Genomic DNA, 144,179 nt, shown 5'->3' on the forward strand with positions numbered 1-144,179 from the left:
GGGAAGGGGGGGGGTAGGGGGTGTGTGTGTATAATCTATCTATCTATATACACACATATATACATACACAAACAAATCTATCTGGACTCCCAAACATCTTACACATGTGCCCCACACTTCTGAAAGGCTCACTACTAGATTTTGGAACATGGGTGAGGGCATTTACATCCATTCAGCCACAAGAGCATTAGTGAGGTCTGGCATCAATTTTGGATGATAAAGCCTGGCTCATAATTGGCTTACCCGTTCAGGGTCCTGTGCAGGTCAGAAAAGTTCTTCTACAAACAATTCAGGTAAATAATTTTTTTGCTGGACATCACTTTGTGCACTGGGGCAACGTCATGCTATAACAGAATAGGGGCTATGTGCAAACTGATGTCACAAAGAGGAAGCGCACAATGGGCCATGTAATAGCCCACGCTTTGTGAGAGCAGGCATGATTCCAGTCAAGATGGAAATTAGATTCAAAGTGGCAATTAGAGTAATGGCAAAACCAAGCAACATTTGGCCCAATGTGTGCTGCTGTATATTTCCATTCCCTCAAACGAAGGTCCAGCCCAAACCATGAAAAACAGCCCCAGACCATTCTTCCTCCTCCACCACTCCACCGTACAGTTGGCAGTACACGTGTGTGCAGGTAAGTATATATATTACTTTAAATCATATATGACAGGGAGCATGGATCATACAGGTTGTTCTCACTGGTGAACACTAGTGTGACCTACAGCTTGTTGAGTTGGCACTGCTCCTGCAGCTGGAGTTATCCTGTCGGGATCTCTGCAACGGAACAGGAAAAGTGAACAAATGATGGTGCCACTAAGAGGGGGATGCGGCTGGCAAGTAGCTATGTTAAGGCTTTGGAACAAATAAGACAACTGTGCCAGGAGATTTAAGATTTAAAGAGGAATAAGAGGAAGGTCTGAGACCAAGGCAAGATGTTTTTCCCATTACATTATGTAGACACATACAGCCAGGAAGGCATGCAAAGTACAATACAGTATTACATACACTGCAGCTACCGGATAGTCAGATTAATCACATACTGCTTCTCCTTAGCCATGGCAATGTGCTTTTACTTCCCCAATAAGCAGTGATAAAAAGTTCCTATTATAATAAGGTTATGTAATATTTATAACTCTATATGAAACTACATGCAATAAAAATCAGTTGACTGGAACAAGTAAATTCTCCTTATCAATCGAATTTTCTGTTCTGCGTATAATATAAAATGATCTTAAACACAGTTCAAATGTATATGTATTACATCTATTCTCTCAACAGCAAGAGATCTAGTATGGTGGCACTGGAGTAATTTTCAGTGGCAACAAAACAGATTGTATATTTCAATATACATAATTAAGGGAGCCCACAAATCCATAGCTAGTGTGACATTTAAGCTGGCAGAAGACTGGATCACTCATACATTATCATCAGGCATCAGTTGTATATATTTATATTATTCAATATGGTAAAACAAGTGTAATGGGTAAATTCAATTAGACGTGAGTACAGCTATATGTGGCACCTACAGTACCACCGGACTCGCAGATTTCTGTTTGTCACTCAGTTTGTACAGGGGCCTCCAAATTGCCTCTTTTTCCTGCCAGTACAGGTACGGACTGTCTGACATGCCTACTTGGATGCTGTCACCGATGTAATCCTCCACCATTCTGTCAATGGTGACAGTATCATATGCAGTGACAGTAGACATGTCAGAAATTGTTGCCAGGTCCTTCAGTCCGGACCGGATGTCCAAACTTGGTCCTGCCTGCCCTGCATCACCGCCAGCTGGTTGCTTAGGATACCTAAGTTTTTTCCTGGCAGCCCCAGTTGCGGGAGAAAATGAAGGAGCTGTTGACGTGTCACGTTCCGCTTCAGCTGACAACGTTTTCACCAGCAGGTCTTTGCACCTCTGCAGGCTTGCGTCGGCCGGAGAGACACCACGTAGGCTTTAAACCTAGGATCGAGCACGGTGGCCAAAATGTAGTGGTCTGATTTCAACAGATTGACCACCCTGGATCCTGGCAAAGCGAATGAAGGGCTTCATCCACAAGTCCCACATGCCGAGCGGAATCGCTCCATCTTAGCTCCTCCTTCACTTTCTCCAGCTGCTTCTGCAAAAGCCTGATGAGGGGAATGACCTGACTCAAGCTGGCAGTGTCTGAACTGACTTCATGTGTGGCAAGTTCGAAGGGCTGGAGAATCTTGCACAACACGGAAATCATTCTCCACTGCGCTTGAGTCAGGTGCATACCCTCTCCTTTGCCTATGTCATAGGTGGATTTATAGGCTTGAATGACCTTTTGCTGCTCCTCCATCCTCTGAAGCATATAGAGGGTTGAGTTCCACCGCGTCACAACCTCTTGCTTAAGGTGATGGCGGGGCAGGTTCAAGAGTGTTTGCTGGTGCTCCAGTCTTCGGCACGCAGTCGCTGAATGGCGAAAGTGGCCAGAAATTTTTCGGGCCACCCAAAGAGTCTCCTGCACGCCCCTGTCGCTTTTCAGAAAATTCTGCACCACCAAGTTTATTGTGTGAGCAAAACATGGGACGTGCTGGAATTTGCCCAGATGTAATGCCCGCACAATATTGGTGGCGTTGTCAGATATCACAAATCCCTAGGAGAGTCTAAGTGGGGTAAGCCACTGGGCGATGATTTTCCTCAGTTTCTCTAAGAGGTTGTCGGCGGTGTGCCTCTTACTGAAACCGGTGATACACAGCGTAGCCTGCCTTGCAACGAGCTGGCGTTTCTGAGATACTGCTACTGGTGCGCTGCTGTTGTTGCTGCGTAAGGTGATACATCTACCCAGTGGGCTGTCACAGTCACATAGTCCTTAGTCTGCCCTGTTCCACTTGTCCACATGTCCGTGGTTAAGTGGACATTGGGTACAACCGCATTTTTCAGGACACTGAGGACACTTTTTCTGACGTTACAGTCTCGGTATCGCCTGCCTAGTGAAGTGGAATCTAGACGGGATTTGGAACCGGGGACACACTACCTCCAACAATTGTCTAAATCCCACTGCACTAATGGCGGATACCGGACGCACGTCTAACACCAACATAGCAGTCAAGGCCTCAGTTATACATTTTGCTTCAGGATGACTGCTGTCGTACTTCATCCTCCTCGCTAAGGACTGTTGGAGGGTCAATTGTTTAGTAAAAGTAGTGGTGTTCCTACTTCCTCTCTGGGATGATAAACGACTCCCAGCAGCAACAGCAGGCGTAGCAATGCAGGATCCTCCGGCGGAATCCCGGATAGGAGGGTCAGTCATGCCAGAGACATGGCCTGCAGGACTACTTCCGATCCGAAGGAGGAAATTGACGAGGAGGGAGTTGATGGTGTGGTTTGCAGGCGCTTGGATACAACAGGACAACGGGATTTAGGTGTCCCTGGACTGCTTACGGTCTTAGCCAAAGTTTCTGAACTTGACAGCAACTTTTTATGAACGCGCTGCAGGTGCCGTATAAGGGAGGATGTTCCTAGGTGGTTAACGTCCCTACCCCTACTTATTTCACCTTTACATATGGCAAGACAGTTGTTGTCCGGATTTGGATAGAAATATTGCCAGACCAAAGAGGTGGAATGTTTGGTCTTCTGCCCAGGCATGACCGTGATGGGCTTTTTCATCCCACGGACAACAACTGTCTCCCCCGGAGCCTGATTTAAACAAACCACATCACCATCAGAATCCTCCTCGCCAACTTCCTCCTCAGCACCAGCTACACCAGTATCCTCATCCTGTTGTACTTCAACAGTGATATCTTCAATTTGCATAATCAGCAAGTGGACTGTGGGTGCTCCTTTCAGCACTTGCAGGGGGCGTGCAAACGGTGGAAAGAGCCATCTCTTCCCGTCCAGTGCTGGGAAGGTCAGGCATCGCAACCACCACCACACTTGGACTCTCCTTGGGGATTTGTGATATCGTCTTAGAACGCACAGTTCTTCGCTGTGCTTTTGCCAGCTGAACTTGTTTGATTATTTTAGCGGGAGGAGGGCTTCCATCGTCATGTGAAGCAGAACCACTAGTCATGAACATAGGGAAAGACCTTAGCCGTTCCTTGCCACTCCGTGTCATAAATGGCATATTGGCAAGTTTACGTTTCTCTTCAGATGATTTCAAAAAAATTTTTAAGGTCATTTTCCTGAACTTTGTCATTTGGGATTGTATGTGCCCTCTACTATGACATTGGGCATCAGCCTTGGCAGACGACGTTGATGGCATGTTATCGTCTATGTCATGACTAGGTGCAGCAGCTTCAGCACTAGGAGGAAGTGGTTCTTGATCTTTCCCTATTTTATTTTTATCGGTGAAAGTTTGGTCCTCCATTTATGTTATATTGATTTGATATATACGTGCGGCTAAGGCGCACACAAACACAGAAAATATTTTTTTATTTTTGCTGGAGACTAGTGCACTTTGTGGGTTACACCACCCTTTAAGAAATGAGCCAGCTGGCCCTTTACTTATGGGACACAGGCACACGCTTGGCGCTGCTCCTTTGTTGATACACGTGCAGCCACAGTGCACACAATTCACAAACACAGAAAATATTTTTTTATTTTGTTTGGAGTGTACTTTGGGGGTTACAGCACCCTTTAACAGTCAAGCCAGCCGGCCCTTTACTTATGACACAGGCGCACGCTTGCCACTACTTTGTTGATGCACGTGCGGCTACTGCGCACACAATTCACAAACACAGAAAAAATATATTTTATTTTTTTTGCACTTGGGGGGGGGGGGGGGGAGCACCCCTGATGGACAGAGCACCCCCTGGACAACACTACAGCACCCCTTTAGGACTGAGACACTGCAGAGGACTTTGGAGTGGACACAGCACCTATGGACAACTGACTGCACAACACAGTCCAGCCAGCCCCTATGGACTTTGAAGTAGTGGACACAGCCCCTATGGACAACAGCAGCACAGCACTACACTCCGCTACACTAAACTACACAGCCCAGCCAGCCCTAACTCCCACCCTCCCTCTTCACTGTCCACAGCCGAGTGAGAAAATGGCGCCGACGCGGGTACCTTATATAGGATCCGAGACCCGCGTGACCCGGAAGGCGGGATGATGACGTTTTGCTTCTATTTCAGATCCGAGTCAGGCGAACCCGCACACCCCTAATAAAAACCAGTCACAATTCAGCAAATTAATTCAGTCCTTATAAGATCATCCAAGAGAGAGTGATCAATAACAAATATAATGACCAATAGGTGCTATAATGGAGGTTGCGAGGCCAGGAATCCAACAAGTACAGATGTGTCCTCCTACATCTAGCCTCAATACGCCATGCAGCACAATAAGCCTGGTGTGAGCCGTCAGGTGTCTTTTCTTTGATGAAAATGCACCTAGGTCGCAATGCGATTCGACTAGGACGCATCAGGAGACTGTGCGATTCATTTGATATGGGACACTTGTATATTTGTATGCTACAGAGGGATCTATTTACGAAGCCTTGTTTGGAGATAAGTGAACAGAGATAAAGCACCAGCCAATCAGCTCATTTCATTTGTCATACAGTCTGTGACATGGAAGTTAGGAGCCATTTGGCTAGTACTTTATCTACGTTCACTTTATCTCCATCCAAGGTTTAGTAACTAGACACCTTAGACTGTAAACAGAACTTGGTTGGAAAAAGGCTGTGGCTGCTGCATCAAAGCACTTCACATGCTGATTTGGAGACTAAAGCTGGATACACATTAGACGATAGGTCGTCCGATCCTGTGAATCGGGACGACATATCGGGTACATAGTCTAGTGTGTACCCATGGTATGCGCGCTCCCACGGGTTGCTGGCAACAACGCCTGTCGTCCCTACTGCAGGGCCGACGGGGGATGTCGCAAACAATGACATGATGCAGAATGCAGCATGACACATAGCGCCCCACAGTCGGAGTCGACATCGGTAATTGTGTATGCACTTGCTGCATGCAGGGTCCCGTCGCCAGCAATGTCATGCTGGGTACACATCGTTTAGTGTGTACCAACCTTAAGTGTCACATCAAATTAATCAGCACAGGCTCCTGGTGCGTCCTTGTCACATTGCGACAGACGCCTTTTCAGCAAAAAAGACAGCCATCGCTAGCAGTCTTACGGGACCAGGCACGCCAAAAGAGCGGTTTGATGCGACTGCAGCAAAGAAGAGCGAGTACAAATCTGTAACACTATCAGAATTAAAAGGAAATAACAAATCTAAAAAGATCAGAGCATCATTAGGCAGTACACAAATACTATACCATTGAGTATGCGGAAAGGATTCAAAAATTCACCTTTGAAAATCAGGAAATAAAAAGCGATATATAACTCTCCCATGTCTCAAAAAAACTTAGACATGAGTAGCTTTTTTCCCAGTGTGGTTTCTACCCAATTCACATTAACGATTCGAAAAGGTTTTTTTTCCATGAATCAGTTTCAACGTAGGGGGCGTTGTGTTTATCCATATCTGTAGTAAGGCTTTCCAAGCTGCTGCACTCATTATTAGCAAAAGTTTCCTGCAACCTTTTGTCACTCTTTGGGGGTCATTCAGACCCGGTCACAAGCACCGATGTGCTCGCAACCTGGCTGATGGGTAGCCCTGCGCACGCACAGAGGCCGCACTGCGCGTGCGCAAGCCCCAGAGCGAGAAACTCTCTCGTTCCGGAGCTCGCGGGCCGGGGGAGGGGGGGGGGGGGGGGGGAGTGGTTTCCAAAACGGAGGCATTCCTTACGCCTACCGTTTTGTGGGCGGCTGCACTGACATCATCAGTGATGTCAGTGGGGAGCTTCCTGCTCCATCAGAGCAGAAAGCTCCCTGGGGCTTGCGAGTGCCCAGACCCAACCTTAAGGTCTGGTCGCAAGCCCCGATGGTCGTGATGGTGATCACCATCGCGACCATCACCCTGGTCGCTAGCTAAGCTGTGGGTGGTAACCCACAGCTTAGCTTGCGACCAGGAGGCCGCACCAAAAAAAAAAAAAAAAAAAAAAAGAAGTGCCCGCCCTCATTCAGAGAGAGCGATCGCTTCTTGCGGCCGCCTCTGAATGAGGTTCTTTGTCCTTCCAAATATAGCCCATTCCTCGGTAACTGGAAGATAATTCACCAGCTGCTCTAGGGGGAACTTTCTCACCTGTAACTAGAATACTCTAAGAAGTGGGCAGTTTAAAATGTTGAGTTTCAGCTTCATTTTTTTGTGTGGTGCATTAAACTTCTAAAGACCCATACAGACCAGACGAGTTTTTTTGAATGGTTTGGCCGATTCCAACACGCCGGAACTACAAATTGCCAAGTGAGCACACATACATAGTGCTCCCGCGGAGTCATCCTTCGCATCTTCAGGTCATCCCTACATGCAGCTCACACGGACAATCTCATTAACGATTTCCCGCAAATCATGCAGTGTGTAAGCACTAACAGGCGATATGTTAACTCAGGGCTTGACAAATTTTCTAAAATCTAGGAGCCAGGATGAAAGTGTAGGAGTCAGACCACCGCCCCCCCCAAAAAAAAATTACAGGAGTGAGTAGCACAGTCTGTGTGTTATGCAACTGTTATACACACTATACTAGTCCACAAAATGGTCGCGGTTGAATGGATATAGTAACATGGAGGCCCCCTCACTGCTCTGCACAGCTGCCCTGCTCCACCCCCCAGTAATAACGGACCACATTTCACATAAAATAATGTTGCCAGAAAGTGCAACAGAACCCCCCTCCCCTCGTGGTCACACCACTATCCCTTTGAAGCTGCTCCACAATCCCTGACCACGCATAGACCCCATTACCAGGGAGCTCTATGCAGCCAGAGATGGGAGACAGTAGACAGCCAGGACATACAGGAGAATCAGCGTAGACTGAGACAGACAGCAGGGATCAGAGCAGGCCAGGATGGAGAGGAGTCGTCGGCGCAGGCTGTGATGGAGGAGGAGGAGTCAGCGCAGGATGGGACGGGCAGGAGGAGTCAGCGTAGGCTGGGATAGAGGAGGACTCATCGTGGGTAGGGACGGCCACAGGCACAGCAGTCACCGCAGACGACACTCCTGTGCATGAAATACTATAGGCACGAGTCTCTGCGGGAGCTGATGAGGATCTGCTTCCTCCCTCACTGCAAAATCTGGTAGCCATGGCGACCTGGCCCCTGGGATTTGTCAAGCCCTGTGTTAACTATATAATGTTAACGATCTAACCACCAGCCAATGCACGATATATCGTTTGGCAGATTGCACAGTGTGTATGCACTAAATAGTTTGTCCGGGAGTTCATGGGAAATCAAGATGACCATCGCATCGTTTGAAATTAGTCTAGTGAAGTAGTGGGCAATAAGCGGCTCCCCCAGCTGTTGTAGAACTACACATCCCAGCATGCCCTGCCACAGTTTTGCTCTTTGACCAATCAAAAACTGTTGCAATGCATGCTGGGATGTGTAGTTCAACAACAGCCGAAGGGCCGCTTATTGCCCACCCCTGGTCTAAAATATAAAATATATATATATATATATATATATATATATATATATATAGCGGGTAAAATAAGTATTGAACACAACAGTTTTCTCAGTAAACTATATTTGTAATGGGACTATTGCAATTAAATTTTCACCAAATGTCAGCAACAACCCATGCAAACCACACATGCAAAGAAATCAAACCATAGATGTCCATAAATTAAGTTATGTGTAATAAGTTATGTGTCCTGATGAAGGGGAGTGGACCCCGAAACGTTGATTAAAAGCACCTTATTTTTCCATCTTTGAGACCTGCCTTCTTTTCATTGATTGTATTAGGGGTGTGCCAGCCCCAGGGAGGCACCCAAGCAAGTCATCGCTAGATCAGAGTGCCGGATCTGTTGTGGGGGTCCTACAGGTTGGACTGTGAAGTTAGATTTTCAGATATACCCACGAGGCTACAGGCAGATTGGTTATCTGGTGGTGAGCATCTTTGAATGAACTTCAGCAGTGAATGTCGTTTGTAAATGGCCCACAAACTCCCGAACCTAACAGATCTACAATCTTTTGTATACATTTGAAACCTGTAAAATCTGCTTTACACAGAAGAAAAACAACCAACACCACATGCTTGTAAAAACAGGAGATTTTTAATTATAAAAACAATATTTTAAAAATTCTCCTAAATAAAAACATACAACTCCATAATAACATCATCCAGCTGTACACACTTCTCCTTATACGGCATTCCCTTAGCTTCCAGTTACAGCAAGCTTGTTGTGATGTCCTACAAAGCTTCAAAGCAAAGTCAGTCAATCACATTGTATCTTCTCATTTCAGTTAATAACGAATTGTGTCCAAACTAGATGAGGTCTTTGTGCGCTCCAGCAGTGGTGGGACTAGAGATCCGTCATGCAATGTCGTGCATGCTGGGACTTGCAGTCCCACAATAGATGAAAAGCCACAGATTACAATTACCTCATCTTGACTAAATGACCTTTAAATGTTTTTCCACTTCAAGTTACTAACTTATTGGCTTGTGTTAGCTGTTATGCAGCATTTACTATGTACAGTGTTTTTCACATTCTGGCTTCTTCTGTTCTTTTCATTAATTTCTGATAAAGTTAGATATCACTACTACTCTGGGTAGTGAAGGTCAATACGACAGTTCTGCTGTACTCAGCAATGGATACAATCAAAAATACACAGCACAAACTAATTATATAATAGAAGGCTACACAGCACATGAAGCTAGATAGGAAATGCACATTGCTTAGTAAAAGGTGCACGAGGGCCATGTACAAACAAGCCAATAAATGTAGGTCAGCTGAAGGTGAAAAAGATGCCTTTGCAGGAACTTAAAACTACATTTTCAAGACCCTGTTAATTGCTCACTGGCAAGACTTGGGGTACTATATATATTTTATTTTAACATTACACAGTGTCCAAAGAGTGTGGAATATGAGGCAGTGGTAATTTTTCTCATGTAGAAGCCTTTTTATATTATTTTTAGCTTTCAATTCAAGTGAATGGAGGGAAGATTAAAAAGCACACCTGGACGCCCCAAAAAATGAAGAATTTTCTTTTAAATTAACCAAATCTGTCAGGATATACCGTAAGGCAAACACTGTCAGCAAACTATTTATTCTCAAAAGTAAACAGTTCACAGTCAATGATAAAATACTTTCCGTGCAAAATAATGGCAGTTGTATCAGCGACGTCACTGTACAGGAATACAATCACATCTGTCCAAACGTATCTTAAAGCTACACATTTCCACACCCTCATACCCATTATGTACATGTTCAATAACAAGAATATCTTATGGACGATCCTGCTGGGAAAGAGTGAATAACTTGGTAATACTGAAATCATTTTCTCTTTCATTATATATATATATAAATATATATATATATATATATATATTTTTCCATTCAAAATAAAACTTAACAATGAAGAATAATTAAAAAAAAAAAAAGTTAACATTTGTCAAACCACACAATCACATTACAGAGACACAGATTATTATGCTGCAGAACATACCTTCTGTAAACCAGAAGTGGGGTATAAACTACATTACAGAGTCAGCAAGTGGACACACTTTAGCATTTAAACACATTAAATGGTTCCTAATGCAACCAGCAATCTCATGGGGATGATGGGAAATACATTTTATTTGCAGTATAATCTACAATAAACTTGATGGAAATATAAAAGTGGAAGCCTGGCTATTTTCATGTATTATCCCAGCACATCCCTTAGTGGTACCTGAGCAATAGATACTTTTTACTAAGGGCAAATATTTTGTACACATCCAAAACCAAGATTGCACATGGGAACTTCTCACATGGAGGTTTAACAGTTTATTATATAAACCAATCAGATGGGAATTAACATCAAACTAATTTACATCACCTGGAGGAGTTTCGGCCTGATCACAAAACATTCCATACGTCAGAATAAACCCACTACCATGTGTAAATTACTTTGATATTTATACTTAACTTCAATTAGCTAATATAATAAACACTGGAAGTTTTCGGGCAAGGTTACCATCTATACGATTCAAATCCACTATCACACACACAAACACTCTACAGACATTTTTGGTGCTGTTGTAAATGGTCTCTCAGACAATACACAGTCTATATTCCCCAATATTTGGTGTTGTGATAGATTTTAAATGAAGGTGTGAATGTGTGAATCAGTTTATTATATCGCCTTTGCCCCTTTCTCCAAAATGGATTCCACTATATAGTTGCAAGCTATTGCTTTCTATGACCATATTCTGCGAAAACTGCAGTGTCCTTTAATGGGATTAAGGACAGAATGTCTGCTGTAGTAACATAGGGCCTTGCAAATGTTTGTGAGTAAAAGAAAGCATGGCAGCTTCATGTTACATGGAAGGAAAATTCATCACATCACAAAAATCTCAGAAATTCCCTCAGGAGTGGTACTTAGAGATTTCTATAAGAATGTCCTGACTACAGTCACTAAGGAAGAGGAGTCCCAAATCCTGGTGTTTGCACTACTCTAATAACATTACCTATGTATATAGTTTTATTTTATTTTTTAAAAGGTTTAACAGAAAAATGGAAGTTATACAACATAATGTTGGTCAGGCCTGGAAGTGTGGAAATGGACATATGCCCAAGTCTAGGAAAGCCAACAGTCAGGGTGGCAGTTATGTGCACCAGCATGAAAGCCCATGGACCGCTGTGGTGTGTGTGCCTCTGTCTGTGAGCAAGTAAGGGCTCGGTAAGTATCTACTAATTAGCTGGCAAAGGTTTAGTAATTGCATACTGTAATCCTCCATAGCATTTTCATTTTATAGCAACTTTTAGAAAAGATTTAGTTTTTCCCTAAGAAACATCATATTATAGTAAATCATATGGCAACAACTGACATGCAAAAAAAAAAGGAAGAAAAGAAAAAAGACTTCGCTAGTACAATAAACTGAAATTAGCTGGTTCACTGGAGCCATAAAGTACTGCCTATCCCTACCGTGTCATTTCCTCAGGTAAATACTAATTTTCCCTTTAGTGATAGAAGATTTTCTTTGAGAATGATTAAAATAAATCATACACAAGTGAACGGTGATGGGAGTATACTCCACAGGGTACCCTCCATCTCAAATATATTGCAATAAAACAACTTGTGTACAGCTATAAAAATGAGAAAACTTGCAATTAATTTAGTGGACTGCAGCTCGCTGATCAATACATTACGTTAATGAAGTATCTAAATTACTGAGGGTATAACAAGAACTTGGGACATAGGCGGTCTTATTACTAATGAACATTGGTAACACTGTAATGTAAACTCTAGTATGTAGTAAGTTCCCAATTCCTGCAACCCAATGTCATGTGTTATACGCTTTCTACATACCAGCAACTATGCAGACAGATCAGATACAGGGATGCTACAAAATACTGCATATCTAATAACGTAAGAAAAACAATTGTGGAGCAACATAAGAATTATGTACAAAATGGATTTGCTACTAATCCTGCATTAGATTTAAGAGATATTCACCATAATAATACAAACACCCATGGAAAAACAAGACGCAGGAACAGACAGACACAGAAAACTCTGATAAAATTAGTGGAAGAGACAGAAGACAATCATACAAGGGACAGGAGAGCCTCTCAATTCTCTGGCTTTAATATGATGCTGGTATACAAAGACCAGCAGCACCCAATGAGATGGCAACAAAAGGCCCCGAAGGCTGGAGTGTAGTTCATGTAAACAAGCACAGGTAGAGTGGAGGGCACATACAAAAGCACTTGTTCTGAGATGATCTCCTTAGTGTAAAAAAAAAAAAAAAAAAGTCTTAAAAGGTTAATTGTATGAAATAAATGAACATTTAAGTATTTTGTTAAATAAAAGGTGATCCTTGAAATAATGATGGGGTTGCATGTATCCCATCAACACACAAACCCTTTAAAAAAATCTCAAACAAAAAGATTGTTAAAAAAAAATAAATAAAAAAAATTAAAAACCAAAAGACAAGTCTACCTCCATCCCTCTCCTACTCTTTAGCAGCAGAAAAAATATTCAAGCAATGGTTAGGGGTCCACTTTACCCCTTCAAAGGTTGGCTCAGTTTTTAGTGAATCATAGTTGCCTTCTGGAGATCTCCAGTCAGATCCTGAGTCAGCAAGACGATGCTTGACAACCTCATAACGTGTAGTGTCTGATCCAATGTTTCAGTAACAGGAGTCCAGTCAGGAGACTTCTTCACTTGCATCCTACTTACTAAAGCAACCTTCTGAAAAGATTGCCTGACCATCCATGGATTCAATGACCTGGATACCAGGTGCCCATCATGGTAGACGAAGACTCGCCTTGGAGGTAAATCAGACCTTCCCTTGACTACGTATTCGGGTCACGGACAAAGGTAATCTGTCCAGTCCTTAAAAAATAAAAAAACAAGAGTTGAACAGATGTCATGGTAATACTACATAAATTATACAGTGTTAATTGTGAATTCCAAAAGTATTAGATGGAAGAACAATGCTTTTGCATCTTAAAAAAGGTCTAAAATGGCTTAATTTCATATTTTAGTGATATTCTTACCAAATGCACGTATGAGCTCAGCTTGCATGGCCCAGGTAAACTTTTTCACTAGACAAAGTGTGGTGAGGCCAGCGAACATCACGTTATACAGGAAAATCAAATAGAAGTTCCCCAGCCAGTTAAAGCGCCCAAAGTCACCCAGAAGATCGAATCTTGTGATACCTGAATGTAAACCAACACAGCTCTAAGACACAGTAATCATAGACTTACTAAATAATTATAGATCTAATTGTAGTACATGTTACATATAGACAGCTGAAAGCACAAAAAGCAAACAGTCAGCCTACATACATTGCATACCTAACATATCAGTCTTCAGTTTGGGTACTTTAAAATAAACCCCAGTAACATTAGGTTACTAATTTTTGCTGTCATATAGTCTATTTAATCAAATTTCCATGTTATATGGACTCTTCATTATACAGATATATAAATAAAAGGAAACAAACCTCCTGAAGCATTTTTTTTTTTTATAATTCCCCCACAAATCCACATTTAGCTTAATTAGTTTTCTAAATGCACAGGTAAAAAAACACAACACAAGACCGCCCCCCCCCCCCCTGAATGCGACTTACTCTTGGCAGAGCCACAAGGGAATTACAGGTGTGACATCTTTAATCTGATTGGCTGTAGAGCTACTGACAAGGGTGCAAATCAAAACGTATTCTTATTTTTATTTCAAATGGGAGACAGGACAGACGAAAACTCCCTGTGAATTATGGTGACTCAAGAGGAAGTTTGGTAGTATTTTATTAATATTAGTATTCCTATTACTATTTATTTATATACTATTTCACATATTCCACCAGCCTGCAGTGGAATATGTGGTTTGAAGGTTTGAAGACCTGAAGAATGGTATCCTACAGCTCAGTCTTTACAGTAATACAAATATACCACACTGCCATTTCTTACATCATTATTCTTTTCGCAAACACCCCACAAGTGAAGTAACAAGACTCACCTAATGTTCTGGAGAAGACTGGAAGAGCAGAGCTGAGCACAAGAAGAGACACACAGTTTCCAATGATCTATTAGAGAAAGCAGAGAATAATAGCTGGTGGCACATAATCCAGTGAATCCAGGAGAAATGTGAACAAATGCCTTTGTATAAAGAATTGGTGCAATGTAGGTGGTACAGCAGCAACGCAGTTAGAGCAATTAAGGGTAACTTACAAAGCTGCAAAACTGCAGCCTGATGCACTAACACCATTGTGTTGTAATTTGCACACTCTTAAACAATTGCACCCATTTATACAGGTAAGTTCATAAATTAGAATATCCTATGTGATGGGAGGAGATGGGCAGATCATGGCATTTCTTAGCGATTTGGACTAGGCAGCCTGTTACTAGGAGGCACTGTACTGGAAATAGGTGAAGGCTCCTCCACCTTCCTATAACACAACTACTCCTCCTGCTTAGTAATAGACAACCAAAAGTGGTCTCTGCAGAGGTACCATCCAATTTGCTAAATTTGTCAAAATTATTCATGGATGACCAGGTGCCCATTCTACAATATTCTGCTGGAGCCTCATAATGTATTGTCCAAGAATGACTGACCACTTCCGTAGTCTACATCACTATCCCAGAGGTTCTGCCCTAAAAGAACTAGCTGGAACAACTGCCATCTGGGACCAGTGGACAAGTTATGGGGAGGTGGCATTGCATTCCTCCTGACCCTCATAAAGGACAAACAGGGCGCCCAAAGAAATTAACTCCTGAGTACTAGACAGGTATACTACTCCATGGAAATGTACCACATCCAAGTAGTGAAATGCCTCCTTGGTCGATAAGAGGGCAGGTGCATGAGAATGCAAGTAGTGTCCCTTGATTCATATAAAACTAAAGACTAGACTGGCAGGATGGGATCATATGAATGACCTCCTTGTTTTCATAGAATACTAGATATAAAGATCAGGAGGAGAAAAATGGTGCTCTACATCAGAAAACACAGAACAAAGGCTAAAATGTGCCGCCTGCAGGGCAACATCTGGGTTACAAAGTGAATAAGAAAGCCAAGGAATGGCTGCTGGTCATGGGCTGCTACTTATAAAAACACCAACATCTTGAAGTAGCTCCAGCTGGTGCTGAAAATCAGAGAGGGAGAAACGTGCACTCTGAGAAGTCACAAGGCTCTCTTTCTGATACCCTTGGAGTTAAAGCAGAAAATGACAAATGCAAAACGCTTAAGGCAGAAAACCCTGTTCTCTCTCATTTAAATAGAAGAGACAGGTTTTGTCAGCACTGCCCTAAACGTGTCATTTCCATTAACATCAAGGAGTGGCTACACCTATGTGAATGCTGCGTTTGTCAAATAGGGGGCATCCTTGGGAGAACAGTAGTCAGTCCTCGCCATCCTAAATCACAGATTGCCAATAGGTCATAGCAGTGTTCTCGCCAGTATCAATTTCAGAGGTGCACCACCCGGCACTATCCTACTCTAGGGGTCTGACATGCAAAATCAAAGTTGCGTTGCCGTGACAGGCACAGTATACAGAGACCCCTCCCCCGTATTTAAGAGGCAGTCGGTGGTTTGGACTGCAGGAACATTGCAGACGTGTACTGTGTATCACCATGCATTGCTGGACACAACAGCAGAAGAACCCCTTGACACTCGTATCCCTGCTCTGCATCATAGCTAGAAATTAGGCTGTCAATGACCCTCGTTTAATAACACATTACAGTGCATCCCAGTAATGACAACTTTCATGTCCCCAGTCTACACTGACACTTCTCTCACGGGATGCCTTAAGCACCAACCAGGCACAGTTTATACATGTTCATATTCTACCAAAAGTAATAAAAGTATTAAGTACTACAAATGTGCCACATACAATTTACTGTTCTGATGTTCCCTAAGTTCATGATACAAGACCTGAATGAGGCTAGGACAAACAGCATTCTTCTGTAGTGAAGGTCTAACATTCTCCACAATGTGCAGTCTAAGTTACACATAGGAGGATCGCCAATTTCCAGCCTTTTCAGAGTATGTGTAGTATAGTAAGTCTGCAATACGAAATTGACTTCCGCTGACAGAGGCATGCCGGAAACCCCTGCTTGCATATCACTGTCAGTTCTGTGTGAATCTGGACAGATCACTGTCTTCCTATGCCGCAGGTGCTAAAGCCTGCTGTGCCAAATAAAGCATATTAAATAAAAGACAGGGCTACATATTGCAGCTGCTCTTTTTTCGAAGTAACAATGAGGACCAAAGCTGCAGAGTTTCACCTAAATTATTACAAAAGCTTCTTACTTTGGTCATGGTTGTGTCGTGTTTCTGGGGCAGGAGTTTTGTAAAGAAAGGCGAGCTGTAAAACCCAACCACAGAGGCGGCCATCAGGTAGCTGGTATGACATTAAGGAATGACAACAATTCATACAGCAATTACATAAAGGCAGCTTCTGAAACTATATATGCAAATATACAACATTGAGTATGTCCCTGAAATTGTAACGTACTGTGTAACACTATGGGAGAATCAGGCTGTAGGTGAACATGTGACTGCATTCCCAAGATATTAGTAAAAATAGGATACATTATTATTTAGGAAATGTTCTTAAAAAAAACAAAGCTATACAGGTATTAGATTTACTACTGTGTCTTGCAAATCTAACATTTGCCATTATTTAGTAATTCTATATAAAGGATACAAAATGAGAATGACTTGTATAGCTGCTCCAAACGGACCAAAGACAGAGAAAGACACTTTCCCGAGGCGAGAGTCCTGTGAAACAGAAATGATGCTTTATAATTTACACATGCTTGTAGTATACAGTTGGTATTGGTATGGACAGGAGTCAATATCTATGCAATAAAGGATAACTGCCAAGTTACACATGGGCGCTTAATGTAAGACATGTACCTGCATCCCTTTGGGCATGGCAGAGTCATCGATGAGAAGCTCTAAGACGTGGAAGCAGACGATCAGCACAGTGATGCCCTGGAACAGGTAGAAAACAAGCCTTCAGCATGGGATCTGTGTGAATGCAGATTAATGAGACAGTAGCAATCCTAATAGTGCACTGGCCATTTTACTTGGGGTGTACATTTTACAATAACAGGTTTACTTGGGTTTTATTACATTAAGTTGACTTGAAAAGCAGTCACTTTTTCTTTCTTCCTTTTTGTAAAAAGAAAAAAACATTCTTTGTTGAAGCAAGTCAGTCAAGTCACCAAACCAAAGAAAAAGTAAAAAAAAGGTAATACAATACAAGGCCATGGACAATGGCAAAGGAGACAAATACAATGGTGGAAAAGGGAGAAGTGCAAACACAAACAGGAATAGCATTTCTCATATAAAGAGACAGTACCCATCTATAAATAATGTAATACTACAAGGGCAAGGATCTCTGCTTACAATAATACTTAGTAGAATGCACTGCGGGATGTGTCAGAGCTTTATAACAGAGAATAGCAGAACAAATGATAAATATAATTTTCTCCATATTGTAAATCCACCATATTAAATTGGTTTTGGTGTGAGGTAGCTGCAACCTTACAGCTAGCAGAACCACAAATAGGACAACATTAGCTTATTTTGCTGTTGAATACAAGATCTTTGGTCTCTCCACAACACAATGAAAATATGACAAGGCGTAAAGATTGCGAGGCAATTACATGCTTGTCTTCCAAACAAATGTTTGTGTAGTGTAAATGTCATACATTCCATTAAATGCAAATCAGTGTTTCACACTACAAATAGTGTGCCTGTCATTATAGCTTATATCATAAAAGTATTGATAATATTAGCTTAAAAAAGGTTTAAATATTGGACAACTCCTTAACACATACTAGTTTCCTCCACTTCTTAACCTGTAATTTAATTTAATTGGGAGGATGAAGTACATATTTTGTGCCCTAAGATCAGATACAAAACAAAATTGTCCATGTAGAGCGTACCAAAAAGCGTGTAGAGGGTCTGATCACTGAAAAACTCTGTAACAGAGATCGCAGGTAAAGCAAGCATTTTCTGCAGTCTAAAGGTGCATACACACAGTGATATTTTACACGATTTGCCCGATTCCGACGCATCGTGACAACAAATAGTGTAAGATATGCCCAAATCGTGAGTGTCCACTCACGATCACGATGCGCATACCCACATGTCGTACATCACAACTACAGATCTGCTGTGCTGTAGGGCAGATGTGACAATCTCAGTCACGATGCACTGGAATAGTTACGAGGCACAATAGATCGTTTGTCACATTGGACAGTTTTTAACACCGAATCGTGCCCACGAGTGCCGAGCAGCTGTTGGGGAGGGTTCAAGTAGAAATCGGACACAATGTCGGATCGTGAGCACATCGCCAAGTATGTAGACACCTTTAAGCTGGGTACACACTAGACGTTATTTTGAACGATTTGGCCAATTCCGATGCATTGGAATATCAAATTGTTCAAATCGCCCAGTGTGTATGCGGGTCGTCTGCCACATTCTCAGATCATTTGTAAATGCAGAAAGATCGGTGGATGTCGCTAGCGAATGCAGCATGGCCCCTGCTACCCACCTCCCACCATTGCTGCCCGCATCGGCAAGTGTGTATATACTTTCCGATGCCGACACTCCCGCCGGGTCCGTCACATACGATGTCGTGCTGGGTACACAGTCTAACGTGTGCCCAGCTTAACAGATGTTTTAGCCAAAGAATCAAAGATACTCCGTGTCCCTAGCTCTTCTGGGTTCAATACTGCCGATGCAGTCATGGACTGTGTCATGTATTTAAAAAGGTATATAAGATCTTACAACTGAAAATGCCCAGCACATGACTTACCGTGAGTGCAAGGAGCAGCAGCATAGCCAGGGGATACACCAAATTTCTTTGCCAGGGTGATGCTTTCCTTCTCAACTCTGTAGTAAATAGGAAGAGAGATCCTTACATTCAAGTAGACACAATCAGTAAACATTTCTGCTAACAATGAGAGCAATAGATGAAGTGCCCACCTTTTATTGTAGTTTATGTCACATTATATGTAATCTAGGAAAATAGAGAATCAAGCTTTTCCACACATAATAGTGTCCTCTTATTTTACAGAATATCCCGATAAACTTTAAAAAAAAAAAAAATTTGACTCTAAAGCTGCGTACACACGAGACGACTTGCTCGATTGATATTGTTGAACGATTTCCTCCATTTAAAATTGAACGATATTGTTGAACGATTTAATCAATGATTATGAGCGATTTTATGAACGATGAACGATTTCTGACAGTATCTAAATGATGAAGAATTCATATATTGAGCAAGTTGGCCAGCCTATACGGTTGACCTCAGATATCGTTATCGTCCATACGGCCACACGCATCGTTGGTCGTTCAGTGCAAAAAAGTAAATGATAGAACGATCTAACAATATCGTTATCGTTCATATCGTTGACAAAAGTCATCCCGTGTGTACGCATCTTAAAAATGTGACTCCAAATTACATAACTTTGTAAAAATCAGTTAATGAATTTATTTGTTCTGTAAATATGTATATATAGCAATTCAGTAAGTGGGTTCTCACCTAATGTAATTCTCTGGCTCTTTATAGCTATGAGTCTTTTCTGTAGCGCCTCCATGTTCAGGTTCAGCCAGCAGGATGCCTTAGCTGTTAATGGAAACCACAGAAGATGGTAAGGAAGGTAACATGAGAGCACATCCCAGGAGGATACTTGCACCACAGCTCAGGTGTCACTTACTGGAGATTTTACGGGATATTGCCGCTTCCTCAAATGCGGTACAGCTCAGATGCTCCTCCAAGTTCTCCAGTAGCTGAAGAAGGAAAAACAGAAAGAAAATTGGTCACTAACTGCAATTTATAGTAAATAAAATCACAGTGACATAATTTTAAGTAATTCCTACCCGAGGTTTGACCAGCAGCTTTCCAGTGACTGAGAACATCCGGGACAGGCCCAAGGGAGTGCACACTGCAAAGGGTCAAAGCAAACAGAAATCAGCTACTGTGCCATAAACAATAAAGCAATAAAGTAAGACAGCAAGGAGGCTCACACAAAGGGATGACAAGACAACATCTCTCCAGGTGTGGCTTATCACATCTACAGATCACCCCAAAAAAGTTAGTTAAAAAGAAAACAGTAATTTAGCACTGTAGGAGTTGGAGTTTCACGGCTTATCTGTGTAAGCAATTATTACATTTGTGACTACAGAGAGGCTATCCGTTCACCTACATATATGAATGCACATGCGGAGAGTTGGACATTTGTTTGGTATTTATTTTGAGCACAGTTCTGTCTCCTTATGCTTGGGGAGAAGGATGAGGGGCGGGCTAGTCTTGGCCAAGTACGTATTCACCAAACTGCGACAAGACGTGAATGCACAGCAGATTAGGTAATGTACCTCTTGTGGGGTCTGGTGCAACATTGATAACGGTTACCAGCAGTGCTTTCTAGCCATTTGTGATTGGTGTATGGACCTCTCCAGCTGATCATACTTAAATTATTAGCGGATATAAGCAGTATTCAATCAGCCGCTAGGTTTACCCCACAACTAATTCCCGGCCAAAATCACTGCAGCGCGGGGAAAGGTTACTCAATAGCCTCTATCCTGCGTCGACAAAAAAAAATAAAAAAATTGTGACTCATGCACAGAAACACGCCGATTCCGCGTAAACCGTGGAGTCAATGGGTTTTTTTTTTCACGTGTGCGAGGCTGATTTGGTGTTTTTTCCAGGGACTTTACCTCCATGAGCTGGTAATCACCGCTAATTGAATAGGTCTGACGCGTCTAATTGAACACACCCCAAACTGTATATTATTAAGCAGTATCTGTCTGTTCTCATTACTTATTTGACAGTTGCATTTAGAATACTACAGGAATGCATAAAATATGAGATATGGTAAGAACTTACCTTTGTTATCTCTATTTCTACGAAGTCCATAGGGTTCCACAGGATACCTTGGGGTATAGGTGATGACGTCAGGCATCGGGCACCATAGAGTTAAGTTTTCAGCCTCCCAGGATGCACTAGGGTCCCCCTCCTATACCCTGCCCCCGACCCAAGGCATCTCAGTTACGTACCAAGCCATAGGCCGGAGGAGAAGGAAGAGAGAAAAGAAAGATCTGGACACACACAAGAATCACATTCTCACCAGAGGGAGACGGAAAAACCGGTGACCAGAGTAAAGCCCATCTGCAGAATCGGTGCGACAGGGCGGGAGACCTGTGGAACCCTATGGACTTCGTAGAAATAGAGATAACAAAGGTAAGTTCTTACCATATCTCATATTTTCTACATCAGGGTCCACAGGGTATCCACAGGATACCTTGGGGATGTCCCAAAGCAGTATCCTTTAAGGGTGGGGACGCTTCTGTGCTGAAAGGAGAATCCGCCGCCCGAAGGAAGCATCCTGAGAGGCAAAGGTGTCAAAAGTGTAATACCTCACAAAGGTATGGACAGAGGACCACGTGGTAGCCTTGCAGAACTGGACTGCAGAGGCACCACGTCGAGCTGCCCACGAAGGACCCACAGACCTAGTGGAATGAGCCCTCACAGAGGATGGAACCGGAAGGCCTTCATAAAGATAAGCTTCTGAAATTGCCATACGATTCCAACCTGCCAAAGTTTGCTTTGAAGCAGGCCAACCCTTTTTAAGGAAGCCATAGAGGACAAACAAGGCGTCCGACTTCCTAAACGAAGAAGTGTGGTCAACATAAATCCTTAAGGCCCGCACAACGTCCAAAGTGGCCTCACCCACTGAAAGGTCAGGTGAGTTAAAAGCCGGCACAACGATTTCCTCGTTGTGGACAAGCGTGGACCCGTGACAGCTCCCCAGCCCCGAAGGCTGGTGTCCGTTGTTAACAGGACCCAGGTCGCCACCCAAAATGGACGACCCTTGTTGAGGTGGGTCGTCTGCAACCACCAGGCTAGAGACAGGCGAACCTCCGGAGTAAGCACCATTGTCTGGGACTTGAGACTCTGAGGCAGTCCATTCCATTTGGACAGGATCAATTGCTGCAGAGGTCTGGAGTGAAACTGGGCATATTCCAACATGTCGAACACTGACACCATGTAGCCCAGTAACCTCATCGCCGAGTGCAGAGATACTCGGCGACTCTGCAGACAACTGCGCACCCTCAACTGTAAGGCAGAGATCTTTTCCGCCGTCACAAAGATCCTCTGCTGTCTGGAGTCCAATAAGGCTCCGAGGTGGAAAATCCTCTGAGACGGGATCAGGGTGGACTTTTGCCAGCTTATTAACCAGCCGTGACATTGCAGTACTGCAATCGTCAGGTACAAGTGTCGTAGAAGGAGCTCTGGAGATCCACCAACAGAAGGTCGTCTAGGTACGGCAACATGCGGACTCCCTGCAGCCGCAGGTAAGCCGCCATGACCTTGGTGAACACACGTGGTGCTGTCGCCAGGCCAAAAGGTAACGCCCGGAACTGAAAGTGATCGTTGCGGATTGCAAACCTAAGGAACTGCTGATGGCGCAAAAGAATAGGGACATGCATGTAAGCGTCCTGTATGTCCAATGACACGATGTAATCCCCAGGTTCCAGCGCCAGAATGATGGACCGTAGGGTCTCCATCTTCAACCGTGGCACCCGCAAGAACTTGTTGAGGGCTTTGAGGTTGAGAATCGGACGGTACGACCCATTGGGTTTCTGCACCAAAAATAGATTGGAATAGAAACCCTGGCCCCTCTGGGAGAATGGTATAGGCACTATAACTCCAGCCTGGAGCATAGTGTGCAAAACCTTCCGCAGTTCCAAGGCTTTGTTCCGGTACAATGGAAGACTCGTGGTGAAGAATTGGGATGGGGGCCTGTGCTGAAAGAAACCACCTCGTGAACCCAATTGTCTGTTGTGGTTATCGACCAACACTGGGCGAACTGCAGCAGGCGGCCTCCCACTTTGGGATCCCCCAAAGAGGAGGCCCGGACCGTCAGGCCGCAGGTTTGTCATCTGACTTAGGGGCCGGACGTCTGGTACTCCAGGCCTGTTTCCTGGGCTTGGCCGATTTCTTGGGCCCAGCCTGTCGGAGAAAAGACTGCTTTAGGCCTACCCTGGGCCCTGTAAGGCCAAAAGGACGACATACCCGAACTTGAAGGGACCGCAGCAGACGGGAGACATGCAGATTTGGCTGCCGCCAGCGTGTCTACAATTTTGTCCAGATCCGGACCAAATAGGACTTCTCCATTAAAAGGCAAAGCTTCTAAGCCCTTTTTGGAATCAGCGTCCGCCTTCCAAGATCGCAACCATAAGGTGCGACGACCAGCAACAGCTGCCGAAGAAATCCGAGACGTGAGGATACTGATATCCAAGGCCGCTTCATTGATGTAAGTGGCCGAATACCGGAGATTGCCTACCAACTCGGCTTGTTCAGCCGAACAGTCAGAATCCAAAGACGCCTCCAAACTATCAGCCCAGCGCTCCATAGCTCTGGCTACCCAACATACGGCCATAGCCGGTCTGGATGCCCCCCCCACGCGAGGTAATAAATGGACTTTAGGCAGATCTCCACCTTGCGGTCCATAGCATCCTTCAAGGAGGACATGGAGGGCATGGGCAAGGTGGCACTTCGGACCAGGCGTGTCACATGAGAATCCACTTGTGGAGGGGATTACCACTTAGAAAAATAATTGTCCGCAAACAGATAAGCCACAGCTAAGCGCCTCTGAGGCTGATACCGTTTACCAGGGTGTTTCCACACCTCCTCTAAATGGTCTACTAACTGACCCGAAAGAGGAAACACTGTGGCGTCACCCTTAATATCCTTAAAAAAGGCATATTTGGACTTGGACACCGGAGGATCGTCATCCTCAATAGCTAAAGCCGTGCGGACTGGCCTAATAAGACCAGGAATATAAACCTTGGACTTAGCGTCCGACTCTTTAGTACAGAGAGGTTCTTGGGCAGATAGATCCAGAATCTCATCATCATCGGACGTCACGTCGTCATCCTCATAAGGAGCAGACAGATGCCACAGGCCGCAACACAGACTCCCCTTGTAACACGTCCGACAAATGCTGTACCGAATTTGTCAGTGAATTAACCCACGCAGGCTCCTGTGAAACCTGAGGAGGGGAAATAGGGAGACTGTGGGGTACCATCAGTTGTCTCGGGAACCCCTGCATGGGTGACGACACCACTGACTGCTGGGACAATCCCATCTGGGAAAACGCAGGTGGCGGAGCTAACTGGCCCACTAGGGTTGTAGGCGCTTTAGCGAAACAAGCCCAGGGAGGTTCCTGTACCGGAGCCGTGACAGTAATTGGCCGCGCCAATAAATAACACTGCCGACATAGCCCCTCCGCCTCAGCTATTGGTACGTTGCACTTAGTACACATAAGCTGGAGAGGAAATTCACTCTCAGACATGATGGTAAGTTGTGACCCCTCTCACTGATACTCGTTAGTATAGTGGGAGAACCACCCTGCAATCATCGCATCGCAAGGGCTTTAGCAGAGGAAGAGCAGGGACAGTAAAATGGCTGACAGTAGAAAATGAAAGTACAGGCAGCAGATGCTAGCAGAAGTCACATACAATGCAGAAGAAATTAATCCCTGCACTATCAGCGCTGATCCTCAACTACGCAGACACAGAGCCTGGTAGGACACAGCGCTGCATACACAGACCTGTTTCAACGGAGGAGAGGTATGCCGGGGGACCCAGACCGCGGTGCCACAGTCAGCAGCGTTCACCATACAAAGATGGCCACCGAGGAGCAGAGAGGAGGCCGGCCTGGGGGAGGAGCGCTGCCACAGGGCCAATCGGCAGCGCAGAAAGGGCTGTGTGCAGCGGGGGAGGCGCCGGCTGTGTACAGGGAAGGCGCGCTCCCCTGGCATGCAATTAACCCCTGGGACGCCGCAGCGCTACCGCTCAGCTGCGGTCCACTGTCCCAGGGGGGTAGTGGAAGCGCAGGTTAGTTACCAGGCTCCACGCTGCAGCCAGTCCCCAGGGAGCCCCCTGCCTGGGGACTTTGGACCATGTGTTCAGCAGGGACCCACCGCGGGACCCCGCTGCTTACCTGCTGCCCCTTGAATCCGGCCATGGTCCAAAACATCTGGGGTCACCGCTAGCCGTGACCCCAGATGCTTACCAGCATCCCCGGATCAGTACCGGCGTTCTGGTACCGGCGGCGTGTAGGGGAGACAGCATGGACGTCAGCAGTGACTGTCCATGCTGTACTCCCAGATATGCAGCCATTCTTAGCACCCCTCTAAGCATGTGCTCCGACTCCGAGCCGGGCACCAACGAAACTGAGATGCCTTGGCTCGGGGGCGGGATATAGGAGGGGGACCCTAGTGCATCCTGGGAGGCTGAAAACTTAACTCTATGGTGCCCGATGCCTGACGTCATCACCTATACCCCAAGGTATCCTGTGGATACCCTATGGACCCTGATGTAGAAACAGCTGTTTGTATTTTATTCAATTCGCATTGATTAATAACACTTTCCAGGCACTACTGTCTCATGGTTGATACTTCACTACATTATTTTATTGTGTAACTAAAAGCAATGCAACTGTAGCATTTACTACTACACTGTCAGGCCGAATCTCTAGGTCATCTCTAAACTACGCCTGCAGCAGATGCTTCTGCTGTAAAGGTGGACGCATCTTGGTGGTGCTCGACTCTACACATGCAGGTGAGGACACTTCATGTGCGTCTTTTCCACACATATGGCCTGAGCACATAACCAATTAATAAAATTACATGTTGCTATAATAAATCATGCTTTTAGGTAGATCTCTAAAATGATTATGACCTGCTAAATATGTATGTGCCGCACTAAGTCCTATATTATTACTGAATAAAGCCATTGTTTCATGTGCAGTGCTGCTGCCCCGTGGGAAATAATTTATGTGCTTTTGGCGCCCTTGTGTGGCAGGATGCTATAACTGCACGCTAACATGAAACTTACATAACAGGAGGAGGACTCCAAAGAAAGAGATGCCAGAGTACAGGTATGGTAGGTAGTATTCCCAGAGGTCTGAAAGAGAAATAATACAGTTATAACAGCATCCTTCAGTGGCCTCCCCTCCACTAAAGTCTATGCCGCCCTCACACAGGCAGACAAATGAATAACTAGACGTGCCCAAATCTGACAAGACAACCTCATGCTCCCCCCACCCCACAAATCTAAGCTTATGGTTTCTCAAATTGCTGGTCCTTCCTCCACATTCACCCTAACTACATTATCCATACTTGCACTGTAATTTCATTATTACAGAAGATTTCTGTATGCAGCTTACATTAGGACTGAGATTCAAACAATTATAATAGTATTATCAAAGAACAATCTGAGGGAATGGCAAATACTTTTTATTCTTAATTGGAATGAATGATTTATGTTCACACCCACAGCCAAGAATGACTAATATAGGACGTTCAGTGAAGGCAGAACACCCAAACACTACTAGTGGTATTACCACTTGCTGACAGCAGGTGGAGATGTGGACATGCTACATGCTTCCAATAGGTATTTATGTGCTTGAGGCCAGGATGAATGTATTATACAGAGTGTGAAATCCAATTTTCGCCATAGATATCCTGTCCCTGAATCTCCAAAATGCTACCCACCTCCTACAGCACTAGTAGCTTTTATAGTTATTCTCAACCCATTTGTGCAATCCTATATTTGCATTATAACAGCCCCAGTATCCATCTGTCCCTACCAGACAAATAAACAGTTATCTTCAACTATCTATAGCAGGCATTGCAGATAACTAAGTGGCATACTGTACCATAAAGAGATTCTCTCCCAGCAGAGTCATCATCAACAATGGCAGATGCCACCCACACAATGCCGAAGACCAAGAGGGTGAGAAGAAGAAGAACGACAGAGGTCTCATATACCCTGGACATGACTCCCTGCAAATAGGACAATAGAATATAATGAGAGGTGGTAAAATATACAACCAATAATTATTTAAACTGAATAAGTCCTAATCCTGGTGTAAGATTTAGAAGGTATCGGATACAGGTAAAGTGAGTAGTATCCTGTTCCGCAAATGTCACATTAGGGGATGATTCACTTAAATGCAATGGTGGCAACGTACTGTTCTGGAACGCTGCCAGTAACATCCCTAGTTTTTCCCTAGTTGCCCAACTGCATAGATTTTCAGTGGCACATCACCCACAATTTGACCATCCCTTTAATGTTTACTTGTTGCCAACTCAAAGAAAACACTTTCAATACAAAGAGGGTACATAATATTGATTCAGTAGGAACTACCACCACTGAGCCATGAGGATTTGTGTGCCTCCTGCCATAGTTTTGTCACTAGATGATAGTTAAATATTAGGCTGAATGCAGGCAACAAAATAATTGTCTCCACTGTGTGTAAACATATGACAGGTCATCTTTTGTGTAGTACAGGTTGAGTATCCCATATCCAAATATTCCGAAATACGGAATATTTTTAGTATGACAGAGTGAAACCGTTGATTTTTGATGGTTCAATGTACACAAACTTTGTTTAAAAATAAAGTAAAAATTACCTATAGGCTGTGTGTATATGACATACAAATTAATTTCATGTATCTACACAAACTTTGTTTGAGCCCCAAAATTACCTTCAGGCTATGTGTATAAGGTGTATATGAATCATAAATGCATTCTGTGTTTAGATTTGGGCCCTATACCTAAGATATTTCATTATGATATGCAATTATTCCAAAATACGGAATATTCCGATATCCAAAATACCCCTGGTCCCAAGCATTTTGGATATGGGAGACTCCACCTGTATAGGCTTTAAGTTGCCTGTAGGGGGAAAAAAAAAAGGAATACAGTTAAAAAAAACATAATATATTAATAAAAAAATCTTTATGGACATACCTTTTTGGAACCCGCAAAGCCTTCCGCCTCTGTGAAGAGATAGGCGAATGGCATCAGGAACACTAGTGACAGGTTGGAGAAGAGGAACACCAGATTCCACAGGCCTGGAAAAGAGGACACAAGAAGAAGAAGAAGAAAACAAAAAAAAAAAAAGGGTTAAATAGGAGGTTGGACACTATCAAACGCAGCATGAATGGGGTGAAATACAGACTTCTCTGCCGGATACTCTATGTACTTACTCAAGAGTTTCAAAAAGCCTAAATATATCACTTTATAAATGCATACGCTACAAAAAAAAACAAAAAACATGAATTCATACCCTTAAGGGGATGCGGTTAATTTACCTACGGCCGGGATGCCGACACCGGAATCCCGATCAGCGTTGAAAGACCGGCACCGGAAAGCCGGCATGGCTGAAGACGCAGACGCCAGAATCCCGACAGCCCGATCATAAGTATAGCGGGGTCGAGTAGGTGTTAGCCGCGGACGGTTAGGTTTAGGCACCAGCGGGAAGTTAGTGTTTGGTTGCAGGAGGGGGAAGGTTAGCATTAGACTCCAGACAGGGGGGTTTAGGGTTAGGCATTAAGGGGGGAGGGATAGGTTTAGGTACCTACCGGGAGGGTTAGGGAGCGGGGTAGGGAGGGTTAGTGTTCGGGTGCAGGAGAGGAGGGTTAGGGGGTGAATAGGGCAGGGGAAAATTACTTACCGTTCCCCTGTCGGGATTAGAGGCATCGGGATGCTGCTGTCAGTCTATTGACAGCTGGCATCCCAACTGTCAGGATATCATACAGATTACATTAAGGGGTGGAGTAAACCTTCGTACAACCCAGATATACATAACAACAGGATTTCGGTACTTACCGATAAATCCCTCTCTCAGATTCCACAGGGGATACTGGAGTCTCATAACAGTGGGTATAGATTTGTGCTAACCGGGAGCTGGCACTTTAACTGTAGAAAGAGTGACTAGCTCCTACCCCTCTATACCCCTCTAGAAGCCAGTCTTAGGAAACTGAACGAGGAGAGCTGGAAAGAAAAACTGCAAAGGAGGAGGTGAAGCAAGTACACATAATGACAAACACATAACATGTTAAACAGGTTGCAATAAACAGTTGAACAAAGAAAACAACCAGTCATAACTTAAAATGACAATCAACCATGGCAGGAAGGAACAGCGCCGGGTGGGTTTCCAGTGTCCCCAGTGGAATCGGAGAAAAGGATTTATCGGTAAGTACCAAAATCCAGTTTTCTCCTTCATCCACTAGGAGACACTGGAGTCTGGGGACATCCCAGAGCTCCCATCTACCATCCCAGGCGGGAGAGTGAGGAGAACCCTGCAGAACAGCACGGTCATACATTCGCGGCCTCTGCCTCGCAGTATCAAAATTATAACATTTGACAAAGGTATGTCGGTCCGACCAAGTGTGCGCACGACAAAGATGAGCCATTGAAACCCCGTGGGCAGCCACCCACGAGGGACCCACCAGAGCGCGTGGAATGTGCCGTGATGGAAGCTGGAAGTTCCTTTGAGGAGGCCACATAGGCTTGCCTGATGGCCAGACAGATCCAGCGTGCAATAGTCTGCTTGGAAGCCGGCCATCCAGGACGAGAGACATAATACCGGACAAACAGGGAATCTGTTTTCCTGAGATATGCAGTCCTATCCACGTAGCTCCTGAAGGCTCTAACGACGTCCAGGGATCTGGAAGCTGAAGAGTCCTCTGGAATAACCGGCACCACAATAGATTGGTTTATGTGGAACGCAGATACCACCACAGGAACGAATGCCGCCTGCGTATGGAGATCAGCCCTATCTGCATGGAATACCAAGTACGGAGGTGCGACAGGAAAGAGCCCCAAGTTCCGACACTCGCCTGGCGGAAGCCAGGGCTAAGAGATGAACCACTTTCCATGATAGGTACTTCAACTCAACAGTCTAACGGTTCAAACAGAGAAGACTGCAGTAAAGAGAGAACAAGATCCAAATCCCACAGAGGCTTGGGAAGAATAAAGGGAGATTGTAAACAGATAACCCCCTGGAGAAAAGTCTAAACATCTGGGAGCAAGGCCAGTCTCTGCTGGGAGAAAATGGACAGCGCTGAAACCTGGACCTTCAGGGATCAAAGACGTAGGCCCGCTGAGAATCCTGCTGGCAGGAAAAGTAGGAGCCTGGACACCTTGAACGCTGTAGGAGGCGATCCCCGCTATTCACACCAAATCACATAAGCCTTCCAAATACGGTGGTATTGTTTTGAAGTGACGTCCTTCCGGGCCCCCAGCATGGTAGGGATCACAGTAGATGGGATCCCCTTTTTTCTTAAGATGGCCCTTTCAACAGCCACGCCGTCAAATGTAGACGCCTTAAGTCTGGATAGACGAAAGGACCCTGTTGCAGGAGTTCCTCTCGCAGCGGTAGAGGCCACGGATCGTCTATCAGCAGTAGACATAGGTTGGAATACCAAGCTTTTCGGGGCCAATCTGGAGCCACTAAGAGAACCGTGGCCCTTTACCTCTTGATGCCTCAGAAGAGGATACGGCCGAAAAAGGTAAACAAATCGGAATGGTGAGTAAACAAATCCACTGCCACGGCCTCCGGATCTCTTGTTCAAGAGCAGTATAGAGGCAGTTGATGATTGTGTCTGGACGCCATGAGGTCAACTTGTGGGAGGCCCCACCTCTGAACAAGCTGTTGAAACACCTGGGGATGGAGTGCCCACTCCCCATGTTGAACATCCTGACTGAGGTAGTCGGCCTCCCAATTTTCCACACCTGGAATGAATATTGCCGATATTGCCACTGCAAATTTCTTGCCAAGAGTAGAACTCGGCTTACTTCTTTATTGCTGCCCAACTTCTGATGCCGCCCTGGCGGTTTAGGTACGCCACCGCCGTACCGCCACCGCCGCAGTCAATCCGACTGGATTGACTGCTTAATCCCGCAACAGGTGATGTGCTAGTTAAGGAGCATAAAACACTGCCTGTAATTCTAAGATGTTTATGGCCAGTCTCGTTTCCAGTGGAGTCCAGCAGCCCTGGAAGTATTTCTCTAGAGTCACTGCCCCCCACCCACTCAGACTTGCGTCTCTGGTGAGGAGAATCCAATTCCACACTCTGAACCTCTTGCCCTCCAACATGTGAGAGGAATTCAGCCCCCAGAGAAGAGCTATCAGAGTTCTGGGGGCCAGAAATCACTCACTGGTGAGGGTATATGGGATCCCGACCACAGAGAGAAGCTCCAGTTGAAAAGGCCTGGAGTGGAAACGGCCGTATCGAAGGAAGCAACCACCTTCCTGAGAAGTCGTATGCACAGGTGCACAGATACTAGTCGATGCTGTAAGATCAGTCGCACCATCTCCTGAATGGAAGTTGCTTTTTCCTGAGGAAGGAAGACTTTCTGACCTACCGTGTCCAAAATCATTCCCAGAAATTGAAGCCTCTGTGTTGGCTGCATATGGGACTTGGGAAAGTTCAGGATCCACCCACGTCGTATATGAGGAGTCTGTGAGTCAGTCAGTGTAGGTAAGCATCTTTTATGTCCAAAGACACCAGAAACTCATTTTCCTCGAGCCCCGCAATGACCAATTGAAGGGATTCCATCTTGAACTTGAATACTCTCAGGTAGGGATTGAGATCCTTCAGGTTCAGAATAGGTCTGACTGATCTGTCCGGCTTTGGAACCACAAACAAGCTGGAGTACAACCCCTGTTTTAGCTAATAGGTGGGGACCTGAACAAACACTCGAGAGGTCAGAAGATTGTCTACAGCTTCTTGTATCCACTACCCTTCTGTCATTGGAAACTGGTAAACCTGTGGTGAAAAACCGAGGTGGTGGCTGGATCTGGAAATAGCGTTTGTACCCCTGGGTGATGGGGTCCTGGACCCAGGAGTCCGGACAGGATTGTGTTCACATCACCCTGAAATCTCAAAGATGAGCTCCCACCCTGGGGTCCCCCAAGTGAGAGGGAAACCTGTCATGCACTGGGTTTGGCAGAGGGCTTATTGTACTGGTGTGTAGAGGTTGCTGTGGCTCTACCCCTACCTGTGGAGCCACGAGAAATAATAGGTCCTCCTCTGGAATGGCCTCTGAATCCTTCTGGGGCACGAAACGACCGAAAGGATGGTCTTGAAGGTGGTTTATGGGTAGCCGGAGCAGCTGAGGGGAGATAAGTAGACTTACCCCCCCGTAGCCTGAGAGATCCACTTATACAGTTTGGGTCCAAACAGGATGTCACCAGTGAATAGATGCTTCCACTGCCCTCTTTGATTCTGCATCAGCCTTCCACTGTCGCAGCCAAAGAGCTTTGCGGGCCGATACTGCTAGAGCAGAAGACCTAGAGGCGAGATTGCATACCTCTCTTGATGCCTCGCCCAGATAAACAGCCAACTCCCCGATATGTTCTGCTAAAGGAATAAGATCCTCAGCTGGGAGTCCTGCTCTTAATACTTCAGATAGCTGTCTAGCCCAGGCTTTAGTCACCTTCTTGGCCCAGCAGCCTACTAGCGCAGGGTGTAGAATCACACCCGCTAATGTGTAGATGGACTTTAGGGTGTTCTCCAACTTCCTGTCCAAAGCTTCTTTAAAAGAAAATTACCCCTGGTACTGGCAGAACAGTCGTTTTGGAAAGACGACACTGCGGGATCTACTGAGGGTGGTGTCTCACATAGCTTCCTGCTGTCTGTAGGAAATGGATAAGAGGGTAAAAGTCTACAGGATACCTGTAACTTTTTATCCGGGTATTACCAAGCAGAGGTGAGGATAGAATCCAGCTTCCCTGAAGCAGGAATGGAGGCAGTTTTTTCTTTGCTTTTTACTAAAGAAAGACAGGAGAACAGAACCTTGGTCCACTTCCTCCATGTTTAATACCTGTCGGATTGCTAAAATCAACGCCTCTATGCCGTGGGACAAAGGTTCCGGATCCTCCGGGACCTGTTCCTCCTCAGAATCATGAGACTCGTCTCCTCTAGAGGGGGCATATCCTCAAACTCAGAGTCACCCAACTTTAGGACTGTGGGTAACAGCCTCTTATTGGGAATCTGTGGGGAAGTCCCAGCGGAAGGGACACGGGACGTCATGGCTTTTGAGAGCCCCTCCACTGATTCAGCTAGTGAACAAGCCCAGGATGGTTCAGGGGGCAGGAACAGACATCAGATCTGAAAACCTCCAGCTCTGCAGACAGGTGTGACATAACAGAAGTGAACTGCGCCGCCAAAGTAGGCTGTTCCTGTATTTAGGGTGTTCCTCTGGGGTGATCCTTAAGCCTGAGACTCTGAATCACATTTGTCACACAGCAGGGAGCTAGATGATTGTCCCTGAGTAAACTTTTCTGCACAGTTCTTGCAAGAAAAGGGACTCTTGTGAAGCCTTTGATCCCCTTCCAGCCATGGTACACAAACACTGTCATACAAACAATACAGTAATGTAGAGGACAGTAAGAATAGAGATTGAGATATTATATAGAGAGCAAGGAGATAAGGGCAGAGATGGGGGGGGGGGGGGGGAGAGAGCCACATCCGCCCAAACAGCGCTGTTAAAAGTGCCAAGAGCGCTGTGTATAATCACAGCAGTAATATTTACACTGTGCACCTATCTAGCCTAAACCCCACTGATGCACTCACGAATCCTGGGGAGGCTGTTTAAGTCTCAGCACTGTTGTACAGCGGAGCTAGCAACAGCATGAAATGGCCACCGGCTCTGCTTCTGGAAGCGCCGGGGCACCTTTGAGCAAGCAATAAGCAGAACTCTGCATAGGCTCCGTCCCCCCCGCTATGGCACCCGTTTTAAAGGTCTAGAGCAGGGCTGTATATGGCACTCTGCGGACTGCCCTGTTAAAAAACACTGCTGTTTTGTGTGCCTGGCAACCCCGCTAATCGGGGAGACAAGCTATACTCACAATAACTGCCAAGGCTGCCGGTGAGGCAAATGGGGAACCGCGACGTGCACCGCATGCAGTGCGTCCTGGTCAACCCCAGAAACAGTGGTCTCTGTAGCAGAGGACCCTTGCGCAAGCAGCTACGATAGGGTTCCCTAGCAGCTCCAACGTCACAGACAGGCAGTGGCAGTATGTGCCTGTCATGTCCTCAATGCTTGTATACGCATTTTCTTTAACTATATTAAACTAAACTATGCCTGTAAGGAGAAGCCCAAAGTAAGACCAGCACCCTTGGGCACAATACGAAGACTGGCTTGTAGGGGGGTATAGAGGGGAAGGAGTTAGTCACTCTTTCTAAATTTAAAGTGCCAGCTCCTAGTTAACAGACACCTATAGCCACTGTTATATTTCTCCTTCATCCACTAGGGGACACTGGAGTCTCATAAGACCAAATTCAATTAGCCACAAGTTCCATACTGTGCGCACTTTGCTGGATATTTTCATAAAACGCGCTCCAGATACCGCACAACGCAATTACATCAATAAGTAGCAGGCATTGTGTTCAAGTTGCGCATTATATCTGTAGCGTGCGACCTATGCGAGGTGCATTTAAGAGTGGAATGAAAAAAATAAAATAAAAAGATAGCAGAACATCGTAGAAGGCTGTTCGTGGCCACCATCAATGGATTGCAGGCCATTAAATGGCAACAAATAGTTGATTTAGAACTTTTATAAATAATTGAAAAATGATAACCAGCCAGTGTATTTCCGCAAATAAATAAGGGTCTACAGCAGTGGTTCCCAACTGACCATATTTTGAGAATTTCTGTCTGTAGAAGTTGATAGGATAATTGCTGACCCAGTATAACAGATTGAAAGGGCTATTTATCAGGGCGGTTTTTCATAAAATAAGGCAGAACCTATAGCTTTGCCGCAAGTTTATGCATCACCGCTATGTATGAATAGACTCATGCAGATTCACAGAAATCTCCTGCAAAGGCTAATTATTGGTGCAGATCGCAGTACACATCATCATCAATGGGGACTACGGTCTGACCCCTATGTCAGAGGCAGAAACTGTCACTGTGTGCATGCGCCGCGTCAGATTTCCTGGAGGAGTTTTCACAAACGTGAAAGTCTCCTCCAATAGGCTAGGGATATAACGCGCAAGGTAATTGCTACCTTTGTCCTTGTGAAGTAACTTTAGTACATAGCTGGGATATTTTCATTCCAAAATAAAATATGTTGCGGCCCTGACTTAATAATTGCAGCAGTGCCACAAGTAAATCATAGGCCCCTAACTCACTTGTGCATGATTAAATAAATTCACAAAACATGACCTGTTGGTGCTACTTGAGGACTGGCGTTGAGAACCACTAGTCTAAAGTTTTTGGGATGCATTCAGATGTCACTAAAGAGATTTTTAAGTGTGCATATGCAAGTTTGTAAGAATTTATAAACACTTGTACCTGCATCTGTACTCGTACTTTCAAAACCCCTTTTCCCATCAATACAACACCCAACATACATGTCCCACATCATTTATCCCAGGTTTTCTACTTTTTAGAGAAAATTACATATTTATTGGCCATATTTCCCTACATAAAAATCACTACAAACATTATTATTCATTGGGAAGAGAGTCCCATGGGGTACTGAATGGTGTCCTGACATTTTTACCTTAAAATTATTATTAACTTTTATAAGGGGCCACAAGGTGTCAGCAGCGCCATACAAGGCATACATAGAAACTAGTAAACAAGATAAGAGCATAAATATGATGTATGCTTTCAACCTCCATTGTTTTAAGTGTAAGTGCCAACGTCAGACTTCAGATTGGGTAGGACAGATAGGAATGCAACTCGCTGGAGCATATAGAGGAGAGTTACCTACTCTGGAGGTGCTGACTAAAAGCCACGTTAACGCCCATTGAAACTAAGGTTAACTTAATCCAGATTTCTGGTTGAACAGCAAAAAAGTTATGCACCCTAGTTCACAGCTAAAAAAGGTTGTTCAGTTGGAGATTTTATTCCTAGAACATCTGAAAATGTTGCATGCCCATTATATATGCTGGAATATGGCATAACAAGGCACAGCCAGTTCACTATAAAATACAGTCAGGTGCATAAATATTGGGACATTGACAGAATTTTCATATTTTGGCCTCTATTCACCACCACAATGGCTTTGAAATGAAACAAACAAGATGTGCTTTAACTGCAGACTTTCAGATTTAATTTGAGGGTAATTACATCTAAATCAGGTGAACGGTGTAGGAATTACAACAGTTTCTATATGTGACTCCCACTTTTTAAGGGGCCAAAAGTAATGGGACTATCAACTCAAAAGCTATTTAATGGACAGGTGTGGGCTATTCCCTCGTTATTTCATTATCAATGAAATTCTGTGAATGTCCCAATATTTATGCACCTGACTGTATACAAATCTTTGTATTCCATGTTGTATTTATACCCTTTAAGTGCTAATGAGACATGTTTTAATGTGCTCTAATCTTACATAGATGCTCATACTGCGCTGTGGTGGTCACTCACCATGGATGAGGGATCCATTCAGCCACTGTATGTAGTAATTGTGTGGCACCGAGAGCAGCACTTCATTACTGATGATTGAAAAAGGCAGCAGGAGCACGGCCCCCACAGACTCAGCGAGGGTGAACGTACACATCCAGAGCCTGGGGACAAAACACACAATACATTTACTAAGATGGGGTGAGACATGATGCAAGCCGGAAACGTTATTGCACTTGCACTCATTAGCATTCACTGTTTATAAAAACAAACAACAAAACAGCACTGTGATTTAGTGCATATGTAATATGTCAAGCTTAACAAAGTGTGCAGTACTTGCATGTTTGGGTTTGTTTTACCAATGGAAACCAATTCGGTAATTTTAATACACATAGGGGCATATGTATCAAAGCTTGATGCAAGATAAAATTGTGAGATATATATCACCAACCAACCAAATAGACATAGTACGAAAATTGTTTCAATGACAAATAATAATTCCTCAAATGCAATTATTACTGTATACGTAACTTGACATGAACACGCTGACTCTTTCCGCCTTCAAGTAATACGGCATAGTATCATCCTCATGAGTTAATACACTCTACCAATACAACATAAAACTCATTGGCAAAACCAGAATACATGGAAAACGCATTGAAAATGTACCACGGTTACATCTCAAGTATGTAACATTATTCATGAGTTTTATCCATTTTCCCAGTGCACGTGTGAACAGCAAGGACGTGGCAGCATAGTGTAGCATTTAGCATTAGTGCCTCAAAGCACTGAAGTCAGAAGATCAAATCCTGGTCTGTCTGATGTTTGGATGTTCTCTCTGTGTATGCACCTCTAGGTACTCAAGTTTCCTCCCACATTACAGAAACATACCAATAGACTAAGTGGATTCGGATAAAATGAACACTAGTCTGTGTGCAAATGGTAGGAAAAACAGATTGTAGGTTCCACTGGGGGCAGGTATTGATGTGAGTGACTGAAATATTATTGGCAAAGCACTGGGGATTGTTTGTGCTATATAAGTAACTATTTAAAATAATACATCTAGGGCCTCATTTACGAACTAGTTTTATCACCAAAACTAGTGATCAATGTCACTGTGTATGATAAATGGTGCTCCAGCCAATCAGCTCTCAACTGTCAACTGTCAGAAAAATGACAGTTGGGAGCTGATTGGCTGGAGCACCATTTATCATACACAGTGACATTGATCACTCATTTTTGTGATAAAACTAGTTAGTAAACAGGGACCCTAATATATAACAACAAAACAGGACCTCGGTACTGCAAATATAATTATCAGCCAGATCTTGTTTTGCTTTTTGTTGCAACCTCTAGAAAGAAGGTAGGTACAAGCAAGTTTTCTCTGTCTGCACAGCGCTCTAAAAACCCAGAGGTTTGCTGTAAATTAGCACCTCAGTTAGCAGCCACTCCATAGACATCACTTTTGTTTCATGGACTTTGCATACCACAGACTATTAAACTACAATGCAGTCAGAAGTATTGCCAAGGAGACTGGATGGATTGCAGGGGTATTTACAAAAATGGACTCCAAGCTCATTCCATAACTGGTAAATTTACATGCATATACCTGGTCTCATCTAGGATTTAGGTGCATGGAATTTATAGAAATTGAAACTTAAATATTGTGTCCCACATCCACCAACTTTATCTGTAGTTAATGCCACTAATTGAGCAACAGCAGCTTATGGTGGACAATCCAATATTTGCTATATGAAGGCTATTAATATTCCTATAAATGACATACTATGTTTTATTGACTAAAAGTTTAAACATTAAACTTAATATGTACCATGTATATAGCGTTATTTGGACTTGTCACAGTTCATCTTTATATCACTTGGTGTGAAGCAGTGTATTTTTCTATTCTTTGCTATTATTAGATCAGTGTTTCCCAACTCCAGTCCTCAGGGACCCCTAAACAGGACATGTTTTACAGGTCTTCTCAGTATCACAAGTGAAATAAATAGAATTACCTGTGGATCTTTTAAAATGTGTCAGCCAGTAATGAATGCACGTGCACCAACTAGGTGATCTGCAAAACATACGCTGTTAGGGGTCCCCGAGTACTGGAGTTGAAAATACCAATTTAAGCTGGCCACAAACCAGGAAATCATCGCTCCAACCAGTTGGCTGGTTGGAACGAAAATCTGGTAATGTATGTGCACAATGACAATTGGCTGTTTTCTCCCAAATGCTGGATAATAGACGAAAACAAGCTGGGTAAATCCAAACTAATTTTTACCAACTTGCATGAAATGCAGTTTCCATCTTATATACGGCAATTGGGAGCAAACAGCAGATTGTCATTTGTCACCATAAATTACCAGATTTTCTTTCCGCACAGCTAAATAGTTGGCTGGTTGGAAAGATAATTTTTTAGATGTGTTGCTGGCTTACAGCTAGGCACACACTATACGATTTTTTGATCATTACGATGATTGGGACGATTTTTCTGCAAAATCAATTGTTTTATCGGTGAAACACTAAAACAATCGTTCATGCACACTGTACAATAAATGAGGCCAATCACCCAATTATTGTCAAATCAGCCCAATAATTGTATAGTGTAAGTAGCTTTAGACTAGAGCACAGATTCTCAACTCTGTCCTCAGGACCCCAAACAGTGCATGTTTTCCAGGTCTCCTCACAGAATTACAAGTGAAATAACTAGCTCCACCTGTGGATCTTTTAAAAATGTGTCAGTAAGTAATGAATACACCTGTGCACCTGCTGGGTGACCTGCAAAACGTGAACTGTGTGGGGTCCTGAGGACAGAGTTTGAGAACCACTGGACTAGAGTGACCCCCTCCAATTATACAGCAGATAACACATGGTGAGTATATTGATTAAGCACCATAGAGAAGTTTAGTTGACAAGTATCACAGTAAGAAGTTCATCTAAATCAATATACTATAGCAATATGGCTACACCTTTATTATAAACTAACTGTTGCCCGCAGCTTTGCCCACGATGAAATTGCTTCCGTCAACATTTTTTATTTGATGTGTTCTAGTTGTATTGCTTTGCAAAGGGTCCCTGTCGCGGGGGTGGCCCACGTGACCAGCAGTGCTATACAGACTGGTGGCAGTCAATGTCATGGTGTGCCTTGTGCACAGACTGCTATGTAGCCTATCCTATTTATCATGGGCCCAAAGCGGGATGTAGTTATCAGACCAGTGGACAGCATGCCGCCGGTCTGAATCCCGACGTGTGTTAGGTTTAGGCAGCGTAGCGGGGTTAGGGGAGGTTAGGGTTAGGCATCCCTAGGCGGGAGGGTTGGTTAGGCACTAAGGGGGAGGGCTAGGTTTAGGAACAAAGGGGGGAGGGTTAAGTTTAGGCACCAACGGGGAGGGTTAGGCTACAAGAAGGGAGGGTTAGGGGGAGAAGGGCTAAGGCTAATTATACTTGCCCGACCCCTGTTGGGATACCAACCATCGGGACGCCGCTGTTTGTATTTTCACAGGAGGCATCCCGACAGCCGGCATTACATACCGATTCCGCCCAAAGCACCTCTCCTCCCACCCCTTACCGGTAGTGCGCATTGATTTTGTTATTGCCCAGCTTTATCTTGAAGGATCAAGATGAAACAAAGTGCAGATTCTTTCTAGGAGTTTCCACTACAAAATGCAATTTTCATGAAAATCGGTTCAGTAGTTTTTATACCAACTCTGAACAGACAGACAGACACAACGTTCTTTTTATATTAGTATAGATTATGCGGTGGATAAAATATGGAGTTCAGGAATTAGTCCAATCTGGGAGACAGCGAAGATGTAGGCCTACATACATTCACAATAGTGAACGGCCAGCAATAATTTAGAAGATACACTGGCTATCTGACTAATGGGATTGGATATGCCCTGTATAAGTGAATTTAAATTTGCCTTGTGAACCGTGCTCTCAAAAGTCCCTGTGCATAGCCGAGTACAGACATCAACTGTAATCCTTCTATCAGCATTTTACTGTCGCGGGTGTAGCCATTTCTAGGTCACTCAAGTTATTTATACAATTACTATTAAAGCCTCATTAAGCAGTGACAATGCCACAGTCATAAGCACATGTAATTGGCTACAATTAATCTGTGGATCATCTTCACTGAGTAGGAACAAAGTATGGGTACAGAAGCAGGGGTGTTGCAATTCCACACTATTCACAATGTTCATCTGTATTAGCGATAGAACTATGTACTGTGATATGAAAGCAAACCAGCAAGTCAAATGCTTTCCATACAGGGCATGGAATGCAACAACTCTATGGAAACTAATATAATTATTTTCTATTTAAATTTGTAAGTACTAGTATTTTGCACTCATTGTCCCAGTCACGAGTACATAAAATGCATAAATTAAAAAGAATAAAACATCTGTGCTGTATTTGTTTCTTGCCAGTCTTTTCTCCCTCTGCCACCCTCACCCCCATCTCGCTGTAGGTCAGTCCTGACTTTCTAGCTCCCTTCCCTTATCTGTCTCTCCCATCTACCCCCGGCCTCTCCCCCCCTTTCCTCTGTCTCTTCCCGCCTGGGATGGCGGCCGATCTGCCTTCTGCGACATATCCAGGCTGCATGGGGGAGGAAGGCAGGCCGTGGGGGTCCCACTGCATACACACGCCACCATAGGACACAAGGATTAGCAGGTAGAAATGCAATATAGTCACAAGACTCCTAACTGATCTCTAGAATCTTTACTACATACAGTAATAGTTGTGTATTATAGAATACAGTTATAAAAGTGGTTTACACCACATTATACTATTTTGTCTATTTATACAGACTGAAGTCCTTGTACAGCACTGATTATATACACAGAGAGCCACTGGCAACATCCAGCTCATAAACGTGATGCAGGTCTATTATAATGAGATAGGAATTTCCTTTGAGGAAAACCTGAATCTCTATCCTACATAGTTCAAAGTAATAAAAAAACTCTTTGCTCTTTATACCCTCTCATTTTTAAAACCTTGGTAGCTCTCTTACAAGCTGGTAAACATGACCATATTGTCACTGTATGTCTTGAATGTGAAGAGCACGCTATTTACTGCTGAATACAGCACCATGGTATGTAGAAAGCACGCAGCAAGTGAGGACAAGAGAGTGATGCTTGCTGAACACTAAGAAGCGGAAATGAGGACAAGCTGCACGTTTATGTAGAGGGTGTGATCGCTGGTGCCCCAGGGCATATGGAAACATGCTATTTCAGTACTGCATCAATAGTAAACAGGAGAAGTTCAAGACAAGCCAGTAAAAGCAGTTTAATATAAAACTGTGTGTAATTGCCTTCAGCAACACAATCTGAGAGGCCTACATTCCTAACAAAGTTGTGTAAAGAGATACCAGACAACCTGTATGATGTTACAGTATAAAACATAAATATTATAGACTTCGATAGCACTTGAGCTTTCATATTTACAAACATTTATGAAATCAGACAAGCGCCATTAATTACACACATCACTCTCCCCTCCATGTAGCACCTTGTCCTCCCATCCCAACCAACTCTCATTAAATTAACCCAGCATGCCAGATTGTCCCGCAGTTCCCAGCTCTAGAGAAATCCATCCAGTGTTGTATAGTAAAGACTCGTACAGTACCTCAATTATGCTCCATAGCAGATTACAATTTGCAACTGACCTTAAACTCTGTACACAGCTATACAATCGTCAGGTAGAAGGTGATTGGGTAGATGATTGCATAGGTGTGTATGCAATATTGCTGCAGGTGTGTTGGCCAATAAACGGCTTCTAATGCTCCTGCAACAGTCGGGAGGTTGCATCTTATGCAATGTGTAATAGTCAGCCTGACGTCCCAATCTCATAGAAGCCTGTACACACGGAGCTATGTCTGCACAGTGTGTACGGCCTCGAAGGCAGCTGACAGGGGGTCCAGCTAGGGATACAGCACTCGGTTAATTGGGAACATTTACCCGATGAGTAGAGTGATTGAATATGTGTTCACGCAGCTTAACAGATATAGGCTCTATCCACTATGACATATGATTCACATGACTTTACATTATTGTGTGCATCTTGCTGTGTTTTACTCAAATGCTTCTTGTTCCATTTCCTGTGCAGACAACATGAACCAAAGCAGATCAAAAATTTCTATTAATTTCAATGGCAGAATGCTTTAAAAAGGGAATAAGACTGAAAAGCATTTAGATGCGTTTCCATGGGTTCAGCTTGAACATGATAATGTCTGGTATCACAAAAAAAAAAATATATTATATATATTATATATATATATATATATAAAAATGGTGATTGAATTTATCGGTAAACATTAAATATAAACCTATGTGCCATAAAAAAAAAAAAAAAAATGTACAATGCCAATGTGTATGTCAGGGCTTAACAAATTTTTCTAAAACTTAGGAGCCAGGATGAAAGTGTAGGAGCCAGACCCCCCCCCCTTCCCCCCGGGAAGCGTTACTAAGCACCTATGCCCCTGACAACCAACCCCCATGGCCACACCACTAACGGGGTGCCCCAGTAGTAATCCTCCCCTCTGCAGTGCCCCCAGTAATAATCCCCCCCTCTGCAGTGCCCCCAGTAGTGGTTCCCTTATGTAGTGTCTCTTTAATCAGTGCCCCCAGAAGTGCCCCCCTATGCATTGCCCTCAGTAATGGTCCCCCCTATGCATTTCCCCTAGTAGTAGCCCCCCCATAGTGTACCCCGTAGCGGCCACCCCGACCTATGCAGTGTCCCTACAGTAGCGGCCACCCCCACCTATGCAGTGTCCCTACAGTAGCGTCCACCCGCACCTATGCAGTGTCCCTTAAAAAAAGAAAAAAGCAACTTACCTGATCCCCGCTCCTATCGACGACCGCCACTGTCCGCTCCTCCTGGCTGCTCTGCACTATGGGAGAAACGTCATGACGTGACGTCTCTTCCAACCTGCTGCGGGGTGAGTCGGAAGGTGGAGCTCATGAGTGAGCTCCAGCCGGCTCACTCCGTGAACGACGCAGCAGCCAATGAGAGTCTGACAGACTCATCGGCTGCTATAACAAACATACAGCCGCCGCTGACGGCTGTATGTTTGTTACTCTGTAGTGTGGACCGTGCTCGCGGTCTGCACTACAGGGCCCGGGAGTTGCTGAAAACCTGGTCGACAGGCAGCCAAATCTGGTCGCTATGGCGACCTGGCTCCCGGGTTTTGTCGAGCCCTGGTGTATGCCCCCATTTGCCGTTAAGCTTTTTCTCTACAATTTTGAATTCCAAGACCAGAAATAGTAAACTTCAATGTGCTTAGTGCTCAAATTCTGATGTGTATAGAGACAATACAATCCTCCACTTACAGCATCTTCTCAGAGCTGTGATAAAGCTGTAAATGTTACATACTTGTAAACAGTATTAGCAATTAGTTTATAGAAAATTATTTAGAGTAAGTAGGACTTCCGTGCAGCCTGTATTTCATAGTATTCTAGAACTCAGACTCTCATGCATCTGAATGATCAGGAAATGTTTCCTTGTATTCTGTACACAACAGGACATACTTTTATAGGTGCTGAACGGCTGATTTCCTAACAGATGGTCAACTTCAAAATGTATTTACTTAGTGCGCCTAGAAAATGCCTTGGATCTCTAGTGCATGCCCCTACCTGGTTGAGTTACCCTCACAAGCCTCTGCCATCACTGACTCAGACGCCTAATCCCATACTAAGAGCCGAATTCAATTAGCTGCAAAAAGTCCCGGACTTCTCGCCTGTTTGGGAGGCGAATTGGCAGCATGCACGTAACCCGCGTTTCGCCCTATTCAATTGCAGAACAGGCGAAAAAATGCAAATAAGCGAATGCATAACAGGCGGAAAGTACTGAATAGAATAGGGGAATCAGTGTGTACCCCAAAATAAGATGCACTGACACTGGAAATCATTACAGATGTGTACTACTAGGCCTAATAATGTACTTTGTGTCCTTAAGTTGTGTTAAAAGCTTTCTAGAAGCTTTTTTGTAAAAGTGGTGAAGAATGATAGAAAACAGTATTTTTTGTTGAAAATAGTCCAGTCAAGTTTGGGGTACTCGAAAATGGGTGTCAGCATATTTTTGGGTCTCTAAAGTGCACTTTTAAAAAATGTGCAAAAATCCACCTGCTGCATGCAGCAGCAACCCTAAAGACAACTGGCCCATTCATACAGCCACCCAAGAAACCTATTTCGCTAGTTTGTATCCCTGTCCCCCCCACTTTTTTAAATTTTGCCCCAAAAATGTCTTTTTTGGGGTGTTCTGAGGTAATTTGTTTTATTTTTTTGGGCTAATTTGTCCTTTTGGGGGGTCCAAAGGGTTCTGAAGCAATTCCCCACATTTGCACCCCAAAATAGATATTTTGCACTTTTTTCCGCCTGCCATTCACTGGAGAAACTCTTCCACCTGTTACAGAGCATTAAGTTTCCGCTTAGGCGAAATAGTCCTGGAATTGAATTAGGAGATAAGTCGCGGACAGGGGAAAAGCGGCAGTAGGCAAATCTTTTTCGCCAGTTACGGCTTTTCAAGTCTAAATGAATCTGGCTTTAACTGAGACAAAATAAGGTATAATAAAAGCACTCTCCAAGCGGCACAATTTTAAAAAGAATGCAGATCTATAAAAACAAGTTTACTGACAATATAAGAAACATTCAATCCACTCTGAAACAGTCACATATATAATGTAAAAAGCTGGCAGTTGTGGAAGACGAAAGTATAAAATGTATTTGCTGCAAATTCTGCACTTTATTCCGGTAAAGTGAATATACACTGCTCAAAAAAAATAAAGGGAAGACTAAAATAACATCCTAGATCTGAATGAATAAAATATTCTTATTAAATACTTTCTTTACATAGTTGAATGTGCCGACACCAAAATCACACAAAAAATATGATTGAAAATCAAATTTATTAACCCATGGAGGTCTGCTTTTGGAGCCACACTCAAAATTAAAGTGGAAAAACACTTTGATGTAATGTCCTTAAAACAAGTCAAACTGAGGCTCAGTAGTGTGTGTGGCTTCCACGTGCCTGTATGACCTCCCTACAACGCCTGGGCATGCTCCTGATGAGGTGGCGGATGGACTCCTGAGGGATCTCCTCCCAGACCTGGACTAAAGCATCTGCCAACTCCTGGACAGTCTGTGGTGCAACGTGGCGTTGGTGGATGGAGCGAGACATGGCGTCCCAGATGTGCTCAATTGGATTCAGGTCTGGGGAACGGGTGGGCCAGTCCATACCATCAATGCCTTCGTCTTGCAGGAACTGCTCACACAGTCAAGCCACATGAGGTCTAGCATTGTCTTGTATTAGAAGGAACCCAGGGCCAACCACACCAGCATATGGTCTCACAAGGGGTCTGAGGATTTCATCTCGGTACCTAATGGTAGTCAGGCTACCTCTAGCGAGCACATGGAGGGCTGTGCGGCCCCCCAAAGAAATGCCACCCCAAACCATTACTGACCCACTGCCAAACCGGTCATGCTGGAGGATGTAGCAGGCAGCAGAACGTTCTCCTTGACGTCTCCAGATTCTGTCACATGTGCTCAGTGTGAACCTGCTTTCATCTGTGAAGAGCACAGGGCGCCAGTGGCGAATTTACCAATCTTGGTGTTCTCTGGCAAATGCCAAACGTCCTGCACGGTGTTGGGCTGTAAGCACAACCCCCACCTGTGGACGTCAGGCCCTCATACCATCCTCATGGAGTCTGTTTCTGACTGTTTGAGCAGACACATGCACATTTGTGGCCTGCTGGAGGTCATTTTGCAGGGCTCTGGCAGTGCTCCTCCTGTTCCTCCTTGCACAAAGGCGGAGGTAGCGGTCCTGCTGCTTGGTTGTTGCCCTCCTACGGCCTCCTCCACGTCTCCTGATGTACTGGCCTGTCTCTTGGTAGCGCCTCCATGCTCTGGACACTACGCTGACAGACACAGCAAACCTTCTTGCCACAGCTCCCATTGATGTGCCATCCTGGATGAGTTGCACTACCTGAGCCACTTGTGTGGGTTGTAGACTCCGTCTCATGCTACCACTAGAGTGAAAGCACCGCCAGCATTCAAAGTGACCAAAACATCAGCCAAAAAGCATAGGAACTGAGAAGTGGTCTGTGGTCACCACCTGCAGAACCACTCCTTTATTGGGGGTGTCTTGCTAATTGCCTATAAATTCCACCTGTTGTCTATTCCATTTGCACAACAGCATGTGAAACTGATTGTCAATCAATGTTGCTTCCTAAGTGGACAGTTTGATTTCACAGAAGTGTGAATGACTTGGAGTTACATTGTGTTGTTTAAGTGTTCCCTGTATTTTTTTGAGCAGTGTAGGTTGTGGGTTTCTCTGCTGTGGCTTTCATTTATGGACCATCATGCACCACACTATCTACACTTGTATGCATCTGATTACAGTGTAAGGAAAAAACAATACCCACTACACACTGCTGTGCTTTACCACCACTCAGAACACCAATGGAGGAATGCCGGGATGTGAGGCTGCGAATCAAGAACGGCATCTCCACTACAATTTACATAGAAAGAATAAGCTGCAGAAATCGCTTTCTTCTACATCTAGCAAATGCCCTCCTGAAAACACTGTCAGCGCCTAACAGGTCATTGCACATACTCCAGTAATGGTTGCATCTACACCTGAGTAATGGAGATCATATCAATGTAGAGCACAGTTACCATTAGTTTAGGATTGTTATACTAAAACCTAAAAACAGAAACATTTAAGGACAGTGCCGTCTGCATGTGAGCAAGACAGAAATCACACAGACCATGTAATAAGTACCTGACGTATATGATTACCCAACGAGCCAGCACATTGTTCTGACACTGAGAAGATGGCTGCCAGGCAACATTCTCTGTGTTATTTAGGGCATCGGGTAAACCTGTATAATATGCATTATAGCAAGCTCACTACTCACTCTGCCAAAGTGGTCAGAAAGATAGCAGTCAGTATGAGAAAAACAAACTAGTCCATATGAAATCTAAGCATGAGCTCGCACTTCATTTGCCATCAGGAGACAATGGATGTCGGCTTCTCCATTAATATCTCTTATCGTTTGTGTACATTTCATGTGTGTATTGACAGGTTTAATGGATCACCAGTATGCAGATGTTAGGCGCTGTACTGCACAAACAATCACAGAGAATGGGCCGGTTATAATAGGACATCCATAACCTTAAGAAGGGAATTGGTAGCTCAGGACAGAGGTCTCACAGGAACACAGACTTCTGACATAACCATAAATACCAATTTCATAGGAACAGGGGAACAGCTAGGGATGTCTGTCACATTTCCATCAGACTAATAGTATGCACAATGGAACTATATATACAGTATTTAGTTGGGATTTTTATTTTGGATATTTGTTTATTTATATGGCACTACAAGTATTCCGCAGCACCTTACAAAGTACATAAATAAGTGAGCAAGAAACCAGTGACCTACAGTACAGTACAAGACAAGGTTTATGCACATTGCTGCATTAGTGATCATAATGCTGAAATAATCAACAGGGCGTAAGCAACCAAGTGTTAGGTGCCCTAAGACAGGGGCAGAACTATGGGAGACAATGGAGGCGCCTGCCGCCGTGCGCCGGCACTGAAGGGGCACCTCCTCCATTGCCCATTATATATTCACCCCACTTAGGGCTGTAACTATGGGGTCTATTTACTTAGCAGTGTCAGGAGACAGAGTGAAAAGTGATAAGGTGCCAGCCAATCAGCTCCCAACTGTAATTTTTTAAATAGCCTGTGAGATGACAGTTGGGAGCTGATTGGCTGGTACCTTATCACTTTTCACTCTGTCTCCTAACACTGCTTAGTAAATAGATCCCTAAGTCTCCGGAGTGTACCGTCATGGTCACCCAATACATGGCACCTCTACCCGACACCTTAGAAACCACCATACACTAGTGGAGAGCTCCGTATCAGACCATCAGCTGCTGCCTCTGTATATCTATACTGTCTCTACTCATTGGTGTTGCTGCTCCTCTGCAGCTTCTTATGTCAGTGTGAAATATCCGGCGCCCACCTCACCCACAGCTCTCTGTCTCACTCCTCCCTGGCATGCCTATGTTCTGTGTGCAACTACGGGTGTATCTGCTTGCAAAACACTATATTACAGTGTCAGCGACTGTGACGGGGGGGGCACAAAATTATAACTTGCCTCCGGGCATCTGGGATGAACTTACGCCACTGCCCTAAGAGAAGCACAAGAGGGCAGAGGACCCTGCTCGTAAGAGTTTACATTCTAAAGCGGTGGGGCAGACAAACAGGCGAGACACAGATGGGGTAGACAAGGAGGAAGGATAGGTAATATTTACAAACTACTTAATCATATCAGACATTGGGGTAGATGTATGATAGCGGCACTTAACGTGCTGCTATACCACTTACTGCTTCGCCTCTTTACCGAGGCGATGCAGGAAGCACTACCGATGAGATGTAAGAACATCTCATCGGCCGGAGAGGGGGAGCGTTAAATACCCCCTCCGGCGCTGCCCACTAGAGACAGCAGCGCATCAGCCTAGTGCTGATGCCCTGTGTCTCTGTCCCGGCCGGCTCCACTGAGCATGCACGGGATCTCACAAGTATCACGAGATCCCTGCGTGCAGCCCTGGAGCCGGCAGCAGCCCCAGCATGGACAGCGCTGTCTCTGCTGTGGAGATAACGACAGCTAAAGCCGGCCGAACGGTCATGCGGTACGACCGTTCTTACATGGCCCTGCCGCTCGGCGCTGCTATCTTGTAGATAGCAGTGCCGATAATGACAGGGACACATAGCGCCCGTCTTTTACCGCCCAGACCCCCGATCATACATGGGGAGAAGCGGTATCAGCGCACATAACGTGCGCTTATACCGCTTCTGGGCTTCGTACATCTACCCCATTAACATGCACAGTGATTATCCATGACACGCGGGGATCTCACGATACTTGAGAGATCCCGCGCATGCTCAGTGGAGCCGGCCAGGACAGAGACACAGGGCATCGGCACTAGGCTGATGTGCTGCGGTCTCTAACGGGTAGCGCCAGAGGGGGGAGTTATCACTCCCCCCCCCCCCCCCCCGGCCGATGAGAAGTTCTTATATATCATCGGTAGTGCTTCCTGCTGCGCCTCGGTGAAGAGGCGAAGCGTTATAGCGGCACTTAACTTGCTTGCCGCTTTCATACATCTACCCTATTATGTCACAGGTGTAGAACACACACACGTTTCCTTTGCTCCTGCCCTTTATCTTAATCTTTACTGTAAGAAACACAGGAAGAGATCACATTTCAAAGAGATCTTCACAAACCAGAGGCATGATGTAAAGGAAACATTTAATGCTCAAGGAAACAAAAACACAGTGGCTGACCGGATACAAGGATGTATAACGGAGCAAGAGAAGCAGCAACAGCTAATGCTGCCCGATTTCAAAATCTTCTAATCTTGAAAAAAAAATAAAAAAAATTGTAGGATTAATTGTTTTCCATCTGAGCTTAACTCCATCTTAGAAGGTTTAGTAATTGTCTGGATTTCACTTTCTAAGTTTCTTAATATTTCCTCACACTTACAGTAATGTAATAGCAGATGTTTATGCCTAAAGTGGAAGTTGCTTTGTAAACCCAGCATGAAATATTGCCATATATCCTTTGTTACAGAGAGACAGAGCTCAGGAGGTACACACGGGGTTAAAGTGGAAGCAGCTGGTATGGTGTAAGAGGGAAGTGGAAATTGCCTCAGTAGCAAGTTTAAAGTCTAACATATCTGTGCACAGGTCCTAGGACAGCATGGCAGAGCAAAGGACAGTCACATAGGAAAGGCTCAAGAGCGATGACAAAACAGTCATTATCACACACAGTACAAATCACCAGGGTTCAATAACAGTGTCACAATCATTATTCATACAGGGTATGCAAGGCTCTGTGCATATATACCAGGTGCCTGCTGTTATCGCAGCTATATTTTGTGTAATCAATATTTACTATCACTTTTATATGGGCTCACTGATAAACAAATGGTTCACCTTAAGAGAAATTATACACACAGTGATGGATGCATGATTTTTGCACAAGAAAACACATTAGAAATAAAAGAAATTGTATTATGCACACACCAAACAAAAACACAACCCACCCCATAAAAATCAATGTAAATGTAGCCCCCAGAAATTGTAGCGCAATCGTGCTGCATAACAGTGCTCTACTCTTATATAGAAACCAGGTGTTTGTCCGTGATAGCAGAGAGCATCAGATTCCTGTTTCAGCATCATCACTAATAGCAATGGTATAAGGGGGCCCATGGGGTGCAGCCCAGGGCTCCATTACTACTGAGGTGATCAACCACTAAGCAGACCAGTGAGCCAAAATAAGTGTGGGGTAGCAGCTGAGATTGGAACTATGGTAAAATACAGGAATGGGTAGTAAAAGGTCCACTGATATAGCGAGGGGACCCCGATTTAGCGTCCTGCTAGGCTGTTTTAGTGGGGTGCTGCGCCCTGCCCTGTTTAAAAATGCTAAAATGGACACGCACTTTGAGTGACCACACCCCCTTTTCTGATGCCCTGCTCCTGTGCCCCTCTAGAATGAACACTATGATTGGTAGCACTAGCTATGCTATTAATGCAAAGGGCAGTAAACAATAGAAGTACAGTATATAAAGTAGAGTGGGAATGGACTGGGCCGCTAAAGGTGTTGTGCAGTTCTAAATACTCTACATCAGGGGTATTCAACATGCGGCCGCCCAACTGTCGTAGAATTACACATCCCAACATACTCTGCCACAGTTTTAGCATGCCTCAGTAGCAAAACTATGGCAGGTCATAGAGAGCTGCATGTTGAATACCCCCGCTCTATATGTAAGTGACTGTATGAGAGAATTTACTGATGACTGCAGTTAGACACCAACTAATTGGAATATAAAAGTTCTCAAGTCATTCAAACAATTGTAGTGTGGAACTTTGATATTCCTAATAAGACTGCCTGATGTAAGAAAGGAAGATAGTGACATTCCATTACCTATGGCACAGGTTCTCAAACTCGGCCCTCAGGACCCCAAACAGTGCAGGATTTCCAGATCTCACAGAATCACAAGTGAAATAATTAGCTCCCTCTGTAGACCTTTACAATGTGTCAGTGGGTAATGACTGCACCTATGCACCTGCTGGGTGACCTGCAAAATGTGAACTGTGTGGGGATATGAGGACAGAGTTTTAGAACCACTGACCTATGGGATCACTTCGCTTTGTTTTATATCAGAGTATTCTAAGCAGTACTCTGGTATATATAATGGATGCGTTACATACTTTTTCTGGAGGCATAGGGGCTGAGGTAGAGTTGGACATACAGCTGTTTGTGGAGCATGTCTTGCGTGTTTTTGCACTGTGATTGCTCTGAAACCAAGTGTAAATATGGGAGATTCCGAATCGTACGCATTTCAGCCGGATCTGTCTGACTGAAGTGTAACAGCAGTACTGTAAAGTGGCGCTCTCACACAAAGGTAACAGAGGGCATGTCGACAGAATTGTGGGCTATGTAAGGTTGGATGGAGGCGTAAATACATCTGTTTCCAGGCGTATCAAGTATAGACTGCACAAAGTATAGACTAGTACAATTGTGCCCTGCTAATCACGTCAAGTGTAGTGATAAGAGCTGTCTGGCCGCAAAGATCTATACAAATTTACATACCTGCGAATAGAAGCTTATAGTTCTGTGTACGCAATAAGGGAGCATCTAGAATTAATTTGCACTCAACTCTGCATCAGGACCTTGTTTATGTGAATAATAGCTTTCAATGAGTGTTTGAATGTGCTATACCCGTGAATATAGATTTTTTTAATTGACAATACTTTAAAGAAACACTTTTTTTAACTATTGAAAACAGCTGCTATTATATATGTTGGATGCTCTCTCTCTCTCTCCTTTTATCATACAGATTGGGGTTTTTTTGCAACTAGTGCCTCAATCCTTGTTATAGTGTTCTTTCTAAAACTGGATCACACTGTTTATTGCTAACAGTCTGCCAAAATATACACAGATGATTCTTGAAAAAGGGCAGACATTCATTAAACCACAAACACACACAGCAGGTTAGTAAATATTTGATCGGAGCGAAAGTATTTCTCTTTAATTGTTAATGCTGGAAGGTTCTGTTAACGTACATGTTTAACACTTCAACAACTAGACTTCCGTGTCAAAGAAAATAAAAAAGTACTTACGCAATTCTGTTGACAGCGGCATCTTCAACATCGACTAGAAGAGGGAGAAAAAGAGATGATTAGCTGTAAGGAAGTGCTGACATCAGACACTGCCAAATTCTACCTCAATGTGGTCAGATAGCCAGATGCTTTTGAATAGACCAGTAATGCCGAAATTAGGAACTACAAAATAAGTTATATTTCATAAGCAAGAAGTCAAAGGAATTTTAATCAGACATTTTTATACACCATCCCTTCTCGATAGCAAAGGCATTAAGTCAATGCAGATCAGATTACCAGCGCTTTAAATGCTTGCTAACCAAATTCTGGAAAGTGGTAACTACTTAAACTCTAGCCATGCTGTACCTGCGTAATACGGGCAAGGTTAGACAGTGCCTGAGTTAGAAAATGACACATGGCTGATGAAGCTTCTGCGTGTCGTAGTGTTACAGCACTGGAGGGGGTGATTCCTACCGAATAATTGGAATTCCTTGTAGAAAACTCCCAATATTCTGCTAATTGGAGGTAGATGAATGTTAGGCATAAATTGTATCTTAAATGGAATTATATTTTAAAAAGTACTAATGTTACAGTGGTAACTCCAAGTTACCTTTTTTTTTTTTTTTTTTAAACCTACAAATTTATAACTGAACAATTGAATGATATGCAATACTGTTTTGGCGTGGCCGCCTAGTGTTCTATTTATATTACAGACCTGGATGCATGGGCCATGGACGTGTCAACAGGTATCAATAATCCAAATGAACCAGATACCTGGATCCACAAATCCTAGTTCCAGGGCACTGAAATGAAATCTGACAGATCTAGCCCACTGCTTGTCTATAAATAGCACTGCTACAGAGACCTGAAAGTAGAACATAGTATTGCACCAAGGTGGGGGAAGGAAAACTCTGGTTTGGATACAGTAAGAATAGTATCCAAGGCATGTCTGCGATTACATAAAATGAATCATTTAGGGGCCTATGTATTAACAATCACTGCACTGCCGCGATTATTAAGGATCCGTATCGCAGGGGATATTTTAATTTTTAATGAAAATATCCCTCCTATGTACAAAGGGGAACTCACAGGGACAGCATTGTGGTAACTTCTGAATAGCGAGTTTTATCCGCGGAAAATTCCAGAAGTCTCACACGTTTTGGTTTTTGGCGTTTGGGGACAGCGATTTACAATGCTAATTGGCATTTAGCCAGAGATTTCTGGGAAATCTCCTGCATTGTGCTACAATATAGAACATTATGCTGAAACTACAGTATCTACATAATTGTATGTAAAAAAAAAAAAAAAACTTGATACACCCTTAAACCCTAGTAAAAATGAGGAGGATCTAAGAAATCATAAAGGCTAATAAGAAGGTTGAATGGTCAGACATTGATTTATAATCATTTTTAGTGATACACAGTTTAAGCAAAAGACTGTTGTCTATTAGCAAGAAATGTAATCTGGAGTAGAAAATGTGGACTGAAAATAATAAAAGTAAGCTCACTGTAGCCGATTTAAGTACCTCTACCTGTCCATCACTATGTGATTAGAGCACAGCTTCCTAAAAGTCTTCTTTAAGTGTCCGGGTTAAGGGATTGTGGGCACAAGGTGCAATGTGATGAGTAGATAACTAATAAGGATCCAGCAGGTCAGGGTATAGATGTAAATAAAGATTTCTGAGAAAGGGATCAAGCTTGGTCCTGTATCAGGGACTCGGGTACGCCTCTAATCTGCAGATTGTATCAACCGGTGTATTCTCAAGGTCTTCCCATCTGTTAGACAGGTGATCATTTCACTATGGAGGTAGCAGATGCCCGTATCAGTTTATAATTAAGCTAATTTTTCCAACTAATGAAAGCTTGGAGAGTGATAAAATTGTGAAAGCTAAAGTACCAACCAATCGACTCCTGTCATTTTTCAAACACAGCCAGTAAAAAGACAGTTAGGAGCGGATGGGATGCTTCTTTTTCTCTCACAATTTTCTCTCTCTCCAAGCTTTCATGAATACCCCCCTTAGTCCATATACTGAGTAGTAATCTTGCTTTCCAGTCTGTAATCAGTGTGTATTTCAATGGTATAGTAAATCATTGGTTGTTGCTTATGCGACTCCTTCCACAACTATAGTGAGATGGTGGGAGTAGTTAGATTGAGGGTATAAGATGCCCTACACAGCCTAATTCAGGCATTAATTATATGGTCCAGATTCCCCGTTCGACGAACCAATGCCATCAATGATCGTTGACGCACCTGGTAAAAAACAGCATGTTAAACATCCCCGACTCGCTGATCCCGATCATCTTGTTTGGGATCAGCGAATCAAGGATATCCACATGTTGGATTTCCAGACGTCGGTAGAACGAGAAACAGAGGCAGTCCATTGCAGATGTATGGGCCCCATGAGTCTTGGGTCGTTACTTGACACTTTGTGAAGTGATCTTTGGCACTTCTGTGCATGAAGTCAAGTCTCCTGCTATTTGCAACTCTGTATATGGGTCAAATAATATCAATGTTGCGCTAATTCTGAATAGGCTGGGGGAGAGTTCAATGCCAAGGCAGGGGAGCAGATGGTCGAAATGCCGACCGCAGGCTTCCCGACTGTCTAATCCCGGCAAGGTACTAATGACATGGGGCGAAATCCCGGATGCCTGTCATTTGACCTACGCTGGGAGCCCGACATACCGAACGAAGGCAAGCTGGGTGCGGACAGCCGTGGGGGGTGGTGAGGGTTAGGTTTTAGGGCTCTGGGGGGTACTTAGGGTTAGGGCACCCCCCTGGTAGACTTAGGGTTAGGCTGCGGGGAAGAGGGGGGGGGTTAGATTTAGGCACTTGTGGAGGGGGAGGTTAGGGGGGAGTAAGGTTAGCAATACTTACCTTAATTAACAATCGTGATTTTCTCCCTTGCCGGGCTGCCGCTGTCGGGATTAGAACGGCCGGCGGTATTACATACTGATTCCCAAGGCAGCTTTCACTATTGAAATGAGGCCACAAGCACCATGAATAGTTGTAAAGGTAATAATTTATGTATTTTCTCATTAGTGAATTGTGAAAAGGTTCTGGAATATTTTTTATAATATTTACTTGTATTTTACATGGTGTACAATACTTTGTGGATGAGTGCTGCAAAAGCCTACTTCAATTTATTTCAAATAATAAATGCAGCAACTAAATGAACTAGGTGCCCATGGTTCAAATATTTTTCAAAGCCCTCTATATTGTACAACATGAGGCATAGTACTGAACCATCATCACTTTACAAAGGGTTAAGTAAGGCACTGATAACACTTGCAAATTAAATAGCTGTGGAACTGCACATATTACTCAGCATATCTGGCAGACAGTAAATGTGATTTACAAAATGGCACAGTGTAAATGTTACAGAGGTCTAGTTGTGGGTCATACCTCTATTTCTATGGAACAAGGCATAGATGCCGCACTTTAGTAAATTATTCAGTGTATGCAAACTGAACGGTGTGTTCAATAATGATGATCCTGGTGTTTGGCAAACAGGAAAGTACTGAAGCAGGGAGCAGGTTAGATGCTCAGCCTGTTTAGCAGCTAGTCACCAGGCGGTGATGGACATAAGAGGAGGTATTCACACACGCACACAGGGGGGGGGGGTTCTGAGTACCCAGAACCCCCCCCCTGCCCGCCGATCAGTAAGTGTAATGCGGACCGCAGTGAGTGCGGTCCGCACTACATGGTAACAAGCAAAACTGTGGCTAGATGTTTTTTCATTGGTACGGTAACCAAGGATTTGGAAACCCACTGGTATTACTAAACCTCTTTCTTGCAAAGACAGCAACAGGATTCCCTTACTGCTACACATCATAGGATCTAACAGGAATACTGCATGATTCTCAAAAGACAAAGTACATTTAAAAACAGTTATACACTTGTTAATAAAGTGGCACCCCACCTGCCTCGAAATGTCATTATATTACACATAATCTATTTAAAATATTACTGAAAAATGTGTCAAATTATTCATAAGCTGGATGCATTTAATTTGACCCTTTCTTAGCTGCCATATACATTTTACAGTATGAAAGCCCTCTTTACTCAGATAGGGCAGAACGCTCCATATAGGTCACTAAAGCATCACAAGCAGGCTTCATGTGCATTACCCTCCACAATCTGAAAAAGAAAAAAACCCAACGCTGACCAGCGCACTCACCGGTGGTGAAATCAGCATGCTTCTTAAATTTTGTGATGATCATGTAGGAAAGGAGGTAGAGAGAGGAGAACAGCAAGCTGCAGATCTGCCAACAGAAAAGAAGGAATTGTGACATTATTTTCCTGCTTCCAATGCCAAACACCTCTAAGGCAAAATAATGTCAAATGTAAGTAAATATACAACACTACATTGGGAGGGTGGGGAATAGGTTTTTTTTTTTTTTTTTTTTAAATACGGTTTTCATTTTAAAACCCGTTTTGTCGTGAAACTCTCGCTCTATTATTTCCTTTAGTGCATATTCGTAACCTCATCATTCAGAGCTCATTCACACATGAGCTGGGTAAATAGAAAAAAATAAGCCTAATGTGTGCTTTAATACCCCCTTCCATTGTACGATCATGAATACAATCAACCACTTACACATGAGAAACATGGCACTTAAATGCAAATATTTCAGAATAGAAAGGTGTGAACATCTGGCCAGAATTGTCCATGGTAACAGAAGCAACACTGTCTCAAATCACATCCACATTCAATGCAGGAGGTACCAGACGCATATCCAGCAGGTCAGTGCAGCGTTCTATAGCTTCCATAAGATATGGGAGGAGAAGACCCCACCAGAGTGCCACTGTTAACGCTACGACACCGGACACAGTTGGGCTCGTGATGTCGTTAACTGGGAGGACTGGCAACATGTGGCGTGGCCTGATGAGACATGGTTCCAGTTGTTTCAGGCTGATGGTAGGGTACAGGTGTGGCGCAGACCCGATAAGATCATGGACCCAGTTGTCAACAAGGCACTGTGCAGGCTAGTGGTAGTTCCAGAATGGTGTAGGATCTGTTCATACGGCAAGGGTTGGGTCCACTGGTCCGTTTGAACAAGTCATTGACCGTTGCATTGCTTGATGACCATTTGCAGCCCTTCATGGACTGCATGTACCCCCATGGAACATTCCAGCAGGATAATGCATGGTGTCCAGATTTGGTTCGAGGAGCATCCTGAAGATTTCTGACGAATAGTTTGGCCACCAATCACCGGAACGTGTGGGACATGGTGAAGGAGGTCCATTTGCACCCAAGATCCTGCAACTAAAAATATCAGGGAGCTGTGGGAAGCTATCCAGACAGCATCAACATCTCTCCAGAGGAATCGATGCCACGTCGAGTGGCTGGACTTCACAAGCCTAGAAGGGGTCCTACACGATACTAGGCATCTATCCGGCGCTCGGGATCCCAGCGCTCAGAATCCTGAAGCCGGCATCCTCCACAGGGTTAGGATTCCGACAACTGTCGGTCAGTATCCTAACACTCCCTCTCGGCTGCCTAAATCTAACCCTCCCCCTTAGTGCCTAACCCCGGTACTTGCCGTCGGGATGCTGGCACCGATATTCTAAGCGCTGGCATCCCGACTGTTGGTATTGTGACCGCATCCCTCTACACAACTGTATCACAACCTGAGAGATCAGCTTGATACAGAAAGAAACAGCTAACAATTCTTTACTCAGGTGCTGTTGTGTAGAATAACATTGTGTAGATATTTCTTATTCCTGGAGTGCGTTGAATATTTCTGTGTACACATGCACACTTTATTTTACGATTGGCTACTACTCCCTATGTATGAAAATGATTTTTTTATTTAGCTAATAAGCCTCATATGATGAAACAGTACTTTGTGCAATACTATGATGGCAGCAACACACGTAGTCACTCTGTATTCACCACAACACAAACCCCCAGCTGATTGAGCTAAGAGCATATTTTACCCATCCAGACAAAGTTTATTTAGGGACATACGGAAAGCACAGTGATGTATTGCAGTCCTAGCATATAAATTTAAAGTATGTTTATTATAAACGAAGCCACTGGTTCTCAAACTCGGTCCTCAGGACCCCACACAAGTCACATTTCCCAGGTCACCCAGCAGGTGCACGGGTGAATTCATTACTCACTGACATTTTAAGAAATCCACAGGTGGAGCCAATTATTTCACTTGTGATTCTGTGAGGAGGCCTGGAAAACATGCACTGTTTAGGGTCCCGAGGACAGAGTTTTGAGAATCTGCGGTTTAAAGGATAAACAATATATTTCTAATGTCCCTTTGTGTTACCAGTGAACATCCAAATGTTAATACATATCATTTCTATACAATAAAATTAGCTACAGCAGTGTTTCAAATAGTGTTGAGTTATAAATATAAAACTAGTGTTTTCTGTATAGAAGTGTAATGTCTTCAGAGGCCACTTACTAAATTGTGGTAAGAGCTGGCAACACAGAACCTGAAGCAATTCATACAAACACTAGCTCAGAGGTAAAAATCATTAAAATTCCAGGCTCATCACAAAGTGCTGGGGATGTGCACGCTTCAGGGGGATTAGAGCACAGGCAGAGAAGTACTAGGAATGCTGTGACCTCTAGCTGTCTGAGCACTAAACACAGCAATGCAGCAACACACAGACCAATGGGAAAATGCACAGCTCCCAACCCCTTCACAACATCCAGTGTGTTTCCTCTGTTCCATTCTTATTGATATCAAGCAACTACCTGTATAATTCTGGTTAAGTGTAGTTGCTATTACTCTTCATGGCATCCAAAATGTAACCCAAATATTCTCTTATTGATACCTGTTTAAAACAGGTAAAAAAAATCTGATCAGAAGGATTGGGGCTCCTATTTACAACACACATTTACAAGTTTAAAATGATAATTTTGTATACAGACCCTTTTGACGATGAGGAATTATAGGAGCGTCTGGTGGTTTTGAAAAATAGAACATAATGCACAAGGTATGCAGAGAATCTGGCAAATCAGCAATAATGACGACTTCCTGCATGAAACAGAACTGAAGACTAATACCGCTTCTACACTAATGTCCCAGGTCTGACAAGGTTCCAAAAAAGGTCAGACCTGGAACACACTCAATTCAGACTGCGGTGCCGACCTGGGTTATTCCCGGGTCGGCACCATTCACACTGCACTCAGGTGCAGTGGAACTAGTCTGCCAAGCACCGGAAAATCCAGAATTCACCATCCTGTACACGGAACCCGGGACGGACAACCCGGGTTACCCAGGTTGTTCCTGTGTTAAACCTTGCAGACTACATGGGTTGGATTGCTAGATCACTGAGCCCGGGAATCTAATCCTGGCCCCTTTTACACCTAGCAGCAACCTGGGTTTTAGCTGTGGTGTAAAAGGGGTATTATTCTGAATGCAAGGAACAACCATTGGAGTAGTATTAAATGGGAGCATATATACGAAAAGGTGTCCAGCTTCCATTTCGTCTCCGCACCATTATTCTAGACTACATGTTCTGAACTGTCTGGTAAACAACACTTCATGACACTGGCACTACCTCGGTTATCGTCTTTCAGTTACTTGGTTCAAATTAAGGAACACACAATAAAATTTGGGCGCAGTAAATAAATTACTTAGACACATTTGCTATATATAAAGCTCTACTGATCTCCTGTTTATATTATTTGCCTTAATAGTAACTGAATTACTTCAACTAGAACAATTATCACATTTCTAGAGGATTATACACAACCTCACAGAGAAGAGTGCATACACTTTTACAAAATAAAATTAGATATTAATTTAATCATTTGACTGCATTAAATGTATACAATTCAAAAAGATGGAAAAATCCATACGAAGTATGAAGCACAAAATAAATACCAGTTAAAATGCCATTGGCCGTATTAAGTAATATCTCTGCAGTCAGATTTATACTTGCAATTCCAACTTTGGACCGAATTAAATGAGGCGAAACGCAAATCGGCGAAAACTTTTTGCCTGTTTTACACTTCTCGCCCTATTCAATTCCAGGACATTTTCGCTTGCGCAAAACCTCCATAGGCAAAAACAGGTAAATAAGTTTCTCCACCCAGAGACATGCGAAATTAGGTGCAAAAATCTCTATTTTGGGGTACAAATGTGGGCACTTCATTCAGAACCCTTTTACCCTCCCCAAATGACTAAGAAGGCAAAGGCAGTGTTGGAAAATGGGTAAAGAAAAAAGTAGTGGGCCTGGTATTTTGGGGGGCTATAAGGTTGAGAGAGGTGTTTTTAGGATTGCAGGTGGCTGCAGCAGGTGTATTTTTAGATTTTTTAAATCTTCACTTTAGAGACACCAAAATATACTAGTGACCAGTTACATGTACCCCAAAATTTAACTACTGTACTTATTTTTCTCAAAAGACATTGCTTTATATAATTTTTCCACACTTATGCAAATATGAATATAACAGCCCTTTGACAAATATAAGATCAGTAAATACTTTTATTAGGGCTATTAATACTCTGTCCTTTTGCTAGTTTCGCTATTCACTACATTCACCTATCCGCATTTTCACCTGTTTTGAAATTAAATAGGGCAAAACACGGGGATGCACATGGAGAAAACATTGTACCCAAACAGGCTAATGAGGCAAAAACATTGCGCTTTTCTCCGACCTCGGCTTTTCACGTTTAATTGAATCCGCCCCTTAATGGCAATTGATTGTTCCAAAGCAAGTGCTGATTTACAGTTGGAATTTCAATGCCAAAAATTCACCCAAATAAATAGCAACTCCAAAGTCACACCAATCATCCAAAAATGCTTATTATATAACACTGTAGTTCCTTGTTAATTAATTATAACATACCAGAAAATCCACAAACTGTGGGATGCAGGTAATTGCCAGGCTTTCCCTGCTGATAATTTTACCCAGCCATGTGCTGGCAGTTGTTGTAGTCCTTGCAGGGCAGTGGGAGGGAGGAGGGTGCACCACTGTCTTATACAAGGTAAATGATCCGTTCCCCTGGGATCTGCAGCAGACTTGTACAAAATGTTTCCACAGTGTTTAGGATTTGGTAGTTCAAATTACAAATTTAAAGGGGACCCAAAAGAAAAGCAAATTAAGTCACATTTCAATTACAGCATTCAGCACTCCGCTCACCAACAGTAATATAAAAAGAATGACAGCATAGGGCAAGTACAAGCCTTATCCAGCACTTACTATGGGGTAATCACTGCTAATAGGGCACCAGTGCAATTAGAGGTAGGGAAAACAGTTTGGTTGGCCTACACAATCCATTATTTTAGACATTGTTCCTGTTTGTCAGATCTGAAATGTCATTTGTAGTTTGCAACAATATAAGGAAATAGCATTTTTTTAAATTCTCTTATTGTATAGTAGCAAAGAACCTAAAAAGGCGCTTCTTGGTTATTTCACCATTTACAGGAGCGCACATTGACCCGGGTCTGGCGTCTGTCTAAAAGGTTCAATCCTGGTTGTAATCAGGGTTTTCCTAGGACTTGCAACATGTCGACCCGGCTCATGTCTGAAAAAACTGGATTGGCCGGGTACAGGAGCGCTTGGTTATGATATCATCTCCAAGCGCCCACTGAATGCCTGAAGCCCTGGGTCACTGGAAGACCCGGGTCCGGTATGAAGGGCGACAAACCGGGAATAACCCAGGTCATCACACATGTGTGAAAGGGATAACCCCGGCTTCAACCTGTGCTTAGTGTCCTGGGTCCGAGCCAGGTTGACGCTGGGATTTTATGTCTTAAATGGGTACAACATATAACATTGAGCTGATGCTAGAATCAAAATTCAACTATTCAAAAAAGTAAAGGCCAGTGTGCACAGGTTTTATGAAGCTCCAGGCAGAATCTTATGCAACTTCATAAAAAACATAGAAATTGAAAGCAGATAAGAACCACTTTGCTAATTAAAATTTCCACCTAAATTGGCTGAGACACGCCACTTTTACATGAAAACTGCTTATCGTGCAATCCTATCAGCCATGACTTTTTGCGAGTGCGAATTCTCCATGCCACTTACCGTGAAAAGTTTTTCACCACCTCCTTAGGTAAAAAGTTGTGCAAAACCCCTATTTTTGGTTAAAAATGTTGGGACTTGGTTCAGAACTACTGAAACAGCCTCCTAATGGACTGATTAGGCAAAAATATTTTTTAATTCGCTTAATTTGGCCAATAATGACAATCAATAATAGAAAGTGCTGAAAATGGGTTAATTAATGGAGGTACAGCACAGTGGGACAGGTGTTTTTAAGTTTGCAGGTGGGTCTTAGAGGCGTATTTTGAAGATTTTATAAGTGTCTTTAAAAAATAGATACATAATTTCTTATATATACACTAAATACTTGCAATGCCGGGTTGCACTCGGGATTTTGTACACAAGTCCATCCCGAGGACGACCCAGTGGAGAACCCTTTCAGACTGGCTGCCTGACCCGGCTTATTGCCGGATGGATGACGTCAACGCCATCACGTGCTGAGCTGGAGCTTGGAGATGAGATCATCTCCAAGCGCCAGCTCTTCCAATGCTGTTAACGAGTTCACACTGTATTCGCGAGCCGGGTTGAACCCGTGTTCAAGCCCGCTAGTGACCAGGGTTGAAATGTCAAGTCGCTCGATGCTGCTTATTTCAACCTGGCCCTCTCACACTGCACAGTAACCCAGGTTGCTGCGCGTTCATGTGCAAGAACCTGAGTTATTGCTGGCAGTGTAAAAGGAGTATTAAAGCCATTTTAATATACCCCTGATTTAAAAATAACATTTATTTAGCCAAAAAAAAAAAAAAACACTTACGTTCGTTCAATCATTGATTGTTTTAGAAACATGCATAGAACAGCCATTTGACACATTTTAAGAATCCCAAATACTTTTATTATGGCCACGAATACGCCTCTATATTGTTATCCAAAGTTAACATGCGTTAAATTATTGCATTATAACAGCTAATTTAATCCTCCCTTATTTTGTCCCTTTAGGGTTCAATATATAGATTATTATTATTTGAGTCATTAAATCAAACCCTAGATCGGATTCCCAGACATGCTTTTTTTTTTCTCTTAGGCAAAATCTAGAATCTTGCATCTAATTTGCAAAATGTAAGCTTTATGTTAAATTTAATTAGAGTAATTCTACATAGTGTTCACTCTAGGTCCAGCGTCAGAGCCAGAGAAAGGGGACTTGTGTGCGCACCCGAAGAGGGGGCATGGCTAAGGAAAAGGGGGCATGTCTTGATTATGCATCCCCTTTTTGTCACTTCTGGGGGCGTGCCCGACACTTACAGACATGCTGGGCAGCCCCCAAGCTCTGCGGTCACTGTGAATGGATCCCGAGCACATTCACCCGGCATAAAGTCACCGGAAGTGACCGCTGCACCACTGCATTCCCCACCCGTGGGACACTGCGGCCCGCAAGAGTGGACAGAACCCGCAGGCTGTTTCAATAGGACGCCGCGCTGGAGGGAAAAGTGCTTTCTGCTCTTTAGAAATAGGGCAGGGTGTGGCACCCCGCTGAAACAGCCTAGCTGGCATGCTATCTACGTGTGTGTGGTGCAGGGTGACATTATGCATAAGATAAAGTATAACTCATTCAGTCTGCAATGGTATTTTGTGCATATAGACTATGAAATGGGCTCTCAAGTGAACGGTCGTGTCATACAATAAGCAACATCACAACCATGGCAAAATATATGCACAGATTTCAATGTTGAATGTGGGCCCTAAAGCAGATTGGAGTAAATATGCACAACATGCTTTTATGACCAATATATGGTTTTACATTCATTGCAAATTTAGTGCTGGTACTAGAGCTAATGCAACTATGGGCCGGATTCAGAGATGGACGCTAATGCGATTTTTCTCGCAGATCGAGTGATTGTTTGCCATCGCGCATTCGCAGTGATCGCATTGCGATTACGGACGCACAGAGGATCTCATCACAAAGTGACTGACAGGTTGTCAGCGTTTGGGGGGTGGTAACGAGAAGTGGTCACAAAAATGCAGGCGTGTCTGCCCGTTTAAACGTTGTTACAGGCTGTATTAATTAGCCACTGCAAGTTCACACGCAGTTCTGTATGTCAGAAGAGCTCCCAAGGCTTGCGGCAAGTCAGACCTTCCGCAAGGGTAAGGTGGCCGCCGATGCGTAAATATCGGTAACAATCACTCGCAGGTATGGTCTTTATACTCGGGTCATCTTTGCTTACATTAGCACATTTTCACTGATGTGCTGCATATGAAATCGCAGCTACGATCGCACTAACGTCAGTCGCTGAATCAGACACTGAATGCGCACTCACAAGTACACATGCCTGTCTAAGCCATGTCATGGAAAGGAACACCATGCTAATTCAGCCACACCATTAAATGATACCAGCAACTGAGACTAGAGTCTTTGTTGGACTGTTGGGATTATATGTAAAGCAGCACATGAAGATATGGTATCTGGTCAGAATGTAGAAACAAATATCAACATGTATGTGAATGTCGGCATCCCCAAAATGTTGACATTTTAGTGCCACTGCAGAGGTTCCCAAACGCAGTCCTCAAGGCACCCTAAAGGTGCGTATTCACTACACAAGACTGGAATGACTGTACGATTACAACATTGTAATCGTACATCATCCTGTGCACTGGATAATGTGCCCACACTGAACGATACATCGTTCAGTGTGGCCACTCTCCCTCATCCCCGAACATGCACAACCTAGTCGGGTTGGCCTGCATGTTCAGGCTAGGACAAACACTGACAACGACCAGCGGGAGCACGCATTGCTGGTCGTTGCCGGCATAATTGCTGCACGATTAATGAGCGATTGAATAATAATGTCGTAATCGTTAAAATCACTAATTTTTCTTATTTAGTGGATACGTGCCTTAATAGTTTAGGTTTTAGAGATATCCATGGTTGAGCACAGGTGGTTAAATCAAATTGACTGAGGTACTAATTAAGTCACCTGTGGTCAACATGGATATCCTTAAAACCTGGCCTGTTAGGGTGCCTTGAGGACAGAGTTTGGGAACCTCTATGCTACTGTATATTTAGGTTTACACTTAAATAGTCAAAAAAACAGTATGTCAACATAATGGGCTCGATTTAATTGAATGTGAATTAAATAGCGCCGGGAGGGAGCTCCCGAAGCTATTCAATTCAGTGCGCTGTTCTTCTAGCACCTCTGCAACGGTGCGAGCAGATATCCAACAAAAGTACAGGCGCGATGCTGTTTTCTGCCCTTATCGTGGCGGAAACAGCATTGCGCTGGGCAGTTTAGCCAGAGAATGCCTGTTCTCGCGACTAAACACTCTGTTTAAGGCAAGCGAGCACAGGCATTCTCCGGCCTAACAGAGCACTGAATTGAATAGCTCCAGGAGCTCCCTCCCGGCACTATTTAATTTGCGTTCAATTGAATCGAGCCCAATGAACATTTTAACATTCTGTCGACGTCACACCGAAAAAAGATACTGTATCATAAGCTCTAACAAAATATTTTGATCTACATATTTCATAAAAAAAAAAGCATGACTGTTTTTGTCTTGCTTGTGATAACAAAAACAAAATGATTTATATTCTGTATGCATATACCAATAAGCGAGACAAGTGCTATATATATATATGTATAAATGAACCTAACAAGGCAATTAGGGTGTGCAAAGGTATGACTGAGTGACGTACATAGAAGATCCTATAGTTGCTCATTGCTTTATAACACCTTGGTGCACCAATAGCATAGTAATAAGGACAGAATAAGCACATAGATCTAAGATAACATGTAGCTTATTATTAACCTTTATAGCGCCACCATATTACGCTGCTTTACAGATAATGTTTAATCCTTCAAATTAGTCCCTGACCCCAGTGGAGCTTACAGTTTAAATTATTTGCCACACACACAAAACTATAGATGCTGTAGCGCCTGCATTTACATATGAGATAAGTAACTTTGTCATTGTATGGATTGGCCACCTTCAACATCAGTAAAAATACAACTCAAATATGCCAATAAGCATGTATGGTTATTACAAAGTAATAAAAACCTGGGGCCTAGTGCACGTGAAGCATTAAGGGTATCAAGAAAGGCCTCTCTCAAACAAAAATCTGACATTATACATAACATGATAAACTACAAAAGCATCAGCAGTGTTTTACAGAGATAAGCATTACTGTACTTGTGCTATTTACATGCTAATGCTGCAACCTTTTTTAACCTCCGAATGGTGAACGTCAGAGATATCTGTCTAAGCCCGATTGCGTAAATAGGAGTATCTAGCTGTCAAACTAAACTTCTCACACGAACACTGTGGCATGGCTCAATGCAGGATGCAGATAAACACACCATAACAACTGTGCGGAAATAAAACCACACCATAACAAGTGTGCGGAAATAAAACAGGAGGACCCACCACAGCAGTGTGCAAAATGCACAGACGGCCTTAGGATATAATGTACTTTTGTAGTTTAGCACAATCCTGCCATTTGTGTAAATGAGCACATATTTCAGTTACAGTGCATCATTATAAATATCAAAATGAATCTCTGGAAATTGTATTACCAAACATTCCAGTGCATAAATGTTGGAAAACCACCTGTGCCAAAACTTGCATTACACAGCGTTTGACAATTCATTGTTTGCTCTCACTTTTATAGAAGTAGTGAGGATGTTAATAACCAATCATGGTTACAGTAGTAAATCTTAGGCAGAAATATTTTCATGTAAAATATGTGCTGTCTATAATAGAGATGTAAGTAACAGTCATGTCACCTAGCAGGTATAACAACAGCTGGAGCCATCACATCTGCCTGATAGCTGTGTTACAGGAGGACTACATGGGAGAGTACTCAGGCTGCAGTGGCCTGAGGCTGTATCTCACTCCTGACAGTGCAGCACTTCCCCCACCTCACATTCTGGGAACTGCAGGGAAAGGGAGTAAATTATATAGACCCTGGGGCCTGGGCCCACCCTATAACACTGGTCAGTCTCTGGACCCTTGTGGGCCATATAACAATGGTCAGTCCCTGTAATACTAACATCATTATCTACAGTTTCACCTAGTTGGCTAGCTCTGTACACCATAACCGAAGAGGTAATGTTATGTCCCATAGCAAGGTAAGCCACATGCACTAAAAGTCCCAGAATGCTCTCCCAATGACCATCAGCTGGGGATGCGTTACTCTACCCTACGGCAACACAGGGATTATTCCCCAAGCGCCCCCCGCGTCCGAAACATAGTGACCCGCATCACCATCTCAGCCGCAAACCCGAGGCACTGGTTATCACGTTCCCAGCCAGAACTACCCGCACTCACAATGCATTCCCGGACCCACTCGTGGAAAAGCTGCTCTTTAAGCGACACATCTTGATCCACTTCCATTCTCCGACAGCATGGCGGCCCCTGAGCTGGTGTCACACCTGGGGGAGATCGGAGACGGGGAACCCAGTGTCGCCCTCACTCGACCTATGCTGTCTCAGCCACAAGCCTGCTGCACCTCGGAGCCAGCTCTGTATCTGGTTACATGGCAGCCTCTGCTTCGGCCTCACAGGCCCTCCCACTCCTCCGCCTATGGGATAGGCCGGAGAGGGGCACTTCAATGTGATTGGTGGATGGCGGCGGTGACGCGGGCAGTAACGGTTGGCCATTGTATCTGAGGGGCTGGAAAAGAGATGCGTCAGTCAGCGACTGTGTCTATTCCTTATCTACATAATACTGTATTATTAATACAGCAGACAGATGGCTAGCTATAGCTAGTAGCTACCTACTATAGGTACTTACCTTGCTGTGTTTGTGTGGGATTGTCGCTATAAAGCAGCAGTTCCACACAGAAGATGAAGTGTAATTTCTTTACATTCCAAGTTAAGCACCGTTTCAGCATGTATTAGATAAACATTTTATTTATTTTTATTTTATCAATAATATTTATAGAATATTTTAGGGAAAGGGGTACAGAAGAAAGACAGAAAGGGAAAAGGGACAAGGGGAAGGGATACAGAAAATCATATACACATAATATAATACAAGACAAAAAGTATCCGGCTGGTAAGTATATTAAACCCTCCCCTCTACCCCCCATAACCCTGACCTTCCCTTGGGGGTGCCTACCTCTAAGACTCCGTGGCTGGTGCCTAGCCCTAACCCCCCTCCCTGCACCCTAAACCTAACCCCGAGGGAGTGCCTAACCCTAACCTCCCCCCGGTGGTGCATAACCCTAACCCTCCCTTCCCCTAGCCTAAACCTAACTCTCCCGGGGGGTTTACCCTAAGTCCCACCGGGGGTGCCTAAACCTAACCCTCGCCCTGCGGCTAACAGGTCGCGACGCCCGGCTAACCTATGTTCGGTATGTCGGGATTTTGGCGTGGGGCTAATGATAGGCGTAGGTATTTAGACGCCTATCTTTAGACCCATGCCGGGGCTTTCAGTTTCGGGATTCTGGCAGTCGGTATTTCGACCACCGGCATCCTGACTACACCCCAGGGTAAGTATTGCTGGATATACACTGGCTGACATATCATCCATTCAACTGAACAGCCAATATATTGTGTGCACCGCGGCCAGTGTGTACAGATGATATGTGTGTAAACGACGTTGTTCACAAAAATATCGTGTCGGCTGTGCAGCACAGCTGATGGCAGATATATCAGCACATGGTGTTGTGTGTATGGGCGGTCAGGTGTACATGCCCACACACAGTTGTGACGTCAGGCTCGACACATGGGACTGACGATTTGTAAGTGTGTATGCACTTACTAATCATCAGATAGGACGGCGGTGAGTACCCAGTCTATAACGGGACATGAGTGGGTGGGAAAGAGAGGGGACAGGGGGGAGCCTTTCTTTTAAACAAACCTACATTTATGTACAGTCTCACAAAATTTCTAAAATAATTTTTTCTGGATGTTTTTTTTTAGCATGAAACTTTAAGCAAATATTTTTCAAAGTAGTTATCTGCAACAAAGGAATGTTATAAATGTATACCTTATTGGTGACTACAGACAAATGAGAAAGCCCTAACACCCCTTCCCATTCTTTTCTGCAGCAGCTTACATGATAGCTTGAAGTAGTGATCAGCTGACTGTCTCCCTCTCCTCTCCTCCTATTTGTCAAGGACTGCCTGTTGTCACGCTCAGGCACACTAGGGAGCCCATTCCGACCAAGTTGCAAGTTGCGGTCGCTCGCTTGCAAAACGGGTCTGGACATTTAAATGAGGTGCTCACACTGCGTCGTGTAAGGACGCCCGCAATGTTTTAGCGAGCTACGGCAAAATGCACTCGCAAGTGCCTAAAGACGCCCCCTTGCCACTCGCAAGACACGTCATCTCCGGGAAATGAAGGATTAATCGGGACCATCGTGAGGCATCGAAGCTGCTCGTAGCCCTTGGGGTTGCCTTAACCTTCCGCAAGCACAGCGATCACTGCTGGCTGAAATACATGCAGGTGATGTGCACAATGACGCTACTTTGTTAATTAAGCATGCCCTTTAAACAGCGTTTTGGCGGCCTGACACGCCTGCGTTCGCACATCCACTCCCCCGTTCACAAGCACCTTCCCCTGTTACCTCCCACAAACGGCACTATCTGTCACTCCAAGCAGCGACCTGTTAGTGGCTTACGAGCAACCAAAATCAAAATCAGATCGCAATGACTGGCTTGCGCACGTGCACTGCGAATTATACGCATGGGTAGATGGGCGAAAATCGCTTAGAGCGAGCAGGCCTGAATCAGGTCCTAGGTCTCCCAGTCTCTACACAACTGAGGTTAATCTGTGTCCTCCGAGTGGGGTTAGGATACAGCTCCTTCTCGGCTCTTCTTCACAGAGGCGCACGCACACACACCATGCGCGGCATGACATCATTACGTCACATCATCTGCCTTATCAGCCAAAATCCTCCTAATTAGGGAGACAGGGGAGGCAGAGCTTGTGAACTGCGGCCCTATCAGAGAGAGCGGGGCGGACATTACCAGGCATGTGGAATTCCATTCCTGGACCAGGACAGACAGTAAGTGGATTTAATCACAGGTGAATTGGCGATCAGGCTAATGGGTGGTCCTGTGCATACACGGAACAACTCTTAGTTTCGCCTATGTGTGCGACATCTCTACTAAAAAGCGACTTGGGAATATTCATAAAGAAATGGGGAACGCTTATGAATACCGTTCCACAGGATGACGGTGGTTTACCACCTGTAATAACCAAGGGGTGCAACCGCTCCCACTGATGCAAATCCCCCCCCCCAAAAAAAAACACCACATAGAATTGGTACTTATGCAGCATTGTTCTCACCCCAGCACTGCAAGCTGATCAATACTTTGTTTCATAGCATAATGGTCCTGATTCATCACGTATCGCAACTGCAACAGTGTACACCAGAGGTTGTGAAGTGTGCTTCGGCGGTCAGAGCCACTGGTCACACATTATAGTACAGCAGAGTGCAGACCGGGCTGCCGCTGAGCTCTCTGGGAGGCTCAGGCGCACCCTGGCCGTGACCTGCCTACACGCGGCGTGACATCACAGGTCACGCACGCTGCGTTGCAAGCCAGCCCGCTCTGTCCGCCGGCCAGCCGCTTTCTCTCCTGAGTAACTGACTGACTGCCTGCCTGCCTGCCTGCACGCCAGCACCCATGCTGCCAGGTCTACACTGTATGAGGGACAGGTTTTTGTTTTTTGGTGGTTATTTTAATGTGGGGGCCAGCCAATGATTTTTTTTTTTGTGGGGAGCAATGTGATTTTTTTTATTGTTTCTGTGAGGGCCAGCCATGGTTATTTTATTTCTGTGGAGAACAATGTATTTATTTATTTTTTGTGGGGAGCAATGAGTTGTTTTTTTTTTCTCTGTGGGGGCCAATGTATATGTGTTTTATTTCTCTGGGGCCAATGTGTGTGCATTTTATTCCTGTGGAGGCCAATGTATATGTGTTTTATTTCTCTGGGGCCAATGTGTGTGCATTTTATTCCTGTGGAGGCCAATGTATATGTGTTTTATTTCTCTGGGGCCAATGTGTGTGCATTTTATTCCTGTGGAGGCTAATGTATGTGTGTTTTTTATTTCTCTGGGGCCAATGTATGTGCATTTTATTCCTGTGGCGACCAATGTAGTGTGTTTTATTTCTCTGGAGCCAATGTAGTATCTTTTATTTCCCTGGGGCCAATACATACTTCCCTACTCTCCCGGGAGTCAGGGGAGGCTCCCCATTTTTCGGGTAACCCCCTGCACCCCCGAAAGGGTAGGCAAATCTCCTGCATCACACCCGCTTCCTAGTAAAGTGGGCAGGAGATTTGCCTCCCCATCACCAACCACAAACGGCACTTCCTATCAAGCATTCTGCGATGGATCTGCGTAGTCTCTGCGATCGCAGTCTCGATCGCAGTGGCTCGTTCATGCACTGCGACGCATACGCATGCGCAGATCTTAACAGTCCACCGATTGCGTGCGTAATCACAGTTGTGATCCATAATGAATCAGGCCCAGTGTACCAAAGGTAAGAAGAGTTGCTGTCTTAAACTCTCTATGCAATGTGTGTCACACAATGTTATTTGGGGGATTCAGTTATCTCAAGTTGACACCAGTTGGACCTGATGTTTCTCCTAAATAAGCACATTTGCCCCTTCTTAAGTTGGGTACACACAACTTATCTAATGATTGGTAAGTGTATACACATTTACCAATCGTCTGCCCGATGTGTCGGGTCTGTCATCACAACTGGGAGGGCATTTTGGTTTGCCTGCCCAGTTGAGCTGTCACTGACCGCCTGGTCCTTGCAGCATGTGTATAGGCGATTGGCAGGTCGCCCGTACACACCAGGAGATGAAACGATATATCTGCAAAATATATCTTCATCTGCTGTGCTGCCCAGCAGATCGGATATGTCTGGGATCGACCTTGTTCACATACATATGCGCTGTATACACTATGGAACATGCAATATATCTATCAGTGTGTACCCAACTTTAGGGCTCAGAAGGTGCTAAATGGATCTGGATTGCCTATTATATAAGCTATTTAGAAAGAATCTGCACCAGATTTTGTGTGTAAAATATATATTGTCATTATTAGCTGTGCGATATACAGTATCTACTAACCTGAAAATTAGAGGGAGTTAATAAAGAGCTTAAGTCCCCGTGACATAGACCAACTTACATGAAATACAAGAAAAGAGTTGGTGGCACTCCCTAGGAGTCAGGTATCTAAACACTGATTAAGGAAGGAGAAAGGACTCTTTTGTGGGGGCACTCTTATGAATCAGTATTACATTGTAATGTTAAAACTTAACTTTAATTATTTCTTATCTAAAATATTATTATCGAAGAGACAAAAATAATTTTAAGCCAGTGTATAAAATGCAAAAAACAAGTATGAAGGTGGCACTCACAAGTCTCAAGAGATGAATCACACTGACAACTGTGTCACGTCTTGTCCAACGTTTCGGTCACACAGACCTTTATCAAGAACACATATGAACAATACCAGCAGATCAGAATTGATAGGGTATGACGTCATCAGCGCGCGTCCATTGTGCAGCACGGCGCCGGCGTGATGACATCACAAGCATGATTATGTCCCCCGCAGCGCAGCACTGTAGGACTGAGCGCTGTGTAGTCCATCAAAGCACACCCAGTGGTCATGCTGGGAACAGGCTAGCAATATAACACAAACATGGATACATTAGTACCAACATAATGTGTAATTATAAGCACCCTGGTGTATCGGTTCAGAAAAAAATAGTGCGGGAATACAGAGACCATGATCCCAATAATCACAGAAGGAAAAAATGAAAAAGAAAGCCTGTGTATCATAAATAAGGACGGTGTGTAATATAAAAAATAAAGATACATTTGACAGAAATTATTTCTAATCAACAAGTTTGGTAACAAATGAGGCAAAAAATAATGAATTACCGTTGTCTGTGGTATAATTCTTAAGCTGGGTGCACATTATATGATCTGTCGTCTGCCATATCATTCAGATGCGGATCAGAACAATCTATCATACACATTGTATAGTGTGTATGCCCACTCCGTCATTCACTGCCATCATTCATTGAATCTTCCCATCTGCTGCGCTGCACATCAGATGGGACGATTCCATGTCCAACATGGTGTTGTTACATTCAGCATGTAGCACTACATTGTGCCATCGTACGCCGGATCATACCTGGATTTACAGCTTATGCGCCCTTTTTCCTATAAACTGACGACTCTACTAACCAAGTACACTAATGGACATAAGTGATACTGCCAACAGACGTATCATGGAGTCTTATTCAAGAATAATCCTAATAAAAATAATAGAAAATGATACATTTTATATTATTTTTATTAGGATTATTCTTAAATAAAACTCCATGATACGTCTGTTGGCAGTATGTAGGAATATTGGCCCTCATTCAGACCCACTCGCGAGCGGCTGTGACCCACAGCTATACGAGCGTCCAGGAGGACGCTCCATATTAATGGAGGTGGGCCCTGATTCAGAGCGAGCGCTCTGGTCAGAGCGTCCGGCTCTGAATCAGGGCCATTATTTCAGCTACAGTAATGGATTCTCTGTACTGTTAAACTTAGCAAGATCTATCCTGATATAGTACTTATTAGGGTTAATGATCACTTACCATTTTTTGCTTATTCTATTAAGTACTGTATGATACTTTTGTCTCTGACATTCTTGCCCTTATCTGTATAAAATCAATACTTATTTCTCTTTCATCCACTAGGGGACACTGGAGACTATGACACTGGGGTATAGAGGCGTGGTTATTTGGAGCTGGCCCTCAGTTTAGAAAAATGTGCCTAGGAGCTGGTCACTGTGAACATAGGGCCTGATTTAGACCCGCTCGCTAGGCTGCATTCGCACGCAGCCAGCCGATGTTTGCATGTGTACGCATCGCAGTGCGAGAACTTGTCCATGCGATCAGGAAGCGTTCACTCTGTGCGCATAGACAGCTCGCTAGTATGAATGACAGGACATGCTGTTTGTGGGTGGTGATGGGTTGGTTGATGGAAACGGGGGAGTGGTGGTGGAAACGAAGGCAGGCAGGCGTCTTAAGACTCGTGCATAATTAAGACGCAGCATCATAGTATTCGTCACATGGTTGAAATTCACACTTAAGCACTCGCAGTGCTTGCGGTAGGGTATGGTCAGCCACAAGTGCTGCGATCGCTTCCGATGGTACTCAATGTTATTGATGTTTGCATAAACATCCTGGAGATGACATGCATAAGTTGGCATCTTTAGACAGGCTGGTGGGTGTCTGCATACACACTGCGATCGCACACCAAGACATACTGTAGGGGCATATACAATTGGACGCGAGGTTTATCAAGGAAAAAACCTTGCGCCCCTCATGCCCAAAGCGCGCTCCCGATACTCGCGGTGTCCAATTAAAAAAATAATGGTCGCGTGGTTTTCAGCTCTGAAAACCCTGCGCCGCGTAAAAAAAGTAATTTGGTCTCCGTGACTCCCGACGGCCTCACCTCTGTCTTCTTACTGGAGAGGGGGTTGCTGGGAGTCCCGGGTGCTCCTGGGAGGCTCCAGTGGCTGGTGGGAGGGACAAGGGTTGCTGGGAGATGTAGTTCTCCCAGCGCCCATTCCGGGGGCCACACAGACACTAGGGGAGCACACTGGCAGACACACACTCATACACACTTACAAACACCACACACACTGACATACTCACACTGCTGCAGAAGAGCCGGCTCCCGACGCTGGATGAAGAAGATACCGCTTCGGAAGGTGAGTAATTATGGACTAATTAAGCTAATTGGGAACTTCCAATTGCTTAATTAGACCTAAGCAGGGGGGAGGGGGGTGCCAGAGCAAGTACCACTGATTTCTCCTAAAATTAACGTTTTGTCACGTTGGCTCTGGAGGTGCGTTAAAAAAAACCTCCCGGCGCGAACAAAGAAAAAACACAGCTGCTCTGGCAATTTTGTTTCAATTGTATAAATTCCAAGAGAACAAGGGCCCTCATTCAGAGCCGTACGCTCTGAGCAGAGCGCACGCTCTGAATGAGGGCCGCCCTCCATAATTCTGGAGCGTTCTCCTGGATGCTCGTATAGCTGTGGGTCACCACCCACAGCTATACGAGCGTGCAGTTTGATGGCCGCGATGGTCGTGACCATCGCGACCATCGAAACTGCGAGCCGGAGCCTGCGGTTGAGGTTTTCAACCGCAAGGCCCGGAGTGATTTTGGCTCTATCAGAGCCAAAATCACTCCCACTGACATCACTAGTGATGTCAGTGGGCCGGCTTCTGACGGTAGGCGTTCCCTTGGGAACGCCCCCGTCAGGGAGGCACGCCCCCGGCACGCCCACCAAAGGGGGCGTGCTGTCAATCAACATCGACAGCACGCCCCCTTTGATCAGACACAACGAGCGAAGGACTTTCCTTCGCTCGTCGCGTCTGGCGCATGCGCACGACGGAGCTCCCGCCGTCGTGCGCATGCGCAGTGCACAACATCGACCCACTTGCGAGCGGACAGCTGCTTGCGAGTGGGTCTGAATCAGGCCCAATGTTACTTAGACCACAAAATGGTAACTTTTCTAAATGGATACTTGGTAAAACATAGTTTTAAATACACAGGTATTTGAGCCTCTATTATACCTGATTCTGGGCCTGATTCAGACCCGGTTGCAAGCGCTGAGCGCTCGCAACTGGGTTGATGGTGGCCCAGAGCGCATGCGCACGACGAAGCCGACTCCATCGTGCGCATGCGCGAGACCCGGATAACGACGGGCACTCCGTCGCTCCGGGTCTCGCAAATAAGGGGGCGAGCTGTCGATGTTGAGTGACAGCTCGCCCCCTTTGGTGGGCGGGCCGGGGGGGTGACTGCCCAAATGGAGGCGTTCCCATGAGAACGCCTGTCGTTTGGGGGCGGCCCCACTGACATCACAAGTGATGTCAGTGGAGAGCTTCCGGCTCTTTTAGAGGCGAAAGCTCTCTGGGGCTTGCGGCCACGAGACCCTACCACAAGGGTCTCGTCGCAAGCCTGATGGTCGCGATGGTCTTGACCATCGCGACCATCATCATGGCCGCTCGCTATAGCTGTGGGTGGTCACCCACAGCTATGCGAGCCGCCAGGAGGCCGTTCAGAAAAAAAAAGCCCGGCCCTGATTAAGAGCAAGTGCTCTGTCAGAGCGACCGGGTCTGAATCAGGCCCACTGTTCATATATGTCCATATGATTTCCCCAATATATCGGGGTAGGTTTTTATTTTTCCAGACAGAGTGGCTGCTCCTGTTTGCAGGCCACTACTATGAGTACAGATTGCAAAGTCACTGTTCTTATACAATTAATATGCCAGAGGGAAGGGAACGTATAAAACGGTTTATGCATGCATGCTTTTTAGATATAACTCACGGCCCTGTCTGGATCCACTTCTCCTGCTGGGACTTTCTTTAACGTCTCTGCTGCCACGATGCTCACACACCAATATGGAGTGGTAAGTCCGATGCAGCTGCACGTCGGCGATCATATGCCAATGTACACAAATATACCGCCTCCAGTTTAAACAGCAAGTGCTCCACTCATTCGGCTAGCAGTCAGACACTTTTCTCTATGCGTTTCTCCGCCTTCCAAATGTCAGCGGCTTCCTCAGGAGATATGACTGTTTCAGCGCCTGATAGTGTTTGTTTCTGACATCATCATTCGGTGGCCAATGCTGGTGAGGACCAGCCTAGGGGTTAATCACTGGAGTCATAGCTGGATTATCCATAAGGTGGAACAGGCGGCCGCTTAGGGCCTGATGGTCTCTAGTGGGCATGGCCCCCACCACCAGCAGTTTTTTCTTTGAATTATTTTTCTAGCAAGCTGTCTCTGGGGCCATGCGGCTCTCCAGATTTTGGGAGAACCTCATTAGAAAAGAGCCGGGTAATGGTGAGGGATACATTACTAGGGGGGAGATGTACTAAGCTCTGGAAAGTGATCAATTGGAGAGTGATAAACTACCAGCCACTCAGCTCCTAACTGTTATGTTACAGACTCTCCAATTTATCCCTTTCCAGAGCTTACAACTTAGGGGTATATTTAGTAAAGTGAGAGTTTTTAGAAAAGGAGATCTTGCCCTTAGCAACCAATCAGATTCTACTTAACATTTAACTAGCACCTTCTAGAAGATAATAGCTAGAACCTGATTGGTTGCTATGGGCAACATGTCCACTTCTAAAACCTTTCACTTTAGTAAATATACCCCTTATAGAGCATCAGCTACTTCTACTTGCAGCTCTATGGTGAGCCCCTGGGGCTGAGCCTTGATTGGTGGAGCCCAGCACATGCTCCTTTGACCCGAACAAGGGGGTGGGACCACACAGAGGATGGATCTGCTGCTGGAGGCTCCATATCATAGCGAGAAGTAAGGATGGCCATTGGAATGGTTGCTATCGATGGCAAAATAGCAAGGGGAGAGGGGGGGCAGTGGCTTTGCAGGTGGTGTGGGGAGTAAAGCTATGCTCCGTGTCCCGGAACCTTGAAAAAAAAACCAAAACGATTCAGTTATGTTCATCCAACGATGGAGGTAAACCATCTGGTTCTCCCCACACGATGGGAAAAACTTTCGACATCAGCCATAAACCATCGATGATTATGAATCATTGATGGTCGATGGCCATCCCTAGTGAGAAGTATCCCAGTCTGTATAGCTTTCTGTGTATATGTGACCCTGTATGTATGTATGTATGTGTGGGTGTGTGTATATGTGGGACCCTGTCTGTATGTATATGTGTCTCTATATGTATCCCAGTCTATGGTGCATCTGAAATCACAACATGCTGGCGGTTCCTGTACAGCCATGGAGAAGAATCAGGTAATTAGAAAGGGCAAACTGGGTACTGGGGAAGCACATGAAGGAAAAGCTGGTAGACAGGGTGCATGTTATATGTGAGGAAAAATGTGGTATGCAGGGGGCATGTAAGGAAAAAGCTGTGGGACAGGAGGATATTGAGGAAAATGTTTGTGGGCCAGGGGGATGTGAGAAAGTTGTTGGACAGATATGCATATGAGGGAAAAGCTGGTGGCCAGAGGGGCATGTGAGAAATGCTTGTGGTAAGAGGGCATACGAAGGATGAATTGTTAGGCAGAGGAGTATGTGAGTGAGCTAAGTACTGTAAATCATACTTGCCTACCCGATTCGGCCGGGAGCCTCCTGAAAATTGGATGCAGACAAGCTTCCCAGCGGCTGCCGATCTCCTCCGATCCCTCTGTGATTAACTGTGATACCCCCGCAGCGGAGGGGGGCGGTGACGTGATGCACGCTGAATCGCGTCATTTTGGCCCCGCTCCCTGCTTCACAATGCCTGTATTATCGGCATTGTGTAGCGGGGGTGGGGCCCAAATTATGAGATTGTGTGACCACGCCCCTAAATGACTGTCACTTGCCCGGCCACGCCCCCCTGCACTGCCGGTCTGGCTGCTCCCTCCCGGAAGGAGCAGCCAAAAAGTCGGCAACTATTTTGTAAATAGAGTAGTATAGTGGAAAGGGGTTGGGGATTGCCATGGGAAAGGAATTTTGACATGGATAGATTGAAAGAGGAGGGAGCCCCACACAAGTACCTCGCCTAGGGGCCCATGGGATCTTAATCTGGCTCTGACTGGGGTAAGTGAGAAGGAACATATCCAGGGGGGGGGGTCTGGTGCCTTATACCCTTTTCACATCGCAAAAATAACCCGGGATATTGCCGGGTCGAGGTGCAGTGTGAACGTGCCCCCCCCCAAAATTCCCTGGTCAAACAACCTGGCATTTCAATCCTGCAATCGAGAAGGGTTGAACACAGGAACAAGTCGGGTTGAAGTGCAGTGTGAACACGCCCTATCTCGGTTATCCAACCTGGGAGTCAGCAAACAACGCTGATTGGATGTTCCTGGGTCTCACTTGGTGATGTGAGCAGCCAGATACACAGGCAGCTCAATGCAGACAACAGCAGAGGCAGCATTCCGGCAGTCTGAAAGGGGTTAATACCACTACTGTGACTACAGTGATGGCTAATTGGAGTGATAAAGAAGTGAACTGTACACTATGTTGTCAGAAGCTGCATCATGCTTTCACTTGCTGAATCAAATAGCAGTAAAGCATAAACACTAACTCTGGTCTACACAGTGGTAATCCATCAGCCATGATTTCTGCAATGCTGTGAGCAGTCCCCACCCCTCCCTTGTGTTCCCTTTTGTGATCTTATGTTTGTGAGCCTGAAAAAGTAAATTTTTAATGACATCCATAAGGTTTGACAGGGCAGACCCGGGTTCAGTGTGAACGGGGCCAACCCGGGACTAACCCTGGTGGAAGGTGCAGTGTGAAAGGGGCGGGACCCAGGTCGCAGCCGGATTGGACCCGTGTTGAAAATCCCGGGTCAGAGCCGGGTTTGCGATATGAAAGGGGTATTACCCAAACCTCAGTAGACTCCTTACTTCTGTAATGTGTACATGACAGCTAGGAGCCAGCAAGCATGGAATGCAACAGCCAGGGTAGGGGAGGGATAGGAGGACACGGCTGTCGTGATGCCTTCTGTCACAATACCGACAGCTGTATCCCGATGGTTGGTATCCCGACAGGGGTCTGGTAAGTATACTTACCCTACCCCCTTTTCCCCCTAACAATCCCTTCTTGTAGCCTAATCCCCACCCCGCACCCTAACACTTCCCGTTAGTGCCTAAACCTAAGTTTCCCCTCTTCATGCCTAAACCTAACCCGCTCCCCTTAGTGCCTAATCGTAACCCCCCACAGTGGTGCCTGACCCTAACTTCCCCCTAGGGGTGCCTAACCCGAACCCCCCCAAAACCTAACGCCAACCCCGCTAACTTACCTAACCCTCCCCCCGTGGCTAACATAAGGATACTGGATTTCAACCTCTATACGCACCTGCCTATACCTTCTAAACCCTGCCTATAAACCTCTAAAATTTACGCTATTTGCATACGCAGTCATACAGTAAAATGAAGACTTTAGACCTTGAACATGTGTTCCAAAGCACAAAGTATTATTCAAGTAAAGTACAGTCAGTTACACGCTGTAATCTAAGTACAATTTAGCGCAAAGAATTATACAGACCCAAGATACAGTCATACATACGCACGTGCTCTGGACCAGATACCGGCATCAGCAAGAAACCTCCGTCAATCAGCAAGAAGACTAGAAACCCAGGGTCAGAGCACACATTTTTATACCCCCCTAGAAATAGACAACACAATAGAGGAGTTTGTTGCTGATCCCATTGTTTCCCAGTGCGGGTGCATTTGTTACAGGTCATTTAACAGGTTGATTCAAATGGCCACAGTCCAGCCTCCAACAGCTGGTTGCCTTCGTTTTCCCACCTCATGCAAATCTAGACTGTTGGTTTACAAAGTACATTTTGGTTCTTTATGTCTTTACGGTCCATAAGTTGCAAACGCATGTTCCGATCTTCACACCGATGATACCGGAAAGCTGTGGATAAAGTGCAGATCAGTATAATATCAAACATGGCTCACTTATCATGTATTAAACCTTAGATACCAAAATAAGTAGTATTTATTTCACAGCATATGTAATAAATGAATAAAACTTGGATCTTTTACTTTATAGCTATGGAACCTTTTTTGTAAGTGTGCATTATGTAAGTATTAGGGATATGAGAAAAGACGCTAGCTAGGTTTATCTGATTTTGGGCAGATGTGCACGCATGCAGCTAATAAACAGCATTCGCATGCAGGTTATTGTGCATTCGCTACTGAGTGTCATGTTAGCAGCGCAACTGTGTGTAATGTGCGGTGTTTATGCATGAGATTCTATCTATGATGGACTTAACATATATATATATATACATATATATATATATACACACATATACACACATATCTCATTCCTTACTAACAGTTTCAAACTGCAATGCAAATGTGTTACGGGCAGTGAGCTTCACTTCTCAAATAAGGTGGAGACCCCCAGCTGTGAAGCTGGGGCCATTCTGCCTGGGAGTGAGACTAAAACCTGTTTAGGATTCAGACAATTCAATTGTGTAGATCAATGTCTGGGTTATATTACAATTGCCACAACTATACTTGTCTATATACAGGGATTCCCAATTTGTATGTAAAACACTCACAGTATTCTGGTGTATTGTCTATTCTATTTACTTTTCTCAGGAGGCTGCTTTTCTAGTTGTTTTTGGTATTTCTCTATGCAAGGTTGTCCCCAGAATGGGCCTGTCATGGCTTCTAAAAACACTATCAAAAACATTGCCATCTGTACATAGCTCGTGAGTTGTAACTTAAAATGGTGCTGGTTGCAAAATGGCATCTTGCAGATTCTTGTTTCTAAAATGGAGTCTAGCTGCCATTCGCAAGATGGCGTTGCGCGTGCTAATTTTTACGCTGATTCCGTCTCAGCCACTAATCCAGCTTCAACAGTCCACCCTTTGATAGCGAACAACATGCTATCACACTCTGATTTAAAATTAATTTAGGCATACGTTTATATATTAATGTTATTAGGGGATGGCACAAGGTGGTTCTTAATCCATCAATAATGTGTCTCTAGGAGGGGACATAAAACTACCATTATACGCACACCGCAGACCTTGGGAGATCATGTGAAAGGTGTGGGAATGCACCAGTCCTATAAAGGAAGTTTTGATGGGGAATTAGGGACTTACATTATTTGAGGTGTTTTTAAAATAACATTTTGATAATACTTTTTATGCACATCTAAATATAATACATTATATGATGGTATTTCTAGTTCAGGGTTGTAATGCAGTTCTACATTTACCTCAGTATTCATATGGGTACTACTAACCACCATCATAATTTTGCTCTTCCGATTTACCTTATTTTTACATTTTCCACACTTCAACACATTAGGAACACACTTGACACATATGCCAATTACTATGATGACAGCCAATATAAGGATCAGGAGTTTACCTATGCTTGTGATCATTTCCTGGACCCACTCCCCTAGACCTGAGAACCACTTCAACCATGACACCCATTCCTCTACCTTTTCCTCTACTTCAGCCACTGAAGTGTTATGGTTCTTTCTAAATTCCCATTTTAGCTGCTGAATTTCATCCATCTTCTGGTCTATCACCTCCTTGGGGTCACTGGCGTTATTAGTAATATATGTGCAGCACTTTACTCCAAATTGGGTGGCCAAAGTTACGCAATACCCTCCAGTGACAGCTGTTAAATAATTTAGCACTAGTCTGTGTTGCACCAGTTCTTTCTTGTACGCTTGCAATTCCCTACCTGTATACCTGAATGTGTCATCATACATCTCGGTGATATTATCTATCAATTTAGCAAGATCTTGGATATATCTAAAATTTAGTGTACCCCGAGCGATCCTGGTGGGATCCAATGCGGCTAAAACTTGAAAGCCAGTTGTCTCACTAATTAACTGAGTGGCTTTATGCACGTCACCAGGTATCATATTTCTTTGGTCTCTGTGTTCATTCTGTGTGTGAAGATATGGTGATGGTGTGTTTTTATGAATACCAAGCATTTCACCATGTGTAAGGGTCATAATTTCTGGAAGTAGTCTTCCCAAATAACATAACAATTACAGTACAAAGATTGGTCAGACACTCCCCTGATTTGGCATAGCACTCCTCCTGACTGCACTCCATCAGCACTGCCATCAGCTCCCATCTACTCTATCGGTCCTCCATCACAGAAACTGGGTATCCCCAAACAAACCAAGATGACGGAAACTCTGGAAGAATACAAAAATGAACACAGCAGAACAATCCCTTGCTGTGACACTGATCTACAGTTTTCTTTTAGCTCAGGTTTCTCACTGTCACCTTTTTAATCCTCCCGGCACAAGCTCGCAATCGACAGGTCCACGTTATCGGCCTTGTCTCCGCCTTGTATCTCCACCGGTTGGTTAACCTCCCTGTAGTGAGTGGAATGGACCCACGTATCTTCCCCGGCCACCCTTTGAGGATGTGGTACTTTGTCAACAACGTCATATACGGAAATTTCCACCGATCAGTCAGGCAACCTGAACATACAAAATTATTGGATCATAACGGATTCTCCAGGTTTAACATCATGAGAGTTTGCTTCAGTCATGCTAGTTAATAACATTTTCAATTTCAGTTGTTCTTACTCATCTTCGTGAGACACTGCACAGTAACCTCATTATCATATTTTCACATGAGGCTGCCTGTTAAACAGTATCTCAAAGGGGGACAGGTAGACAGATGGTCTGGGATGATCTTGATATTAATACCCATCACCTTGCACAGGTTATAGAAGACATTACTTGTGAAATGAGTATCCCTCCTATATTCAATTATTCTAGGGATACTGTATTTGTACACAAATTCCTACAATTTAAATTCTGTTATCAATATCTACTGCTCTAAATATTGCCTGGGCCCCTGGGTTGGACAGTATTCCAAGTATTTGACCTTAGCCTGGCATGGCTGCCGTTTGTCCTTAGCGACCTTGTGTCCTGTGTGTGAGAGATAAAGCACAACAGTTTAATATCATTTAAACATGACCTAAATACAACAATAAATTGTCCACATTTTACATTAGAACAGATCAATTGGCAGGTTGAAAAGATTGTAAACAGTCATATAAGGCCTGGGAGAAGATACTGGGGTTGTCTATGAACCCATGGGACACTCGTGTCCATGTGTTGTGTACACCTCCCCCTAGGTGGGAAAAGAAAAATACTGACAGTCAGGGTGTTAGGGCACAGGGAAGAAAGCAGAACAGAGATTGGGTATCAGTTACATCAATTACCATTACCAGTTTTTTCCTAGTACTGCCCGTCAACCTGTCTATCTGCAGACCACAAGTATGACCCGACTCCTAGCGTTGGCTCCCACTCTCCAATAAAGCATTAACGGCCACAATTGGAGCTGGTGCCTGTTGGACATTTGCTAGTTTCTGTGCATATCCCTTATGGGGATATCCAGGTACTCCCCGGTTTGGGGGTCCTACCCTCTTTGCCGTGCAGCTCTTACTTATGTGTCCTGGCGGGGTTGCAACTAAAACACTTCCGTGGGAAGGATTGTTGTGTGGGTTGAGCAGGAGAGAAAGGTGCTGGGTATGGGTAAGGATATTGAGGAAAAGGATATTGTGGGAGGTATGGAGCTTGTGGGTAGTATAGGACTTGTGGTTGTGTAGGATAAGTGGGATAAGGCTGTGTTTGCTGTGGTGTAGGATTAGAGAGGGCGTATAACTGTTCAGGTGCAGGTGTGGGTGCAGGTGTATCTGCTGGCTGTGATGTTACCGTCATTCCTTCCAGAGCTTGAATACTGACAGCCATTAGTTTCTCGCTCTGTGTCTCTTCTTTGAGATGTTTTTATCATGTTCTATGGCGGATTCTATGAGGGTATCTATTGTGACTCCAGCCAGGCTGTGAGGTCTGAACCCGGGTTTTTAGGTTCTCTTTTAAGGTCATCCATGAGTATGGTGACAATCATTCCCCTGTGGTGAATGCTATCTTTAATATCCTCTAACCCAGTGTACTGGGTGATAGCCTGCAGATCCCGGTCGTTCTGCAGATTCACTCTCCTTTTGCTTTATGGTGAAAATTTTGTTCCAGTTTACTACTGGAAAATATACACCAATTGAGTTATAATACGGGTAATGTTACCTTGGTTTACTTGGTCTGTTAAGGGAACGTCACCATCCAATACACAATCCGTGATAAATTTTGTCACGTCGATATTGCGTGGTAGACAGGCCCTTAACACCACCCGCCAATCTTTATTGGTGGGCTCATGAGAACTACCCAAATTTCTCAAAAATCTTTGACATTTGGCTAATTCCTTTTTGGGATCGGGGAAATCATTTATGATGGAATTTAGCTCTGCTCTTGTCCAAGGACAATGCATTACCACATCCCTTGTAGGTACAACTCTGTTCGCGTCTGCATTCCCATTCGGAACAGTGATTGTCCGAATGGGATGCAGACCGGCCGCAGTGCTACCTTTGACCTTATTACCTGGCTAGGGGTTTAGTCTGTTGCTGCAACGTATGGTATTAACAACTTCCTCCACAGGCGCAGAGGAGTTTAACACTTCCCGTGCTATTACAGATGGAGATGGTGGCACCACTTGAGCTTGTCGTGGTGTCGCATCTAACGTGCACAGCATGGGAAACGGCAGACATAACAATAGGCTCATCATCCACATCATAAACATTTTCTTTATGGTTACTTAAAGAGAGGGTTCAAGTTGCTTGTTACATTTTTATGAGTTTTTTTTTCATGACTGTATCTGCACCCCCATCCACATAAGGTGGCGGTGGTGCGCGTGAACTACTGGCAATACCTCCCGCAATGCTACCTTGCCACACGTGCGGGCCATTTTTGCGGCTCGCACGCATTGCAATCCAGCGCCGCGGGTGTATTTGCTGGTAATGCGCTCGCAACGCTAGTTTGTGTCACTTGCACATTTTTAAGCCACGCATCCCCTTCATGCTGCCACAATTTTAAACATTCGTAATATTTTACTTATTTTTCTCGAGAACGCATCAGACTTATGTGATCCCGGACATTATCCAATACATCTTTATCAAAACTACCAATTCTGGGAAACAGTCTAACACTCTTCATCGTTATTTTAAACCATACATCACAATACCTTATTGCATAAGTACCGTACTTAGTATGCATAATACGACAGGCCAATCCAAGCGGAGCTTCCATTAGCAGCGCATCATTGTCTAACATTTCTATTGTTTGCGTGGCTCCCATCTTGGGACAACTCCTACGTTTTTCAATAAAAATTTAAACTGGTGAAAGACAATCAAGATACTTTCACTTACCTGCGGACGCCTTTGAAAAAGGGTGTATCCGCAAACCCTATGGAGGACTTCTAGATGCTTCCACTCACCTACGGAAGTAAAGGCCGCTTCCTCTCAGCAATCCCTTTTTGACTACCTTTCAACTGCTAGGGGGCAGCAAAGTACCCTTTGTGTTCCAGTGATTTCGTCCACCCTCCCACCAGCTCACAATCATAATCTAACCAAAATTATGCAGTTCAATTATAGTGTTCAAATAAGCCTAACAGATCACACACATTGATTACTGAACGCTATAATCACGCTGGGGGCCGAACCCTAACAAAAATAACAACCCATACACCTGCTTTGTGTAAAGTAAACGGTAAGCTGCTACCGAGTCACTAGGCCAACTCCTGCGCCTAGCACTTAAGGGTCCTACGATACCCTTAACATTTAGGTCCCATGTTACACCCTAAACAAATACTCACTGATACACACTTTTTTCCTGTGCAGAAAAATACACGTTAACCCAGATATTAGCAACAATTGATAATGTAAACTCAATGGCTTTGTTTAAACACGTGGCAGCACAACCGGAAATGCATATACGCTATTGTGCGACTAGTCGCACACACAATGATGCGACCACCACACAACCGTATGACGTACCCTTAGCTACGTATGCAAAAGTGCGTCCCTATTGCGCGCAAAAATGCGACTTAGCCGCGTGCGCAATACTGCGACACCCCTTTTAAATGCAAAATACTATCAACAAAGGAAAACAAACTTCTTCCTCTCTTGTCCCTGGATTCTAGTCAGCGTCTCTTGGTCACACGATAACGGGTAGCGATCTCTCAGCATCGAATGGTTGTAGGTAAGACTGCTTGTGGCCACTATCCATTCTTTGCTGAGATATAGATACCCGTGTATATATCGTGTGATTAGGTACGTGACTTCACTATGAGTCCCCAACTAATGATACTGGATTTCAACCTCTATACGCACCTACCTATACCTTCTAAACCCTGCCTATAAACCTCTAAAATTTACGCTATTTGCGTACGCAGTCATACAGTAAAATAAAGACTTTAGACCTTGAACATGTGTTCCAAAGCACAAAGTATTATTCAAGTAAAGTACAGTCAGTTACACGCTGTAATCTAAGTACAATTTAGCGCAAAGAATTATACAGACCCAAGATACAGTCATACATACGCACGCGCTCTGGACCAGATACCGGCATCAGCAAGAAACCTCCGTCAATCAGCAATCAGCAAGAAGCCTAGAAACCCAGGGTCAGAGCGCACATATTTATACCCCCCAGAAATAGACAACACAATAGAGGAGTTTGTTGCTGATCCCATTGGTTCCCAGTGCGGGTGCATTTGTTACAGGGCATTTAACAGGTTGATTCAAATGGCCACAGTCCAGCCTCCAACAGCTGGTTGCCTTCGTTTTCCCCACCTCATGCAAATCTAGACTGTTGGTTTTACAAAGTACATTTTGGTTCTTTATGTCTTTACGGTCCATAAGTTGCAAACGCATGTTCCGATCTTCACACCGATGATACCGGAAAGCTGTGGATAAAGTGCGGATCAGTATAATATCAAACACGGCTTACTTATCATGCATTAAACCTTAGATACCAAAATAGTATTTATTTCACAGCATATGTAATAAATGAATAAAACTTGCATCTTTTACTTTATAGCTATGGAACCTTTTGTGTAAGTGTGCATTATGTAAGTATCAGGGATATGAGAAAAGACGCTAGTTAGGTTTATCTGATTTTGGGCAGATGTGCACGCATGCAGCTAATAAACAGCGTTCGCATGCAGGTTATTGTGCATTCGCTACTGAGCATCATGTTAGCAGCGCAACTGTGCGCAATGTGCGGTGTTTATGCATGAGATTCTATCTATGATGGACTTAACATATATATATATATATACATATACACACACATATCTCATTCCATACTAACAGTTTCAAACTGCAATGCAAATGTGTTACGGGCAGTGAGCTTCGCTTCTCAAATAAGGTGGAGACCCCCAGCTGTGAAGCTGGGGCCATTCTGTCTGGGAGTGAGACTAAAACCTGTTTAGGATTCAGACAATTCAATTGTGTAGATCAATGTCTGGGTTATATTACAATTGCCACAACTATACTTGTCTATATACAGGGATTCCCAATTTGTATGTAAAACACTCACAGTATTCTGGTGTATTGTCTATTCTATTTACTTTTCTCAGGAGGCTGCTTTTCTAGTTGTTTTTGGTATTTCTCTATGCAAGGTTGTCCCCAGAATGGGCCTGTCATGGCTTCTAAAAGATTATCAAAAACATTGCCATCTGTACTTAGCTTGTGAGTTGTAACTTAAAATGGCGCTGGTCGCAAAATGGCGTCTTGCAGATTCTTGTTTCTAAAATGGAGTCTAGCTGCCATTCGCAAGATGGCGTCGCACACGCTAATTTTTACGCTGATTCCGTCTCAGCCACTAATCCAGCTTCGACAAACACTATGGGCGCCCCAGCTTGCCTTCGTTTGGGCACGCGTCCTCCTGGATTCTGGCATCGGGATTAAGATAGGCATCGGTATTTCAACGCCTATCTTAAATCCCTTGTTGGGATTCCAGTGTCGGGATTGATAATTACATCCCCTGTTACCTGTTGCCTGATATACTACACAATTTTCTATATTTAGATATTGAATATATGCAGTATGAAGGAGAGGAAGATAGACATCACTGCATCTCACCGCAAAGAGACCTCTGATTGGCCAGGTGTCAGTGAAGGGTGCAGAAATGACAGGGAGGAGGCAAGAAGATAGCTATCTTCACTGCCTTTACCCTGTCAGAAGACTCATTACACCATCCTGAGCTTGCAAAATTTCTTTGAGAAGCAAAACTGAAAGCTGAGCTTTCAATTCTTCTTTGAATCAACCTCCCCCCATGCCAGTGTGTAGGGAAACGATATCTACACTAATCAGGGACACCTGGAGATATCTTTCTATATATTTCTGCACGGTAACCCATATTCTGAATGGGATGCAGCATGAAAAGCCATATTATCACTGCAACATAAACATCAATTTAGGGGACACAATACCCACCACTAATTTTTATTTTTTTTTCTTTATTTTCTTAACTAACATATGTTCCCTATACAGAGTACGATTACCAAAAATGTGTGAAGGTGTGAGCAGAAGAACCAATCACAAGCAGCAAGCAAGACATTGGGATTTGTTCTTTTGCTTGCATCCCTCCCTTCGTTGCCTCCATTTTCAAATCAAATTGCATTAATTTTAATTTTTTTTTACAGAACTGGTAATGGCTACATGGAGCTGACCAGGGTCCCAGCTAGGGGGAGGATCATGTGACATAAATTGTACAGTAGGTGGTAGTACAGCTTTAACCACTCCAACTAAGCACTATTGTTTAGTACTGGCATGGAGAGTGCCAGGGAGGGCTCCTGTGGATTCCTCTCCTGGTATTTTTTACAAGCTCTTGCATTCCAGAGCTCGGTAAATTAGGCATGACACAGCGCAGGTTGTTACTTATTTTCTGTTGAGTTTAATTACATTGAGGATCACCTTGTTATCAATTTTTTCCCCAATTCATCCCCGTGGTTTAATTTTTACCCCCAATTCATCCCTGTGAGTGGCAGCTGGTCTGCCAAAGACTGGAAGAGTGTGCGCCAGCAGCAACACTTTAGCTGGGCATATACGTAGTTATGCAGCGTTACATTAGATGAATAATTTGCTTTATCTATTGTTTCTAAATTAATAACTGCAGATAAAACATAGAAAGGTGTCTGAAGGGGTAAGGGTGACAGGCCAATAATTGTTATATAGGGCCTGATTCATTACGGATCGCTATTGCAATCACGGCTGGGATTACGCATGCAGATCTGCTGCGAAAAAATGCTAATGAATGCAATCGCAAAGCCAGCATAGAGACACACCCACTACCACTATCTGACATCAGTAATACCTTGCTGTCCTGCATATACAACGGGAACATCGAGTAACAGCGGCCCCTTACGCATAATTACAACAGGTCTGACCTTACTCAGAAATTGCTAACATCGTCGCCCACAGTGACTACTCAAGCTGTGTATGACGACGCAGTGGCCAATTTAAGCATGCCCAGGAAACGGCGTTCAAACGGACAGGCACTTCTGCGTTTCTCCGACCACTCCCCCGTCACCCCCCCAAACGCTGACCTCATGTCACTCATTCTGCGATGGCTTTGTATCTGTGAGTGTGATCACAGTGCAATCGCAATGCTAACTCACGCACACTGCAGTGCATACGCATGCACAATCCACACCATCGACCGATCGGCGTACACTGTTGCAGTTGCAATCCGTGATGAATCAGGCCCATTGTCCTTACCTTAAGATGCTATTCAGATTTGATTTGTTCACCTTCTTATTGGAAGATGTAATCCAAACTCCTTTTTGGTCATTGTTATCCAAAGTCGCTTAAAAAAGCAGGAACTACTCAGAGAGTTTTAATGTAAGACAAATGTAACCACAAAATGGCTGCCAGTAGATGGGCATCCTTTACATAGGGCTGTGACATGCGTTGATCAACTCTGGGCCCTACCTGCCACATTTATATAACTTGACTAGCTTATGTACCTGATTTCACCTGGGTTGTCCTTAGATATTTACTGTTTCCATTTCCATCTCACCACTCCAGTAAAACATTAATCCTTCACCTTTATAATAATACATCCCCTCCCTCACTGCTATAGTAATGCTGGGTACACACTAGACGATATGTACCCAGTCCCACATCCGCTGTGACGGGACCCGACGAAGGAAGCCAGCATCGGCAAGCAGCAACGGAGCGTCAGCGGGAGCCATGCTGCATTCGGCTCGCTAACGACATCCTCCATTGGACCTGCATGTAGGGACGACGGTGGATGCCGCTGACGACCCATGGGAGCGCACATCGTTAGCGACATAGTGGGTATATACTTGACGATGTGCACAATATTTCGGTCCGATTCACCGGATCGGACAACATATTGGGCCAAATGTAATAGGTAGTCAGTTTTAGTAACAGTACAAACTCGCACTTTCTCGCACTTTTAAAAAGTGCGAGTTTGTACTGAAACTCGCAAATTCAATAGCCTGCGAACTTTTCAGCTCGAGGCTACTGCATTTGCGAGTGCAGGCGAATTTAGGACTATGTAAACTGACACCTTTTAATGTGAGTAGCATTAAAAGGTGCGAGTTTTAGAGAAGCCATCACAGATCAGTGAGATCCATGATGGCTTCTGTGTGTGTTAAAAAAAAAAACGTGCACCCCCTCCCCAAAAGCATAACCAGCCCCGGCCTATATAAAGCCTGTTCTGGTTCTAAAAATATAGGGGCCAAAATGCATAGGGGGCCCCTGTATATTAAGAACCAGCACAGGGCTTTGTTGAGCTGGTCCTGGTTCTGGAAAATCAGGGGAGTAACAAGTAGGGGTCCCCTGAAAATTCCAGAACCAGCACCGAACTCTGTCTAGCAGGGGGATAATGCCACAGCCAGGGAAAACCTTTCACCGGTTTCTCCGGCCAAAGCATTATCCCTGACTGCTAGTCAGTCCAGGCCGGGGATCCCTGGGGAGTTGGGTACCCCCCCAATAAAGGGGTACCCCTCTCCAGGGCACCCCAGGCCTAGACTGATAGCCCGGGGCTATCCCCGGCACCCTAGGGCGGTGGGTGCAGGGTTGAGAGTGTAAAGTGTAAAATTAAATTTTCCATATTGTCTTTATTTGTAGAACCACAAGTACCAGCAAGCCTCCCCTGCATGCTGGTATTTGGAGAACCACAAATACCAGCATGCGGGGCATTACGGGCCCGCTGGCACTTGTAGTTCCACAACTAAAGAAATACGTAAATAAACAAACTGACACCGTGAAAGTATAATTTTAATAAAACATACATGCACACTCACACTCACCTAGTATCCTAAGTAATCCATAAGGGTGTACCTGAAAAAAAAAATCCATACTCACCTCTCCTATGCGTCGATCACGTCCTCTTCTGCAAGTAGGCAATCCAGGGGTTAAAATAAAAAAACGCAAAAAAAACGAACACGACATTGTACCATTGATGTAACCACAAGATTAACATCAATTAATCTTGCGGCTACGATGTAGCGGTTCCCACAATAGACGTCTATGGGGATTTCTCACCATAGACGTCTATGGGACACACAGGCTGGCCGCATTCAGCTAATCAGGGAGCTGCTCCGACGGAGATGCTCCCTGATTGGCTGGCGGCCCCTTCACTGACGGGGCACACGTGTGCCCCGGTCATTTATGCGGAGCAAAGGTATGTGTACACACATACCTTTGCTCGGTCCGTATGGTTCGTTTTTTTCGCGTTTTTTTATTTTAACCCCTGGATTGCCTACTTGCAGAAGAGGACGTGATCGACGCATAGGAGAGGTGAGTATGGATTTTTTTTTTCAGGTACACCCCTATGGATTACTTCGGATACTAGGTGAGTATGTGTGAGTGTGCATGTATGTTTTATTAAAATTATACTTTCACGTTGTCAGTTTGTTTATTTACGTATTTCTTTAGTTGTGGAACTACAAGTGCCAGCGGGCCCGTAATGCCCCGCATGCTGGTATTTGTGGTTCTCCAAATACCAGCATGCAGGGGAGGCTTGCTGGTAGTTGTGGTTCTACAAATAAAGACAATATGGAAAATTTAATTTTACACTTTACACAATCAATCCGGCACCCACCGCCCTAGGGTGCCGGGGATAGCCCCGGGCTATCAGTCTAGGCCTGGGGTGCCCTGGAGAGGGGGACCCCTTTATTGGGGGGTCCTCAACTCCCCAGGGATCCCCGGCCTGGACTGACTAGCGGTCAGGGATAATGCTTTGGCCGGGGAAACCGGTGAAAGGTTTTCCCTGGCTGTGGCATTATCCCCCTGCTAGACAGAGTTTGGTGCTGGTTCTGGAATTTTCAGGGGACCCCTACTCGTTTTGTCCCCTGATTTTCCAGAACCAGGACCAGCTCAACAAAGCCCTGTGCTGATTCTTAATATACAGGGGCCCCCTACGCATTTTGGCCCCTGTATTTTTAGAACCAGAACAGGCTTTATAAAGCCCGGGGCTGGTTATGCTTTTGGGGAGGGGGTGCACGTAATTTTTTTTATTTAAAAACATTTAACATAAGTACACACAGAAACATGTACATATCTCATGGATATGTGCATGTTTCTGTGTTAATGTGACCTGCTCAGGATGTACTCGCTAGCCTGAAGCAGGTCTATTATTTGGGGACTTTTGGTCATCTTTTTTTTGCGAGTCTGAAACAGACACTCTATTACATTGGGCGAGTTGATTGTTTTCAATGTGAAAACATCTGGATGCGAGTTTGAGAATGGAGAGTTTTAGTAACTCTGAAAAATGCGAGTTTTAGTGAACAGACACACTATTACATTGGAGAGTTGTGAAAAATTACGAGTTTAGCACCAAACTCGCAATTTACCAAAACAGACTACCTATTACATTTGGCCCATTGTCTAGTGTGTGCCCAGCATAAGACATTACCCTCCCTCACCTGTATACTAACACATTCCACTCCCTCACCAATGTAGTAACACATTATCCTCACCTCTGTAGTAACACATTTTCCACCCTTGACGGTGTTGTGATACTGTCACACGTTGCTAGTGCGCCTTGTTACATTCCTGTGTCCTGGTTGTTTCTCATCCTCCGGGTTGCCAGCCACATGCCTAGACCTCTGCTTCTGTGCAACGTACATGCCTAAGCCTTACTAGGATGACACCTTCAGTTGCTAAGAAACTGGGACGCCAGACTGTGGCACGTGATGCGGGGAATACTGGATGACTTTTCCTCCTCACCTGTGGGATTTCATTAATCTCCTGGCTTGCTAGACCATTGGTTCTTCACTTCTTTTAATCCTGCTGATTCATCGCCGGCTTGCCGGCTATAGCGTGTCGGACGTGTCCTTCCGGTTCCTGACGGTCATATTCCTGCCCTTCTGTGCCTGTTTCTGCCTTGCTTTGTAGATTCTCAGCCTGTACTCTCATTCCGCCATGTAGAGTTCTTTTGTACCACAAGCTGCGGTGTTCTCTGGGTTGCTCTGTCCTTGTGGCTCTGCCTTTCATGCGGCCACAGCATTCCATCTCACAGCCTGCATACATATTAGCTCTCAAGGTCGCATTCTGGCCTTCAAGGCCACATCACACAGTCTGCATTTACATCAGCTCCCAAGCTGCACCTCGGCTGTCCTAGCCGCACCTCGACTCTCAAGGTCGCACCCCGGTCCTCAAGGCCGCATCTCACAGCCTGCATACCTGTCGGCTCTCAAGCCGTACCTTAACTCTAAGCCACACCGCGGCCTCAAGCCGCACCTCGGCTCTCTAAATCCCACTCTGGTCCTCAAGGTCGCACCTTGACTCCCAAAGCCACACCTCAGCTACCTTTGCCCTACCTTGAAAGACTCTCACCTTATCCGTATTAGTATCCATCAATTGCATAACACCCTGTGGCCTTAGGATAACCGTGTAAGCCAGTACTATCCCGAGTATAAGACCAGGGGGCCACCTAAGTACCAGTGAACGTGTCTAGTTCTAAGGAAACAGCGGGTGGTTGCTATTGGCAGAAGACCTCATCTGAGTGGTTCTAGGGGTCTTACACAGGGATTTCTACGAGACCGTAAAAGATACATTCGACATTCCCCTCCCTGACCTGCGTAAAAATACAATCCTTCCCTCACACCTGTAGTAAAACATTACCCTATCTCACATCTGTAGTAACTTATTCCCCTCCCTCACCTCAGGAGTAATACATTGCCCTCCCTGACCTCTGTAGTAGCAGTTTACACCCACTCACCCCTGTAATCACACATTCCCCTCCTTCACCCGTGTTGTAACACATTCCATTCAGTCACCCCACATTTAACATTCCCCCTCCCTCACCTGTGTAGTAACACATTCCCTTCCCATATTTATGTAGTAACACATTCCCTTCTCTCACTATTCAAATAGGGAAGCCACACCAACTGCAAGTGATGTTTGGCAGCACTTGGGGTAACAGTTGGCGTTTGAATATCCAGCTGTGCTGCAGCCACGATGAGTCAGTCAGGCAGGACATTGCACAGGGCAAGGAAACATTTTAGCCCTTTTTACCCCCTTAGGAGTCGAACTGGGCATTGATGAGTCATTGAGTCAGGACATTTGATTATATGTATATATATATATATATATATATATACACATGTGGATGGACTGGCACTCCCAATAACACACTCCAAATTGCTGCTGCCGGTGCCCTCACAAGAGTAAGTAATAAAACAAAGAAAGGTGCGGCACTCAAAGCATCGTAATAATGAGACAACTTGCGGCAAAGTATTGTCAATGTTTCAGTTCATTCGCAGAACTTTTATCAAGATAAAAACATAGAGACATACACATACCTTTATACAAAAGCAGCACCACAAGTGAGGCCGAGTTCCGGGACTGGGACCGCCCACCCGACCGGCGGCTCCTTACGATGACGTCATGACGCTCATGGCGTGACCACGGCGCTCTCGTATGTGTCACCATCACCATGACTACAGAATAAACAAACAACATATATACACAGAATCACAGTTAGCAATCCTAACGCTACTTGCGAATGAAATTGCACATAGACACCTCAAAAACATTTTGTTATTAACAGCACAAGTGAATATATTAACAATAATGATTATTGAAATGAGATCAATACTTTTTTATAATTATATAGCTACTACCTTATAAAAAACAGGAATATGAAATGTTCTCATTAAGTCCCCGGGGAAAAATCACATCAAGATAAGAAATCCAACGTGCCTCACACCTCAATAATTTGCAGGCACGATCACCTCCACGCAATAAAGGAGGGATATGGTCTATCATCCTATATCTAATACTCGTTAGGGGATGATTGTGTTCCGCAAAGTGGCGAGCTACAGGCTGTTCACTACCCCCACTTAGCAGGGCATTTCTAATGGCAGATCTATGAGCCGCCATCCGCTCTTTGAACTTTCTTTCGGTCTTTCCAATATATGTGAGTCCACATGGACAAATAATCTGGTATATCACAAAACACATATTACAATTAAGCTGATGTTTAATAAATTTTTTTTTACCACTGTGAGGATGTGCAAACACATCACCACTAATCAGATATTGGCAGGTCACACAAGAGCACTTAATGCATCCAAGCTTTTTATTAAAAAAAGGTTGTAACTTCATACCCATTCTGGAGATGTCAGTTTTCACAAGTAAATCACGTAAATTGCGCCCTCTAGAATAACACGGCATAAGGCGATTGCCACTAAGGTGAAGAGCTTTATCTGATTCTATCACCGGCCAATGTGTCTTAGCTACGTGACTAATCGTGGGGGAAGCTATGTTGTATCTATTTACCCACGGAAATTTTGCTTCTGGTGACAATTGACTCTTCCTTCTAATAAGTAGTTGTTCACGATCTAGGGCTAACACCTTAGCTTTAGTTAATTGTAAATTTTTTAATGAATAGCCTCGAGAACGGAACCGTTCTATCAGCTCGTCAATCTGTGTAATGGCAACATTGTGATCACTGTTTATACGTAAAATTCTAATCATTTGAGAATACGGTAAACCTTGAATAAGTCTCTTAGGATGGCAGCTTTGCGCCTGTAACAGTAAGTTCCTGTCAGTGGGTTTTGAGTAAAGGGTAGTACAAATAAGTTGATTTCTTATCAATATTTTTACATCCAAAAAATTCATTTCAACCCTACTTATATTATGCGTAAACTTAATGGGGGAACCGCCGGAATTATGGGTTTTTAATATCAATTCTAACTCAGATGCTTCACCACACCAAAACACCAAAAGGTCATCAATAAAACGTGAGTAAGAGATAATCTTTGAGGAAATATCTACGTTGGAAAAAAACAAATCATTTTCCACCTCAAACATAACGATGTTTGCATACACCGGGGCTGCGCTTGACCCCATCGCGCAGCCCTTAAGCTGTAAATAATAGGATTTGTCAAAAAGGAAAAAGTTATTTGTTAACAGAATCTCTAATAACTGCAGGATATAATCCACCAACAATTCTTTAAAGACAGATTTTCTATTCAAGAATTTTTTAACGCAAGCCAAACCAAAATCATGGGGAATCGAAGTATACAAATTTACAACATCTATACCAACCAACCAACAATTTTCAGGGACAACATTAAGCAATTTCAGCTTATTTAATAACATTGTGGTATCTGACAAAAACGATGGCTCATTTTGTATTAACGGTTGTAACAAAGAGTCCAAGAAGACTGCAGTTGGTTGCAATAATGATCCCCGTGCGGACACTATTGGGCGGCCTGGCAGTGGATTAATCCCCTTGTGGATTTATAGTATAGAAAAGTGGCATGATGGGAAAATTAGGTAGTAACACTTCCATCATCTTATCTGAGATTAGTTGTAAGTCCCGCACCTGTTGTAAGATGTTAATTAACTTCTTTTTACACATAGCTGTTGGGTCGCTTGGTACTTGGATATAAATATCATTGTCAGAAAGTTGTCTCTCTATCTCTTTCCTATAATCCACCAAATCCTGAAGGACGATTGCTCCGCCCTTATCGGCTGGACGAATAATCAAATTGTTATTACTCGACAAGGACTGCAGAGCTATTCGTTCCAATTGTGAAAGATTAGGGTGACATACTTTGTTGGAAATATTTGATTCTGCTACTTCCTGATCTAAGAGTCTCATGAACGTTTTAATACTAGGGTTATTAGATACTGGCTCAAATGACGATCGTGAACCCATTTTCATCAGTCGAGACGGAATTTCCTCCTTCTTAGTTTGAGAGTCATCCTTAAAAAACTCTTTCAGTTTTAATTTACACTGTAAAGCACTTTTCTCTATATTCCATTGGAGCTCATCAAAGCCCACCGTTGGCACAAAAGATAGACCTTTATTAAGTAATTTGTATTCGCTATCTGAAAGCTCATAGGTGGACAAATTAAACACTAGGTCCTTCTGGACCTTGGAGGCTTCTCTGCTCGTCCTCTGCCTTTCATTTTGGTGACCTCTCCTCGTGAACCTCCTCTTTGAGCGATTTTTTCGGATCTTGTAAGTACCCCTAAAGGGCCGAAGGCTTGTTTATGTCCTTCTGTCTCACTATTGGAGCTGAGGTTGTCTAATGACGAATCGGTCTCAAATCTAGTAAACTGTTGTTTGCGCCTAAAAAAAGGATGCCGAAAGTCTTGTGGTTGTTGACCACCGGTCCATCTATATACCGTGTGGGTTTCATAATCGTGTTCTACTTTCTGTAATTTTTCTTTTTTAAATCTGATTAGATCACGTTTATACTGTGCCACTTGGATTTTCAATTTCTCTTGCCAATTATTCTCCATATCAGCTAATAAAATCGGCATTTTAATAGATTCAAAGGCAGATATTTTATCTTTCACTTTCTGTAATTCTTTGGTAGATTGCTCAATCACTAACAATAACAAGTCAAATGAGCACTTGTTTAAAATTGCTATCCAACGTCTACAGAAGTCAGAGTCATGACGTCCTATAGTTGGACAATTGCGCACACGGAAGCCTCTAGGAATTTTTTTCAATTTATAATAATCACTTAGCGACAATCCATGAAGATAGAAATCCGTTTCCTTCTTCTTAAGACGTAAAAGATCTTTAAATATCATCTCAGCTGAGGTCGATTCTGTTTTATCTCCAAGACCTTTCGCATATAGAATATTTTCAGCTTCCGATTCTGTAAACGACAATGTATCCCCTATAGGGTATTGTACAAAACGGAGAGGGTCCTCAATTTCTTCAGCCATGTCTAAAAGTTCAATATTGTGTACCGTTTCCAGTACACTTACCAAAAATAATGCTGAATATATTGCCCGTTACCACTGTGAGGATGTGCAAACACATCACCACTAATCAGATATTGGCAGGTCACACAAGAGCACTTAATGCATCCAAGCTTTTTATTAAAAAAAGGTTGTAACTTCATACCCATTCTGGAGATGTCAGTTAACATCTCCAGAATGGGTATGAAGTTACAACCTTTTTTTAATAAAAAGCTTGGATGCATTAAGTGCTCTTGTGTGACCTGCCAATATCTGATTAGTGGTGATGTGTTTGCACATCCTCACAGTGGTAAAAATTTTTTTTATTAAACATCAGCTTAATTGTAATATGTGTTTTGTGATATACCAGATTATTTGTCCATGTGGACTCACATATATTGGAAAGACCGAAAGAAAGTTCAAAGAGCGGATGGCGGCTCATAGATCTGCCATTAGAAATGCCCTGCTAAGTGGGGGTAGTGAGCAGCCTGTAGCTCGCCACTTTGCGGAACACAATCATCCCCTAACGAGTATTAGATATAGGATGATAGACCATATCCCTCCTTTATTGCGTGGAGGTGATCGTGCCTGCAAATTATTGAGGTGTGAGGCACGTTGGATTTCTTATCTTGATGTGATTTTTCCCCGGGGACTTAATGAGAACATTTCATATTCCTGTTTTTTATAAGGTAGTAGCTATATAATTATAAAAAAGTATTGATCTCATTTCAATAATCATTATTGTTAATATATTCACTTGTGCTGTTAATAACAAAATGTTTTTGAGGTGTCTATGTGCAATTTCATTCGCAAGTAGCGTTAGGATTGCTAACTGTGATTCTGTGTATATATGTTGTTTGTTTATTCTGTAGTCATGGTGATGGTGACACATACGAGAGCGCCGTGGTCACGCCATGAGCGTCATGACGTCATCGTAAGGAGCCGCCGGTCGGGTGGGCGGTCCCAGTCCCGGAACTCGGCCTCACTTGTGGTGCTGCTTTTGTATAAAGGTATGTGTATGTCTCTATGTTTTTATCTTGATAAAAGTTCTGCGAATGAACTGAAATGTTGACAATACTTTGCCGCAAGTTGTCTCATTATTACGATGCTTTGAGTGCCGCACCTTTCTTTGTTTTGTTATATATATATATATATATATATATATATATATATATATAATATATATATATATGGAAAATGGGGTGGAAAGGACAAGCGCCAAATAGTGTGATAAATTAAAAATAAATGTGCCCATGCTCAAAAAATAATGTGCGTACCAAAAGAAAATTCTTTTAAGGCTTATCTGGAAATCCTGTCAGAGAGGAATGAGCAATGCTGGACCCAGGTTTCTAGTACCAGAGAGGACCTTAATGAGAAGAGGCTCTTGGCAGAGCCAGATGGGAGAGAAAGACAATATAGTGTAGTATTTCCAGTACAGGGAACCTGGTATTAATCATTATGCATACCCAATATATTCTTGTGTGAGGGTGTAGAATTATATCCTTGGTTACTCATCCAAGTTTCCTTTTTCTTTCAGCCCCAGAGATACCCACATACAGTGGTGATGGGCTTCAAATGAAACATATATATATTAGTTCCAAGTAGGGGTGAGCGGGTTCGGATTTCTGAAATCCGAACCCCCCCGAGCCCCCCCGATCCGAGTCAGGCTCGACTTTTCCCGCCTGACTTGGATCTGAAATTGAGGCAAAACATCATCATCACGCCTTCCGGGTCTCGCGGGTTTTGGATTCTATATAAGGTACCCGCGTCGGCGCCATTTTCTCACTCGGCTGTGGACAGTGAAGAGGGAGGGTGGGTGTTAGGGCTGGCTGGGCTGTGTAGTGTAGTGTAGTGCAGTGTAGTGTTGTGCTGTGCTGCTGTTGTCCATAGGGGCTGTGTCCACTCCTCCAAAGTCCATAGGGGCTGTCTGTGTTGTGCTGTGCTGCTGTTGTCCATAGGGGCTGTGTCCAGTCCTCCAAAGTCCATAGGGGCTGGCTGTGTTGTGCTGTGCTGCTGTTGTCCATAGGGGCTGTATCCACTCCTCCAAAGTCCATAGGGGCTGGCTGTGTTGTGCTGTGCTGCTATTGTCCATAGGGGCTGTGTCCACTCCTCCAAAGTCCATAGGGGCTGGCTGTGTTGTGCTGTGCTGCTGTTGTCCATAGGGGCTGTGTCCACTCCTCCAAAGTCCATAGGGGCTGGCTGGACTGTGTTGTGCAGTCAGTTGTCCATAGAGGCTGTGTCTACTCCAAAGTCCTGTGCGGTGTCCCAGTCCTAAAGGGGTGCTGTAGTGTTGTCCAGGGGGTGCTCTGTCCATCAGGGGTGCTCCCCCCAAGTGCAAAAAAAACCTATTTTTTTTTTCTGTGTTTGTGAATTGTGTGCACTGTGGCTGCACGTGCATCAACAAAGGAGCAGTGCCAAGCGTGCGCCTGTGTCCCATAAGTAAAGGGCCAGCTGGCTTGTCCGTTAAAGGGTGCTTTAACCCCCAAAGTGCACTCCAAAAAAAAAATATATATATATTTTTTTGTGTTTGTGAATTGTGTGCGCAGTAGCCGCACGTGCATCAACAAAGTAGCGCCAAGCGTGCACCTGTGTCATAAGTAAAGGGCCGGCTGGCTTGACCGTTAAAGGGTGCTGTAACCCCCAAAGTGCACTCCAAACCAAATAAAAAAATATTTTCTGTGTTTGTGAATTGTGTGCACTGTGGCTGCACATGAATCAACAAAGGAGCAGCGCCTAGCGTGCGCCTGTGTCATAAGTAAAGGGCCGGCTGGCTTTTCCGTTAAAGGGTGGTGTAACCCACAAAGTGCGCTCCACAAAAAATAAAAAATTCTCTTTTTTTCTGTCTTTGTGAAGTGTGTGGGTTGTAGCCGCACCTGCATCCTCAAAGCAGCAGCGCCAAGCATGCGTCTGTCTGTTAAAGGGTGGTGTAACCCCCAAAGTGTGCTCCTACAAAAATAAAACATTTTCTTCTGTGTTTGTGAATTGTGTGCACTGTACGTGCATCCTCAAAGCAGCAGCGCCAAGCGTGCATCTGTCTGTTAAAGGGTGGTGTAACCCCCAAAGTGCGCTCCAACAAAAATAAAATAATCTTTTTTTGTGTTTGTGTGTGAAATGTATGCGCAGTAGCCGCACATGCATCCTCAAAGCAGCAGCGCCAAGCGTGCGTCTGTCTGTTAAAGGGTGGTGTAACCCCCAAAGTGCGCGCCACAAAAAATAAACAATTCTTTTTTTTCTGTGTTTGTGTGCGAAATATATGCGCAGTAGCCGCACGTGCATCAACACAGCAGCAGCACCAAGCGTGCGTCTGTGTCATAAGTCAAGGGCTGGTTTGGATGTCTGGTCCGGACTGAAGGACGTGCCAACAATTTCTGACATGTCTACTGTCATTGCATATGATACTGTCACCACTGACAAAATGGTGAAGGATTACATTGGTGACAGCATCCAAGTAGGGATGTCAGACAGTCCATACCTGTACTGGCAGGAAAAAGAGGCAATTTGGAGGCCCCTGTACACTACAAACTGGCTCTATTTTACCTGAGTTGCCCCCCTCCAGTGTGTACTCTGAAAGAGTGTTTAGTGCAGCCGGGAACCTTGTCAGCGAAAGGCGTAGGAGGTTGCTTCCACAAAATGTGGAGAAGATGATGTTCATAAAAATGAATTATCAACTCTTCCAGGGAGACCAGCCTCCAGAACGTACAGAGGGACCTGTGGTGGTGGATTCCTGCGGGGACGAATTAATACTCTGTGAGGATGAGGATGTACACAACACTGAAGAGGGTGAGGAATCGGTGGATGAGGAGGATGAGGACGACATCTTGCCTCCGTAGAGCCAGTTTGTGCAGGGACAGATTCATTGCCAGCTTGTTTTGTGGGGGCCCAAACGAACCAATCATTTCAGCCACAGTCGTGTGGCAGACCCTGGCGCTGAAATGATTGGTTTGTTAACGTGTGCATGTCCTGTTTATACAACATAAGGGTGGGTGGGAGGGCCCAAGGACAATTCCATCTTGCACCTCTTTTTTTTCTTTGCATTATGTACTGTTTGGGGCCTAGTTTTTCAAACTGCCATCCTGTCTGCCACTGCAGTGTCACTCCTAGATGGGCCACGTGTTTGTGCCGCCCACTCGTGTCGCTTAGCATAGTCATCCAGCTACCTCGGCGCAACCTTTTGGACATATAACACTATTGTGAGGTACCAAATGACAAAACAAATATTGTTCAAATCTCCTGCGCTCCTGGACTGCAGCCTAGTTCACGCTCTGGAGCACCACACCTTCAGATACACAGAAAAAGAAAAGTGAGCGATTCCCCTGGCGCTGTCCTGTTGTGAGGATCACATCTAGATATGGCCCTCAGATTCCATCAGACCCGTAAAGAGAAGAGGACTTATTAATCATCAATGGTCTATAATTCAATACACAGGTGGAGGTAATACTCTCCACTCACCTAGTTGCAAATAAATGCGTTCCTTGAAAGGTATCTTTATCTGTTAGAGATCACATAAACTTCTTTCCAACGGAAATTATACCACAATTAGAACCACGCTCACCTTAGTGCAGACATAGAAGTTCATAGAAAGGTTTCTTTGGGCTTCAGTATGAAGAAAATCCACCATACGCATGAATATCCTTATGTATAAAGTTTATTCCAAAAACAGTCTTTAAAAACAATACGAAAATTCCCACATAAAAAATTCCTTAGTAGAAACACACTACCAGCCCATAGGGAATGATTTCTCAGTCATACATCTGTATCTCACCCGGAATGAGTCACAAAGTAAATGGCTGGACCATATAGTAGGAAAAATAAGGAAAAACATCCAAATGGTGTAGTGTTCCCCCTTACTTCATTAGCACCAATGCGTTTCCGACCGCTTAGGTCCTTCCTCAGGGTGTATGGGGGTTATCTCACAAATGCACATTTATACCCTATCCTCCAGACAGGGGCTCGGCTAAAATCAAAGCTAATAATAAAACATGGAAAAATGAACATACATATAAATCCTACCCGCAGCCTAAAAATGGGTATCCCCAAATCCCTGCATCTATACACCTCCTAACAAGTACAATAAATATAGTCTATCACACATATATAGATACAACGTCATTATAAAACAAAAGTCTTAATTCCATTCTATATTTTAATACATGCCATGCATGGTGGCCCGTTCGCGCTGTTGATGTGTAATCAAACACCCCCAGCTGATCTCCACTGACACATGTTTCCGGAGCGCATCTCGCGTGTCACGTGACTACCGTTTCCGCGTTATGCGTGTCACAAGGCTGCCGCTTCTGGTCCATGGAGCGCTCGGAGCATCCTGTCACCATAATGCCGACCTCCATTATGTCCGGCGGCCATTTTTGGTAAGTCCTAAACATAGGACACAGTTTAGCCTCTAGTGTTCCATTAGCGGCCATTTTGGGTGAGTTCAAATCAATGGATAGTAGCAGCAGCTCAATCATCGGTGGTAAGAACATATGAAAAAATGTAAAAAGATAAAAAGCAATTAGTAAAAACACCATTGGTGAATAACCATAAAGAACAATTCATACATATAGAAAGGAGAGTTCATACATATAAAGAATAAACAATTGGAATAACCTAACCCGCTTCATATATATATATATAGATGCGTATTCTAACCACCATTTCTGGGAGGGGTCCTAAGCATATAATAAATAGACCTATAAGGTGGTCATCAATATTTTTACCGAAAAAATACCAATAGAAAGAGTAAAAAGAGTAAACCAAACAATAAAATTAATCAATTCATAAAAACCACTTGGTTTCAAAATCAACATTTAGCCCTTTTGGTATTAATGTTCTTAATAAATAAATCATTTTCATCTCCCCTTGTGCCAACCTAATATCCCTATCGTTTATCCTCCAATTAGGTTTAATCAACCTGATGCCACAGAAAGACACTAAATTACTAACATTGCAGGCATGTGTGTTCTTAAAATGAAGGGACACATTATGAGTTTCTATCCCCTTTTTAATGTTTCTCACATGCTCTGCGAGTCTTTCTTTAATCATTCTAGTGGTTTTACCCACATATTGACTACCACACAAGCATTCCAGGAGGTATACACAATATTTGGAGTTACACGTAATAAAATCATCTATCGTAAAAATTTTATTAGTCTGGTTGGATTTAAAATGCGTAATTTTACTCTCATTACTTTTACATGTTTTACACATGCTACATGTACCACATCTGTAAAACCCTTTAGATTTAATATTAGTCATATTTAGTGGAGTCCTAATAGCACTCCTAACTAAGGCAGTACACATATAGGAATCCCATTGGAAATAGAACTGAAGGTATGGATTACACAGATCAATGGAGAGGCAAACACAGATATGATGTTTTGGAACAGGAGGATCGTTTTTTAGGATCAAGCCCAAAACCCCGATATATTCGATAAAAAAGAAAAGGGGTAAGAGGGGGGTATCAAAAAACCTTTCAGGAAAAGGAAAAGGAATCAACATGGACAAGAAGATATAGGGATTCCTAAGGAAAGGGAAATCAATACTGATAAAGAGATTGATGAGAAGTGCAGCACAATGAAAGTATATAATTTAAGTCAATATCAATTAAATGCGCATGAGCAGAGTATCTTAGAGAGAGGTCTAAAGTTCGCTCCATCTAGTCGTTTGAACGACTTTGATGTATATGTGGACCTTAATAAGTTCATAAGAAGGCTGACTCTCAAAAGGTTTTTTAATGATAGTTCTACGACTAATCAGGATGTAATAAATGACAATTTTTCAGTATTTAAGAAAAAATCCACTTTTTACCCCACACACAAAAAGGGTTGTTTTATTGAATTTTTTGAACGTTTGGTAAAAGATGATTTAGAGAAGGTTGTATTTAAACCAATTAGAAATATGAACATGTCTAAAGAGGAAAGAAATGCTATAAAAACTCTTAGAGATAATGAACAGATAGTGATCAAACCCGCCGACAAGGGGGGAAGTGTAGTAATCTTGGATGTGGAAGATTATAATGTGGAAATTATGAGACAATTAATGGATAGCTCCACTTATAAGAAACTAAGGGGTAACCCCACTAATATGATTACTCAGAAATTGGAAGTGTTTTTAAAACTATATACATCTAAAAACATTATTACAGAGACTGTTCAGGAATATATTAAAATATATATGCCTTCTATACCTGTGGTATATATTTTACCTAAAATACATAAAAATAGGGAAAAACCTCCAGGTCGACCCATTGTAGCGGGAACAAACTCTGTGCTATCTAACCTTTCTCATCTAGATCACCTACTCCAAGATGGTACAGAAAACACTTTCATATTTGAAAGATACAGTATCTATTATTAGAGAACTTGCAGACATAGAATGGAAAGCAGGATATATATTAGTGACTGCGGACGTCACGTCCCTATATACCGTTATTGATCATGAACTAGGTTTACAGGCTGTGGAATTTTTTTTGAGTGGGGAGAGCGTATCTGAGGACTACAAGAAATTTGTAGTGGGAGGGATCAATATGATTCTACAGAACAATTTCTTCTGGTATGACAATACATTTTACCTGCAATTAAAAGGTACAGCAATGGGCACCAGGCTGGCACCGAGGTACGCCAATTTGTTCATTGCGTGGTGGGAGACACACTTTGTGTGGAGTGGTCATACCTTTGGTGCCAGCCTGGTGACCTGGCGAAGATATATTGATGAAATTTTTTTCGTCTGGAGTGGTGATCAAACTTCACTTGAATCTTTTTGTACATACCTCAATAGTAATGCATATAATATACACCTTACATTTACTAGTGATATAAGGAAGGTAGATTTCCTGGATCTTACGATCTATGTGGATGGTGAACGGTTAAAAACTATGAATTACGTTAAACCCACAGATTGTAATTCATTCATCAAGTTTGATAGTAATCACCACGCCAATTGGTTGAAGAGTATCCCTAGTAGCCAGTTTCAACGCATAAGGCGCAACTGTACAGAGGTAGAAGTATACAAACAGCAATCGGAAATATTAAAAGAAAATTTTGTCTCTAAGGGTTACAATAGTGACCTAGTGGATACAGCTAGAAGAAAAGGTGAGGAATTAGATAGGAGGGCAGCTATCTTTAAAACTCAAGAACAGAAGAATATAACCGGAAAAAAGGGTATCCCTTTCATTACGCAGTATAATAATCAGTATAAGGAACTTGAAGCCATCATTAATAAACATTGGAAGATTTTAACGAATGATCCTCTTTTAGAACAACATATAGAAACACGACCTAGGTTCGTATACAGAAAAGCTCGTAACATTAAAGACAACGTAGTTAGGAGTGCTATTAGGACTCCACTAAATATGACTAATATTAAATCTAAAGGGTTTTACAGATGTGGTACATGTAGCATGTGTAAAACATGTAAAAGTAATGAGAGTAAAATTACGCATTTTAAATCCAACCAGACTAATAAAATTTTTACGATAGATGATTTTATTACGTGTAACTCCAAATATTGTGTATACCTCCTGGAATGCTCGTGTGGTCGTCAATATGTGGGTAAAACCACTAGAATGATTAAATAAAGACTCGCAGAGCATGTGAGAAACATTAAAAAGGGGTTAGAAACTCATAATGTGTCCCTTCATTTTTAAGAACACACATGCCTGCAATGTTAGTAATTTAGTGTCTTTCTGTGGCATCAGGTTGATTAAACCTAATTGGAGGATAAACAATAGGGATATTAGGTTGGCACAAGGGGAGATGAAAATGATTTATTTATTAAGAACATTAATACCAAAAGGGCTAAATGTTGATTTTGAAACCAAGTGGTTTTTATGAATTGATTAATTTTATTGTTTGGTTTACTCTTTTTACTCTTTCTATTGGTATTTTTTCGGTAAAAATATTGATGACCACCTTATAGGTCTATTTATTATATGCTTAGGACCCCTCCCAGAAATGGTGGTTAGAATACGCATCTATATATATATATGAAGCGGGTTATGTTATTCCAATTGTTTATTCTTTATATGTATGAACTCTCCTTTCTATATGTATGAATTGTTCTTTATGGTTATTCACCAATGGTGTTTTTACTAATTGCTTTTTATCTTTTTACATTTTTTCATATGTTCTTACCACCGATGATTGAGCTGCTGCTACTATCCATTGATTTGAACTCACCCAAAATGGCCGCTAATGGAACACTAGAGGCTAAACTGTGTCCTAAGTTTAGGACTTACCAAAAATGGCCGCCGGACATAATGGAGGTCGGCATTATGGTGACAGGATGCTCCGAGCGCTCCATGGACCGGAAGCGGCAGCCTTGTGACACGCATGACGTGGAAACGGTAGTCACGTGACACGCGAGATGCGCTCCGGAAACACGTGTCAGTGGAGATCAGCTGGGGGTGTTTGATTACACATCAACAGCGTGAACGGGCCACCATGCATGGCATGTATTAAAATATGGAATGGAATTAAGACTTTTGTTTTATAATGACGTTGTATCTATAGATGTGTGATAGACTATATTTATTGTACTTGTTAGGAGGTGTATAGATGCAGGGATTTGGGGATACCCATTTTTAGGCTGCGGGTAGGATTTATATGTATGTTCATTTTTCCATGTTTTATTATTAGCTTTGATTTTAGCCGAGCCCCTGTCTGGAGGATAGGGTATAAATGTGCATTTGTGAGATAACCCCCATACACCCTGAGGAAGGACCTAAGTGGTCGGAAATGCGTTGGTGCTAATGAAGTAAGGGGGAACACTACACCATTTGAATGTTTTTCCATATTTTCCTACTATATGGTCCAGCCATTCACTTTTGTGACTCATTCCGGGTGAGATACAGATGTATGACTGAGAAATCATTCCCTATGGGCTGGTAGTGTGTTTCTACTAAGGAATTTTTTATGTGGGAACTTTCGTATTGTTTTTAAAGACTGTTTTTGGAATAAACTTTATACATAAGGATATTCATGCGTATGGTGGATTTTCTTCATACTGAAGCCCAAAGAAACCTTTCTATGAACTTCTATGTCTGCACTAAGGTGAGCGTGGTTCTAATTGTGGTATAATTTCCGTTGGAAAGAAGTTTATGTGATCTCTAACAGATAAAGATACCTTTCAAGGAATGCATTTATTTGCAACTAGGTGAGTGGAGAGTATTACCTCCACCTGTGTATTGAATTATAGACCATTGATGATTAATAAGTCCTCTTCTCTTTACGGGTCTGATGGAATCTGAGGGCCATATCTAGACGTGATCCTCACAACAGGACAGCGCCAGGGGAATCGCTCACTTTTCTTTTTCTGTGTATCTGAAGGTGTGGTGCTCCAGAGCGTGAACTAGGCTGCAGTGCAGGAGATTTGAACAATATTTGTTTTGTCATTTGGTATTTCATTGTATGCACTGAGTTCTTGTCTCCAGCTGCTCCTAATTATGTTCTCTTATAGGACACAGAGAAAATCATGTATTAATGAAGTATTTAGAAATACTAATGAAGACAATGTATTTGATGGTAATGTAGAGAGTGTTATGTTTAAACTTGAGAAAGCCCTTCTAAAGGAGGGAAAAATTTGGTGGGAGTTGGTGTCCTTCGAAAAATATTGCTCCGAGAAAACGGTACCTAGGGGTCTTAGGATAGACAAAATCCCTTCATTCACTAGTGAATCCTCAGAATTTAGAGAAGAATGGTTTAAAATTTTAGACTCTTGTTCTTTTTCTTTGATGGAGTTGATAATGAGAGAGATAAAGAGAGATTTAAAAAATCTTGAGGAAGAAATAGAAGTGTATAAGACCTTGGTTAATCCGTTTTTAAAATCTAAGGAGTATAAAGATTTAGAGGATAAAATTGTGTGGAGATTGGAGAAGAGTGAAAGGGATTTAAAAATAAAAAAGAAAAAGAAATATCTAAGAGATAAAAATGATTATAAAATAGGTAGACAACATCTCATCACCAAAAAAGAGCTACGTTTTGGTGGAGGGATAGAGACTAATAAACATGTGTTAGAGGAATATGGTAATGATAGAATGCCTACCGCGAAATATAGAGGTAACATAAGAAGCCAACCAGAAGGATTCAGGACAATGCCTGGGGTCCATAGAAGACAGGGAGAAAGAAGATCCCCCTCTGGAAGGGGTCTCAGAGGAAATACTGGGTTTAACAGTCGCTATGACCAGGGTGATCGTAGCATGAGAAAAACAGAGATAGAATCCGAAAGGGATTTTGGCCCCGGAGGGCAGTACACATATAGGAATCCCATTGGAAATAGAACAGAAGGTATGGATTACACAGATCAATGGAGAGGCAAACACAGATATGATGTTTTGGAACAGGAGGATCGTTTTTTAGGATCAAGCCCAAAACCCCGATATATTCGATAAAAAAGAAAAGGGGTAAGAGGGGGGGTATTAAAAACCTTTCAGGAAAAGGAAAAGGAATCAACATGGACAAGAAGATATAGGGATTCCTAAGGAAAGGGAAATCAATACTGATAAAGAGATTGATGAGAAGTGCAGCACAACGAAAGTATATAATTTAAGTCAATATCAATTAAATGCGCATGAGCAGAGTATCTTAGAGAGAGGTCTAAAGTTCGCTCCATCTAGTCGTTTGAACGACTTTGATGTATATGTGGACCTTAATAAGTTCATAAGAAGGCTGACTCTCAAAAGGTTTTTTAATGATAGTTCTACGACTAATCAGGATGTAATAAATGACAATTTTTCAGTATTTAAGAAAAAATCCACTTTTTACCCCACACACAAAAAGGGTTGTTTTATTGAATTTTTTGAACGTTTGGTAAAAGATGATTTAGAGAAGGTTGTATTTAAACCAATTAGAAATATGAACATGTCTAAAGAGGAAAGAAATGCTATAAAAACTCTTAGAGATAATGAACAGATAGTGATCAAACCCGCCGACAAGGGGGGAAGTGTAGTAATCTTGGATGTGGAAGATTATAATGTGGAAATTATGAGACAATTAATGGATAGCTCCACTTATAAGAAACTAAGGGGTAACCCCACTAATATGATTACTCAGAAATTGGAAGTGTTTTTAAAACTATATACATCTAAAAACATTATTACAGAGACTGTTCAGGAATATATTAAAATATATATGCCTTCTATACCTGTGGTATATATTTTACCTAAAATACATAAAAATAGGGAAAAACTTCCAGGTCGACCCATTGTAGCGGGAACAAACTCTGTGCTATCTAACCTTTCTCATTATCTAGATCACCTACTCCAACCGATGGTACAGAAAACACTTTCATATTTGAAAGATACAGTATCTATTATTAGAGAACTTGCAGACATACAATGGAAAGCAGGATATATATTAGTGACTGCGGACGTCACGTCCCTATATACCGTTATTGATCATGAACTAGGTTTACAGGCTGTGGAATTTTTTTTGAGTGGGGAGAGCGTATCTGAGGACTACAAGAAATTTGTAGTGGGAGGGATCAATATGATTCTACAGAACAATTTCTTCTGGTATGACAATATATTTTACCTGCAATTAAAAGGTACAGCAATGGGCACCAGGCTGGCACCGAGGTATGCCAATTTGTTCATTGCGTGGTGGGAGACACACTTTGTGTGGAGTGGTCATACCTTTGGTGCCAGCCTGGTGACCTGGCGAAGATATATTGATGACATTTTTTTCGTCTGGAGTGGTGATCAAACTTCACTTGAATCTTTTTGTACATACCTCAATAGTAATGCATATAATATACACCTTACATTTACTAGTGATATAAGGAAGGTAGATTTCCTGGATCTTACGATCTATGTGGATGGTGAACGGTTAAAAACTATGAATTACGTTAAACCCACAGATTGTAATTCATTCATCAAATTTGATAGTAATCACCACGCCAATTGGTTGAAGAGTATCCCTAGTAGCCAGTTTCAAAGCATAAGGCGCAACTGTACAGAGGTAGAAGTATACAAACAGCAATCGGAAATATTAAAAGAAAATTTTGTCTCTAAGGGTTACAATAGTGACCTAGTGGATACAGCTAGAAGAAAAGGTGAGGAATTAGATAGGAGGGCAGCTATCTTTAAAACTCAAGAACAGAAGAATATAACCGGAAAAAAGGGTATCCCTTTCATTACGCAGTATAATAATCAGTATAAGGAACTTGAAGCCATCATTAATAAACATTGGAAGATTTTAACGAATGATCCTCTTTTAGAACAACATATAGAAACACGACCTAGGTTCGTATACAGAAAAGCTCGTAACATTAAAGACAACGTAGTTAGGAGTGCTATTAGGACTCCACTAAATGTGACTAATATTAAATCTAAAGGGTTTTACAGTTGTGGTACATGTAGCATGTGTAAAACATGTAAAAGTAATGAGAGTAAAATTACGCATTTTAAATCCAACCAGACTAATAAAATTTTTACGATAGATGATTTTATTACGTGTAACTTCAAATATTGTGTATACCTCCTGGAATGCTCGTGTGGTAGTCAATATGTGGGTAAAACCACTAGAATAATTAAAGAAAGACTCACAGAGCAAGTGAGAAACATTAAAAAGGGGTTAGAAACTCATAATGTGTCCCTTCATTTTAAGAACACACATGCCTGCAATGTTAGTAATTTAGTGTCTTTCTGTGGCATCAGGTTGATTAAACCTAATTGGAGGATAAACGATAGGGATATTAGGTTGGCACAAGGGGAGATGAAAATGATTTATTTATTAAGAACATTAATACCAAAAGGGCTAAATGTTGATTTTGAAACCAAGTGGTTTTTATGAATTGATTAATTTTATTGTTTGGTTTACTCTTTTTACTCTTTCTATTGGTATTTTTTCGGTAAAAATATTTTTTCTGTAAAAATATTGATGACCACCTTATAGGTCTATTTATTATATGCTTAGGACCCCTCCCAGAAATGGTGGTTAGAATACGCATCTATATATATATATGAAGCGGGTTAGGTTATTCCAATTGTTTATTCTTTATATGTATGAACTCTCCTTTCTATATGTATGAATTGTTCTTTATGGTTATTCACCAATGGTGTTTTTACTAATTGCTTTTTATCTTTTTACATTTTTTCATATGTTCTTACCACCGATGATTGAGCTGCTGCTACTATCCATTGATTTGAACTCACCCAAAATGGCCGCTAATGGAACACTAGAGGCTAAACTGTGTCCTATGTTTAGGACTTACCAAAAATGGCCGCCGGACATAATGGAGGTCGGCATTATGGTGACAGGATGCTCCGAGCGCTCCATGGACCAGAAGCGGCAGCCTTGTGACACGCATAACGCGGAAACGGTAGTCACGTGACACGCGAGATGCGCTCCGGAAACATGTGTCAGTGGAGATCAGCTGGGGGTGTTTGATTACACATCAACAGCGCGAACGGGCCACCATGCATGGCATGTATTAAAATATAGAATGGAATTAAGACTTTTGTTTTATAATGACGTTGTATCTATATATGTGTGATAGACTATATTTATTGTACTTGTTAGGAGGTGTATAGATGCAGGGATTTGGGGATACCCATTTTTAGGCTGCGGGTAGGATTTATATGTATGTTCATTTTTCCATGTTTTATTATTAGCTTTGATTTTAGCCGAGCCCCTGTCTGGAGGATAGGGTATAAATGTGCATTTGTGAGATAACCCCCATACACCCTGAGGAAGGACCTAAGCGGTCGGAAATGCGTTGGTGCTAATGAAGTAAGGGGGAACACTACACCATTTGGATGTTTTTCCATATTTTTCCTACTATATGGTCCAGCCATTCACTTTAGTGACTCATTCCGGGTGAGATACAGATGTATGACTGAGAAATCATTCCCTATGGGCTGGTAGTGTGTTTCTACTAAGGAATTTTTTATGTGGGAACTTTCGTATTGTTTTTAAAGACTGTTTTTGGAATCAACTTTATACATAAGGATATTCATGCGTATGGTGGATTTTCTTCATACTGAAGCCCAAAGAAACCTTTCTATGAACTTCTATGTCTGCACTAAGGTGAGCGTGGTTCTAATTGTGGTATAATTTCCGTTGGAAAGAAGTTTATGTGATCTCTAACAGATAAAGATACCTTTCAAGGAACACATTTATTTGCAACTAGGTGAGTGGAGAGTATTACCTCCACCTGTGTATTGAATTATAGACCATTGATGATTAATAAGTCCTCTTCTCTTTACGGGTCTGATGGAATCTGAGGGCCATATCTAGACGTGATCCTCACAACAGGACAGCGCCAGGGGAATCGCTCACTATTGTGAGGTGTTCAGAATAGACTGGAAATGAGTGGAAATTAAGGTTATTGAGGTTAATAATAGCATAAGAGCAGAAAAAACCACAAATTCTGTGATTTTAGCTGTTTTTATGATTTTTTTTCAAAAAAATACAGATCCAAAACAGAAAACCCAGAACCCAAAACACGGAAGGGTGGTTTTGGCAAAACCAATCCAGATACAAAACACGAAAAGTGGCCAGTGCACACCCCTAGTTCCAAGTAATAGCTATGCATACATTCACATGTTAACACAATTCCATATTTAGACAAGGAGGGGAGTTGATATTAGAGTGACTAATTTGCTAAAAATTGTGTCAATGTGAATAAATAATTTATATAAATATAGTGATAAGACAATAAGATTAAATAAAAAACAAATTTATTATAGACACAGAGTAAGGGACCTCAGAGACAAAAAGGTTTCCCTTAATCACACATATATAAAAATAAACAAGAAAGTATAAAATCCAGAGGCATTTCATACATATAAAGATAAAAATATAAAATCAAGAGGCATTTTATACAATAGTAATCAGATGGAGATAAAATTTTAAACAAAATAAATAAAGAATAAATATAGCAGCTTATCTGATCCAACGAGAGAGATTGTTTTCAGAGTTCATGAGGCATAGGTCAGACACTCCCAACGTGTTTCGTCTTTAGACTTCATCAAGGGGATGAAGTGATACGGGCACCAGTCAAAGCTTTAGCTCCCAGGATGCACCGGTCCTCCTCCACAGTTTTACATTTGGTGCCAGCAGGACCGGTCGCACCTTTAGACGGGAACAGCTTAGACACCCCCAAGCTTTATTTTTATGAGTTTTTAATTTGTTTTTATCTGAGCAAGCAGCAAGGCGTCCTAATGGGTGCCTGTGCTGCTGCTCCAACTACCTCTGCCGGTGCCCAACACCGGTGAGTGGTCCAGTGATAACGGCGGTCGCCAGCGGGGCTCTGCTAGCCGCTCCACTGGGGTCCCATGGTAGCAGCCTGACAAATGGAGAAGAACAGGTAAGGTGATTCCCCGCTTGTGCAGTCCTTACCTCCGGAGGACGCTGCAGAGAGGCGTCTGGATCGCGATCTCTCATAAGAGGTTTCCTGTCTCTGAGCTGCTCCTCCTCATCCTCCTCCTCCTCACCCTGCTCCCTATATGAGACACTTAGAGCCATTAATCAGGGCTTTTCTGAAGCTACAGTTCTCAGGAGATTTGGGTCAAGTCTCCCTGTATATCTCTCCCTGGGGCCAGGTTATACAGCGCACAAATCCTACCAGCTCTTTGAGGCTTGAGTAGTTGATTCAGTGCTCATTCTAAGTATATTTATATGCATTGTATGTGACTTGTGCTAGCTCTGCTGTTGTGATATACTGTCTTAAAACTTTCTGACTGTCAGTTATATCTATCCCTGCTGCTCTTCAACTACCAGTTGTGTAGGGGTTCATTATTACTTCACATTTACTTGTATTTGTGAAGGGTGTCACACTGCATTACTAGCCATACAGTGATTATGTGCTGCTGGCTGGTTATTACTATGTCTTCTAAGGGTAAACAGGAGCCTGGGGCATCTGTGCTGGTTACTTGCATATCCTATTCAGCGGGCTTGTTCCTCAGGATTTTGTGCAGGATGATCTGTGTGCTATTTGTTATGTACCACCTCCCCAGTCCACCGTACGAGCCCCTGTCCAGGAGCCAACTTGGGTGTCCTCCTTATCCCAGGTTATGATGCAGCTAGTGGACCTCTTATCAGCCCCCATGCTGCCTTCCACCATGGGGTACCCACAGCTATTACAGTCTACTATGTCGGTACCCCCTTTGAATCCTCCTTGGATGGATGTTTATGCCCACTCAGTTCAGAATATGGCTCAAACATCTGCCGCCTATAAGCAAAGGTTACAGGCGGACAGACCGTTAGCCACCAAAGCATATAGGCAGACTGTATCATCCTCTCAGTCCACCCAGCTATCGGATTCTGAGGCATCATTTGAGGAGGCAGATGATGCACAGGGTTCACTCCCTGGGTTGCCCTTAGGTGAGGAGAACCATCATTCAACAGTGGATGTCCCTTTAGTGAGGGTGGTTAAATCAATCCTGACTATAGAGGATGATGAACCAGCCCTAAGCCTAAAACCCAGATGATTAAACATCAAAAGGTGCTTAAGGCTGAATTTAATCAATCAGAACAGCTCCCTGAGCTCATGGGAGACGCTTCGGGTACTCCTGGCAAATGGTTCCAGGTCCCAAAAAGACTAGCGTCTTTTTACTCTCTCCCTACTGGTGAGTGTACTAAATGGGAAGTCCCTCCCACTGTTGATTCACATATGGCATGCTTAGTCAGAAGCTCTACGCTGCCTTTACCTTCTACATTCTCCCTTAAGGATGCCATGGATAGAAAACTGGAAACTTGTCTCAAGTTAGTCTACTCGCTTTCTGGTGCTATCACTAAGCTGGCAATGGCCACAGCCCAGGTGGCTAAGGCTATCGAGGGATGGACAGAGGCACTGGAAGAGAGCCTGCCATCAGACGCTACCAGGGAGCAACTGGCCTACATCTCCCATATTCAGGAAGTGGCCTCTTATTTGGGAGAAGCTGCATTGGATACTGGACTCCTTGCCTCTAAGGCATCTATGACCTCGGTAGTCGCCCGCCGGGTCCTTTGGTTATGTTCCTGAAAGGTGGACACAGGAACCAAGAAGGCACTGGAATCCTTACCCTTCTCTGGAGACAGACTGTTCGGCGCAGAGTTGGACAAAATTGTGGATACCGTGGCAGCCTCAAAATCTGCCTTTCTGCCATCAGCAGATGCCTCTAAGCCTAGGCTGTTTTCTTCTTGGTTCTTTTGCCCCCTGGATAAGGCAAGTGGACAGTCTTTCCCAGGCAGTCTAGTTCTCACAAGACCACCAAGCCGCGATCCAAGCAGTCTTGGTTGGCCAGATGTTCAGCTTCCAAGTCTGATGACAAATCCTCCACCTGATGGGGCGGGCCTCCTACTGGGGGATCCCAGGGTGGGAGGCCGACTTCTTCAATTTTCTGACTCTTGGCGTCAAACAACAACAACAGATGCCTGGGTCGAAGAAGTGGTCTCTCGGGTGTACGCCCTCACCTCCCAGAGGTGTCCTCCCCACAATTTTTTTGTACAGGTCCCTCATCAGATCCCATCAAGGCTCTGGTCCTCCAGGAAGCCATTCACTCCCTGCTGAGTTTAGGTTTGATAATACTGGTTCCTTCGGCTCAGCGAGGAACTGGTTTTTATTCCACTCTCTTTTTAATTCAAAAGCCAAATGGGTCTTATTGGCCTATTCTGAATCTCAAATCCCTCAACAAATTTATCCGAGTGCCCAAGTTCTGCATGGAAACTCTACAATAAATTGTCCTGGCATTGGAGCCTGGGAATTTCTGGACATTCAGGAAGCATTATTAATTATATAATTACTCTGACCCACCAACGGTTCCTACAGTTTGCTGTTCTGCAGCAACATTACCAGTTTTGGGAGCTGCTCTTTGGTCTGTCAACAGTCCCTCGTGTCTTTACCAAAATATTGGCAGTTATGGCAGCCTACCTCAGGCGCCAGGGAGTCAGAATCCTGCCATACCTAGACAACCTCTTAATATTGGTACATGCACCGGTTGTGTAACAACGCCATCTGCAGCTGACAGTGGACTACCTGCAAGCACACGACTGGCTCATCAATTGGAAAAAGTCCTTAATTTCTCCAACACAGTGGATGGTACATCTGGGGGCCCTCCTGGATTCTCCAATACAAAGGATCTTTCTACCAGCGGACAATATTCTGGCACTGCACTTACGTGTGCGCAACTTGTTCCACAATCAAAGGGCATTCATTCATTCAGCAATGCAGGTCCTGGGGTCCATGGCATCCACCTTTCATATGGTGGAATATGCCCAGTTCCACTCCAGGCCCCTTCTACAACTGATTCTCTCCTGGTGGAATGGGCAATATCATCTGATCCAGTCCCAGATGATCCTCCTCTCTCCGGAGGTTCAGCTTTTCCTCTTATGGTGGCTACAAACATCCCATCTGGACAAGGGTCGCCCCTTCTGGATTCCAAATTGGGAACTTCTCACTACAGATGCAAGCCTTTGCGGATGGGATGCGGTAATCGGTCATCATATCTTTCAGGGATGGTGGACAACCCAGAAAAGTTGCCTGCCCATAAACATTTTGGAGTTTTGAGCAGTGTACAGAGCACTCACTCAGACACAAGACCTTCTCCGGGGCAGGCCGGTCCAATTCCAGTCTGACAACGCAACTGCGGTAGGCTACTTCAATCAGGGAGGCACGCGAAGTCGGGTAGCCATGCAGGAAGTGGCAAACATCCTGGTTTGGGCCGAATGTCACCTCCCGGCAATCTCGGAAATGTTCATTCCCGGAGTCCTCAACTGGAAAGTGGACTTCCTAAACCATCAGGACATACACGCCGGAGAGTGGGCTCTCCACCCAGATGTTTTTCAACTCCTGGTGGACAAATGGGGCCTGCCAGGCGTAGACCTCATGGCCTCATGTCACAACCACAAAGTCCCCAGGTATGGGCTCAGGAACAGAGGCCCCTCATCTGCCTTCATGGATGCTCTGGCAGTGAGGTGGGACTTCAATCTTGCACACCCCTTTCCTACGATCTCCATCCTCTTGAGGGTTCTCCGAAAGTTCAAAGAAGAAGGTGGCACAGTGATGCTAATAGCTCCATTGGTTCACCGACCTACGGAGTCTCTCCATAGACACTCCTTTTCCACTTCCTCTACGGCAGAATCTGTTAGCGCAGGGCCCTTGCCTGCACCCGGACCTACTCTGTCTGTCTTTGATGGCGTGGCTCTTGAGCCATCCCTCTTAAGAGCCAAGTGTTTCTCTCGCTCTGTGGTCCAGACAATGCTTAGGGCGCGTAAGCCTTCCTCAGCCTGCATCTATTACAGAGTTCAGTACTCAATGGTGCTTTCCCAGAGGCTATAACCCTACAGTTTTTAAGGTCTCCCAGGTGCTTTCCTTTCTCCAGGCTGGGTTAGACCTTGGCCTCCACCTAGCCTCCCTTAGAGTTCAGGTTTCTGCATCAGTCTGTTTCCAGCAAAGGATCACTCCTCTGTCTGATGTTAGAACATTCTTTCAGGGTGTTCTCAGCTGTCAACCTCCCTTTGTCCCTCCGGTGGCACTGTGGGATTTGTCCTTGGTTCTTTGGGCTCTACAAGCTTCTCTGTTTGAACCCCTGGACTCAGTAGACATCAAGTAACTGATGGCAAAGACGCTCTTTCTCCTCGCTGTCCCCTCTGCCTGCAGGGTATCTGATTTGGCAGTGCTCTCCTGTCGCTCCCCCTTCTTGATCTTTCATCCAGACAGAGCTGGTTACCCTCCTAAAGTGGTATCCCGGTTCCATTTAAATGAACTGAGTGTGGTTCCGGCCTACCAGTTCTCGGACCTCTCTGCAGGTGAAGCCTCTCTGAATGTAGTTCATGCTCTTCGGATCTATGTGGATCGTACCGAATCCTTAAGGAATCAGATTCTTGTTTTGTGTTGGATACCTTTCACAAGCAGGGCTGGTAAGCTAACAAACAGACTCTGGCTCATTGACTCCACATAACAATCTCTCAGGCCTACACCCAAGCTAGTCGTCTTGTTCCAAATAGGATTACAGCACATTCTACTTGGTCTGTGGGACCCTCGTGGGTGGTTCAACGTGGCGCTTCTGCTGAACAATTGTGCAAAGCAGCCACGTGGTCTTCCGTCCACTCCTTTCACAGGTTCTACGCCTTTGATACCTTTGCCTCTCAGGATGCTTCCTTTGGGCATCGGATTCTCCTTTCTGCTCAGGAGCATCCCCATCCCTGTGGATCCTTATGGAACCTGAAGAAGAAATTAAGAGTTATGGTAGACTTACCTTTCTTCGAAGTCCATAGGATCCACTGGGCGCCAACACTGATGCACCTGGCTTCATTAGGTATTTTCCTTTTCATCATGGATTCCCTCATCTTTTGTGAGTGTTTCTTGTGTACATTGTTCTTCCTACTCCTGCCTTGGGCTTGTTTACATAACTGTCTGCCTGTGGCTGGGGGTGGGGTATATGTTGAGGAGTACTGGTGCATCCTGGGAGCTAAAGATTGGACTGTTTGGTGCCCAAATCACTCCAACTACACACACCCCATGGTATCCCTGTGGACCTTATGGACTTCAAAGAAATAGAGTTAACAAAGGTGTCTACCATAACTAAAATACTATTTCCTTTTAAAGTAATTATAAAATTGGGATAATCATTTGCAGTTTCTCAGTTTCTTAAGAACTAGTCATCAAATCCTTCTAATGTACTATAGGTTGCAAATGTGCAATTAAGGTGCATTTGCTATTAAAAAAAATCCTCTAAATGTTGTCAGTTACCTCTGCAGCCCCTCCCCCCTCACAGTTTTCTCCAAAGAGCTGTTTGATATACATACATATATATATATATATATATATATATATATATATATATACATATAGTCAGGTGCATAAATATTGGGACATTGACAGAATTTTCATATTTTGGCCTCTATTCACCACCACAATGGCTTTGAAATGAAACAAACAAGATGTGCTTTAACTGCAGACTTTCAGATTTAATTTGAGGGTAATTACATCCAAATCAGGTGAACGGTGTAGGAATTACAATGGTTTCTATATGTGCCTCCCACTTTTAAGGGGCCAAAAGTAATAGGACTATCAACTCAAAAGCTATTTCATGGACAGGTGTGGGCTATTCCCTCGTTATTTCATTATCAATTAAGCAGGTAAAAGGTCTGGAGTTGATTCTAGGTGTGACATTTGCATTTGGAATCAGTTGCTGTCGACTCTCAATATGAGATCCAAAGAGCTGTCACTATCAGTGAAGCAAGCCATCATTAGGCTGAAAAATCAAAACAAACCCATCAGAGAGTTAGCAAAAACATTAGGTGTGGCCAAATCAACTGTTTGGAACATTCTTAAAGAGAGAGAACGCACCAGAGAGCTCAGCAACACCAAAAGACCCGGAAGACCACGGAAAACAACTGTGGTGGATGACAGAAGAATTATTTCCCTGGTGAAGAAAAACCCCTTCACAACAGTTGGCCAAATCAAGAACACTCTCCAGGAGGTAGGTGTATATGTGTCAAAGTCAACAATCAAGAGAAGACTTCACAAGAGTGAATATAGAGGGTTCACCACAAGATGTAAATCATTGGTGAGCCACAAAAACAGGAAGACCAGATTAGAGTTTGCCAAACAACATCTAAAAAGCCATTACAGTTCTGGAACAACATCCTATGAACAGATGAGACAAAGATCAACTTGTACCAGAGTGATGGGAAGAGAAGAGTATGGAGAAGGAAAGGAACTGCTCATGATAAAAAAAACATACCACCTCATCAGTGAAGCATGGTGGTGGTAGTGTCATGGCGTGGGCATGTATGGCTGCCAATGGAACAGGTTCCCTTGTATTTATTGATGATGTGACTGCTGACAAAAGCAGCAGAATGAATTCTGAAGTGTTTAGGGCCATATTATATGCTCATATTCAGTCAAATGCTTCAGAACTCATTGGACGGCGCTTCATAGTGCAGATGGACAATGACCCGAAGCATACTGCAAAAGCAACCAAAGAGTTTTTTAAAGCTAAAAAGTGGAATGTTATGCAATGGCCAAGTCAATCCCCTGACCTGAATCTGATTGAGCATGCATTTCACTTGATGAAGACAAAACTCATCAAGTGAAATGGGAGACTCAACCTGTATATAAATATATATTTATATATTTTTATTCTTTATATGCGGCAAGCGGCTGCTCCTAACTATTTCTTTTACACTTCACTTTTCTTATTAGAGCGGTGCTTTGGGGTGGTTTGGCTGGGATAGTTTGGGGGTGTCCTGCGCTCTGGATTTGAACCCTAGTATGTTAGGGACCTGCCCGACAAGAGGTTACCCGGATATGGTGGGCAGGCCCATAATCTTGGCCAAGATCATGCCAAAAACCTCTATTGTATTTACTGTAAAATGTATTTATTTATATATAATCAGTTAATTTGGAGTTGTGCACTTGTATTTCTTCTTTGTGTATATATCAATGGTCTCCACAGGTAGCACCTCCAATTATATATATATATATATATATATATATATATATATATATATGTCCAGAGTAGGGATGTGCGCCGGACCATTTTTGCCGGATTTGGATTTGGTTCTAATTCGTCGTCCGGCTTTGGATTTGGATTTGGATTTGCCAAACTGCGGTGACTGGCTTTGGATTTGGATTTTTTTACAATAATTGACAAAAAAAGCTAAAATCACATAAATTGGTCTTTTTTTTCTTCCTAGAGTATTATTAACCTCAATAACATTAATTTCCAGTCAATTTAGACCATATCACAGCTTATAATATTGTTTTCAACATTATTGGCCAAAGGTTGCAGTGAGCTGACTGGTTACACTAAGCGACAAAGCAGCGGCACAACGACACAGACACCACAGTATAAAGCACATCTATGACACATTGCCACACAGCAGTGGCAGAAATGAAAAGTAGTGCACCCACCCAGTGGGGTACGGCCAGCAGAGTCACAGTACTTGTTTACAAAGTGGGCTACGGCCCTAGGAGTCACAGTGCACAATCTTATTCGCATTACACCGCACATAGGGCCTGATTCACATTACACCATAAAGTAGTGTCTCTTATTTATGTTACGACACACAGTAGTGCCCCTTTTACACAATGCCCACAGTAGTGACCCTTTTACACAATGCCCACAGTAGCGGTGTCCCTTACACAATGTCCCCCAGCAGTGGTGCCCCCTATGCAGTCCCTATAGTAGTAGGGTCCACTATGCAGTGCCCCCAGTAGAATGCCCCCCAGTAGTATGCCCCCCATTAGCAGGCCCCCCCAGTAGTATGCCCCCCATTATCATGCCACCCAGTAGTATGACCCCCAGTAGTATGGCCCCCCCAGTAGTATGGCCCCCCCAGTAGTAGGCTGCCCCAGTAGCAGGCCCCCCCCAGTAGTAGGCTGCCCCTGTAGTAGCCCCCCCTGTAGTATGGGCCCCCCCTGTATTATGGCCCCCCCCAGTAGCAGGCCCCTCAGTAGTATTGCCCCCCCAGTAGCAGACCCCCCAGTAGTATAGCCCCCCCCCAGTAGCAGGCCCCTCCAGTAGTATAGCCCCCCCCAGTAGCAGACCCCCCCCAGTAGCGCCCCCGGCCCTTGCACAAATTAAAAAATAAAAACTTACCTGTATCCCCGCTCCCGCGCCGTCCGCTCTGTCACACGCTGAGGAGGGAGCCGGAAGACGGAGCTCATGTGTGAGCTCCAGCCGGCTCCCTCCGTGCAGCAGCCAATGAGAGTCTGTGTGACTCTCATTGGCTGCTGTAACAAACACACAGCTGCCGCTGGCGGCTGTGTGTCTGTGTCTGTGTAGGGCAGAGCGCTATCACTGCGCTCTGCCCTACACACGAGGAGACCTGATGTCGGATTCTCTAGTGAGAATCCGACATCAGGCGGCCGCCGTTCGGCCCCGAACGGGGATCCGAGTCAGGCGGTGAACACCCGAACAGGGTTCGGGTGGACTCGGATCCCCAATGTTCGGAGCGGTTCGGATTCCACAGAATCCGAACCGCTCATCTCTAGTCCAGAGTGTGCAGTCTGAGATCCTTTTTTCTTTGTAAACTAATTAGTGCATTGATTTGCACACCTGGGAAGCCTGAGCCACTTCCCACTCAGACTAGCATTTCACTTTTTTATTTTTATTCTTTATATGCGGCAAACGGCTGCTCCTAACTATTTCTTTTACACTTCACTTTTCTTATTAGAGCGGTGCTTTGGGGTGGTTTGGCTGGGATAGTTTGGGGGTGTCCTGCGCTCTGGATTTGAACCCTAGTATGTTAAGGACCTGCCCGACAAGAGTTTACCCGGATATGGTGGGCAGGCCCATAATCTTGGCCAAGATCATGCCAAAAACCTCTATTGTATTTACTGTAAAATGTATTTATTTATATATAATCAGTTAATTTGGAGTTGTGCACTTGTATTTCTTCTTTGTGTATATATCAATGGTCTCCACAGGTAGCACCTCCAATTATATATATATATATATATGTCCAGAGTGAGCAGTCTGAGATCCTTTTTTCTTTGTAAACTAATTAGTGCATTGATTTGCACACCTGGGAAGCCTGAGCCACTTCCCACTCAGACTAGCACCTTTATTACATTGGTTGTAGCATGGAGTCTGGCAATGTAATATGCACACCAGTCAGGGCACAATATAGGTAAGTCCTGCTAATATTTAGATTGTGTAGTGCAGCTTTGGTTCATTTTTGGGGTGTGGGTCCCCCTGGATTGCTTTGCTGATCTGCTTCAGGGCACCGCAGTATAACACATTTTCCTTTAACACATTTTAATACTTAACTGTCTGTTTCTTTTATATATATGTATTTCACTTTTTTATTTTTATTCTTTATATGCGGCAAGCGATCGCTCCTAACTATTTCTTTTACACTTCACTTTTCTTATTAGAGCGGTGCTTTGGGGTGGTTTGGCTGGGATAGTTTGGGGGTGTCCTGCGCTCTGGATTTGAACCCTAGTATGTTAGGGACCTGCCCGACAAGAGGTTACCCGGATATGGTGGGCAGGCCCATAATCTTGGCCAAGATCATGCCAAAAACCTCTATTGTATTTACTGTAAAATGTATTTATTTATATATAATCAGTTAATTTAGAGTTGTGCACTTGTATTTCTTCTTTGTGTATATATCAATGGTCTCCACAGGTAGCACCTCCAATTATATGTATATATGTCCAGAGTGTGCAGTCTGAGATCCTTTTTTCTTTATAAATATATACTGTATGTGAAATAAAAAAATTATTCAGATTAGTGTCTTACCCTGCCCTACTTGCTCTTTACTTATTATTATCCTATATTTATCCAGTAAATGTATTATTAATATTAGTGACCAAAAAACTGGCTTGCTATCTTGGCTTTCCAGACTGAAATTGCTGGAATGTTATCAGATTAATGTTTAACTGTTAAAAATAATGATGAATAAATCACCCATATAGCAAAAATGCAGTAAACAAAATAAAGGTGTCTAGATTTGTTAGGGTCATACTTAGAAGCCTATTGGTAGGTGTTGTAGCTGACATTAGGGTTTGCTAACATATTTCCTATATCATACTTTCCAACTTTGGAGATTCTGATCATGGAACATGATATTGTCATAGTGCTTTTTACCAAACCAACAGTCAATATATCTATATATATATCAGATAGCACACCACACACACACACTGTACACACATGCAGTGCACACACATACCTGGCACTGCACTACATATACATAACACACACATACTGTACATGGCACACCACACACACATTGTACACACATACAGTGCACACACATACCTAGAAATGCACCTACATATACATAACACACACATACTGTACATGGCACACCACACACATACTGTACATGGCACACCACACACACACACACACACACACACACACACACACACACACACACACACACACACACACACACACACACACACACACATTGTACACACATACAGTGCACACACATATCTAGAACTGCACCTACATATACATAGCACATATATACTGTACATGGCACACCACACACACACACACATTGTACACACATACAGTGCACACACATACCTAGAAATGCACCTACATATACATAACACACACATACTGTACATGGCACACCACACACAGACATTGTACACACATACAGTGCACACACATACCTAGAACTGCACATACATATACATAGCACACACATAATGTACATGGCACACCACACACACAATCACATACCTGGGGCTGAGAGGAGGAGATTGGCAGCCGCGGCACCACATACTGTGAGGAGAGAGAGGGAGCAGCTATGGCTGAGCATGTGCAGCAACTCCCCAGCTCCCTCTGACATTCTGAGCTCCCTGTGGTGGAAGCTGTGATCGCGGCAGCGTTTGCCGTTTGTGTTGAGATGGAGACACAGCTGTTTCCATCTAACAAAGAAAAGAATTGGACTTATCTGGGGGGGGGGGGTTCTAGCTGCGGGTGGCAGGGGCAGAACTATGGGAGACAATTGTGGCACCTGCCGCCGGGCTCCAGCTATGAAGGGGCACCTTCTCCATTGTCCACAACATATTCACCCCACATAGGACTGTAACTATGTACCCAGAGTGTACCATCATGGCCGCCCAATACATGGCACCTCTTCCCGGCACCTGAGAAGCCACCATACACTAGTGGAGAGCTCCATGTTAGACCATCAGCTGCTGCCTTTGTCTATCTATAGCCTGTCTGCATGCAAATTGCTACATTACAGTGTTAGTGGCTGTGACGGGGGGGGGGGGCACCGAATTATAACTTGCGTCTGGAATGAATTTACGCCACTGGCGGGTGGCTCTTGCCAGTGGCGCCGGCCGGTGGGGCCCCCCAACCGGCGCCCCCGGCAAGTGCCATCCTGGCCAATAGGAAGAAACGCCCCTGTGTAGGCATATACTGGGTGTTGAATCTGTGACCAGGTCTCTAGTAGACTTGTGTTAATAGTATGTTCCGGAGTTGGATCCCCAGAGAATTGGACAATTGTTTACCCATCTTAGTTATGCAGCGTCACTTTAGATGTGACATCACAATGCATGCAAGCAGCAGCTGGAGATGACTGTAGCTTAGATCAGCTCAGGGCCCTACCTGCCACATTTATATAACATGATTAAAATAGAGAAATGGAGACATTATTGGTTTTAATCTTGTTCTTTTTCCTTTAAACTTGCACTTATTTGTAGGTATTACTCATTCGCTGTAATATTATTACATACCTTCCAATATTTTCACATATGAAGGAGGGGCAGGACGTCTGCCGGAGGCGTGCGTCCGAAGAGGGGGCGTGGCTCGAGAAAAAGGGGTGGAGACTATGGAAAACGGGGCGGAGCCTCACAGCTTCCCCGTTTTCATCACTTTGGGGGCGTGCCCAGCACTCTCCGAGACGCTGGGCAGCCCCCAGGCATGTGCACAGCATCTGTTCTTCTCCTGCACACCCGCTGCTCTGTATTTGTGGTCTCCCCAACTACCCCCCCTCCACCGCAGGACACTGCGGCCCGCGGGTGGGACAGTCCCAGAAAAACGTGACTGTCCCGCTGGATGCAGGACAGTTGGGAGGTATGTTATTAGATTTAGTTATTTTTTATAGCATAATATATATGTATATACTGTTAAAAACCCCTTTCTCCTGACCTCCTTACCCCAGCTCATCTAAACACATATCATTGTGTATGGGAGAGGTATTTGTGTTTCTATGTTTGTATCTTTTATACAGTATTTGCCTTTTAAAATAATTATAAGATTGTGAAAATCATTTGCAATTTCTTAAGAACTGCTCTTCAAATCCGTCTATTGTACTGTAGGTTGCAAATGTGTAATTGAGGTGCTATTCCTCTGTAATAATCCTCTAAATGTTATATGTTACCTCTGCAGACCCCCCCCCCCTCCAAAATGCTATTATATAGGGCACATTTATAATTAATTTCCCACCTTGCACTTTTTTTCATCACTTTACTTCATTATGCCTTCTATTTTTGTTTTATTTTGGCTTGGTCCTATCTGCCTACCATCACTTTTTAGTTATTTCATTTGGACCTGGTACTCTCACTATCTCCCTCATTTCACTAATATGCTTATGTATTTGTGCCTGAACCTCTCTCTGCACTTTTCTGCTATGTATTTTTTCATTTGGGCTTGTTTTTTTTTTGCCCCCACCGTCTATATATATTTTCATTACTTTAATTCAATGTTATCAACAGGGAGCAAAGCAGTTCAATTTCATGGAGGATTAACATGGTGTTCTCAATATTTCTCTCAATTCATCCCTGTTTTATCAGGTTTTCTCCCAATTCATCCCTGTGAGTGGCAGCTGGTCTCCCAAAGACTGGAAGAGTGTGTACAGTGACATAGGCCCTCATTCAGAGCCGTACGCTCTGAGCAGAGCGCACGCTCTGAATGAGGGCCGGGCTCCATTTACATGGAGCGTCCTCCTGGACGCTCGTATAGCTGTGGGTCACCACCCACAGGCTATACGAGCGTGCTTTGTGATGGCCGCGATGGTCGAGACCATCGCGACCATCGAAATTGCGAGCCGGAGCCTGCGGTTGAGGTTTTCAACCGCAAGCTCCGGAGTGATTTTGGCTCTATCAGAGCCAAAATCACTCCCACTGACATCACTAGTGATGTCAGTGGGCCGGCTTCTGACGGGAGGCGTTCCCGTGGGAACGCCCCCGTCAGGGAGGCACGCCCACCAAAGGGGGCGTGCTGTCAATCAACATTGACAGCACGCCCCCTTTGATCGGACACAACGAGCGAAGGACTTTCCTTCGCTCGTCGCGTCTGGCGCATGCGCACGACGGAGCTCCCTCCGTCGTGCGCATGCTCAGTGCATAACATCGACCCACTTGCGAGCGGACAGCCGCTCGCGAGTGGGTCTGAATCAGGCCCATAATCCTTTTAGCAGATTGTTTCAGCAAATGTATATCTGATATCTGCTGCAAACTTAAAAAGGTTTGTAGGCATATATTGGGTGTTAAATCTGTGACCAGATCTCCAGTAGACTTGTGTTAACAGTATGTTCTGGAGTTGGATCCCCAGAGGATTGGACAAGTATGTACCCATCTTAGTTATGCAGTGCCATATTAGATTAATTATTTTCTTTATCCGATGTCTCTAAATTAAAAACTGCAGATAAAATGGAGGGAGATGTCTAAAAAGGTAAGGATGACAGACCAAAAGTTGTTATATAGTCCTTACCTTAAGATGTTATTCAGATTTGATTTCTGAAGATAATGTTTTTGGTTAGGACCTTATTGGAAGATGTAATCCAAAGTCATTTTTGGTAGTTGTTATCCAGAGTCGCTTAATAAAAGCAGGAACTACTCAGAGAGTATCAATGTTGGAAAAATGTCACCACAAAATGTCTGCCAGTAGCTGGGAATCCTTTACATAGGGCTGTGACCTGCATTGTGACATCACAATGCATGCAGACAGCAGCTGAAGATGGCTGTAGCATAGATCAGCTGTGGGTGCTACCTGCCACATTTATATAACACGATTAGAATTGAGAAATGGAGACATTATTGGTTTTAATCTTGTTCTTTTTCCTTTAAACTTGCACTTATTTGTAGATTTTTCTCAATTGCTGTAATATTATTAGATTTTTAAACTTTTTTATAGCATAATATATATTTATATACTGCTAATACCCCCCATCTTCTCTCTTACCTTCTTACCCCAGCTCATCTAACTACATAAAATTGTGTATGGGGGAGGTACTTATGTTTCTGGAGGTATTTGTGTTCTATGTTTCTATCTTTTATATTTGCATTTTAAAATAATTATAAGATTTTGAAATCATTTGCAGTTTCTTAAGAACTGCTCTTCAAATCCGTCTATTGTACTGCAGGTTGCAAATGTGCAATTGAGGTGCTTTTGCTCTGTAATAATCCTCTACATGTTATCATTTACCTCTGTAGACCCCCCTCCAAAATGCTATTATATACGTATATGTATATATATATATATATATATATATATATATATATATATATAATTTGCTACCTTGCACTGTTTGTCATCCCTTTACTTTATTATGCCTTCTATTTTTGTTTTATTTTGGCAAACTTACCGCCGCTGTAGGTAGTGCTGCGCATGCGCTGGGTTTACTAATGTAACAGCGCATGCGCAGCACTATTTCCAGCTGCGGTAACTTAGAGTAGAGAGGGAAAAGTATCTATTTCCCGAAAAGCTGTCATCGCAAAAATGACAGCTTTTCGGAATAGATACTTATGGAGAGGAGGAATGATGAATTCCTCCGGTAATTAGGTAGAACTCCATGCGAGTCCTAAACCTAATTACCTCCATCGATTTTTAAGGTATGATGAATAGGCCCCCAGGTCTCCAGTAGACTTGTGTTAACAGTATGTTCTGAAGTTGGATCCCCAGAGGATTGGACAAGTGTGTACCCATCTTAGTTATGCAGTGTCACATTAGATGAATAATTTTCTTTATCCATTGTTTCTAAATTAAAAACTGCAGATAAAATGGAGGGAGATGTCTAAAAAGGTAAGGATGACAGGCCAAAAGTTGTTATATAGTCCTTATCTTCAGTTGTTATTGAGATTTGATTTCTGAAGATAATGTATAGGGCTGTGACCTGCATTGTGACATCACAATGCATGACAATGCATGCAGACAGCAGCTGGAGATGGCTGTAGCTTAGATCAGCTTTGGGCCCTACCTGCCACATTTATATAACATGATTAGAATTGAGAAATGGAGACATTATTGGTTTAAATCTTGTTTTTTTTCCTTTAAACTTGCACTTATTTGTAGATATTACTCATTCGCTGTAATATTATTAGATTTAGTTATATTTCTATAGCATAATATATATTTATATACTGCTAATACCCCCACTTTCTTCTGATCTTCTTACCCCAGCTCATCGAAATACATAACATTGTGTATGGGGGAGGTATTTATATTTCTTATGGGGAGGTATTTGTGTTTCTATGTTTGTATCTTTAATATTTGTCTTTTAAAATAATTAGAAGATTGTGAATTTACAGTGTCTTAAGAACAGCTCTTCAAATCCGTCTATTGTACTGTAGGTTGCAAATGTGCAATTAAGGTGCTTTTGCTCTGTAATAATCCTCTACATGTAATCAGTTACCTCTGCAGACCCCCTCTCCAAAATGCTATCATATCTATATATATAATTTGCCACCTGGCACTTTTTGGCATCACTTTACTTCATTATGCGTTTTATTTTTGTTTTCTTCTGGATTGGTTCTATCTGCCCACTATCCCTACATAGTTATTTCTTTTGGGCCAGGTACTCTCCCTATCTCCCTCATTTCACTAAAATGTTTATGTATTTGTGTCTGTACCTCTCTACCCTTTTGTTCTATGTATTTTTCCATTTGTACCTGTTTTTTTTACCCCCACCTTTATTTATATTTTCATTAATTTGATTCAATGTTATCAACAGAGCAAAGCAGTTTAATTTCATGGAGGATTAACATGGTGTTCTCAATTTTCTCCCAATTTATCCCTGTTTTATCAGGTTTTCTCCCAATTCATCCTTGTGAGTGGCAGCTGGTCTCCCGAAGACTGGAAGAGTGTGTAACGTGACACAATCCTATTAGCAGATTGTTTCAGCAAATGTATATATCTGAGATCTGCTGCTAAATTAAACAGTTGTGTATGCATATAGTGGGTGTTAAATCTGTGGCCAGGTCTCCAGTACACTTGTGTTAACGGTATGTTCTTTTTTTCTTTTTTAAATGATTTTATTAGAATTTTCAGGGTACAGCAAATAAGGCACATCTGTATAAACATTGGCATGGAAGAGTCAACTAACACAACCAGACACAATATTCCTAGCTATATGAGAAATAACAAAAACCTAGATGGGATTCGCACATATAGAATGAGACAATCCCCAGTTGTTTTATAGATGATAGGAAGTATCCCTATCAGAAAAGAGAAGGAGGAATGAAAGACAAAGGGGAACAAAAGAGAGGGGAAGCGAGGTAGTGTTAGTGAGGAACAAAAAAAGGAAGTGTTGGCATGGGGAGTCACCTCCGAAAGGCCATATTAAACTATGAATGCATCTCCTGATAGGATAGCCAAGGAGCCCAAGTCTCTGAAAACTTAGAAACATTTTAATGGAGTTGACTAGTTATATATTCTAGGTTATATGTATGCCAGATCGATCCCTGCAGGGCAGCCATGGACAGAGGGTCTAGTTTTTTCCAAGATGATGCAATCGCACAATTAGCGGCATTGAGAATGTGCCTAACAAGAGATTGGGTGAGTCTGTCACAGCTATCGACAGGTCGCGGGAGGAGGGAAAAGGATAAGCAAGGGGGAATGGAGACATTCGTGACCTGTAGAATAAACTGATGTATTTTCTCCCAATAATCTTTAATTTTAGGGCAATACCACCAAATGTGAGCCATGGTACCCTCCTCCACAGCCCCTCCAGCACCTATCCGAGGACTGAGGGAAAATAGCATGAATTCGTGTCGGGACCAGATACCAACTATACATTCGTTTGTATGTGTTTTCCTTAATTCTGACACATATGGAAGACTTCGCCATCAGCTCGCGGATCTTGATCCATTCTTTCAGATCCATGGACACTCCCAGGTCTTTTTCCCAGGCTAGTTCGTGCGGCTCCTTTAGGGGCCGATTATGACCTAAGAGTAGATTATTATAGAAAGTGGAGATCAGCCCTTTAGAACCAAGCCGGAGTAAGCAGAGGGCTCTAGAAAAGAGTAAGACGGGTGTGATCTTGAGCCAATTACTGTGGTAAAAAGATGGTGCATCTGAAGATATTGGTAAAAGTGTCTTGTCGCAATTCCTAATCTGTCCTGTAGATTGGAGAACTCAGGAAACGGGCAAACAGGAGCAATATCTCTCAAAAATGTAACATTGTTGGCCGTCCAAGAATTAAAAGATTTAGGATCCAGTCCAGGCACAAAGACCCTATTATTCCATAAGGGAGTCATAGTAGGGTGATTCTGAATCAAGGCAAATGTTCTATCACAGTAGTCCCAGATAGACAGAGAGAAGCGAAGAGTCAGAGGAATAGCAGGGGAGGGCTGCCTAAGTTTGTGATCCATCCAGAAGAGAGAGTAAGGAGAATGGAAAGAAAGTAGCTGAGCTTCTAGGTCTACCCAACCCCTAGTGCGAGACGCAGCATCTGCCAGTACGGCCTGAGTTAAGTGGACAGCCAAATAATAATTTGTGAAAGTTTGGTAAACCCAAGCCCCCCTCTTTACCACGGTGACATAAAATCCAAAAACGGACTCTAGGTTTACGGCCTGCCCAGACAAAGCTGGAGACCATTCGCTGCAAAGTAGCCAGAAAAATTGAGGGGACTCTAACTGGGAGCGTCTGAAATAAATACAGAAATCTCGGGAGCACATTCATTTTGACGGCGTTTACCTGCCCAATCCATTAAATAAAATGAGCTCCCCAAGTGTTCAAATCTCGGAGAATCCTGTCTAAGAGAGGTGGAAAGTTGGCAGTAAACAACTTATCGTAAGTGTTGGTGAGGTGGACACCTAGATATTTAATAGATCGGGAACACCATTGAAAAGAACAGGAGCTACGCAAATGAGAGACAGGCGAGGGGTCTAAGAGTATAGGTAACACTTCTGTTTTATCTTGATTTATTTTAGAATTTGACAAGTGACCATAAGAATTAATTTCTTCAAAGACCGCAGGGATTGAAGAAACGGGATGAGCTAAGGTGAGAAGGACGTCGTCCGCATAAAGAGCGAGCCACTTTATGTTGAGACTGATCTACTTTAATGCCCGTGATTGCGGGATTGTTGCAAATGCTTGCTGCTAGAGGCTCCATGATCAAAGCAGGCCAGGACTAAAGCAGAGGGATTAAAATATAAAGAGGTGACACCATTTAAAAAGTTGCCACTGAAACCAAATGCATGGAGAGTGGATCTCAAGAAGGTCCAATCAACCCTGTCAAAAGCCTCAGCATCTAAGGCCAACACAAGGGCAGAGACCGACTCAGTATTAGCGAAATTAATGAGGTCAATGACCTTCCGGGTATTATCAAAGGGCTGTCGGCCAGGGATAAATCCCACTTGATCATGGTGGACCATGGAGGGAATAACAAGAGCGAGACGAGAGGTCAGGAGCTTAGCGAAACTGTTCAGATCAACATTCAGAAGGGATATTGGTCTGTAGCTAGCGCACGAGTCGGGGTCTCTACCTTCTTTATGGATAATCACTATTTCAGCCCTGGTGGTGGCCTCATCAAACTTCCGACCTGTTAGTATAGAATTATAAAGGTTTAACAACAGAGGAGAGAGGGAGGGAAGACATTTTTTATAGAAGGCCACAGGAAACCCATCTGGACCAGGGGCAGAAGTGGACTTCATAGACTTAACCACTAGTTCCAGTTCATCATGTGTAAAGTCTTCATTGAGGGCATATAACTGTGACGAGGATAAACGAGGCAATTTACAAGAAGCAAGATAGGTACTAGTGGCTGTCGAGAGAGAAGAGGGGGAGAGATCACGATCTTGAAGAGAATAAAGCGAAGAGTAAAATTCTAAAAGTATTAGCAATGGATTTTGGATCAGATTGAGAGTGAGCTGCAGAGTCAAGAATTTTTATGATCCTATTCTTGGTACGCTTAGTTTGGTGCTTCCTATCTGCCTTATCCCCATACTCGTAGAATCTTTGTTATAGCCATTTGAGAGTACGGGATGCCTTTAAAGACAGAAGTTGGTTCAGTTTTGCTCTACAAGAATGAAGTTGGCAGAAGAGTTTATCTTTAGGGAATCTCTGGCACTTCTCAGTCAAGACCGAGATTCTAGCTTCAAAGCTATGGATTTCCTTTCTTTATACTTTTCTACGGGTGGAAGAGATTTGAAGGAAATGGCCCTGGAGCAAAGTTTTTAGTGCTTCCCAATTAATTGCATGTGAGGTATGGTCAGGCTTATTATGTTGATTAAAATCAGTGAATGCCTGAAGGATTTGGGTACGAACATCTGAGCGTAGGATAAGAAAGTCGTCCATTCTCCACTTAAACCGATTAGGGCAAATGGAGGGGAACTCTAGATCCATCAATACCGCTGAGTGATCAGACCAAGAGACCGGGGAGATCTCTGAGCTTTGTAGAATGGGAGTTGTGGTGTGATCAACCAAAAAAAATCTATTCGAGAGAAAACTTTATGTGGGTGGGAGTAATGCGAGTATTTGCGAGCTGACGGATACAGGACCCTCCAAGAGTCATACAAGTTGTATAATTTGAGGAGTGAGGATAGTTTATTGGATTCCCTAAGTTGAGTAGGAGAGGATCCAGTGGGACCTGATCGATCCATATGAGAGGAGAGGATCGCGTTAAAATCTCAACCAATTATTACTCTGCCTCTCGCAATTTTAAACAGCTTAGAGAAGACCATGGAGAGAAAGGCACCTTGGGAGACATTAGTAGCATAGATATTTGCAATCGTCACTGGGACACTGTCAATTGAACCTACAAGGAAGAGATAACTACCCTGGAGGTCAATGTGCAAGGTTTCTACATTGAACGGGGAGGACTGATGAATGAGGATAGCAACCCTTTGGATTTATGGTCAGTAGATACATAATAGGCATGAGGAAAAGTTTTATTCATTAACTGTGGATAGGTTTTCGAAAAATGTGTCTCCTGTAGCAGTGTTATATGGATGCGTCGACGCTTCAGATACTGAAGGGCCATAGTACGCTTATGGGGAGAATTTAGGCCGTTTACATTAGGGAAATTAGTTTCAGGGACATAGGGAAAGTATCAGATGGAGCTCGTAAATTATGGTAGCAAATTCAGGGGACACCCATAGCCAACTGGGAAGAAACAGTAGAGTGAAAAGGACAAAGGGAAGGTTGTTAGTCAAGGATAGAGGGTAGAGAAGGAACTGTGTCTGATCCACAGGCCGCAGTAGTTGCATCATAGAAACAGCACATCCTGTGCACTTGGGGCTCGGGGGGGGGGAGGGGTAGCCCAGAGTGCGTGAACAAACAAGAAACAATGCAAACAAAGCATATAGGTACAGCATTTCAATATTATATAGATAGTTAGGAAGTAGTGGATAGAAAAAGTAGTCGAGGACAACCGTTAGACACAAATATATTAAATGTCGTAAGAGGAATAGGCATCTTTACGATCAATCACACCAGTGCAAAAAGAAAAAAAAAAGGAATAGCTTAGAGAAAAGACAAAAAACAAGAGGAAGGAGAACATGGACCAGGTGAGAATACATTTGTAAAAGTGATTATTTAAATAATAGAAACTTGTCTACCACAGATATATCCTATTCCTAATCAGACAATAAATATGAGTTGGCTCCTGGAGAGAGCGAGGGAGGTCCCGCCATGAGCAAAGATATTAAAAAATCATACCTAAGCTATATGACAAGGACCCACCACTCGCAAATCCCAGAGACAAGTCCCACAACTTTAACGACACAAAAAACAGCTAAGAGATAGGTAGAGGCCCTTTATTTAAATTAAACCCCAGTAACCTAGTGATGTGTAAAGAAACCCAAAATACGTTGTAGGTAAAATAAATTAAGTCAATTACACAGTGTAAAAAGTAGGCAGATATTGAAAAAATAAAATAAAACAGGATCAATCAGTAGAAAATGACACATCTGGTAAAAAGAAAGAGATAAGAGAGGAAGAGTTACACCTGGACTCCATGAGTAATGCCAGATTGAGGCGGTGGACCACTCCGGGGTCAGAGTAGGCCGCCGAGGGGGTTCATAACCAGACGACTGCGAGGGTGGAAAGAGGGCAATACCCAGCATAGGGAGCAGAGCTAAACCCCTTCTGGGGGTCTTAATTCATTAACGGTATGTTCTGAAGTTGGATTCCAGTGTATACCCATCGTAGTTATGCAGTGTCACATTAGATGAATAATTTTCTTTATCCATTGTTTCTAATTTAAAAACTGCAGATAAAATGGAGGGAGATGTCTAAAAAGGTAAGGATGACAAGCCAAAAGTTGTTATATAGTCCTTACCTTAAGATTTTATCCAGATTTGCTTTCTGAAGATAATGGTTTTGTTTAGGACCTTATTGGAAGATGTAATCCAAATAAATTTTTTTAGTTGTTATCCAAAGTTGCTTAATAAAAGCAGGAACTACTCAGAGTATCAATGTAGAATAAAATGTCACCACAAAATGGCTGCCAGTAGCTTGGCATCCTTTACATAGGGCTTTGACCTGCATTGTGACATCACAATGCATGCAGGCAGCAGCTGGAGATGGCTGTAGCTTAGATCAGCTCTGGGCCCTACCTGCCACATTTATATAACATGATTAGAATTGAGAAATGGAGACATTATTGGTTTTAATCTTGCTCTTTTTCCTTAAAACTTGCACTTATTTGTAGATTTTACTAATTCACTGTAATATTAGATTTAGTTATTTTTTTATAGCATAATATATATTTATATACTGTTACTACCCCCCCTTTCTTCTGACCTTTTTACCCCAGCTCATGTAAACACATAACATTGTGTATGGGGGACGTATTTGTGTTTCTATGTTTGTATCTTTTATATTTGCCTTTTAAAATAATTAGAAGATTATGAAATTACAGTTTCTTAAGAACAGCTCCTCAAATCCATATATAAGAACTGGGAAATGGGGATTTAGGAGAAGGATTCCTGCACAGGTTTTAGATGAAAAAAAAGTCAATAAACCAACAGTACCTTAGAGCATGTCAATAAGACGGGACCCTCTATAATACAAAATAGGTGTTGGTGGTGCTCCCAGAAATAAAAAAACAGAAATTCTAATGGAATGTTTTGTACAGGCAAAAAAAGAAAATATATTCCTTTTTGGGGCACTCTCATTTGAAATCTTCAATGTATGTGATATGATTATGATGTTTAAAATATACCTTTTATTATTGAGTAACTTAAAAAATTGTGTTTATAAAGGAAGAAAAAAATTCCTTAGGCGAATATATATAAGTAAATAAATAAATTGATTCTGCTAAACAGTCCGGAAAACTTGTTTATAGAAGCTAACAAAACATTTAGGCTTCAAATGAAGTGCAATCACTACCAATCATTAGGTTTGGGCAGTGTTGCCTTTTGTACTATAATACTGCTCCACTCACACTTTGTGGCAAAGGTGTCTATAATTACGTGTGTATAGTGTTTGAGATAGGGAAACAAGACTGATATTGCACAGATCAAAATTAAATAGACAAATTGTTTTGCACCACTCAAATTGGCACAGCTCAAAATAGCATAGATCAAAATTGCATAGATTAAATTTGCACAGCATTCAATAGAGTGAAACAGTAATGCACAGGCTACAGTACACACTGATATTGCACAGATCAATTTCTAAAAAATATTTTTGCCCAATCAATTTAGCACAGATCAAAATTGCATGGATTAAAATTGCATCAATCAAAATTACATAGGTCAAAATTGCACAGCTCCCATGTGGCAATAAAACGATATGAGTGTTCTAAAGTGTTAACAGTCATATCAATAACACAGAACACTATTAAATAATTAGTTTATAAATCAAATTTGCATAGACCACAAATGCATAGATCATATATAATCATTGATAAGTACGGACATAAAACAATATCCAGATCATATTCCTATCTGTATATCACATTCATCCCTTTAGTAGCAGAGCAGTAATATTATGGTGTGACCACCTGATAATTATTTAGACAGTAAGACATCCTAAGTGTCCCCAACTTCTACTTTTGCCCATTGTACAGCGCCTACTATTGGATGGGCAATGAGAGAGTGGGAGAGCTGGTGTCTCATGAAAGTAAAGTATGGTGGTTATATGTTAAAGACCTGTGTACGGGTTTTAGGTGGACATTGGTGCTAAATAGCATTGCAGGGACCAGATTCGCCCATGGGTGTTAGGGGGATCATGATGCAATATGCATTGCAGGGGCCAGATTTGCTCAGGTCAGTCAGACTACCACCTAAAAGAGACAGAATAAATATACACCTATCTGTGTGGTCACACCAAACCTGGAGGACTGTTTTCCTATGTCAGCTGTTTATCCACAGTGGGTCGGTAAGCTCCCTATAAACAGCAATGTATCGCTGAAAGCTGCAATGTGCATGCTGCTTTTAGAAGCATGTGCTTCAACATCTACTCACGTAAGCTGGGATCCTCAGAGCCAGTTCAGGTGAGTAACAGATGTGTGAGCCGGAGCGTGTCCACCGGTCCGCTGATCCAACCGGAAGTGCAGGTGTTTGACATACGTTTCGCCGTAAAAGCTTGTTCACAAACAGACTGCCTCATCCTCTAGCGGTAATATTGTCCTATGGCCCACTAAAATGTATATCAAGGAGGCCAATAGACAACTCTATGATTAGAAGTGCTATACCAAATTACTATTAAATCCTACATATTACTACAAGGATTTATATATGAATATCATTGACAAAGCTGCAAAAGAGGGCACAATCACGAGGCAAGAACGTGACTTAACAGTGAACAACCCCAGGATTCCAACATTCTACTTATTCCCAAAGGTCCACAAAAATCTGGAAGTACCCCCTGGGAGACCAATTGTCTCAGGGATTGGAAGTATCACTGAGAAAGCGAGCATATTCATTGACACACATTTACGACATGTCACTGGGCTTCCCTCGTAAGTGCAAGACACTACTGATGTACTTAAAAAAAATCAATGATATTAAAATACAGGACAACAATTTATTGGTAAGCATTGATGTTGATCACTGTATACAAGCATTGGCCACAAAGAAGGGATAGCAGCGGTGAAATACTTCCTAACCATTGAAGGCCAGAGTGATTTTCAATTCTTTCTACTAAAGCTTCTCAATTTTGTTCTTTACAAGAATCATTTTACTTTTAATGACCAATTTTTCTTGCAAATAAGAGGAACAGCCATGGGGGCAGCCTGTGCCCCCACGTATGCCAATCTATTTCTGGGGTGGTGGGAGTGTGAGATAGTTTTCTGTGAAGACAATGATCAATATACCAAGCATATCATCACCTGGCTTCGGTATATTGATGATATTTTGATAATAACCCGGGATGATACCCAAGAACAACTGGAAAAATTCATCCATACCCTAAACAATAATGATGTGAACCTCAAACTCACACATGAAATCAGTCCCACCACCATATCCTTTTTGGACTTAACAGTGTACAGAGATAAAGACAACATGATAGCAACCGAATTATATAGGAAAAATATGGCTACAAATAGCCTTTTACATCACTATAGCTCCCACTTTCCTCCTACCATGGAAAATATACCCAAGGGTGCATTTTTAAGGCTGTGGGGGAACTGTTCTAATGATACAAATGATCAAATTAAGAGTGCGGATCTGACTATTTGTTTAAAGGAAAGAGGTTATAGCGGCAAAACCATTAAAAAAGCTTATAGATTTGCTTCTCAAACCACATGAGAGAGCCTGATTTATGGAGGAACAAAATCTGTAAACTCCAAGAAATCAGACAATATCAGATTCGTTGGTAATTTCTGACATAATTGGAGAGAGCGAAAGAATTCCATCCAAAAATACTGGCCTATTCCCCTATCAGATCCGAACCTTGCTAACAAATTGGACAACAAAGTTGCCATGAGTTGGAAAAGATCAACCAATCTAAGAGACCAACTAGTGAGGAGTCACTACTCAAAATATCCGCCAAGAAAACCCATTACAACAGGAACTTATCGCTGTGGGTCATGCAAAGTATGTGACCACATCATCATTAAGAAGATCAAAGATAAGTATGGGGCTGAAATCCATTTGAATCATTACATCAATTGTCAGAGTAAAAATATAATCTATTGCATTATGTGCTCCTGTGGTATGAAGTATGTTGGCATGACGACTCGCATGTTGAAACAGAGGATACTCGAGCACCTGGGTACTATTCGACATGCTGAGTCAGATTTAAGAAAATTAAAAAACTGACCACAGTAGCACATCATTTTCATAAAAAACATGGTAACTCCGCAAAGGACTTAAAAGTTTTTGGTCTAGAAACCATTAATTTGGGTATCAGAGGAGGAAATATTACAAATGAGCTACTTAAAGTAAGAATGGCGCAGCATCGTTCAGCCATAAGAGCCGCTCTGGTGCCTGGCAACAGTGAGCAGCCAGTGGCATGACATTTTGCCTCCTTTAAACACAATATGGCCACACTGAGATATAAAATTCTAGACCATGTGCCCAAAACATTAAGAGGTGGTGACAGAGGTAAAAAATTACTCCAACTAGGGTCGAGGTGGATATTTAGATTAGAGACTCTGGTCCCACGGGGTCTTAATCATGCTTTGGGTTTGATTAATTTTCTGTGAAAAGGATTCTTAGCTTAGACAGTTGATTGAGTAACAGTTTAGCTATGGTAGTTATGCAGCAACCTATATTTCTTTATATACTCAGATAATATGTTAGTATTGTTCCCAATACACATTTTATTCACTGTCTATAACATGCACTTTCTCCACTAGATGGCAGTGGTACTTTAGACTAGTGAGTACTCTTGTTTACATTTTTACTTTCATGAAGTGCAATATAATATTTAGTTATTGTCTTTTCTAAATTTACAAATTAAGTTAATAATTGGTTTATTTTCCACAGTTCTACACCTGAGTGGGCATGTTTTTATATCACTATTTTTAATGCATCACTGTGCTTTGGATATTAATGTAGGTTGTTTTTACTAAGTACTCTCAGATAGATGTTTATTGTTGCCACTTTTATGCTGCTATTATTTGTTTCAGTCACACTGTGTCTGTAGTTTGTTGTATTTAGCCCTTTGAGATCACAGGGAGCGCTTTGTTTGTTGTATTTTGATGGTTTCCATGACAGCGCTGTTGGCCCGGATGACGTCACTTCCGGTTTCACGGAGATGCCGAAACCTGAAGTGCGGAATCGGGATCTCTTGGTCTGAGAATGAGGGATGGGGGTAAGTTATTGATTATACCAATGTTATTTAAGGTTGTTTTGTCACATACTGTGTGTTATGTTGTCCTGAGGAAGGGGTGTAACACCCCGAAACGTCAACCAGCACTTGCACTTAATAAATCCCTCTGGTGAGGGTTTATGGATTTACAAGTCTCTGAGTGCCGCCTGTCATTCTGGATTATATATATATACCAATCCACAACAGACGGCACTAGGAGACATCGATCCAAGGAAGAAAAAATTGTATTGTAAAAGACATCAATGTTTCAGAGCTAATGCTTCGTCAGGACTATACAAATAGTACAAGTAAAAAGACATGGGGGAGATTTAATAAAGCTTGGAGAGAGCTAAAATTGGAGATAAATAGCACCAACCAATCAACTCCTAACTGTCACTTTACAGTCTGTATTTGACTTTATCTCTCTCCAAGCTTTATTAAATCTCCCCCACAATACTTACCCACATATATGCCATCACCAAACACCTCCCGACATAGCTCTCACGTCTCACGTCGGTATCCCGCTACCGGAGGAACCCCCAGCTGGCAAAACTTCCGGTCCCTGTCCCGGCCATTACCATGGGAACCTGAAGCTTACTTTCCAACTGGACCACCCGGGCAGGTCTCGGATCACCGCCCATGCTCCATGCAAACAGGAAACCTCAGTGCAGAATTAGCAATAAACATTTGACACACTAAAACCAATCACAACATGGAAGCCCACCATCAAATTCCTATGGGTGACAGATTACATAATACCAATTAGCTCTATTGTATACATACTTTAAATAAGTATGTTAAGGAAATATGCTCCAGCGGTTAAATGTAAAATTCACCAATACAAATGTCCAAACCACACACACGAAGAGTACAGAACATGTATGTATATATATGTGTGTGTATAGATAGTGATGATAGTAATATTGATGCATCCTACAGATTTGTTTTATATGGTGTTGTGGGTGGTGGTATTTATATACAGTTAATGTAGAGGTTATTTATGTAAATACCCAGCGGTGGAATATGAGTGACATTCTGAGTGAATTTTCCGTTTTAACATGGGGCTTGTTTAAAGCTGTTTGTATCTGGTAGAGCTGTCAACATTGGACCCGCTTCCTAAGGCATTACGAGGAAGATGGAATAATAGTGCTTAGATTAACTGACGCTTCTGGGTTGCTAGGCGAGAGACGGCTGTCTCTGCCTATGTCCTAGGTGGTAACTGTGCAGCTGTGCGGCTGCGCAGACACTGACTGTCAGTGAGAGTGCAGCTATGTGGCTGCGCGTGATTAGGTTGTAATGCCTGATGACATCCGGAGTATAGAATGCGGAAGTCTTGCCACTGCATGTCAGTGACTGAGACAGCAGGGGTATGGGACGTATGAGCATCCAGGTGTTTGCACCTCATGGCAGGGGCGTATCTATAATGGGTGCAGGGCGTGCGGGGAACACAGGCCCCTGGGTTCAGGGGGGCCCCACACCGCATACCCTGCACCCATAGAATTACTTACCTCTCCGGAGTCCCACATCGGCGCAGGGGTCCGACGCTGTAAAAATGACTGGAAAATGTCCGCCGTGGCCATTTTCCCGCCATTTGCGCATGCGCAGTACAGGGAAAATGGCCACCGCGGCCATTTTCCCGGTGACCAGTGCATCCTCTATAGACTCTGGGCGCACTCTAGTGCCCAGAGTCTATAACTCCGGCGCTGGCCGCGCACAGCTCAAAGCGCTGCCGGTTGCTGGACAGAGAGGAGGGGGCTCATGTCGGAGACTGCACACGGGCCCCCTCCTCTCTAGAAACGCCCCTGCTTCATGGTAAGTTTATCACTACTTATCCCAGGGTTGGGTAAGTTTGTATTGATGTATGATCTTGGTGATATGAGATGACTGGAGGTCTTGAAACCGGTCACATAGATGACCGAAATGTTGTCTCATCGAGTGTTTGGTATATTTGTAATTGCACTGAGGT

General features: G+C 43.4%; 1 protein-coding gene across 2 annotated transcripts; it reads right to left on the bottom strand.

The window, feature by feature from the left end:
* Positions 1 to 9,053: 9,053 nt before the first annotated feature.
* Positions 9,054 to 68,364, bottom strand: LMBR1L (limb development membrane protein 1 like). 2 transcript variants are annotated; one of them, XM_088448615.1, is made up of 17 exons: positions 68,132 to 68,364; positions 57,032 to 57,116; positions 52,876 to 52,909; positions 36,710 to 36,849; positions 28,289 to 28,392; positions 27,192 to 27,318; positions 26,369 to 26,437; positions 20,345 to 20,409; positions 20,182 to 20,254; positions 20,007 to 20,090; positions 19,275 to 19,351; positions 17,363 to 17,440; positions 17,151 to 17,224; positions 16,754 to 16,844; positions 14,465 to 14,531; positions 13,504 to 13,665; positions 9,054 to 13,339 (listed from the first exon to the last, which is right to left on the bottom strand). In XM_088448615.1, exons 1-17 carry the CDS (start codon positions 68,195 to 68,197, stop codon positions 13,284 to 13,286), a joined length of 1,452 nt encoding a protein of 483 aa, XP_088304741.1. In that variant the 5' UTR covers positions 68,198 to 68,364; the 3' UTR covers positions 9,054 to 13,283. The 2 variants fall into 2 exon arrangements, with proteins under 2 accessions (XP_088304741.1, XP_088304818.1); XM_088448692.1 differs by lacking the exon at positions 57,032 to 57,116 and having other exon boundaries at positions 68,132 to 68,152.
* Positions 68,365 to 144,179: the final 75,815 nt, after the last annotated feature.

The sequence above is a fragment of the Taudactylus pleione genome, unplaced genomic scaffold (assembly GCF_031769625.1).
Source record: "Taudactylus pleione unplaced genomic scaffold, aTauple2 ptg000005l, whole genome shotgun sequence".
Lineage (NCBI taxonomy): Eukaryota > Metazoa > Chordata > Amphibia > Anura > Myobatrachidae > Taudactylus > Taudactylus pleione.

Coding starts and splice junctions, on each gene's coding strand:
- LMBR1L (XM_088448615.1), bottom strand. CDS start 68,197: ATGGAAGTGGATCAAGATGTGTCGCTTAAAGAGCAGCTTTTCCACGAG. Junction 52,910..57,031: donor GCATGCTGATTTCACCACCG/GTGAGTGCGCTG, acceptor TCCCTCTTCTAG/TCGATGTTGAAGATGCCGCT. Junction 14,532..16,753: donor ACGACACAACCATGACCAAA/GTAAGAAGCTTT, acceptor TTTCTCTAATAG/ATCATTGGAAACTGTGTGTC.